We start from the raw sequence: 143,887 nt of genomic DNA, 5'->3' as shown, positions 1-143,887 counted from the left end.
AAATACTATAAAGAAATAATAATTCTTGACCATGTATGTGGTTCCTCATTAAAACTACCACAAAGCTGCCTTTGGGAGAGCATTGGCAGACACTTCTGAATCAATTCCAACTATTATGACCCTAGGAAAACTTTGGTCAAGCTCTAGGAAACCCGAGATGGGTGTGGCAGGTAAGGAGAGGTCACTCCGCCCCCCCCCCCCTTGAGACAAGGTTTCTCTGTGTAGCCCTGGCTGTCCTGGAACTCACTCTGGCTGGCCTCGAACTCAGAAATCCACCTGTCTCTGCCTCCCAAGTGCTGGGATTAAAGGCATGCACCACCACCGCCCGGCTAGGAGAGGTCACTTTTAATCATCCTTCATATTATTTGGAAGGTAAGAACTAGCCATGCTTGTGGAAACAGACCTGGTGTCTTGTAACATCCATAATATAATAAATATAATATAATATAATATAATATAATATAATAGTGTGATTCTCAACTGTTTTCCCCACTCCAGTCTCAAATTTTTAAATGGTGTTACTACAGTTGATAGCAGAGGCTCAGTAGCAGTAACTGACTGCCGGGAGGCAGCAGAAGGAAAGAATCAATCTGGTTGATGTATGAAAATTCTGCCTTGGATGCCCCTCCCTTTATTATCATAATATCTCCAGTTCTTTTGTTTTGTGCATTTGAACAAGGATCTTATTATGTAGACCTGGCTGGCATGGAACTCAAATGTAAGACCAGGGTGGCTTCAAATCTAATTGCCTCTGCCTCACCACACCCAAGAAGATCTCAAATCCTAATAAAAAATAGAAATTAACTACCTTTTGGCAACCTTTACATCATTATCCACCTGGAAATATTTATGTTGTCTCAGTGGAGTTTCTCCAACTTCCTTAATGTCAATTACTTGTTTTCAATATCATGAAACAACATTCTCAGATATGGTTATCATTTTTCATATTCTTTTTTTCTGTTCTGAAAGCCTTCAAGATTGCGTGGGAGTTCCGAGAGTCTGAATGGGACTTAGGAGGCAAAGAACGTAACATTAAGATGCCCACGCACAGACCTTGGTCGATTTTAAGGCAAATGGCAGGGGAGAGGCCCAGGGACAGCCGGAATTGAGCTTTAGAGTCCGGATTTGTGAGCTAGTGTTGCTTCAGCATCTCGCTGTGTGTTTGTGGGGAGGCTGCTCTTGGCTCCTCCCCTGTCCGGTCCACACCACCTTAAGCCTCCGCTTTTGCGTAACTGTATTAATAGAAGAGAACACTTCACGTCCTGGTGCTTAGACCCCAGAGAGAAGCCGGCTGGAGCTTGGCAGGTGGGCTTGTAGCAAGGAGATGGGTGGGGGAGTGGGCGGAGGGAGTCTGGAGTGACGTTTGAAGTAGCCAATGGTAGTACGCGTTGGGGGCGGGATGGTGGCACTGAGATCGTTTAGCCAATGGAGGACGAGCAACTACTGGAGCGACCTGGTGACGTGAGGAGCGTTCCATTCCGCCAGCGGTGGGCGGTTGCCACAGCTGGTTTAGGGCCCAGACCATTGGGGCCCCTTGTCAGGAGGAGGCACCCTCCCTGTCAGGGAGAAGTCGCTACCACCTTTGGCTGCTGACGAGATCCCCCGGGACAGTGCACTTTCTGCTCTCAGTTGCTGGCCGAGTTCAGTGTCCCTTATTCAGGTAACAAGGGGTGGGGGTGGGGGTCCCCGGGGCTCGGCTCTCTGGAGGGCTGCATCCCCCTTCAGCTGCGCCGAGACCCAGGGACGTTGGCACCGCCCTGCTCAGCTCTCCAGCTCCCGAGCCCCTGGCCCGGGGTGACTACACGTGGCGGGGCGTGTGTGAGTGTGTACGAGCGTGTGGACGCGTGTGCGTGTGGATGTGGCGCGCGTCCCAGCCAGCCTGGGGCGGTGGTCGGCTGCGTGGCGGAGGCAGGGCGGGCCTCCTGAGGACGAGCCCGCTGCACAGCCCTGGCTTCTGGCGCTAGGCTGCTGAACCCGGTCGCTGCTTTCCGACGGATTTTAATTTTTCTTCTCCCAGGTTGGGTCCCCCATCCTAGTCTGTGTTCTCCTGCTGGGTCAGTTTATGGAGGCGGGGGGATTGTTTTCCAGGTTAGTTTTACACAAAGGAAGTGATCTTTGCACCTCTGGGGCCCCCTCCCCTTTCCCAAGCCATTCACCTTTCCATCTTGTTGCTAGGCTCTCAGTCCCCTTTTGGACCTTTGCCCTCTCTAGCTCGGGAATGATCTCTGGCTGCTTGTTTCTTGCTCATCGGGCTGCAGGCTTCCGCCTCATTCTTGCCAGCATGGGGCATGTGGTGCCAGTAAATAGAGGACACAGCCCAGCACCTGAGAGGAAGAGAAGGATGACAGTGACTGGGAAAGGCGAGGCCTGGAAATCCAGGATGCTGAATGGAGCTGATACTGGTGAAATGTCCTAGAAAGCCCCCAAGGGACTTTTCTTAGCTCTTGCCACCGCCCTCAGCCACCCCCAACTCCATCATCAGTTGCCAGCTATCCCAGAATCTCTCCTGCTTAAGGAAGCCTTTATATCTACAATATGATGTGCTTTCATTAAGGGGCTCATAAATGTTAAACTAGATCAGCAAGAAGATTTCATTTCGGACTCCGGAAGTAACAGAAGGTTCGATTAGGAGAAATCTGTTTTGTGTGAATACAATGTATGCATGCTTACAGAATGCCAAGAACAGCCTACCCCAGACAGAGGTACTTGTTCCCTCCTGTAAGTAATATTTGAATATTGGAGAAAGACAGAGAAGAAGTAGAGGAGATATAGGAAGGGCTACTTAGGGACACACAACAACAACAACAACAACAAATCTGCTACTATTATTTTTATAGATCTCTTACTTTAGGAGACTAAAGAACATTGTGGTATAATCGAAAGTGCCTGGGCCTGGAAGTCGGTGGCATGCTACTCCTCTCAGTTTTATTGCTGTGTGACCCTGATTATGTCATTTCCTCTCACTGGTCTTATTTTACTTATTTGTAAAGTTTAGCCATTGGGATGGCTGCTAACAGAATTCCTACTTATTTCCAAGACTCATAAAATAGTTAGTCAAAATCATCAGCATGGGTTTAGAAACAGGATTGATTAAGAAATATCAGCCCCCTCCCCCTCTGGAGAACCGTTTTGTTGTTTGTTTTTCTCCTTAGAGAACAAACATAGATCAGAAATAAACTTTTCCAACTTTCCTTTCCCACTCCTTCAGGGGGTGTTCATCTTTCTGTCTCTGGGAAATGAGGGTTCAGTTGTGTTTTGTCACTCTTGTCTCAACACCTCTCCTCTCCTTTCTTTTTCTTAGGGCTCTTGATAATGTTTGACCCAGTGGCAACAGCAGTAGACGACTTGATTTTAAAGCTGGGCTCGGCCTCTGCGTCTTCTCTCGAGTAGTCACAAGGCCCATCTTGGACCAGGAGCTCCAATCATGTCTGTGATGGTGGTAAGAAAGAAGGTGACACGGAAATGGGAGAAACTCCCAGGCAGGAACACCTTCTGCTGTGATGGCCGCGTCATGATGGCCCGGCAGAAGGGCATCTTCTACTTGACCCTCTTCCTCATCCTGGGCACGTGTACACTCTTCTTTGCCTTCGAGTGAGTGTTCATTGAATACAGTTGTCTTTTTATGGTGAATTTGGGTTCAAGGGATGACACTGTACTTCCTGGGCGTTTGTGGTGGTCCTTGCATGATTTTACTCTTTTGTCGAACAATATCTGTAGTGCTTGCTGTGTTTATTGAATTCACTGCTTTGTGGTTAGAGTAGAATACATACTTCCTAAAAAGGCCAAGAATTTTAATATCAATTTCATAGCCATGATGTGGGGATATTCCTGACAGTTTGTCTTAATTATTCACCTCCTTTCACTGACAGTAACTTAGTGACAAATGACTCCTTTTCTACCCTTCCCAACTCTGGGAGTAACCCTTGTTGTTATAACACTCCCCCATCAACATACGCTTCATCTCCTATTCAGGGTCCTATTTCTCTAAGTCCTAGTTCTTACCTAGCTGTTCATTTGAAAACCAAACTGAATTGAGAACCTGAAGATTGGTCCCAGCATCAGCTGTACCACAAAGGAGCTTTGGGAACGCCGTATAGGTGCTTTTGAAATGTGAGTTGTTCTTGCTTTCAGCAATCACTCAGCATCCTAAGGCTACACAGAGAAACTCTGTCTCAAAAAGAAAAAAACCACACTGAGTATAAAAAAATATAAACTTTCTGTGTAAGCCTGATGCTGACTTTGGAGTTTTTTTTTTTTTTTTTTTTTTTTTTTTTTTTTTTTTTTTTTTTTTTTTTTTTTTTATGCACTGTGATACCTAGTACTAGAGATACTGTTTGAAGTCTGTGTAGGTCACTGCTCCAGGGAGGTGTCCACTTGGAGTCTAGTAGTCCTGATTACTGGGTATGCTGAGAATGAGTCTGTGCTCTAGGGATGGGAGCAGTGCTAATTGTTTTGGGATTACTGTATTAAGGAGGACCTTGAGGAAACAAGAGGTGTACGTGTGTCTGCTGAGGCCACACCTGATGTGAACCTGCCATGGCTTGTGCTCATGGGTGACCTGAAAATAGACTTCTCATTCTGGGGTGTGGTTGGCAGAGGCCAGGGGGGCTCCTCAACCCCATCGAATAGGTAATTAAAACGAGCTCCAGTCCGCTGGGACTCACTTTTGCCTTTCTCTAAGGGCTACAGGCTTTCGCTTGTGCGTCTCAGAGTGATTCTGGGGGCTACTTTGCCAGCCTTTTGATGGTTGCGGCGGGCTTGAGGAACAGCAGTGTTATGCTCTCTAACAGCGCTGGTAAAATAAGATCAAATGAACTCTTAGCTAAAGGTCCTTTTGTTGTTACTGCCTCTGACTTTGTGGAGTTTTTCTGTGAAGTCGGGCAGGTTGCTCAAGGCTTCTTACTTCTTACCTCTTTTCCATTCTGAGTTTTATGGCTCAGTGTGTGTGTGTGTATATGTGTGTGTGTGTGTGTGTGTGTATGTGTGTGTGTATACATGCACCATGTTCTTCTATGTGGTGCAGGTAAGCATGTGCAGCCAGCCTGGCAGGGTTATGCATGACACAAAATGGTTTGCTTTCCTTCAGTTCACCCTTTCCATGTTTTTCTTGCTTTTGCTTCTGCTTTTCTTCTTGATGGGCGCACACGTTGAATTCTGATGCCAGTCTCCGTCTTTTTTGTTCCTTTGCTTCCATCTATCTCTGCCATTAGATGCTTATGATTGGAATTCCTCATGACAGAGATGAGACTTGTTTCCAGGCTATGGCTGGGTCCAGAAAATCTCTGCTTTGGTCAGAGAAACATGGGGTTTAGAGCTGTGGCTTTTTGGCTTTTTTTTTTTTTTCCTGTACCTGGAAGGCTTAAAGAGACTGTGACTTGGATCTGTTCCACTTAGGCCCCTGAAGGCCTCTGAAGAAAACTGCCCATGGGATGAAGCTTCTAATTAGCTAAATTACTGTTCAACAGAGGCGTGATAAGTTTTCTTCTGAGATGATTCCCGTTTTGAAATTATTCCTTGGGTTGTTGGGTTGGTTGCCTTTTTTTTTTTTTTTTTGGAGATATGAAGAGTGGAGTTGTTTGTAAAACTGCCCCGAGTTCCAGATGTCTGTTTGAAAGAGTAAATATTTCAAAAGTAAAGGCTGGGGGAGGGGAGGGAGAAGGAAGTAAATGTGTTTGTTTAGGAGTGGAATGGGGAAGTGTAAATCCAACTGAAGGACTCCAGCCTCCAGTGACAAAGCTTTTAAGTGATGAATGCTTTTAGTAAGTAAGGCGGAGTCTCTCTCTCTCTCTCTCTTTCTCTCTCTCTCTGTGTGTGTGTGAACCTGGTCTGTCTGCGTTACATATGCAGCCGCATGGATAATCAAAGTGGTGGCTGTCTTGTGTCTAGGTTGGCTGTACAAGGCACAGCAACAGAACTACGAAGAATGGAGACTTTTTTGTTGTTGTTGACTAGTCAATAATTTATTCTGTCAAATTGTAGAGGGTAGGATTTGGAGGAAAGAGTTGGGACTCTATCTAATGTTAGTATTAAGATGCAATGAGACCTAAGGAAACCAGATGGATGATCTAGCCCCTATTTTCAAGCAGGTGATGATAGCATTTGACTCTCCATTTGATCTTAGCCAAATGACCAAGTAGTGATAGGTGAGCATATTTGGATACACAGATAGCTGTCTGTTTTTAGTCTCAAATTATTGGTAAGTCTAAGTTCCATATCATCTGGCTGTTACATTTTTGCCTCCCAGGAAGATATTTCAAATCTTGCTACGCATCTGGATGTGCTTTTGATCAACCTGGTCCCATTGGCAGCAGGTACTTAGGAAAAAGCGAGAGCAGATTTATGACTGTGTTTGGCATAACCGTGGGCCAGCCAGATGGCTTGTGCAGTCTGGTCAGTCATACGGGTGCCCCCTTCATGAAAATTGTGCAAGTGCAAGTGCCAGCCATGCATTTTGAGATTTTTTTTTTTTTTTGCCTTTCCAAATCTTGAGTCTTCAAAGTGATCTGCAATTTTCAGTGAACAGGTTGGATGCTGGATCCATAAAATGACCTAAAAGACCTTGCGCTTGGGAGCAGTTAGCACCAAATGGTGAGAAGTGTTTTTGAAAAAGTTAGGTGGTCATCCCTCAAGGTTGCTGTTGCAGAATGGACATTCAGTACGAAGTTGTTAAACCTCTGGTAGCTCTGTCTGAGATTCTGCCTACCTGTCTGTCTGAAAGCTACCTGAAAGCATGAAAGGGGAGTGCAGATAGGTACTTGTCTTTGTGGTAAATCTTTATAAAGTTAAAAGTGGAGTGGAAATTGTGAAATGCTTAAAGGCAAAGTATTTTCTGATTAATTCTAGGACTGGGGTTTTTAGGAAATGTGTGTGTGTGTGTGTGTGCCCGTTTCAGCTTTCAACACAACGAATGATATTTTTGCCTTTCTGCTCAAATCCTTATGTTGGAACATTATAGCAGAGTAACCATGACAATCTGTGAACTGTCCAGCTACTGAAAAGCTTTTGTGATATCTGATCTAACTTAACGTCCTGAGGTAGTGTAGACTTTGGGAAAGGATCAACCACATTGTTTTCTGGAATGAACTTGTTAGGTTTCCCTTTTAACTATGTGACCAGATTTCTAGTGGGATCAAAGTCCCCAAACATTTGATGTGGCAAGAAGGGCGGTTTGACCCTTGACCCTTGATTTACATAGAAGTGCATGCCTCTATGCTTGGTGCTTATGCTCTCAGCGTGCTGTATGTGGAGGAAATTGTATCAAGGCGCTGTCAGACCAATTTTTGTCAGATTGGTCCCCACGGGTGCTTTTTGATGTGCATATTAGAAGAGAAGTCACTGAATTGAATAAACTAGAAAAAGGATTTATAATATCGCATACTAATTATCTCAGTTCTAACGCACACAACATTTCCTCCTCTTTCAAAGTCCTTTAACTGTACATCCTCTCATTGTACCTAATAATCACGTAGCATGCCTTTCATTTCTGAATTCTTGTTTTGATTTTTTTTTTTTGAGATAGGGTCTCCCGTAGCTCAGGGTGGCTTTGAATTTTCTGTGTAGCTAAGAATAACCTGGAGCTCCTGAACCTTGCTTCCTTCCACCCGCTGGGTATTGGGATCACAGATCTATGTTGCCACACCCAGCTTGGTTATTCTCTGTTTCTGTTGGGTTTACACTCCTCTTTTGTTCCATAGAGCTTCAAGCTCTTTCAGGCTCAGGTGTTCTCTCCTGTGTCTGTAGCCCCCTGTGGTGATCTGCAGTGGAGTAGGTAGTCAATAAATGTTGCCAGGATGCATTTAAAATTCCAGTCTTGACTCACGGAATCATAGCATCTTAGAGCTATAAAGAAGGGCTCTGGAGACTATCTCCATCCTTTTGTGGTTTAGGAAATCAGGCCTACAGCAGTGAGCTAATTCAAGATCTGTTGAATGCTCATCTTTTAGCTATGGAATTATGAAGACATTCAAATTATTACATTAAAGTTGTGTGTAATGCCAAGCTCATGCTCCTAGGAAACCAAAGATTATTTTGTATAGAACTGACAGCATTCTGGCATGCTATTCTTGCAGGAGCACAGTGGCTTATCTCTAAGTGAGGATTTAAAATGTAAGATGCTTTATGAGTTATTGAAGCATCATTGCCTCTGTTGCCACTCCCGTGCCTGGAACCCAGGATGAGAAGTGCTGGAGAAAAATTGAGCAAGATATGCTCCTTGCCTAGACACTCTGGGTGTTCAGGACTCAATAGAAAGCTGATCTGGCAACAGTTAAATAGGCTTAAGGAAATACAGAACTACAGAGACCAAGCCACACTTTGACATGGTAGAATCTACTGTCTATCCTGAATAGCATTCTTCACTGAGTCTGAGAACAGGTAAAGGTGACTATCATGATCTCTGACCAAGAGAGTGTTCCTTTGGGAGCTGCTCTGGGAATATATGTGGACTAGAACTGTTTTGTATGTGGCCAACCCAATGGCTGTTTGTTCTAGAATGAATGCTATCAGAGCCTTTTGATTATCAGTCCACTACAGTTCTTCTTGAGACGAGGTCTTACACAGCCTTGCTTAGCCTCAAATGTACCATGTAGCAGAGAATGACTTGGAACTCTTGATCCTCTTTTCTCCGTTTCTTCAGTGCTGAGATTGCAGGCATGTGTTACCATGTCTGGTTTAATGTAGTGCTGAGGTTGGAACCTCAGACATCCTGAATGCTAGACAAGTAGTAACTGAGCCACATCCCTAGCTGTAAACTTAATTCTTGATAAAGTATGTTCTTGGAAGATGAGTCTCCCAAACACTTTTATTTCCTTTAATAATTCTCTATGGTTCTTTCATTCAGAATTCCTCTGTGTATTTTTAATCTGTCCCTCATTTTTTATAGTGATGGCTTACCTACTGTCAGTCTGCATTTAAAATGTTCGTTAAAGTTTCATCTAGATGAATATTGTCCTTTCTTTCCAACCCAAGGCCTCACCAATGTCCTCCTAATGAGCTGCACTCCCCCCCCCCCCCAACCAGAGGGTTATATTCTTTCTTTTCTTGAGATGGGGATTTCTTTATGTTGTTCAAGTGCCTTTGAACCCATGTGGGCCTCCTAATTCAGCTTCACAATTATATGGGACTATAGGCAAGAAGGAGAGTGAGTCATTTGTTTGTACGTCTGGTTGTTTTAGAAAGGGTCCACTTAGGCATGCCTGGCCTGCAACTTTCTAAGTAACTCACACTGGCCTTTAATCTGCGATCTTTCTTATCCCAGTCTCCCGAGTGCTACGATTATGGGCATGCGCCACCATGCCAGTTGAAAATGGAACTTAATAAGTATTCAGCTCTCTGTTTTGGAAAAGGTGAACGCAAAGAACAAAGCTGACATTCGTTGAGATACTTGCTTACTGAGGGAGAAAAGAGACTTCAGAAGTCTTGCTCCTCAGAGACGCCAGAGCTAGTATTGTTTAAGAATGAACAAAGGACGCACCTTGTGTCTCTTGCCAAATCAGGAAGCTAGGTAATTCAGTGTAATTAGTGGGATGTCTCTGAAATGGAGCAATGAGAAGACAGGCGCCTTGTGATGATGATTAGATAAGGCTAGTTAATGGAAGACCTTGGAATACTGGTCTGTGGACTTTGGGGCCACACACACACACACACACACACACACACACACACACACACACGGTTGGCAGCAGGGAATTGTTCCAAGTTCTTAAGCAAGGGTATACTATGATTGAGGTTTAAAAATTGTCATTACAGCTAACATTTGGCAATTACTGAGTAGACATGCCTGGGTACCGATTATGCATCTCCTCTGAAAAAGAATTTTTACCACCACAGAAGAGAAAATGCTTGTTTGGTTCATTTTTCTCCATTTCTGCTGAAGCACGAGAGTTGTGTATTTTACTTTGACCGTTATGTAGCAGAATGTCAGGGAGGTTAACTTTCAGTTAAGTTTTTAGAGTTAAAGGAGACGTCCTCCCTTTCAGCAGACTCCAAGTGTAGCTCTAATAACATTGAAACTGTATTCTGGGTGGTGGTTCTACATGATTATTTTGCTCTAGAGATAAAGTCCTGTTAGTCTGCTTGGATTGCCATCACAGACTACTATAGACTCTGCTTTCTCAACAGAATGATTTGTTTTCTAATTCTAGAGGCTAGAGAGCCTTAGGTCAAAGTACTGGCAGAGTCAGGGTCTGGTAAGGACCTGTGTCGTGGCTTAGAGGTATCTGTCTTCTTGCAACCTTCTCATATCATAGAAAGGCAAAGAGACTCTTGTTAGTATGAGTCATTAATCTTATTCATGAAGATGGAGACTTTGGTTGACATAATCATTTACCAGGGGCTCCATTGGAACTGCAGATACTATTGAATTGGGGTTGGGATTTCAGGATGAATTTGGTGGAAACAGAAGCGTTCAATGCATGCTGGGGAAATAGGGAATAAGAAGACAACTAACCACCCATATCTGGGAGGAATGAAAATGAAGGGTTATTTCTATCATGTTAGATCAAAGGGCATCATTAGGCTGGGATCCTTAGGCGCATCTTGCTGTTAAAAGCACAGTTCTTCCTTAAAGCCATCCTTAACAGCTGCTATTGGAACAGTTTCAACAGCCACCAGCTCCCCAAGAGAGCTTTTTCCTGACCACTTACAGTCCAGAGTCTGATTCACCGCTCTAACACTTGATTATTGCTCTCATCTTCTGCTTTTGCTGTTTCATATGTTAGTTATGCTTCCCCCAAGAAAATTAGCTCCTATTTTTCTTGTTCTTCAGTTGTTAGACCAATAAATACTTGTTGGCTTATTGATTGTGCTGATAAAAGAACAAACAACATTAAAAATGTAGGAAGAAAGCTATTAGGGACTTAGAAACAGAGTGTTATGTAGAACAACCCAGGCTTGCAATCTGTGAGGCAGAGCCCCAGCATGGAATCTGGTCTCTTACCAACTTCCCTCATGAATCTATTTTGAGATTTCTTTTTTCAAGTGAATTGAAGTCTGTGCCATTACTATCATTCCTCCAACAAACTAGCATGCTGGGGGCGGGGCATGGGACATGACGCATTACCCTAGCCTGGCACTGCTGGATACTGCCAGTCAGTACCAGCATGTGGCTCCTGGGAACATATGGGAAGCCAGTATTCTAGCCCAGCTATGGAAGTCTGGAGTATGGAAAGCTCAGTCAAGGAGTTGGGAAAGGATATTTTAAAATGATAATGCTCTTTCAAGTATCAGAAATGAGTGCTTAGTAGGCATATGGTTTATTTATAAAGCAAGAATGGGAGCGCCTAAGCCCTAGAAGGAGGAAAGCCTCCTGGCACTTGGAGGACAAAGGAGACTTCTGTTTCCAGTGTATGAAATCATTATTCTAAGAAATTATATAGATGGAAAGTAGAAGGGAGTTTCAAAAACAATTAGCTTACGCTTGTAGCTGACAGATCAAGTCTTCCTTGAAGACAAATTGGTGAAGTTTGACGTTACCTTGACTTTAGGTAATTACTACTAAATTTTTGAGAAGCTTATTCCTATCAAAGATAGACTTCCAACTTTCTGCAGTTATGAAACTATAAAAAAGTGGCAAATACAAACTATATTTATAGTGGACAACATATTTTGATGCATGCATATTTTGTACAATGGTTAAAATGTAGTTTCTTAACACACGAAGCAAGCATTTCATATACTTATATTTTTTCTGGAGAGAACATTTAAAATCTATTTTGAATCATCTTCAAGTATTGCTATGAACTACAGTCACTATTATTGGTGGTGGATCTATTGAATCTATTCTTCTTTATTGAAATTATGTGTCCTTTGACCAATTATATCCCCAACCTCCCCACACTGAGGAAGCCCTTTTTTTTGACACGTGCTTCTCTGCATTGCTTAGGATGGTCTTGAACTCATGAACACAAATAGTCCTCTTGACTCAGGCTCTTGAGTAGCTGGGGCTATAGACATACATCCCCATTCCTTGCTTACAAGGCTGTTTTTATTTAAAAGTGTTTATTTAGGAGAGAGACCATCATAGGCTGTAGTTCACAGTAGTCTTAGTTGCTAGCTTTGATGTTTCCTCTTATTTGGAGTAGAAAGGCCTGTTGGTCCCCCATCTGCCTTTGTAACCACGCCCACACACTAGGGACAACTGGCTGCCTGTAGCCTCTCTCTGGAGGAGAGTAGTACAATGAGCCTGTTGTGTGCTTGTTGACATACAGAGTGGATTGTTTTAGCAGGTGCAGAAGATAGTCTGTATGGAGATTACAGAGACCTTTATCCTTGATGGTGGAGTATAATTCAAATCGAAGTTGTCTTTTGTCTAGTCTACAGCAGGTGTTGGAATTCGATTTAGTCAAGCTTTGGTTCTTCTTTGCAGGGAGCAGCAGTGACTTGACTTTTTCCTTTCGTAGTGGTTTTACTAGCTCCTTAAATAAAGAGCAATGGGGTTGTTCAGTGATTAAAAGCTCCTGTTGCAGCCAGGCGGTGGTGGTGCACGCCTGTAATCCCAGCACTCTGGGAGGCAGAGGCAGGTGGATTTCTGAGTTCGAGGCCAGCCTGGTCTACAGAGTGAGTTCCAGGACAGCCAGGGCTATACAGAGAAACCCTGTCTCGAAGAAACCAAATCCAAAAAAAAACAAAAACCAAAAACCAAAAAAAACAAAAAAAAAAAGCTCCTGCTGTCCTTGAGGAGGAGCTGTCCTTGGTTCCCAGCACCATATGGTGGCTTACAACCAGCTATAACTCCAGTTCCAGGAGATCTAACACTCTCTGCTGACCTCCGGGGGTACCAAGCGCGCACACAGTCAACATACCTACATTCATACAAGACATTCATACAAATAAAATAAAAATAAATAATCTCAAAAAAAAGCAACAGCCTCCCTTTCGTGGATAATCAGATAGCTCTGTTGTTTTAAAGCTGTAAAAAATATAATTACATTATTTTCCCCTTCCCTCCTACCAATCCCTCCCATGAACCTCCCTCTCCCTCTACAAATATGGCCCCTTTTTCTTTAATTGCTGTTGTTAGACACACACCCACACAACTTGTTCAGTCCTTTTAGTGTTAAGATAACCAATTAGAGGGCTCTTCCTCGGGCCAGGACTATTTCTTCTGCTCTTAGCATTCCTTAGTTGCCTGTAGTTCTTTGTTTATGGGCGGGGCCCCATGAGATTTCCCTCTTTCCTGTAGATTGGAGACTATATTCAAGGCAGTCAGTTCTGGAGATATTACTTCTTTGTTTTGAAGATGCATCTTACAGATGATCAAGACTATGGACATAGCTGTTTTCTGTTAGTGTAATGATTACACTTGACTTGCTCATAAAGCATGACTTTATAATTCTCCTGTGTCCTTTGGATCTCTGGCAAGTGGTGGTGACTTTTGTTTCTGAATTTACTTTTTGATTATGTGTTCCTGTGACAGGAGGACTGGAAAGGAGTCTACAAACTAGTGATATGTACAACCCTTAGTTAACCCTGACTCCATTTGCCAGATTCTTTAGTTCTTGACATGCTCCCTCCATGTCCTTTTGACTTTTAAGAGAAGACAACACATTGTGAAAAAGAAAATGTTAAGACCATGAATTGTATTTTAAAACCAATAGGCCACTGAAATCATTTTGCAGGTTTAATACATATATATGGTCCCTTTCATTGTAAATACTGATTAGCCTAATAGAACAGTGAGTTCCCAACCCACACCTTGTGCAGTTATGTTGTGGAAGGGAGGCAGGGGAGTATCTCATGGGGGTTGTTCTACAACTGGAGCAAACATGCAGTCTGGGGTTAAACATTCGCCCTGAATAGACTGCTCCCTTGCCATGCTGAGGAAGAAAGCACTTTCCCTAGCTTCCTTTCTTGGCTCTCCCTCCACTCCCAGCTTATCCACTTAGAGTCTGCCTCCAGTGAGAATCTCTGTTTTCAAGGAGAAATGTGCCTCGGGAGGAGATGGCTAAAAATAGGTCAGTGATACTGCTCCTCACATACGCTCATTCATTTCGTTTGGTAGTTCAGATCAACAAGTATTTATTGGTAGCTTTGTTCCCTTACTTGAATGGAGAGCTAGCAAACCTTAAATCAGTTGCTAATGGTAATAAAGATCATTTATTTAGTGTCTATTATGCATCAAGTATCCTTTTAAGTACTTTTTATACTAGTGCATCTGGTCCACACAATTACCTCATGGAATACTATTATTATCCCCATTTTACAGATCAGCTATCACCCAACTGGGAGTTGGTAGAACCAGAATTTGAATCCAAGATTCCACGAGGAATCTTGTTTCTTGTTATTTTTTTTAAAAAGATTTATTTATTTATTATATGCGAGCACACTGTAGCTGTCTTCAGACACCCCAGAAGTGGACATCAGAGCTCATTACAGATGGTTGCAGGGATTTGTACTCAGGACCTTTGGAAGAGCAGTCAGTGCTCTTAACCACTGAGCCACCTCTCCAATCCAACCCCAGTTTCTTGTTTTTATGAAGTCAAGTGGAGAGAAGTGAAATCAACATACTGATAGAGAGCTAGGAAATGCTATAGGACCTTCATAGTGAAGCTATGGGCAGGAGGATGGGGAGAATGCCTTTTCCCATAAGCCTTTTTAGGACACAAGACTTCTTTAAGTCCCAAATTCTTGGATGAAATAAGGTGTTTAAAGTAGTTAACATGGTGCCTGGTAGATGGTAAATTGTAGTTGCCATGACGACAGTGATGCTTCTAGGACCTGAAAGATAAGTCCATTTGGGCTATGGAGAGGAAAAGATGCATCATGAGGAAAGACAGAAATAGACATGGTGTTGGGAAGTTGTGTTAAGGAGGTTTCTTATCCCATTGCTGATGGTCATTCATCACCCACTAGCTGAGCTATTTGGGGAGACAGAATGAATGGATGTTACAGACTCAATCAGCAGCCTGGAAGCTTTTCACTGGTCTTAAAGCATGCTGAGATACCCTCTGCGTGCCACTGTGAGCCTGCTTCCTGATTGTTCCTATTTTTTCTCCTCTTCCATCAAGCTCAGTCCTAATGCCAGATGAGTGGATGAACAGCTCTGTGTGGTCCCAGAGCAAAGGTACCCTATGGTGCTTACAAGTCCAGGATCTTTAACTTCTTTGTCTCCGGCCAGTGCCAACCTTTCCTGAGGCTGACACAATATTCTTAGGGGCCTGATAAGAGGCATGAGTTATAAGAGGTATGAGTTATCTTAGGTGTAAGGGAGTTAATTCCCTTGAGATTGTTTTTGTATGCCATAGGAGACCTCAATCAATTAAGAATGTACTGAGGATACAATATGTTCAGACTCACATTTTAAGTGTTTGAATATTTAGGCAAAGTAAATACTGTAGTATTTGCCCTGGAGATCTTCTGTTCTTGTTGTGGAGACCAGATCGATACTTGAAAAAATGTTGACTTGCTTCCTTTCTTCAGGTGTCGCTACCTGGCTGTTCAGCTGTCTCCTGCCATTCCTGTGTTTGCTGCTATGCTCTTCCTTTTCTCTATGGCCACACTGTTGAGGACCAGTTTCAGTGACCCTGGAGTGATTCCTCGAGCACTACCAGATGAAGCAGCTTTCATAGAAATGGAAATAGGTGAGTCTTGGAGCCTGTTGGCAAGTTGGAACATAGTGGGTGGTCATGTTGGGTAGGGGAGTAATCATAGCAGTTGTGGATTCAGTTGCAGTTTTTTTCTCTGAGATCCTAAGCGACTACCTGTGACTTCAGTAAGACAGGTACAACAAGCCTCTAAAGCCACAGGTGCTTTCTTATCCCGTGTGTTGGGTTGCATCAAAGAAAGAGTTTGTTACCAAGATATGGCTGAAGTGTTGCCAAGACAGTGTCTTTTCCATTTTTGGAGGAGGCCGTCACACATCAGTTTGCTGAGGGAAGCTGTAAACTAGCTCCTCCTAAAATGCTCTTTTTTTGCATATACCTACAACTTTGGATATAATGTCAAGCTCAGAACTATACAGTCCGCAACTCCGAGATTGGAATGTAGCACCACCAGGAGCCATATGGGCTTCATGAATTTAAACAGAACATCCAAGGCTAGAAAGGGAATATCCTGGGAGTTCCCACTGGGAAGAAGTCAGTGATGCGAGTACTAGAGGCAAGCGGGGAGTGGGGGAGGGGGAAGGCTACTAGCTCAGCAGCAGTGGCTACATTAAGGGTTTCACAATTTTGTTTTGACAGTAGCTTGAATCCACATTCAAACAAGATAAGAGTAGAAAAAAGTGACCCAGGACTTGGTCTGTCACCTCCTTGTCCCCCCAGTACTGAGGATTGAGGCCAGTCTCCAGAGCTTGCTAGGCATGTGCTCTACTACTGATTTGTATGACAAGCTCTGTGACCCCCGAACTTGTGATGCTAAGCATCCGCTTTAGTAGAGTGCCAGCCTGTGGCTGGCTGGCCGCTAGTTCTTTGATGTTGCCCTGGAGGCTACTACTCCTTTGTGTTTGTTTATTTGAACTGTTTCCCCTAACTCTCACGGTATATTTCTTTTTGGAAAAAAACTTAGTTTTAGTTGAGCTAAAGAGAAGTCGAGGCACATATATGTCTCGGCTCCAGCTGCATGGGATGAAGTTAGCTTAATGATTGTGGCATAATGTAGAGGCAAGGCACGGTGACATAAGCTGAGCCCACATACACATGAGAAAGTAGAGTATGAAACAGTAATACAGCTAGAGAAAAACAGAAAGAAAGAACAATTCTCTCTCTATCTATTTTAACTTTGTTCCTAAGTACCCCCCTGTTTTACCCCCGGGTCTCTCCTGGATTCTGCCGTGAACTCTGTGTTCTTTACAACCCCCCTGTACAGCACATGTAAGGAACTATTCAAGTGGCATGTTGGGACTTCCATCATCATCTGTGAACAGCTAGCCTCGTCTTTTCAGGCCTTGTTGAACACTGTGAATTTTTCTTTTCACAGCACCTACCCCACTCTGCACAAAAAGGAAAAATGTTCCATATGTCAGATATTTTTAAAATCAAAACGAATGTTTTTAGAATGGTACTTTGTGGTAAAGGTACAATGAGCCCCACACCTCTCATATGCTGTGGATGGAGAGGTGTGCAAATTCATGTAGTCTTTCTGGGAAGCAGTTTGGCAATAAGCAAAATGGCAATAAGAGTTTGTACCCTTTGTCTGACTAATTAAGGGCTCCTTAAGAGGGGATTATCCGATCTTTGAAACAACCTACCACAGAAATGTTTTAGTGTGTTTTTCTTTTTTCTCTTTGATACAGATACAGCTATTTTAATACATGCAAGTTACCCCCTTTAAAAAGAATTTATCATAAAATAATTTTATTCGATGTATGTCTGTATGCATTTATTTTGGAGTGGTAATTGCATGTACCACTGTGTGTTTGTGTGTTTGTGTGTCTGTGTGTCTGTGTAGGTCAGAAGACATCATTCAGGAGCCAGTTCTGCCCTTCCACTAGGGACCAAACTCGGGTCATTAAGCTTGGCAGCAAATGCCTTCCTTAGCCTGCTGAGTTGTCTCACTAGTCTTTACTCCTTTTTGGTTTTGAAACAATTTTTTAAAGATGCAATTCTTTTTTATTTTCTGTGTATGGGTGTTCTGCCTGGATGTATGTAAGCATACCGTGTGAATGGGGTACCCCTGGAGGCAGAAGAGGCCATTGGTTCCCTAGAACTGGAGTTTCAGACAATTGTGAACTGCCATGTCGGTGCTGGGGACTAAAACCCAAGCCCTCTGCAAGGGAAACAATTGTTCTTGACTGAGGAGCCGTCTGTCCAGGCCCTTGAAATATTTGTTTAATTGGTGTATATTGATTCTATATGAAACACTAGGTTTCACAAGGACACTTTCATATTAGTATATGATGTACTTTGAGCATGTCCTCTCCTCTAGACTTGTTTGTTTGAGGCAGAGCCTCATGTAGCCAAGGCTAGTCTCTAATGTGTATTGTACCTGCGTCTTTCCTCAAAAGCCTAATCCTACTGCTTAGAGCTCCCAAGAGCTTTGATAGCAGATGTATGCTGCTATTAAGAAGGACACTCTTAAAACATTCCTGCATAACCATTCTTTCGTAGTTCTCTTTTAATTTTGCTAGTAGAATTACTAGGTTATAGAGCATATACATTTAAAATTATTGTAGTTGCTAATGTGTTGTTCATTGGTTAGATAAGTTTGACCTTTCTGGGTATACTGTATTGATCTCCTTTTTGATATTTGTTATAGTAGGTAGAAATAGTGATTTTGTGTTAAAATATATATGTTTTTTGAGGTAGGGTCTTACCATGTAGCCCTAGCTGGCCTGGAACTTGTTATATAGACTGGCTTGGTCTGGGACTCACAGACATCTACTTGCTTCTGCCTCCTGAGTGCTGGGATTAAAGACACGTGACCAACATGCCAAACTATGTTTTAATTTTATTTATGTGATTATTAGTCAAATAGACGCTTTCATTTCAGATTCTTGCCATTTTTCTTTTTAAAGTTTCTTCTTTATAATCAATCCCCCAGCCCAACACCCTTGAAGACACATCTTTTCACATGTACATCACAGAGTCATATAGCATTCAGTAGATGTGTGGCAGATACAGTGTGGTGTGATGTTGAAATCCTAGTCTAGAAGTGTTTGCCTGGAAAAGAGGAGCCCTAACCTCTTCATGGCCTGCATAATGTTTGGAGACTTTGGACTCAAACAAAGAATGGCAGTGAATTAAAGCTGTTTTATTGATTACAGAAGCCACCAATGGTGCCGTGCCACAGGGTCAGCGACCACCTCCTCGTATTAAGAATTTCCAGATAAACAACCAGATTGTGAAACTGAAATACTGTTATACATGCAAGATCTTCCGGCCTCCCAGGGCTTCCCATTGTAGCATCTGTGACAACTGTGTGGGTGAGTAAAACCAAAGGGAAGTTGCCTCTGAGATAGGCCCAGCTGAATAGGGGGTCTCAGAGTGGCTAGTGGTTCTTGGGAAAATTCAATAGGAGTGAGAAGGTATATTCAGATGGGAAACAAGGTAGATTTAGATAGGAAAGAATCTCCTACACAACAGCAGATCAGCTGTACTCGTAGAAATCTGGTCTAAACCAAAAAAGTCTTTGATAAATGGGGAACAATACTGGGACATCTCAATTTGCCTCTACTGGATCCATGTCAGGTGTGGCCCACTTTGCAAGGGAGAATATCGTTGTCCACTAGAAGGCGCCTCTGAGGAGTGCCTATGGCCAAAGTGGCCCTCTTTGTGTTCCCACTATGTACTAGGCACTGTGCTGAGTACTTTTCCTTTCTCTCATTCAAGGCGCATAGCAACCCCCAGAAACCAGTATCATCCCCATTTTACAGATGATGTCACTGAAGTGCCTTTGTGTAAGTTTGTGGAATTGGCATGAGATGATGCTTGATCAGGTCTGATGTCCCAAGCCTTTATGTTTTTTTAATGTCTTTGTTCTTGCTACATGTGCGTAGTGTGCAGAATACAAGATCTGTGCTTCCATCTGCATATATGGGGCTTACTTATACATACTTCCTACTATGTGCTGAACTCTGGAGAAGATCATACACAGATAATAAAGCTGCTTATTGATAGGTATCTATGTGACACTGCTGTTATCACTGATGTGATTCCAACATTTTATATGCTGTGTATCATGTCTGAGAACCTTGCTTTCTTCCTACTACCAATTCTTCAGGCAGAGTCTGAGGAGATGCATATTTCTTTATGTGGTCCAACTTGATATGTGGATTGGATTTTATAAATCACAACTAATTTTAAATGGGAGTAGGCCATATTATTTAAATAATAACATCTGATGTGAAGGTTTCATGAAGAATTCCCTCTCCTTATTAACATTCTTAAATATGAAGAACTCACACAACAGAGAGCTCAGTGGTTAATAATCCTGGTTGCTCTTCCAGAAGACCTGAGTTTGATTCCCAGCACCCACATGATGGCATCTGTAACTTTAGCTCCAGGGCATCTGACGCCCTCTTCTGGCCTCTGTACGCACTAGGCATGCATGTGGTACAGCCATACATGCAGCCAAACCCATACACATAAGACAGATAATAGTTATACAAGTTGATTTTTTGTGATAGGATCTCTCTATGTATCTTTAGGTGCCCTGAAACTGTGTAGAACAGGCTGCCCTAGAACTCAGAAGGATCTGCATGTGTCTGCCTCCCAGGTGCTTGGATTAAAGGCATATGCCACCATACCCAGCTTACAAGTTGACTTTCTAAAAAGCACACATGCTCTATGAGAAACATAGTTCATAAAACAGGAAATTTACTTATCTAATGACATGAAAATATGTCCACACCTAATAATCAGTGATACATATTAAAACTGGATGTTTTTTCAAAAACATTTAATGTTTCTTGACAATTCCCATGATATATACAATGTGTCTTGGTAAAATCCTCCTTCAATCCCCCTCCCCATCCCCCAGAACCACCAACACATGCCTTTCCCACCTTCATGGCCTTTTTTGATTCATTATGACACACTCAGTCCAGTTAGTGCTGCCTGCGTGTGCATGGGTATGGGGGGGGGTCATTTGTCATTTGGCAATAACACTCCTAAAGAAAAATATAGCTCCCCATCCTTCAGCAGCCATCGATTGCCGATAACTCCTCAGCTACAGATGGAGCACCATTAGTCCCTTCTCCATCCATGCTGGAAGAATTATTATTGTTGTTGTTGTTAGTGGTGGTGGTGGTGGTGGTGGTGGTAGTAGTAGTAGTAGTGGTTGTTGTTGTTTTTGAGACAAGGTTTCTCTGTGTAGCCCTGACTGTCCTATAACTCACTCTATAGACCAGGCTGGCCTCGAATTCAGAGATCTGCCTGCCTCTGCCTTCTGCGTATTGGGATTAAAAGGTGTGCACCACCACTGCCTGACCATTCTGGAATTATTAACTGACTTGATCTTGCACAGGTAACCATAGAAGCTATGAGTTCAGGTGTATAATGGTCCTGTCATGCTCAGAAAGCAGCCTTCCAATCCTCTGGTTCTTCCACTCTCTTCTCCCTCTGCCATGATGTTCTCTGAGACTTAGTGGAGTCAAATCTATGTCCCACTTAGGCCTGAGCATTCAGAAGTCACCTGTTCCCAGTCCTTTGGTCAGTTATAGGGAAAAAACCTTCTCTAACAAAGTTGAGAGCAGGACTAAAAATACAGTAAAAACATAGATCTGTATAAATTTGCATTTTTCTCAAGGTTTTTATATGGCAAATTTGCTTAAAACTGAATCTAAGCATGATGCTAACCACTTGAGCATTTGACACTTTTCTTTACACACACACACACACACACACACACACACACACACACACTATGCAACCTTTTAACAAGGAGATATACTACGCTTTTTCTCCGCCACATAATATTTCTCTTAATTATTTGGGAATTTTATAGAGTGTACTCTGATCATGCTCCCACCCTCGCACACCCCTCCAAACAAAACAAAACAAGAACCACAAGTCCAATTTCTGTTGCCCATATCCTCACTGGAACATGGTCAAACTCTTAGTGGCCTGCCCCTTTAAGAAAATGGAATTTTGAGCTGGGTGGTGGTGGCACACGCCTGTAATCCCAGCACTCTGGGAGGCAGAGGCAGGCAGATTTCTGAGTTTGAGGCCAGCCTGGTCTACAGAGTGAGTTCCAGGACAGCCAGGGCTATACAGAGAAACCCTGTCTCGAAAAAACCAAATCCAAAAAACAAACAAAAAAAACTAACAACAACAACAACAAAAAAGAAAATGGAATCTTGCTGGGCAGTGGTGGCGCACACCTGTAATCCCAGCATTTGGTAGGCAGAGGCAGGCAGATTTCTGAGTTTGAGGTCAGCCTGGACTACTGAGTGAGTTCCAGGACAGCCAGGGCTACACAGAAAAACCCTGTCTCGAAAAACCAAAAACCAAACCAAAACAAAACAAAAACAAAAACCAAAACCAAAACAGAATCTTCTTCCCTCCCCCAAACACCCGGCTCCCACCAGAATCTATCTTCTGTGAAGAGTGTCTTTATTCTTAAAGTCTTGTTTTTGATAAGTATACAGCTCACTGTTCTTCAAAAAGTAACCCCTACCTTTGGAGATGTTTATGTGTGTGTATTCATGTGTATATGGTTGCTCATTCATGTATGTAAGCCAGAGGACAACTTTGGGTGTCAGTTTCCCTTGTTTTTAGAGACAGGGTGTCTCACTGAGATCTTTGACTTACCCAATTAGGCTATCTATCCTAGCTGGCCAGTGAGCCCCAGGGATACTGTTGCCTCTACCTCTCTACTGCTGGCGTTATAAACATAAGCCACCATGATTCATATTTTTTATGTCATTCTGATGTGTGAGTGTGTGTGTGTGTGTGTTCTCACGTGCGCACAGGTCTGTCTTTATGCTTGCATAGTAAACACTTTCATGAGTGAGCTATCCCTCCAACCCCCTTTAATTTATTTTTATCTTATCTTACTTGTATGGGTGTTTTGCCTGTATCTGTGCATCACTTGTGTGCCCAGTGCTTATAGGCTAGAAGAGGGTGTTGGATCCCCTAGAATTGGAGTTCCAGATAGTTGTGAGCTGTTATGGAGGTGCTGAGAATTGAACTCAGGTTCTCTGGCAAGAGCAGCAGGTGTTCTTAACCACCGAGTCATCTCTCCAGCCCTCAACCCCTCCTTTTAAAAAGCCAATTAAAATAATATATGTTTGTGCTAGAAAATATGGGTGGTATAAAATATAAATTAAACCTACTTTGTTTCTAAAAAGGGACATTACATAATCTAAGAGATTTTTAATTTCTGAATTAAATTTTTGTGGTGGTGGTGGTGAGGTTGAGCCAGGTCTGTATGCCACAGGTTCCATCTCCTGCTTTTAATCTTCTTTTTTAGTTATAGTACAAATCACTAGGTTTCATAATAGCATTGCCATCCATATATTTCATTCCATTCTGCTCAGATTTGCCCCCACAAGGCCTTCCTGTCCATCTCCTTTGTTTCCCCATCAGTCCCATTTGCTTTCATGTCTCTCTTCACCACACACACACACACACACACACACACACACACACACACACACACACAGAGCTTGTGTTTACCTGAGTCCAACTTATTTGATTTAGCATGATCATTTCGAGTTCTATCCATTTTCCTGAAAATGTCTTAATGGCATTCTACTTTACAGCTGAGTAAAATTCAATTGTTATATGAATAGCATATTGACTCATCTGTTGATGGGCTTCTAGACTGGTTCCATTATCTTGGCTATCACAAGTACTCCAGCAGTAAATACTCATGCACAAGTATCTCTATGGAGGATGTATTCATACATACCCAGTGATATAGCTGGTATAGTGGTAGTTTTATTTTTTGTTTTCTGAGCAATCTCTACACTGATTTCTGGGTGTTCCACATAGAAGAGGTGTATTTAATTTTTTGACTGTGTGTGTGTGTGTGTGTGTGTGTGTGTGTGTGTGTGATATGTGTAGTATGCTTATGTGCCACAGACTGTACATGGAATCAGAGGACAGTTTACATATGTGCTTCTCTCCTTCAACCTATAAGTTAGTTTCATGGATTCAGCTCCGGTTACGTGGTTTGTGTAGCAAATGCTTTTATCCTCTGAACCATCTTGATGATCCCTCTCCACCTTTTTATTTTATTTTATTTTATTTTATTGAGATAGGGTCTCTCATTAAACTTGGACCTCGTAGATTCTGCTAGACTCACTTGTCAAGGATTCTCCTGTCTCTGCTTCTAGGATTACAAGCATGTGCCACCATGCCTAATGTTTTGTTTTTGAGATTTGCTGATTGTATTTTACGTGTGTGAGATTTTTCCTGAATGTATGTGCATCACATGCATGGTTGGTGCTCACAGAAGTCAGGCGAAGGCATTGGGTCCACTTAGAACTGGAGTTAAAGGTGGTTGTGAGCCACTATATGGCATATAGGAACTGAACCAGGTCCTCTGTAAGAACACGTGCTACTAATCACTGAGCCTTCTCTCTGGAGTGTCTAGTGTGCCATGTGAGTGCCAGGGAACCAAGACCAGGTCCCCATTCTTAAATGGCAAGCACTTTACAGACTAAGCCTTCCTCCCAGGTTGATAAGAGGGTTTCTTTTGTAAGTTTTTTTTATTGTTTGTGTATTTGCCTACATACATGTGCACATGTTTGTATATACAACATGTGCATGCCTTGTGCCTACAGAGTTCAGATCTCCTAGAACTGAAGGGACTGATGGTTATGAGCCACCATGTGGGTGCTAGAAATTGAACCCCGGTCCTCTGTAAGAGCAAGTGCTCTTAATCACTGAGCTACAAAACTGTAGCTCCGCCTTAGAGTTTCTTATCTTATTTTGTCTGCTTCAGATAGATTGTGTTTTGTTTTGACAGTCTTGCTATAGGTCTCTGTCTGGCCTGGACCTCACTGTGTAGACCAGGCTGTCCTAAACTCGCAGAGTTCCAAGTGCTGGGATTAAAGGTGATGATGCCCTGCTTTGCTTTGGTTTCTTAAAATTATATCCTGAGCTCTGATTCTACATCTTTAAGATTACTTTAGTGGCTGCATAATCTATTAGAAAGCTATATTCTAGTTTATTTAGTCAGTCTCCTGTCTTTAGATGCTATTCTCTATTATTATTATAATACTGAAATAAAAATTATTGAGCTCAGTCAGATGTGGTAGTATATACTTGTAATACTAGCCCTTGAGAGGTTAAAGCAGGAACAGTGTGTGTCCAGGGGCAGCTTGGGCTACATTGTAAGATCCTCTTTTTTTTTAAATGGAGCTTAAGAATGTGGAGTAGGAATGTAAAATTGTGTATCCAGTGTGAAAACAGTCAGATAGCTCCTCAGAAAATTATCATGGTGATACCATATGAATTAGCATGTGAATTTCTGCTATATAACCAGGATTTTACTTGGGATCCAATAATAAGACACTGTAGACTGGATTGTTTAATCAACAGAGAATACATATTTCTCAGTTCTGGAGACTGGAAAATCCAAGATCTAGGTGACAAAGAGGATTCTGGGAAGGCCTCTTTCTCTGGCTTGCAGATGGCTTCTTCCTTGCTGGCCTCGCACTGTTTGGGGTTTTGTTTTAGAGTGCTCACATATTTATATGTCTCACCCCCTTCTTAAATCCTAGTGAATTAAGGCCCTACCCTATGACTAATTACTGAGACAGTCCTTTAAAAAAAAGGAAAGAAAACTTCCTTAATAAATTTCTGGTAGCCTTTCCTACCTTTCTTGAGGAAGTATTTTTTTTATTGATTTAGAAAGAGTTCTCATAAAACCATATGTGTATATATGGTTGTTTATTCTATTTTTTATTTTACCATCTAGAGAGTGAGAGAATGCATTGTGTGTATGTGTGTGTGTGTGGTGTGGGTGGGGCTTGTGTGCTGTGCTATGTGTGTATGTGTGTAGAGGTCAGAGGACAACTTTATGGATTGATCCACTGCTCCCTTTACGTGAGCTTTGGGGAGTCAACTCAGGCTGTCTGGCTTGCAAAATGAGTGCCTTTTGCCACTGAGCCATCGCACTGGCTCTCTAGTATATTTAATGTATAAAAAGTCATTTTGTTTGCTTTATGACACAGGGTTTCTCTATTTCGTTCTGCCTGTCCTGAATCTTGCTATGTAGACCAGACTGGCTTTAAACTTGCAGATCTGCTCTTGCCTCTGCCTCCTGAGTAAAACCTGTTTTTCTCTGTCCTGTCTTATTGCATTACTTATGTGCTTGGAAAGCCCTATATCTGTTCCTTGTCATTATTTTGTGATCTAAATTTGTTTTATGTACAACAATTAATTAATTCATCTGGAATTTATTTTGGCAAATAATGTGAAGAAAAAATGTAACCTTATTTTCTACCATTAGCCTATTGTGTCATCATTATTCATGAAACCATACTTCCATTTTATAATGGTATTTATTAAGATGGTTAAATTTTTGCATATTCATGTATATATTGCATATATACAGGTAAAAAACCTCACAGTACTTACTTTTGACATTTCTTTTCTGAATTTAGTAGGTCCATCTGCTAAGGTTTCTTCCTGGGAAAAACAGTGCCTCTACCCTTAAATGACAGAGTGACCCAGGTCACTGGATTCTTTAAAGCCTTTGTCTCTTGATCTGCCAAGGGAGAAAATATTTTTTAACTGGCATCCAATGTAGTTATGAAGATCTGATAGAATAAATATATATGTATCTCTATATTAGAATGGCTTACATGGCTGTCTCCTGATGAAAAGGCCAAGAATTCACTGAGTAGCAGTTCTGTCCATGAGACTGGATGTGTCAGCAGTCTCGGTTTGGTGCTAGAATCCTGGAGCATTCCTAGAGAACTTCTGGTCTTCAGTCTACATCCAGTCAGTCTGGCTTTTAGTTTATGTTCCTTCTTCTGTGTCCTTTTATGTGGGCTGCCATCAGAAAATGTGACTCAGATTTAGGGGGAGTCTTCCTGGCTCAAATAATCTGATTAAGAAAATCCCCCAGAGGCTTGAGTTTTAGTTGATTCCCGATATTTTCAAGTTGACAAGAAAGATTAGCCATCACAAGATTGAAGGAGCTAGTAGTGAAAACCTTTTGATAAAAAATGTTGCCGGAAGGTGGTGTCGCACGCCTGTAATCCCAGCACTTGGGAGGCAGAGGCAGGCGGATTTCTGAGTTTGAGGCCAGCCTGGTCTACAGAGTCAGTTCCAGGACAGCCAGAACTACACAGAGAAACCCTGTCTCGAAAAAAAAAAATCACATATTGTCTCTTTTATAAAAAGATTCTGAAGCCGGGTGGGGGTGGTAGTGGCGGCGGTGGCGGCGGCGGCGGCGGCGGCGCACGCCTGTAATCCCAGCACTTGAGAGGCAGAGGCAGGCAGATTTCTGAGTTCGAGGCCAGCCTGGTCTACAGAGTGAGTTCCAGGACAGCCAGAACTACACAGAGAAACCCTGTCTCAAAAAACCAAAAACAAAAAAACAAAAACAAAAACAAAAACAAAAAAACAACCCCCCCCAAAGAATGCCAACTGTTCTTCCCTCCCTCCCTCCCTCCTACTTTCCTTCTCCTCTTCTCTTTCTTCTCCTCTCTTCTCCTCCTCCTCCTTCTTTTCTACCTCTCCTCTCCTCTCCTCTCCTCTCCTCTCCTCTCCTCTCCTCTCCTCTCCTCTCTTCGCCTCTCTCTCTCTCTTTCTCTCTCTCTGTCTCTCTCTCACACCACACACAGTCTCTAGTAAGTCTCAATATGTAGCTCTGGTGGCCTAGAACACCCTATATAGACCATGCTAGCCTCAGCCTCAGAGACCTGCCTGCCTCTCTCTCCCAGGAGCTCCTTGCATCTTCTGGGTTAGTTGCTGTGCACACAGTAGGTAGACTTGCTCCTGTTCCTGTTCCGGGTTTGGCGTTCAGCTCTCTTTCTCCCACAGAGCGCTTCGACCATCACTGCCCCTGGGTGGGAAACTGTGTTGGAAAGAGGAACTACCGCTACTTCTACCTCTTCATCCTCTCTCTCTCCCTCCTCACAATTTATGTCTTCGCCTTTAACATCGTCTATGTGGCCCTCAGTGAGTATACACAGTGGTGACTCTGCTGACAGTGGGTGGGGAGAGGCTTGAGAGCAGCTTGGGGAAGTCGGATTTATGGGGGCGCACTTGCTCAGGAGCAGACAGAAGCAAGTACTATTGTCTGCTCTTGAGCTGGACTAGAAGTCTCAGCTCACATTGGTAGATATTTGCTGATTATTCTGGCCTTCTCTCTGGCCATCTGCTGCTGAGAATGGGCCCATAATCTCTGAGCCACATCCAGAGTACCAGGTAGGTTCTGAAGTGATCAAAAAGGTTGGGCATGTATTTGTCTCTCCACACCCTCTCATCCTGTCATGTAAGATAGTCCTTTGTGCTGGGTGGTAGTGGATTTGTGCTTCGTGCTTTGTGTTAGTGGATGGTGGTAGACTCAAGAGATGGAAACCACACACCCACATGCTTGCACGTGCACACGCACAAAGCAGCTAAGGACAGGTGGAGTGTGGAGCTAAGCAAGTGCTCTGGAAAAGGGAGGGGCTTTAAGCTGGATATCACCCGGGGGAGGGGCGTAGAATGAGAAGAAGGTCTTTCTAGGGTACTTCTGGTTTCTTTCATCTGTTACTGCTACATGTCTATATTTGGGGACTGGGAAGAGGAAAGGGAACCTAATGCTTGGTTTCTCCCAGCTCTGGTCCAGTGCCTAAGCATGTTGGGAATGTGAACTCAGTCACCAGCTTGCAGGTGAAGGGGAAACTCTTTACCCTTGCCCCAGTGGGACCTTCTCTCTTGCCAGAGTATATAACACAGGACAGGGAGATGAGGAAGTGGATGGTTAATAGGGACACACACACACACATTACTAAAGTCACTAATTTTTCTTTCTGCTCCTCTTCCCAATTTCACAGAATCCTTGAAAATTGGCTTCCTGGAGACACTGAAAGAAACTCCGGGAACATATCCTCCCCTGGCAGTCCGTCTGTGTGAAGCCGTCTGAAACTGCTTGCCAGCATGTTTTCTCCCTGCCGTTCTCTCCCACTACCTAGTTTTCCAGACATCAGTGAATGCCAAAGCCTAAAATTAACAAGTGTAGTCCTAGTGTTAGCAACTAGAATGGAAACTTGTGAGGACTGTAAGGGCGGCATACCCCTCACCTCTTTCTTGGCCCCTCCTGTCCTTCAAGGGTCCTTCCAGGCTCAGCCTTGACTCCTCTAGCTGGCTGCCCTCCATGCCAATACACTTTTGTGCCATGTGCAGGAAGCCCTGCCCTCCAGTTTTAGTGAAGGCTTATTTTGTGCAGTGGCTACATTTCTGAAAAGTGGATTTCGGAGAGATTTGGATAAACTACAGCTTGTTTCCATCCCACTGATTTTTTTCATTTATAACATTATTCTTGGTGGGATTTCCATGAACAGTGGTGGGCAACATTGTTTAGCTTTGGCATCTTCCTAAATGTCCTCTTCAAAGAGCCAATGATAAATAGGCAAATGGTGCACACTGCAGATGCTAGAAATTGATTCATACTGAATAAACAGAAATGCATTAACTTTCTTAAGGGATCTAGCCAGTGAAGTTTAGAATTCATCTATAGTTATATGCACATAATTTGGCTTTCTGTGGTGCTTGTTCCGAGAGGGAAAGACGGTATGACTGATCTCACAAATACGAACTGAACCATCAAGTCCCCTACCTAGCATAAGTTCTCCAACATTCCTTAACCTAACCTCACTGTTCTGGAAGTGCTCATTTGCTTCTTCACGCTCTGGTCTGTTGTGGGGCTGACTGGATTTCACACTTTCCTTGTGGCTCTCAACCAGACCACCAATGAAGATGTGAGTCAGCCTCCTCTTCCTGCTCTGTACCCTCCTGTCCACGCCCATTCCCTTGTTACCTACTAGGAAAGCGAATGTACGTCCAGGGCCTGGAAGGAGGAGACAAACAGTGGGGGGAGGGGGGAAACAAACCACTGGATTGGCAGATTGTTAAATAAAAGGCAGACAGCTTTGTTTGGAGCTGACTGCCTCTAGATTAGGAAGAGGTTGAAAAGTTGCCTAGACATGTCTTTTAACTAGTTACGGTTGCTTAAAGACTAATTGAAGTCCCAGTGTGATGGAACACTGCTATAATCGCAGTGCTTGCTAGAAAGACTGAGACAAGTTGAAGGCTATTCTGGGCTTCATGTTAAACTATTTCTTTTGCAAACAAAATTTATTCATCTGTGCACATGTGCATTCACTAGTGCACTGTGGGATATCAGAGGACAGTTTACTTCTCTTCCTTTTACCATGAGGTCTTGATGACTCAGACCCATCAGGCTTGGTGGCAGGTGCCCTTTTTTTTTTTTTAATCTGCTTAACTCTCTCCCTTGTCCCCGTTTTTTCATTATTTTGTTAAAAAATGTCTGCACCATGAGGCACCCATACCATCTTAACCATTTACAATTTTTTTCTTAATTTATTTTTGTGGGATTTTGAGACTACTCTGTGGACTAGGTTGGCCTAGCACCCAGAATCCCATCCCTGGCCTCCCAAGTTATAGGCTACCAGGGAGTGTGACATCTTTAACTGTTTTAAATGGACAGCTCAGAGGCATATCGTGCATTCAGTTTATTGTGTAGTTGTTGCTTTCTGCACTTCATCAGCCCACGTTGCTCATATTTCTTCAGCATACTTTTTCAATGCAAGCCCTGGCTTTTATCTTGCAGATCAAAGGATCATGGACAGGGAAGAACCGTGTGCAGAATCCATACAGCCACGGCAACATTGTGAAGAACTGCTGTGAAGTACTTTGTGGGCCCTTGCCCCCCAGGTACTCAAGCAACAAAACCACCCTGGACTCTTAAGCTGAACTATCCCCATGCCCGCTCTACTGCATTCTTCTGCGTGGAGCTTCTTGATATCAAGCAGGTCTTCCTGGGATTTCTCCCATGGCACCATATCTACATGGGCCATAAAATTATGGGCTGGCTGTTTCGGTTGTTTGTTCCCTAGTTAATGTGACATTCTCTAGCTTGTGGAAGAGTAATGGAAGACAGAGGTGTGCTTGGGGTCAGGACACATTGCTGAACATGTGTTTATGCTTTCTGATGTACAGACCAAGGTTCAGTGGGGACTGAGCTGATAGAAGAGTAAATGTCACGTCCTTGATTCATTCTTCTGTTTCTGTCAGTGTCCTGGATCGAAGGGGTATTTTGCCATTGGAGGAAAGTGGAAGTCGACCTCCAAGTACTCAAGAGACCAGCAGTAGCCTCTTGCCACAGAGCCCAGTAAGTGTTGCAGACTTATGCTGTGTAGGTGATAGGGACCTTGTAGCCTCACGTGACAGCTTCAAAACATAACTATGGTCTCTCCAGCTTCCCCGGCTCTGATTGTGCCCTGATACTGCCCTCAGATCAGTGTACCCTTGACACAGATTAAGATTTCCTTATTTCTTAGACATGTATTGATCAGTTATTTGGTCCCAACTACTTTCATAGGTGCAAGGGATACACCAGTGAGTGAGGCGAATGATGCCCTGCCTTGAGATCGTTGACTGTCTGCTGGAGATGAGAGATAATAAATCAGAACATTGCTGTGTGTGTGAAGAGGAGCCTGATTAGGGAAACAAAATGTTATAGAGGCCAGGCTGTGGACAGAGGATCATGTTACATCTAGTTAGTGATGTGCTTACATTAGTAGACTACACATGTGCTATAAGCATTCTCCCAGGCACCTTGGTCAAGATATAGTTCATAAAATATGTTCGTAAAATATGTTCCTTCTAAGATCTTTTATTGAAACACAATGCACATACCATATGATGTCTATTTAAAATACACAATTCCTTTATATATGCTTGTATGATTGTCACAATTAAATAAAAAATTCCTTATACTCTGCATTCTATAACCCCTCCAAGAAACCAGATATATGGATATATATATGTATGTACACACACACACACACACACACACACATCTCAGTATGGTCTGGGGATGGAACCCAGGGCCTCATACATGCTAGGCAAGCATACTACCAATGAGCTCCCCAGGCCCAGGTGTAATAACTTTTAATGCTGATCTGTGTTATATAGGGCAGTACTTTATTCCTTTATATGGCAAACTCATATCCTATCACACAAATAAACCATATTGTATCTATCCATTCACTGTTTCCACATTTTATGTTTTAGTATATGTGCTGCCGAAGCGATCACACAGTTTATGTTTTTATTTCGAAAAGTTTATTTATCATTACTACAGAGTGTGCTTATGTGGTATGTGTGTGAGCATAGGCATGTGTATGCCACAGCACACGCGTGGAGGTCAGGGGACAACTTCTCGAGGTGGGTTCCAGACATCAAACTTAAGTCATCAGATTTACTTGGCCAGTGACTTTTCCACCCTTTTGGATATTGTAAGCAATGCTACTGTGAGCATCTCTGTGCAAGTTTTTGCATGGACATAGGCTTTCATTTTTCTTGGCTGTATTCCTAGTTGTGAAATTACTGAGAGAGGTGGTAACTCTCTATTATAGAAATTAAACATTAACATCTTTTGGGATGCTGCTGAGATGCTTTTTAAAGTGGTTTCATTCCCACTAGCAGTCTCTGATAGATTATCAGATCATTTTTATTTTAGCTTCTGTAGATGTGAAGTGTTATCTCATTGTGGCTTTGATTTGCATTTCCCTGATGACTAATGATGCATACATCTTTCCATATGAGTATTGGTCATTTGTATATCTTCACAAGGGAAATATTTATTCAAATATTTTGTTTGCTCCCCCCTCTCTCTGTGTGTCTGTGTGTGTGTACATAGGTGGGGGGGGGGTCAGAGAATAACTTTTAGTGTACCTTAAGTGCTTTCCAGCTTGTTTTGTTGGTTTGTCCGTTTGTTTGACTGGTGTGTGTGTTTGTTTGTTTGTCTAGTGAGCCTCTCTGACTGGTCTGGTGCTCACCAAATAGAGTACGCTGGTTGTGTATCAAACCCCAGTGATCCTGCTGTGTCAGCCTCCCCAGTGCTGGGGTTAGAAAAGCACGCCACCACTCTTGGTTTGCCCCAACCTTGGGTTCTAAGGATTAAACTCAGGTCCTCGTGTTTACCCAGCAAGCACGTTACCCACTGAGTCATCTCTATAGCCCATATGTGCTGTCTTAATGTATATCACTTGCTTTCGTATTGCTTGTGTTTTGGTGCCATGTGTTACCTAATCCAAGGTTGTGAAAATGTATTCCTCTGTTTCTTCTGAGAGTTTTGTAGGTTCAGCTTTTACATTTATATTTTTGATCTGTTTTGGATTGATTTTTATACATGGTAAGAAGTAGAGAACATACATTTATTTAGTTATCTGGATATCTGGTTATTTTTCTATCATTTGTTGAAAAGTCTGTGCCATGATTTTGACATTCTTGTTGAAAGTCAATTGACTTATGTGTGTGTTTATTTCTAGACTTTCAGTTACAGTGTGTTGATCTGTATGTCTGTTCTTATGCCTGTAGTACACTGTGTCTGTTGCTTTAGCACTGAGCAATTTCAAAAACAGGAAGTACTATTTCTTCAGCTTAACTCGTCTTTTTCATGTTTGTTTTTGGCTATTCTTGTTTCCTTGAAATCCTGAATGGACATTAGGATTATCGCAATGCTTTTTAGATTCTGCGAAGAAGCCAGCTGGAATTTTGATGGAGATTGCATTGACTCTGTAGATTAATTTGAGTATTGCTGCCATGACATGCTTTCTGAGTCATTAACGTGGCAATCTTTTGCTAAAGATGGAGCTCAGCTCAGGTATAACTGCTATGGTACTTATAACACATCCACACCCACATGCACACCTCCACTCAGAGGAGACAGACAGACAGGCAGGCAGAGGGGGAGAGGGAGCACAGAAAGAACATATCTGTTCCCCCCCAGACTGTCCTTCCCGCTTCCATGTCATGATATAGTGGGGCAGTTGGACTCTTGCTCTCTGCCAGGTAGGAAAGGAACCCTGGCCAAAAAGCTTGAGCTGCCTTTTTTTTTTTTTTTTTTTTGCTTGTTTTATTTTTTATCGTTCCTTCCTTTGATGCTGTAGCTTTAAATGTATCTTTTGTTACATAACTCTTCTGTTCTCTTTGACATTAATATAAATGAAGTTGATTTCCTAATTTCATTTTTTGCATCACTCATTAGAGCGTAGAGAAACACAATTAATCTTTGTACAGCAGTCATATTCTGAAACCTAGCCAAACATGTTTTCATTCTAACAGATTGTTAGATTTGAACTTTATTTCAAAATAGAATCTTATTTTATGTGCATACTTTTTTGTAAGGTTATCATCCTCTTTCCCTCTAAGTGTTTCCTTTGCTTTTGAAGGGACAGCAAGTATGTTGACATGTTATTGTCATCATCTTCAGTATCATTTTTATGATGAGACTGGTCCCAAATAATAACAGTATAGGTTCTTGGTTGAATATTGGAGAAGATGTATGTTAGAATCACTTAGCAGGGCCCTGGAGAAATGACTCAGTGGTTAAGGACACTGGCTACTCTTCCAGAGGTCCTGGGTTCAATTCCCACCATATACATGACAGCTCACAGCTGTAACTCCACTTCCAGGGGACCCAACACCTTCACACAGACATACATACTGGCGGAATACCAATGCAAGAAAATGAAAGTAAACATTGAAAAAGTCACTTAGCCATTTTAAACTGTATGTATCATTTGAAACCACTTTCATTGGTTTGGACTAATAAATTCTCTGTTAGGACAGAAACAGGATTGAAAACCATTGGGTCAGACCTTGTTAAACAAGCACAGTATAAAATTCTGTTCTGGTGGGTGTGCTTGCATATAATTATTTATGGTTTATGTTATTATCATTATTTATAATAGTAGAAACATCTGTCCATAACAGTTAAGGATAGACCTCAAATAAGCTGCAGGTGCATTCTAGCTAAGATGATGAGAACCTGGTTGTGGGTCTGAGTTTGGTAACCTTGGCTGCATATCTTTAATGTCACTGTGGTCAAAGGTTTTCGAGGAAAAACTCAATGCCTTTGAGAAAGCTGTGTTGAATCTGTTATCTTTACTTCTCAGGCCTCAACAGAACATATGAACTCTAATGAGATGCCAGAGGACAGCAGCATTCCTGAAGAGATGCCACCTCCAGAACCCCCAGAGCCACCACAGGAGGCAACCGAAGCTGAGAAGTAGCCTCTCTACGGGAAGAGACTTTTGTTTGTGTTTCATTAGGGCTATGAGAGATTTCAGGGGAGACGATCAACCTGAGACAGAGAACAAATAAGCTGTCCCTTATTACTATTTTTCTTTGGTCTTTAGTCACCCAATTACTGGCATTTTCTTGCTGCAAACTTTTGTTTTTTTAATGTTTGGACTTAAGACAGTGGCAGAAGATGCTAGTCACATCTGGCAACTGGACAACTGGGTCTCTTGGGACATGGCACTGGTTTCCCATTGTCTCTGCCACAAGGTGTCCTTGGACTCCCCTTATCTTCCCTCCAGGTCCTAGCTCTCCTGCTGGGGGTCATTGGTCTCATTCTGGGACTAAAGAGTCTTAAGACTGACTTGAGTCTTTTCCAGTTGCTGCATGTCCCGAGTCCAGAGGTGGTCACAGAGACCTCTTGCCAGGGAATCCTAACTGGGCTCTTGACTCCTTCAGAATTAAGGATTGGAGAGGATGCTGGGGGATTCTCCTGGCTCCAAAGTGCCAGCATTGCCAGCCAATCCTTTTAGGAGTAGGGCAGGTACCTCCACTTGTATTTATTTCTGTAGCTTCTCTTTTCTTCCCGCCCTCCATCTACTCTCTAACATCCAAGTCCCACTCTTCCCCCCATTAGATGCTATATGTAAGTAGTCATGGTAGAGATAATACATTTCTCATAGGTTCTCCAGAAACTTCAATGCCTGTGCTATTCTCAATAAGCATTGATGAGATGCCAACACCACAGCCCTTCCCACTCTCTGTCTCATCTCCCCTTTTTGCTCATTAGTCCACTTTCATTTTCTCCTTTTGACTCCTGCTTCCACTGGGAGCAGGACTGGCAGTAATAAAAGTCTGCACTTTGCTGGTTCCTTTTCCTCAGGGGAAGCCTGAGTGCTCACTTCAACACTACCCCTCAGACTTCCTGTGTAAGGCCTCCGGAGGCCACGAATGCACAAATGGGGAAGCCGAGGCACAGAGAGGCTCTCCTCTCCTCTCCTCTCCTCTCCTGTCCTCTCTCTCCTCTCCTCTCCTTTTCCTCATCATCCCCTCAAAAAAAGAGAGAGAAAAAATAATACTAAACAGTACTTCCATAAGCCTTGGCTGAGTGGGGGAAAGCCCAGCACTGCTGCCCTCCCGGGTATCCCACTCTCCGGCCTCAGCCCACCTCTGGCAATGGTAACCACACCAGGGGCTTCATCCAAGCCCCTACTCTTCCAGCACTTCCACCGGCAGAGTCCTAGAGCCACTTCATCCTGGGGGTGGACTGCAGCCCCCCCAGGCAGCTCTGCTCAGGACCTGCGCTATTTCAGGGAAGAAGATCTATGTATTATATGTGGCTATATTTCCTAGAGCACCTGTGTTTTTCTCTTTCTAAGCCAGGGTCTTGTCTGGATGACTTACTGGGACAGGGAGGGGTGCGAACCACGACTTTTAATCTATTTGAAGGCGATTAAACTGTGTCTAATGCAAGATGCCTGTCTCCTCCTTCGTCTTCCATTTCAAGAACCACCATGGGGTTGTGAATGTGTTTGTGTGTTGGGTGGGGGGTGGGGTGGACGGGTGGGGTAGGAGGGGTTGCTTGTTACTTCCCATACTTCCATTTTCCAGGGTACCCTTGAGTTCAAGAGATTCACACCTCTCAAATTCAACCTTTCCATTGATCTATTAAAATCCGGGCCAAAGTTTATCTTATTCTGGACTATGAACACAGGACTTCCAAGCAATATACAGTGTGAAGAAGACTGAGAGAGTAGAGGGATTCCACTTACTTAAGAGAACATGTTCTTCAATAGGATATTGTTTTAAGTGGATGGACAGTGTTATCTGCAAGTGGGTCTTAGCTTTCGAAGCAGGCTCACCAGGGCCTCCCCTTGGAAATATTTCATTAGTGATCTTTTACAAGTGATAGCATGCGTTTCTTTTCAAATGGTCTATACTCAAGACTCCTAGCTCACTCTTTCCAGTTACTTGTAATTAGTGAAATTTGGCTGCTCCCAGGTTTCTCTGTCTTTTTGTTTGGGTTATTGCAGGATTTGAATTTAATATTCCTGGGGAAGAGAGTCATTGGGAGAGAGATTGATTCAGAGCGTCTCCTATCTGCTTCTCCTTTTCCTTTTTCCTCTCTCTCAGTTTGGTTCTTATAGTTCAATTTCAGCTAGTTCAAAATAGGGCAATCCTAGAGAGTGTGGAAGTTACTCATGTGCGTGTGCGTGCGTGCGTGCGTGTGTGTGTGTGTGTGTGTGTGTGTGTGTGTGTTTGCTTTTTTCCAATCAACCAGTTCCCCATGGGACTGACTCCCTTTCTAGTCAGTACTCAGCCCATGCCCAGCTGTGGCCCAGGATGGGTTTTTTTCCTTCCTTGACTTCCCTCAGCTGCCCTTCTGCTGCCCCTTAGGTTGGCCAGAAGAGCTTTCTCTTTCTGGTGGGAAGGATCAAAATGGAAATCTTTTATTTCTAGTGCAAAGTGTTTTTGGTTTTCTGTTTGTTTTTGTTTATATTGTTTTGTTTTTTAAATCTACCTCCCTCTCTCTCTGTCTCTGTCTCTGTCTCTCTCTCTCTCTTAATCTCTCTCTCTTTCTCTCTCTCTGTTTTCTTTTAAAGAAACCTAATGTATTTGAGACCTTGGCCTGAAGACCTGTCCCATTCATACCATATACCAGTTGGGACCGTCCCTTGGTGTGAACTCTGATCAGAGGAGAGATTGAAGAACTGATCTTTCTCTGGGGAAAGAGGCCTTATATTGTTTGATGTTTTCAATGGCTGACACTCTCTCCAGCTTGCCATTCCTCACACTTCCTATGTACTCACCCCACTTCCCCAGGCCAGGATGGTTGGCACCGATCCAAACCTTCAGAGGGAAAGGGAAATGTTTGCCCTTTTGGCTCTGGGGCCCTCCTGGCCCTAGCTGAGATCATTTATTGCTCCCTTTGCGTTTTTTTCCCAGGAGTGGGGTTAGAGTAGAGGTGGATTCTAATTCTATAGCAGCTAAATTCCATTCTTCCCGTCCTGACCATCCTGCCCTTATCCCTAAGGCCCCTTTTCCTACTGACCAAATCTCTTTACCTTGTTTGGGAGAAAAGTATTTTGTTTTTAAATCTATTTTCTAACTTAAAAGCAATTTAATATGTAAATCTCTGCACTTTTGTGTGAGCCTACAAATGTGTATGTGTTGGGGTTTTTCACTCTCTGGTATTTCTTAATAAAGAAATCTTTCTTTTGGGGGGAAGCCAATTAATGAAGGAGACTTGAATGGTTTTAGAAATACAGGGCTGTTTCTTTGTGCTTCTGTCTCATTTCTTGTGTCTAATATGAGTGATTGGGCCCCTCCCTCACCTTTGGAAAACACACCCCCTTCCTTTGAGATTTGAGAGGGCCTTCAACTTAGTGGGCCAGAGAGAAACCTATCCTGTTTCTGGTACCCCTCTGGGACCACTTAGATTGCTTCAAGTGGTAACCTAGCAACTTAACCCCTCCTTGCTCCCTGTAGCCTGGTCCTGTTAGTCCTTTCTTCCAACTCAATTCATTTTATACTCCTGAGGCTCGAGCCAGGCTAGAGAAAAACACAAAGAGATCACAGTTAATAGGGTTTTTTTCCCTAAAAATAATATTTTTTTCTTATGGTGCTACTAAAGAATCATGTTCCCAGTAATTCAAAAAGCATTTGTATTACTTTTGAGAATACATTGTAGGACTCTCTTGCTGTTCTCTAAGGCTCAGACTCTGAATATCATTAGTTTTAAAGGCTGCAGCCCAACACACAAGAAAGAGTATTGGTGAATTGTATGTTTTGGGTAAATATAAAAGCGGAATAAGTATGCACATGCATCTCAAGAATTTTCAGATACCCTGTTGAACATGAAAGCAGGTGGAAAAATGGTATAATCGCCATTCTTAATAATTTCATAAATGAATACAAAATGATTTTGTAATGTGAATATATACTACATTTCCAGGAATGCTGCCAGTATTCCTGAATGCTGTAGATTGTGGAAAGGTGGTGTTTTACTTTGTTTGGAAACTTGCTGGGAGTATTCTTGTCACTCACTGGAGTGCCATTCGGGTATTGAAGTTGCCAACACAGCCTACCTGTGTGAGTCTGTTTATATTGCATTCAGCAGTGATTCTACAGATAGTAAGATATACCTTGTACTTTATTGTGTGTCTTAGAATAATCATTCCCAAGTATTTATCTTAAAATTTATCTTATAAATTATTTTCTTTAAAATTTCCCCTTTATAGTATAGCTAGTACAGTGGGTTCTTCATTTCCTTGAGTTCCATATTCACAGATTCAAGAAACTTTATTTGTGCCTGGCAGTGGTGGTACACTCCTTTAATCTTAGCACTCAGGAGGCAGAGGCACGTAAATCCCTGTGAGTTTGAGGCCAGCCTAATCTACATAGCGAGTTCCAGGCCAACCAGGGCTATACCCACAGTGAAACCCTGTCTCAAAACAAAACAAAAACAACCTGCATCTGGGCTAAGCATGTATAGACTTTTGGGTGTCAGTATTCCACAATACAGTATAACAACAATTCACATGAGATTTATATCACATTAGTTATTATAAGTAATCTACAAATGACCTGAAGTACACAGGGCAGTGGTGCCTGGGATCCTATGTAAGTACTATAAAATTGTATGTGAGTTCCTATGAACTGTGGTATCCCTAACAGTTGAAGTGAAAGGGCCAATAGTACATGGATACAGAGGAATAACTATAGATAATATTGATGGTTTGGGAACTTTAGATAGATGATGTTAAACTTTGCAGTTCATTTCAGGGTGGGAAAGGGTGCCATGCAACCTATTGCACACAGCAGGAGAGCATTGGGGTTGGGAACCAGTGGTCCAGATTATCTTAGGTTCCTTTCTAACTCAAATATTTAGGAAGCTTAGAGAGAAAAAAAGGCTTTCCTCCTCTCCTACCCTTAATGTGCTTAAGAAAATTTCTAGTCACTGCTGAAGATAAGAGAACTTTCAAAAATCTCCCATAAACATCTCCAAGATACAATAATCACAGTTGATGCTTTGATATATTATTTTCTAGGCTCCCCACGACTGGAAATAATTCAACTAGAAATGCAGTTTTATTTATTATTATTATTATTATTAATTTTTTCAGAGCTTGGAATTAAACTTAGGGACTCTCATGCAAAGCAAACACTCTATCACTGAACTATATCTCAAGTCCTAAATAACATTTTAAAGTTGGATTGTTTTAACTTATCATTATCTATATCAGTAGGAATTACTAGAAAATACTTCTCTATGACTCCACAATATGCCTAAGACCCTCCCTCTAGAGTCACATGTCTTGTATTTCTAATTATTCATTATAAATAATGCTGCAATCAATTTCTTTATATGTGGGCATATCTGTAATTATACTTTTATGTATTTCTAGAAGCAGAACTATTACATCACAAGCTCTTGGCCAAATTGCACAGAAAGGCTGTCACAGTTTTTTCTGTCAGCAGTGTATCAAAAAGCTTGCTTTAACCCATGCCATTCAAACATTTCATGCAGTAATTTGATAGTCTAACTCTATCTTGCACTTTCTATTTGGTTGGTTACTAGTGAGAATAAGCCGTTTTTGCACTTTTCATCTCTCTATATTTATTGACATTTGTATTTTTTCTGTGAATTATCTGTCCAAGTCCTTGGTCCATTTTCTTTCGGTACCAAATCATTTTCTGATAAATCAACTAGTTAATAAAGCTTATGGCTTATATTCTCTCATGGGTCTGGAAATGAGAGAACCCTAAATTTAGAAGTGGCTTTGCAATTCCAGAAGATGAGATGGCATTACCTCTGTGGCATTCCATGTTTCTTTGCTTTCTTTTATAAATACTTATTTTTATTATTTTAATTATGTATATATGTGTATGTTTGCGTGGGAGATTGCACCATTTGTGTGCAATGCCTGCAGAAGCCAGAAGAGGGTGTCAGATCTGATGAACAACCTGAGTATGGGAACTGAACTCAGGTCCTTTATAAAGGCAGTATGTATTTTTAATTGTTGATCCATCTCCCCACTGTTTGCTTTTTTGAATCCCATCTTCCCACTGTCTTTTCTATGAGCCACTACCCATCTGTTTGTCTGTTGGTGATTATTTGTCTATTCCAGCATAGGGTTTTGTGTTCAAACAAGATGCTTGATGATTGTTTGTCATGAAATACAAACAACTCTGTTGACCAACAGAGCTGACGGGAGTGTATTGACAACGTGGCCATGCTGCTTACTTGTGCTCTCAGAAAAAAGGCTTTCCTCCTCCACGACCCGTAATGTGCTTCTTTCTCTCCAAATTAAGCACACAGACTTATGCAAAGTCACTCAAGGAGTTACCAGTAGAGCTAAGACTGAAAGGAAGATGTGCTAGATTCAACATCCAGAGGGTTTTCTAGTATAACTCACTCCCTTTGGGTATAAACAGAGAGAATTTGGATTACTACAAATGGCATTTGAATGAAATAAGTCTTTGATTTGTTTCACATTTAGTAAATAATTTCTGAGTATTGAACATATAGTAGAACAGTGGCTCTCAGCCTGTCAAGCTACTGAACTCATGAACAGGGAGTCACATATCAGATATCCTGACTAACAGGAATTTACATTATGATTCATAACAGTAGCAAAATTACAGTTATGAAGGAGCAATGATTTTATGGTTGCGAGATACCACAATGTTAAGAATTGTATTACAAAGTCACAGCATTGGGAAGGCTGAGAATCTCTGTGCTAGGGTTAACTTAGGAGACACTGCATTGTTAACCTCATTCTCTCTTATGCCTGTTGACACACGGCAATGGCTTTTAGGATTATTTGCCATTTGGAATTTACAGGATTGACCGCTTTCTCCATCTTAGGGGCCTGGTTATATATAGTCAGGTTGACAGGGGTTGGTTACTGCGTTTTTATTTCAAACAAATGGATCTTTCTCCAGACCCCTGCACTTAGGTTGAACTGATGGTGGGGTTTCTTTAGTATTGAAAGTCAGGAAGTTGCCTTGCCAGTTCCCACAATCAAATTGTCTGTGCCTTTGTGAGGGCCATTGCCTTCGGCTCATTCTGGCTTTCTGACGCTATGCCTAGCAGGTCCCAGAGGCAATGGTATACAAATACTATATTGGTCACTGTGAAGTTATAGGAAAAGGTGAAGCCTACATATCAAGTACTATAGAATTGCATGTATTTAAGTACTTCCTGGAGGAGGAGTCTTGGCTGAGCCCAGAGGGGAGGTAGTTCCTTCCCTGTTGATTGTGTTGTTGGCTGAATAATACTGTAATGAGGTTACTGTTGTGTGAGAAGCCAAGGTAGATTCTATTGTGAGAGAGGGAGCTGGGAGAACCACTTTTTTCCCAGCTTGGAAAGCTCATACCTCATCCTGAATTTCCTGAACTAGGAGGGGGGGTGGAAGGTGTTGGGCCCTGTTGGGACTATGGTGATCGGTGTGCTTTTTCTCTTCCCTTATCAAAAAACTGCTGTTGTCTTATATTTCAATGGCCTTGGGCCCTGTGGTCCAAATGCAGGCCCCACTCCTGTAGAAAGTGAGTGAGTGAGTGAGTGAGTGAGTGAGTGAGTGAGTGAGAAGCTCGAAGGTTACCAGCGGGGTTTGGAGCCTTTGCCATATGTTGACCCACACTGCCATAGGGCTTGGGGGCATGTTGGAGAGGGAATGGCGAGGGTATGTGGGGAGCTGGTCAGAACTTGCCTGGAGTAGCCCTAGGCAGTGTTCATAAGACATGGAGTTTGTGAGAAGCTAGGCAGTTTAGCTTATATGTGCCCATGCCAGGAGCTGCTCCCTCTGATGGGAGGAAGGAAAATGTGCCCATCACCTTGAATTGGACAACAGCTGATTTGAACCCTTCCATCTTTAATCAGGCGTCTGGCTTCTCTCTAGCTGCCTATGGGAGTCTGAAGCCTCTGAGTGATCATCTACAAATTGGCAAGAGCTCGGGGCTGCTCCAGACTCCTTACAGGGATCTTATCTCCATCACCAGCTTCCCTGGTAATCAGAGTTGGAACCCTCAATCAACCCTTGAAACCCAACATTTTTTAGGTACTGGAGGAGCAGCTTGATTCTGGGCTACGGCAGGGGAGGATGGCTGTCTACAGACGCACATATATTAACATGGCCTCTGGGCCTATGCTAGAGCTTAGGACTCTGGAAATTAAGAAAAGTCAAAGAACTGTAACTGTTTAGCACAGTATGCCAAAAATTTAGTATGTGTTAGCATGTTTAGTTCTCTAAATGTCCTATTAGACCACTTTTATTAATAGGCCCCACCTTCTCTAGAGGACATCCAGGGTTTCCTGTGGCTCTGGTTGGGCTCCTGGGCAAAGATCATCCCTCTTGGACTAGTCTGTCCCCATCCTTTAAAGGGAGACACTGGTTACAGTCTCTTAGGCTTCCAACATCCAGGCTGGAGTGAGAGGGGCCACCAAAAGATCCACATCAGCCTTTTGGACCCCAGACTTTAGTTTGCTGAGCTCAGAGTAAGGGCACTACTATACATTATCTCCCAACAGTTCAGGCAGTTGGACAAGAGGGTTTGGCAACCCTGCCTGGAGAAGGGTCTTTGGGTTGCCCTGTAGCCTTGCTGGACACACTTGCTTTTGTCAGTCATATTTTGGCCTATTGTCTATGTTCTCTTGATGCCCGTCTCCTGTTCTTCCAGCGATCACTGGGGCCGTCATATGCCTGCCTCCTTTCAGTCTGTAATTGACCTACTGACCAGAATGAGTGCAGTATATTTGAGCTCTCCTTCTCCTCAGGGCAAGAGAGGGTTTCAAAACATCATTTTCTCGTGAGTGTCTTTCCCAATATTTCCCTTTCTTAATCTCAGCACTAATATAATAACCATTACCCGGAGTGGTATTGTAAAATCACATGTTTTGATTTTATGGTGTTGGGATAGCACCCAAGTCCTTGTTCACACTAGGTGAGAGAAGCTCCAGTACTGAGCTACAGTCCAGCTAGCCTTAGGGATTTCCTTTGATTGGAGCCTCTGGGGCAAATGATATTTTTAATACCACTCTGGGCATTAATCACTCAAATCTTCATCTTTCCACAAACTTTATTCCTGTATTGGAAGCCAGAAGTTTAGGAACTATTAATTTGTCAATTTTGTTAAATCACACACACACACACACACACACACACACACACACACACACACATATATATATATATATATTTTTTTTTTTTTGAGATAGGTTCTTGTTCTATAGCACAGGCTGGCCTGGAATTTGCTATGTAGTCTAGAATGACCTCAAAACTCAAGATCCTCTTGCTTAGCCTTTAAAGTGTTGTGCATCACCATATCCAGAAATGCAACTCTTATTTTTTTCTATACATGACATACGATCCCTTTTTCATATACAGAAAGTTATTAAATACTTTCCCATTCAAAAAGAACACGTATATGGAACATGAAGCTTTCCCTGGCTCAGGCCAGACTCTATGCTCTTCACCTTTAGGCCTGATCTTTCCAGTTTTTAATCTGTATGTTTTCCTTTTTCTAGATAAGCATATAGTACTTGTCTTTCTTCCTCATATAGCCAACTTTCACAAGAAAGCTGAACATATATCATTTAAAATGCTAAGAGTATGGAAAAGTCATAAAGATTTCCTTGGGTCATTAGTTTGATATAACATGGTGCTACTAGAAGCTGCATAGTCTTGCATGAACACATGGTAGCGTAATTGGCCATTTGTGTTATTTCTGATTTCTTACAGACATAATTGTTGTTAATATCTTTATCAAGATATCTTTGTACACTTGTGTGGCTTCTTTTATATGATAAATCATGGGAGAGAAAAGGCTGTGTCAAAAGGTCAGGTTTCTTTTGAAGTGCTCACAGCTATTGCAAAGCTTGTTGGATAGGGAGAAATGTAAAACAGGACATGGGGTTGGTGACTGGAGAGATGGCTCAGCAGTTAAAAGTACTTGTTCATGCAGAGGACCTGGATTTAGTTCTCAGCATCAACATGATGGCTCCCAAACATGTAATTTCTGTTTCAGATGATCCAACACCCTCTTCTGACCTGTCTGGGGACCAGACACATATATGGTTCATATTTATATATTCACATATGAAGATAAAGCACTAATACATATAAAATAAGGGTAATTTTTTTTTCAGAGTTGAGGACCGAACCTAGGGCCTTGTACTTGCTAGGCAAGTGCTTTACCATTGAGCTAAATCCCCAACCCTGATAAGTGTAATTTTTGAGAGAACATGAGCTTGGATGTCATGTAGACATCTTGCTCTGTGGCTTTCTAGTGATCCTCTCTAACCTCTCAGCTTGTTTCTTCCTCTGTAAATTGGATGATGATGATGGCCATGATGATGTTTGCTATCTCAATATATAAGTGCTCGGTAAGGGTAGCAATGACTCCATAGTTCTCTGGGCACTTATTTCTTGGGTGAAGATAATGCTCATAGCTTTCTGATACCCAGAGTCACTAGGGGTAGTATGCTTGAACAGCCTAGAGTGGCCTCATATTTACTCTGGCAGCATATCTCACTCTAATTGGCCCTTCCTAGTTCAGGAAATGCATGAAGCCCAGGTCTCCATCACCATTCCACTTCCAAGGAAACTGTGACACTTCAGTGTGCTCAGGGTGAGGCTCAGGAGGAAGGCTTTAGAAGACAAGCTGTGCAAACCCTAGCTGTTCCACTTTCCTTCCCTGTAAGCCCCTCCCCAATGTAGATCCTTCTGCACAGCGATGGAGGATTTTAAAGGGCTCCTATTTAAGTGATTATGGGAAGAGGGAAGTAGCTCTTGCCCTGCCAGCTCTCAGACCCCAACTGGGCCTATGGCTATGGTCCTATGAGCCCTGTTCTCAGTAGGGATGTGTGGAAGGATGCATGGAGCCAGCTGTAGCTTTAGACGGAGAGTTAAGTTAGCAGAGTCAAGGATGCCTGCATACTCAGGGAGGCAGAGAGATGCCCTGAGATCAGCTTTAAATAGGGAGCTATCCCTGCCCCAACCCTCTCTCCATAGGAAAGAAAACAGGCGACAGTAACCACGTTCTGTTTATATTTATTGCTACCATTTTGCCTCTCTGCTACTCCTTATGTACATTCAACTCCTTTGCCCAAACCAGAAGTTATGAAAGTTCCTGCTAGTAGTATATCAGAAGCATGCCCACTTACTAAGCAGGTAACCCTCCCTGTGATGGGCACAGTTGACCCTGCTTCAGGAAGGACTGCTCTTGCTATTGGAGTCAAGGGTACCCCAGTAATAGTTGTGATAATCTCCTGATCCTTTGGAGTTAGCACACCAAAACCGTTAGCAGAGCAATGCTGGGTACCATGGAACCTCCAATGTCGAGCAAAGGGCTCCCTTTGTGTCAGGAGATCCACATAAACGACCAAGCCTGGCTCCACACCCGCATCTGGCTTGCAGGAGGCAGGTGTGTCACTGGAATCCAGGTGTCACCATCTTCAATCAGCCTGTAGGAAATCTCATCTGAAGGAGCCAAGAAACAGGTAGAGACACTTATCATATGAGCTATGGGCATTGTTTGAAGTTGGGAAAAGGTGGAGCTCAGTTTGGGCCACACAGGAAGGTAAGAGATGGTTGAGAAGGAGGAGCTATTTCTCTGGAAACCCTAGGCCCTTACAGCCTCTTCAAGAAGCCTATTCCATGGAGTCCTGGGTAGCAGGCAGCTGGAGAGCAAATATTTAAAGGTACACAGTGTCAACTGGTGGGACCCGCAATAACTTCCCATTCGAATCCTGACCAGGCTGAAGCCAAAAGAAGCACAGACATAGTTCAAGACTTAGTGGTCGGACCTCTAAAATGTTGAGAAGGATAGTGGAGACCGGGTGTGAAGCTTCTTTCAAATCTCATTTAAGGAATTCCAAACTCACTTACAATCCACCTGAGATCCTTTGAAAGAGCAAGCTTCCCTAGGGCTTAAGGAGTAGTCTTTGGCGTCCTTCTTAGAAGCAACGTGACAGTGGCGTGAGGGTAAGAAGTTTTTGGGGGCTGTGATCACATGGCATGGCTAGGTCCCTTGGTGCCCCACTTGTATGGCCAGAGTGGGAGAATGGGAGGTATCAGAAGGGGCCATATTGTCAGTCACTGGTGGAAGGAGAGGGTCCAAAAGGCAGTCTCACTCTATCTGAGCCTGTAGCATCCTGGCAGGGCCCTCAGCCGTAAGACTCCCTGGGAAAGTAGGACCAGATTCTGCACCGGTCCTCTGGTCCTAAGCCATTATGGGGGGCCACACCCATCCCTGCAGTCTCTGCAGCGAGGGCTCAGCCTCAGCCTCAAAAGGCCATCTTCACTTCAAGGTGCCCCGGCCAGGGAGAGACCCTGCAGCTGCTCCTCTGCGCCCGCCAGCTCGGCCTCATCACGCCCACTCTCTGAGCCCTCAAAGCAGCCAGAGTCACGTGGGATGTCCACCTTGGGTTCTGACACTGTGTGCGCCGCGGGCTCCTGGCTGCTCTCAGCACCCTCTTCGGCCTCTTCACTGCCAGCTGCCGGGAATGAAGAGAATATGAAGGGACTGGGTCTTAAATGGGATGGAGGTGAAGCTAGGGGTGGGATCGCCAGGTGTTTGTAGAAGCCCTTGAGCTCAAACAGCTCCAGCACAGAGCTGGTTACCAGGCAGCTGGACTTAGACTCTGGGCTATCAGCCAGCTTAAAGCAAATGTCTTACCTTCTCTGGTCTTAATTTCCCCTCTGATCCAAAAGGGAGTTGGACCTGATTACCCCCCATGACTTATCTCCCCACCTCCCCGACACCTCCCTCCCCCCTCCCCGCCCATATACAATTTCCTGGAAACATCAGTTCAAGTGGGGGGGGGGGAAGTGCCTTCCTACTGCAAAGGGGGCCCTGGGGCAGAGAGTGGTCAGAGTCCCAACCTACGCCCCGCCCCACACTAAAGCCGCTCACTGTCATAGTCCAGCAGCAGCTCTGCAGCCGTGAGCAGCTTGGCCCGGTGCTGTGGGTCCATGATGTTCAGCTCATTGAGGTGAGTCTCCCGCAGCTCTTTGAAGTCTTCCAGTGTCTGGTAGCCATTGAGCAGCAGGGTGGACGTGTGTTCCTGGGGGTAGAGACAGGCCATCAGCAATCTCCTTTATAAGCCACCCCTGCCTGGAAGCTGTCCTCTGCACATAGCAGTTGTCCCCTTGACCCCATCCCAGGAGCCAAGCCTGCCTCCTTTGCTCCCAGACATTGATGCGAGTCCAACACAAACCTCCAGGCCAATGCGCTCCAGAAGTTCATGCAGAGTCTTGGGCTTGGGTCTCTTGCATTTGCTCTGTCGGCGACTGGGGCGTACAGGCCCCACGGCCTCCTCAGGTAGCACATCCACGTAGATGAATTTGAAAGAACCCAGCTTGCCATTGAGCAGGCCCAGCCATGTGCCCACAGGTGGCTTTTCAATGATCTGGATCACATCTCCTTTCTGGGGGTGTGGGTAGGGGGGGTCGAGGAAAGAAGAAAGCAGGGAAGGAAGGGGTCACTAGGCTTCTGCTGATACTTTGAGATTTTGGCTTTGTTTTGCTTGTTTTCTTTATGGATGAAGCCTGCCAGGCTCTGGGGGGGGGGGGGGACTCAGATGCCAACTTTACCTGCAGTTTCAATGAGTCGTGGTCATATGGGCTGGGAGTGAAGTCAGTGTGGACTCGGGCACGCCCACAGAAAGGCCCTGAGTACTGGGGAGCTGGTGACTCCTCTGTGAAGCTTCCAGAGCTTGGGCCAGGGCTACAGAGTTCACTGCCTGCAGGAGATGGCCAGAGAGGAAACATGTCTTTGTCTCAAGGCAGCTGGGCCAGGCAGTGCCAAGCAGGGGCACTCCAGGGAGCTCCCAAGGAAACACACTGGGGACACAAGCTGTACTCTAGCAGGAAGTGAGGAAGTGGTTTAGAGCCATCTTCATAGCCATTCTGGGGAATCGGATGGAGCTTTTTACCTCTAGGGCTTTAGACAATGAAGCGCTGGAGAGTTGGATCACAGAGATTAAAGAATGGGCAAAACCAGGAAGCCTTTGGGGCCCAGCAAGGCCCAATGCCCTACTGAACAGGTAAGGAAAACAGAGGCCAGGCAGACAATGTGACTTCCTGAAGGCCTCTCACTTCGGGACTGGTGGGACTGGTTCTACTGCACTTCAGGGTTTCTTCTTCTCCCTATACTGCTCCGTCCACACAGAAAGACATACCTTGCAGGGTTCTTTTACTTTAGTTTATAAGACAACATTTACTAGCAAGGCCTTATAAAGATATAAGCATACTCGCTCTACCTGAGAAGGGCAGGATAGTGGGCATTGTAAGTGGATTTCAGTGGGAGGCAGAGAGATGTGTCTGTAGAACCAGGGAAAGAGTGACAAAAGTGGGGTGAGCTCAAGGGACTTCCTCAGCTAAGGCACCTCAGGCTAGCTCCTGAATTACTAGATGTTCAGTGGTGTACCATAAACTCAATACACAGAGCTCTTGGGGCCAAGAGAATGGTTCTTAAGAACTGCAGCTTCTCTCTGGACTTCAAGATGGGATGTTTCAGATACTCTGGAGGCTGTAGCATGTACGTCCCCTTGGACAGCTAAAGTTTAAGGGGACAATGAGGTTCTTCCTCAGCTCGTGGGCCTTTCCAGGCCTGAGATAGCGAGGCAGGCCAGAGTTCAATAGTGGGTCACTTGGCAAGTCACTTAACTTCTTTGAGCCTTAGTTGCCATATCAACAAAGTGGGGCTAACAGTACAAGTCCTACCAGGTTGTGATGAAGATTTAATGTAAAGTGGGTTGAGAAGTTTCCATTAAGTAGAAGACAAATACGCATTTCCCTTTCAACCCTTTCCCACAAAAGCCCCTGGCACTGCCCCAGCCTCATTCTTTCCTCCAGATTTGGCAGGTGTCCACTCGCTTCCCCTACTCACCTGTTGATGTCTGGCGGCTGAGAGAAGGCAGCTCACGCTCCTCCTGCTCAGAAAAGGCCAGGGCCATCTTCTCAGGACCGGGGCTGTCCAGGCTGTAGTCTGGAGATGTTGGGGAAGCTGAGCCCTCTTCCAGAGTGTCTCCCTGTAGAAAGAGTTTTGGAAGCTCTGAGAAGCCTTGTCGTGGTAACATAGGCCAAGGCCCCAGTGCAGTGGAACTGGGTATGCGCTTGGTTCAGATCAGTTTTGTGACAGGCTCAGTGACAGCATTCTGAACCTTAGTTTCTGCTTTTGTAAAAATGGGGTTGGCAGACCTGGTTTTCCGACATGACAGAAAGAGCACCCCCCCCCCCACACACACACCCAGGCACTTAGTGGACATACTTGGTCAGCTTCCAGTGCTGATGGACAAGAAGAAGAGGCCAAAGCAACTAATATTGGACTTGCTGCTGTTTTCATGACCCAATCAGGCAGACAGTTATGTCAGAGAGCAAATGTCCACATTCTTGCGTACCAGGCTGGCCTGCCGTTTCATTTAATCCTCGAGGTAATACCCGACCTGCCGCTAAGTGCTGTGAGTGGCCTGAGTTTTAAGATAGATAACTTTGCCAAGGCCTGTGGGAAACAACTAAGCTGCTTGACTCCAGAGTTCCTCACACCTCACTTCAGTGCACCTGAGTGGTGGTGTTTATCAGCTGCTTCTCTTAGAGTAAAACACTCCAGGACTTGCCACTTCCCATGTTGTGAATCTGCCCCATCAATGGTCAACACCCAGTACAATTGCATGTCCCTGGATGAGTTGTCAAAAGAGACATCTAGGTTATTTCTGTTATATAGATACTTAGACACACACATGTCTGGAGCATGTGTAAGAATAACAGCTTGTGGTACAATTAGGGGATGATGAATTTTGAAGATTTTTTTTAGCATCGCCTTTGTCCTAGCTACTTTCATGTTAACTTGACAGAAGCTAAAGTTATCAGAGAGGAAGGAGCCTCAGTTAAGAAAATGCCTTCATGAGATCCAGCTGTAAAGCATTTTGTCAATTAGGAATTGATGTGGGAGGGCCCAGCCCATTGTGGGTGGTGCCATCCCTTGGGCTGGTGGTCCTGGGTTCTGTAAGAAAGGAGACTGAGCAAGCCATGGGGAACAAGTCAATAAGTAGCACCCTCCATAGCTTTTGCATTCTCCTGTGTCCAGGTTCCTGCCCTGTCTGAGTTCCTGTCCTGACTCCTCCAATGATGGACTATGATGTGGAGGTGTAAGCCAAATCTCTTCCTCCTCAAGTTGCTTTGGTCGTAATGTTATATTACAGCAATGCTAACTCTAATTAGGACAACCTTTGTTTTTAATAACATGTAGATTTAAAGCTAGCTCTCTATGTCTCTGTGTCTCTGTGTCTCTGTTTCTGTTTCTCTCTATATGTCCGTCTCTCTCTCTCTCTCTCTCTCTCTGTGTGTGTGTGTGTGTGTGTGAGTATGTGTGTGCACGCATGCGCGCATGCGAGTGTTTGGTAGTGTTGGTGATTAAATCCAGGTCTTTGTACATGCTAGACATCTGATTTCTGTCAGTCTATAGAAGTTGCTTTCTAATAATAGTTGTATTTAAACAACTGCCTCCCAAAATTCTTGACAATTGACCAATTGCTCTCACTAGCCAGTTGAGCTGGCTCCAGTATTCAAGACTCCTATAAAAGTCACAAGCACAAGCAGTCCACTGTGTGCTCTAAGCTACTGGGGCTGTTCCTGCCCCATAGCTCTCTGCATCTATCACCTTCCTCCTTGGGCTGAAGTTAGCAACGTCCTTTTTTGTTAGCCTTTGAATTAATGATGGTTCAATTGATCTATTTCTCTTTCTTTTAAAGATTTGTTTTATTTTTAAAATTGTGTGTGTGTGTGTGTGTGTGTGTGTGTGTGGATGGGATGCTGTTGGTGGGTATATGCATATCAGGACAAGTGTCATTAGGAGTCCTGAAGAGGGCCTTGGGCACCTTGAGCTGGAATTACAGGTGGTTTTAAGTCACCTAACGTGATTGTTGGGAAGCAATCTTCCGTTCTCTGAAAGAGCAGTATACACTCTTAACTGCTGAGCCACCCCTTCAGCTCCCCAATCTGTTCGACTTTCTGATGGTTACGAAAGTGATACCATTCCGTGGGAACCGCACTTCAAATCAAATCTTGAATTTGAATCTTTGCCCAGGTTGGCACTGTGGAGTGTGAGCCTCTCTGGTGATGCTGGGTAGCAGCAGCAAGTCATCACTCGCCATCAGCCATCAAACCCTGAGGGGAAGCAAGTGATGCTCTGCGAGGTGCTATGGTGTTAAGCTTAGTAGTGCTTGGTAGGTTACGGGGTATGCATTCTTGACTCATGGCATTGTTAACTTACGGCTTATTGGGGATGCAACCTCATGGTAAACAGAAGAGCATGTGTATTTTTCTCTATATTTTCCTGGAATCAATCCTTGTTAATCAATCCTGGGGGCTTCTTCCGAGGTTTTAAGTTGGGTACATACAGCTCAGGAAAGTGCATCTTCCTTTCAGCTACTCATCTTTACAGGAAGTTTCTGTTGCCCAGACTTTCATCTTTCCTCAAACTCAATCCTTTCCTAGCCAGCCTCCTGCTTCCTGTGCTGGTAAGAAACCCCCTCCCTGCCCAAATCACCTTCATGTGAGCATCCTGTGTGCATGGAGCAGCGTCTCCACATTTTAGTAGTGACTGTTCAGGTGATCATGCTCACTTCCCAGACAGAATGGCCTCCCTAACCCTGCTTGGCCTCAGGCCACCCTTGGATTCCAGGCCTTACCATCTCCTCTGACAAGGCCTTCACCATCATCTTGCCCATCTTCCTGTTCATGGTTCGGGAAATGACTGCCCTCCACTTCTTACCCAACTTTTTGCCACTCTTCCCAGAATCCTCTGGGGTAAGCACACCTGAGTCATCCTCTGGAATCTGTGACAACAAAAGAAGAGGTACAGGGACCATGGTAACACTGACGTGGATCCGGGTTTTGATATACAAAGATGTGTTCAGGATCCTAAATTAGATGATTAGAGAGAGTCAACTCATCCCCGTTCTCACCAGGCCCAATCCTCACCTCAGCCTTATTAATTTGTGATTTAATTTGCTTTCTGCTATGTAATTAATACCTGTAGGATTTTGGGGCGCAGGAATTTAGTACCTAGAAGTGGCACTGTTGGGGTTTTGTGTAAGCTCCACCCCACACCTACCTGGCAATAGCCAGGTATGCCCCGCCCCAGAGATCTGGCCCACTATAAGAGGGGCTACTTGCCCCTCCTCTCTCTCTTTGCCCACCGCTCTCCCACATACTCTCACCTCTCTGCCCCTGGGGCTCTTCCCCCCTTCCACGTGGTCATGGCCGGCCTCCACTCTCTCTCTCTCCTCTCTCTCTCTCTCTCTCTCTCTCTCTCTCTCTCTCTCTCTCTCCCTCTCTCTCTACCACTAATTCCCATCCCCTATTCTGAATAAACTCTACTCTATACCATGTCTGTGTGTGTGTGGTCCCTCAGGGGCAGAGGTGCCCAGGCAAGGGCCCGCCTGGACACCTTCCCCCATGCCGCCTAACCACACTCACCTAACCCCTATATTACCCCCTTTAAGCCCCTTCATCATCCTGCTGAATCCTTCATCCAGAAGCTACCCTGAATCCTTCAGGCACTGTGTTAAGAAAGCTTTGTCCCAGTAATACTAATCCCTCCTATTTCCCCTTTACTCTGCCACCCCCTCTTCCCAGACTCAATACACTCCAAAGAATCTCTGAAACTCACATTATCATCCAGGTTAAATTCTTTCTCGCTCACCACAGGGGAGCTGGGCTTCGATTTGGCAAAATCCTTGAAGCTGCTGGAGCGCTGAAGCGAGAGCTGAAAGAAACAGATGCTTCCATCAGCAGTGCTAAAATGGCTGCCCCACTGGTAGATCGCTTCTCCCTCAGGGCACACACACCCACACCAGGGCTGGGCAGAGCAATAGAAACCCCTGAGGCAAAGGGACAAGATGTACCTTTCTTCACATTTCTACCACTAAAGTTTGATCAGAGAACCCTGGCATGAAAGATTTACTGGGTCAGAGTCAATGTATGCTTTAGCATATATGAAAATGCCAAAAGGGAACTGAGTTGTGATCCCTTTCAAAATCGTGCCTCTGGCTTCCACATTGCTTGTGCACGGAGCCAGGTTGCCAACACAGCGATGGGGTAAACACATCCAGTCCTATAGACTGATGAACTCATGTCTCAGGAAGAGTAAAACAATCCCATCAGATGCTTGCATGACACTTTCCAGAAAAACCACAGGCTTACTTATAGAAGGTGCCCATAGATTTGGTTCATAAACGATTGGAGCTAATTCAGTTTAAGAAAAGCACCATTTTTTTCTCTTGGTTAATCTGAGCTCTTAACCTCAGCCACAGATGTGAGAAGCTGGCCACTGCTGACTTCTGCCACTGTCTAGACTTTGAGGTAAGGCCTGTGTTTGTGTGGATGAGATTATCTACAGGAAGAGATCTTTAACTGTATATACGTGTACATGCTCAGATATCAGCCAGAAAACAGGACAGGACAGGTAACTGGGGTAGCTGCAGGCACAAAGAGCTGAGGCTAAGCCTGTGTCATGATAAACAGACAAGACCAGAAGACACACACACAGGAACCAGGGTTCACAGATGGCCAGACAGATAGAGTGGGGATAGCCTGCAGACACCCAAGATAAGGGCTTGAGGAACCAGAGCTCCAAACACTGACTAAAGCTGAAGGTTTCACATCCTTCTTCCTACTAAACGGGGGTGTGTCCAGTGACAACCCCCTGCCCCAGAGCAGAGGGCAATATCACCTGCCCCTCAACAAGTGCAATTTTTCCTAACTCCTAAGAGATGCAGTATGGCCCTCTGGTACTTTTTCTGGGTCTTGACCAAAGCTGAATCAGCAACTGGGTTTCAGGGTCATGTATTCCTAGAGGTAGTTGACCAGAAACTAGGTCAGCAGTCAGGCCAAGCAGAAACTAGCTTCATCCGGTCACGTACTTGCAGTGCCTGGAGTCTTGGTTGCTCTGTAAGCTCCCTTTGTGATTGAGACCTGGAAAGCAGGACCTTGAGTGTATACCCAGAGAGGGATGTCTGACCATGTGGTGATTCCCATGATTCCCATGTATCGCCTCCATCCTTAGCACCCGCCCACACTATTCTTTCCTCTTTTTCTTTCTTTCCCCTCTCCTCTACCTTGCATCGATTTCCTTTTCTTGTATGGTAGGATACAGCTGCCTGGATGACTTCCCTCTCTTATTGCATGGAAAAGAGGGAACAGAGAGAGGGTGGGCACCAGGCTGGCTTGGGCCCAAGGAGAGCAGGCTAGGTTGCTATTTATAGACTGGTGGGGCCTATTGTGACCTTCCCTCCACAAGAGCTTAGCCTAGTCTCCAGACCAGGAGGCTGAGAGTCGCCCCTGAAACCCCAGGGATTTGCGAGGCTGGAAAGCAAGCAGGAGGGTAGATGTGGGGTAGGAAGTAGGCTTTGTTGGGGAAGAGTAAACTCAGCGCTGGGCTGTTCTAATCACAGCTCTTTCCCCGGGGGCCTTTTCCTGTCATTAATCTGTAGTCTGGGAGGTTGGGAGGAAAGGCCTTTGACTCCCAGGCTCTTGTGACGGCTCCTCTCTCAGAGCTTAAGCCCAAAGCATGAGGAGACAACCCAAAGGGGCCACGAAGATAATCCTGGGGCTTGGACCCAGCCTGCCACTTCTTAGAACAAACAAACAAACAAACAAACAAAAAACAAACAAACAAATAAATATGTCAGGCACATATGATCTTTAGGCTATCAATGGCAAGAGTCAACCAAGGTGGCTTTTTAACCAGGCCTTCCACCATTTTCAAGGGCAGCCCCAAATATCCTGATTGACTTTTGCTCATCCTGGGATAACCCAGCCTAGAGATGAGTTGAAATCCACAAGCTCAACATCATCATCATCATCAACATCATCATCATCATCATCATCATCATCATCATCATCATCATCTGTATTCCCTTTGGAGTGAGGCCTGGCTAGGAGTTGTGCAGGCAAGTGAGACAGCATTGTGCTTAACGAGAGCATGTGGGCCTCTTGGAAACAGCTACACTTTGGGCATTGGGCCTTGCTAAATTCAACTGTGGTATGAGTGGTGTGTGTGGCCTCACATGACTTATTTAACCTTTCTAACCTCAGTTTCTTCTTTTTTCCCACTGACCAGCTGTGTAAGTAAGTTACTATTTTCTCTGTGCAGTTGTTTCCTCATTAGTAAAACAAAGACAAAAAACTTCAGCTGTGCTGAGCTGTTGTCAAGTTGAACCAAGTACGCTCCAGCGCTGGGAATGTCACCTGACACAGTGGTCCTTCCGGGAACACTGGTTTATGTTTAGCCTTTTGTACAACCCATTTACAAACTCTCAACCTGGACATTTCCCCACATAAGACACTATACTTCTAGCAATTGCCAGAGAAATCCCCTTTAGATTCAGTTTACCTGGAGATAACACAAGTGCCTATCAGCTGTAGATGAATTAATTCTATCAGAATTATACAGGACAGAAACCAGCAATGCAATGATCTCAACTATTTTCTTTAGTCCAAAAAATATGACTAAATCTCACCAACACACAGTTGATGAACGTGGCTCGGCCTCCCCCAAAAGTCTGACCCTTAATTCTCCCTACACAAAGTTCAAAGCACAGAGAGACTCATTTAAGCTGTTGGAAGTCAAGAAAGTACTTACTCTGCGGAGGAGGGTATGTGGTGACAGGTAGGGTTGTGAAGTTTCTGGAATTTCAGACTGAGTGCTGCCTACCTGGGGATATCTATTTTAATGGAAACTCACCATATGGATATCATACTCAGATTTTTTTTTAAAAAGGTTCCTCCTCCATTTTCAAAGGCAGCATCCCTACAGAGATCCTCTCATGACTTTTCCAGTGCTCCAGGTGGCACACCTTTCCTACATATCCCTTGAATTGCCCTCTAAGTTACTTTACTAGTCCATGCCCCAGCCTCTGTGTATATGTGAAACCATCATAGAAAGGTTAACTACCACCCGTATACCCAATAGCTTGCCAAGTTCTTCACATGTGATGACAGCCTATTCCAGCATCATCAACTCCGTATTATATCCCCAGCTCTCCATGGAGGAAATGGAGATGCAGAGAAATTAAATGTTCTAGGCAGAGTCACATGCCTGGTAGTGGAGACATGAGAGCAGGGCCCTCCTAAACCCAGGTCTGGGACCTGGAAGGCCGTGTGATTTAGCATGCTTGTGCCACCTCACAGCTAGTGCAGTGGCTCCCAAAGCAAGATAGAAAGGGACTGGGGATAGTGCTGACTACAGGGACTGTTTGCCTGGAGCCTCCAGGAGAACAAGCAGGGGCAGAAGAAGAACATTGGAATGGGCTTGGGCAGGACATGTGGTTTCCCTGTCACATGTTGAAGATACAATCTTCCTACAGACTTCCTGGTCCTCTGTCTCTTATAAGAAGTGGGGGGAGGTTGATTGGGGAATGGGCCGAGGGAAGAGGGCTTATGGGACATATGGGGAGGGGGCAACCGGGAAAGGGAAAATCATTTGGAATGTAAACAAAGAATATAGAAAATAAAAAAGTATTCTACATTTCAGATTTTGTTTTTTGAGACAGTGCCTCAAATAGCCCAGGTTGGCCTCTAATTTGTGATGTAGCAGAGGATGACTAATATTCATTACATGTTACAAGTCTGTGGCTGCTATATTGAACTGACAGCTCTATGAATACTAGATAGCATTCTACTCAGTGAGCTACATCGTTAGCCCTTCCAATTTAAACAAAATCAAATATTTGCATATATATAATGAGCTATTTTGGCAATGTGACATCTAAACATGAATTTTGTATATGTTTTATATAGTCCTTATACACATAGCTTGAGGGTAATTTTATAGAGGACTTATAGTGAGTGAGCCTGTGTTTTGACTGTGACCTTTCACATGAGGTCAGGTGAGAAATTTTCTACTTGTGGCATGATGTTGATTTTCAAGATCCTTCAGAGCTTGGAGCATTTCATATTTCTGTAACAAGGATGCTCAACCTGTAGTGCAACTGCTGAGCATGCCTCGTTGGGGTGACACTCTAGACCTGTGACATGAGGACCACCCCATGGGGAGTGCTGTGCTAGTATTGAGGAAGAGAGAAGAAAAAGACTGGAAGGAGGCAACAACCTAGCACTTGAGCACGAGCCTAGGTTCCTTTGTATTTGCCCTGGAGGGAGGCCAGAAAATAGGGATCCATTGGTGATGGGCTGTCTTTAGGGAAGACACGTCTAGAACAAATCCCTCTCCATTTCTTAGTCCTGGACAGGATGTTTGGTGGAAGTAAGAGCGAAAGGAAAGTAGTTCCAACCTGAAGATGATGCAAGTGTCCACAGAGCAGCTAAGGGAAGGCCCTCCCACTCTGGAGCATCCTGCATCCTTACGAACCACAGCAGGTACCATGTTCTGAACCTACTAGAGCTGAGGCCTGCCGCCTCCTCTGTTCTGTTGGCTCGTCTCATCTCTCAGTCCACAACTCTCTGGGTGTTCCTTGCAGAGTTCTATGGGAGGACTAAAGGCTTGTGTTTTTTTTTTTTTTAAACCATCTTGCTTTGACAGCATATTTATTTATTTATTTATATATTTATTTTAAAGATTTGTTTATTCATTATATGTAAGTACACTGTAGCTGTCTTCAGACACTCCAGAAGATAGTATCAGATCTTGTTACAGATGGTTGTGAGCCACCATGTGGTTGCTGGGATTTGAACTCAGGACTTTTGGAAGAGCAGTCAGTGCTCTTAACCGCTGAGCCATCTCTCCAGCCTCAAGGCTTGTGCTTGTTACTCTCTCCCAGTGCTTCTGAGATCACTTAGGGGACAAGGGGATGTAGAAAGGAGGAGCTAAGATTCTGAAATTAAGCACCCTGGCTTGGAATGCTGCAACACACGCTCTCTGACAGCTCCGGCCAAATGTCCACTGTGAAATCAGTATATACCTGTCTCTACTCTGAGGTTGCAGTGAAAGCAAGCTAAACCGTGACTAAAGTACAGAGTGTAGCATGCGGCCACTGACAAGCCTTCCCTCAGTGTGGCTCTTCATGCTGTTTGGTCTTTCTTCCTGTACTTCAAGACTGGGACACTGCTGGGTGGTGGTGACACACGCCTGTAATCCCAGCACTCTGGGAGGCAGAGGCAGGTGGATTTCTGAGTTTGAGGCCAGCCTGGTCTACAGAGTGAGTTCCAGGACAGCCAGGGCTACACAGAGAAACCCTGTCTCGGAAAAAACTAAATCCAAAAAAAAAAAAAAAAAAAAAAAAACCCAATCCCCCCCCCCCCAAAAAAAAAAGACAGGAACCTTGGTTTATTCTTTGCTGTGCCTTGTCCATCTGGGCTCATGCCCAAGCAAGAACCCCCTTGTAGGCAGAAGCACACACGTGAGAGAGTGCTCTCACAACTATTATTCCAGTGCGCCCTACCTTCAGAGATCACCTTTTCTTTCAGAGCTGAAGAACTGAGGCCCACCGGAAGTACTGTCCAGGGTCCTATGGCAGAATGGTGTCTCCCCAGTACATTTTCATTGGCTGAAGGAGCCAAGGCAGGGACAGAAGAAGGGAGGAGCTTCCTTTGTCCGCATGTATTCCCTTCTACCACATAACCTCCGTTTCCAAAGGGAAGGGACTTAACTTCAGTCATCTGGCAGTCAAAGATGAAGCTGGCTACTGTCTCTGGGCCTTGGGACAATGCCACATCTTCTGGAAATTTGGTTGTGCTACAGGCATTTTTATAGTATGGGGCTTGGGTATGGAAAGACAAGCTCATCTTGCGTCTTGGAGGTTGCCAAAGGCACTGGCAGGGGTGAGGTGCAGTTTGTGTGGACGATTCTTTTCTAAAGGATGTGGGCCACAGACTTTTCTAGAAGAAACCTGGAGGAATTCCCAGAGGCCCATCTGCCAAATGCAGAGTCTGGGTAACTAGAGCCAAGAAAGAGGAAAGGGATTTCTTGTTCTGTGTGCTGTGGGGCACCTCTGCCTGAGGTAGGACAGGGCCATAGTGTCAGCTCTTTCTCAGAGTTTTTCTTCCAGCCTGATTCTCCTGCGGTTTGGGGCCTACCAGGGTCGATATAGCAGTCTCTGTTTTTCTCATGAGCTTGAGAGCAAGGGGAAGTGGCTTTGCTCTTGAGGAGTGGCAGCCAATGACAAGCCTTTGGGGCCTAGTTTTGGCGGGGGTGGGGGGGTGGGGTGACAAGGCCCTGTGTGACTATTCACAAATCTCCCCCTCCTCCACCTACCACCACTGCAACCTCAGAGAAGCACCTGAAGTAGAGAGAGTGCAGACAAAAGAGGCAGCCACCCAGATCCTGAGAGATGGGACAGGATGCACACACCAGTGCTCGCGGCCTGTCTCTTAGTCGTCACCTACTGCCTGGGAACTGTTCTGATGAGGGGGCATTCCCCACAGTGTATCTGAGTTGAATTCCAACGGGAAATGGATAGGGCCCAGTGAAAGTCCTAGAGGCCCCAGATTAGTGCTTGGATCTAGTCAGGCCTGCTTTGGACCGTTCCTGTGGTCCACTTAGACATGCAGACTGAATGGGCCCATTGCCTGGGAGAGTCCTATCATAAAATAGAACTCTCCATATGCAGCCAGAGAAACCTGGATATAAGAGTCTTCAAGAATCATTCAGTCTACCTGCTGTCTCAGGAAGATGAACACTTCAGCCATTTTTGACAGCTCCCTTCCTTCCTGGACTTTGAAATCTTCCCTCCCTCCCCCAACGAACTTTTCCTCCTTAGCTCTCACACCTACTCACCATGTATGTCATCAGCTTCATTTCTCATTTTTCATAAGTTCGCCTACCCAGAAAGAACCTGTTCAATGCCCCTCTCCACGCCTTGAATTTCACCGCACTTTTGGTGGGCTCTTTTTCTGAGTGTAAAAATTATTGCTCCATCTCTAGTGGCCTGGGCAGATGTGGTAGATCTGAGCCTAGTGGGCAGTGGCTATGACTCCTGCCAAAGAGTAGGGAGTCTATGGCCACCTTGGGTGGATAAGCTAGTAGGGCCCCTTGAATGAGATAGTTCTCGGAAGACACACTTAAGTAGGAGAGACACAGAACCTGGGGGGGGGGGGGAGGACAACATTAATTATGCTCTTTGGATTCAACTTGAACCCTACAGTTTGATCCTCAAACTGAAGTCTGTGGATTTAACCCTTACGTTCTTCAGTGAATAACTCTGGACTTCCAAAGTCCCAACTTATAGCTCTATATTCCAGAATTTCGAAAGTATCTTCCCTACTTTTACTACTCTAGTAAGCAGTAAGCCCCATCTCCTTCCTTTCTGGAAGAACCCTCACCTACAAGCTCAACATATATAGCCTTGATTCAACTTCTAGCTTCTAAGAGTCCAGGAAGGCACCGATAGACAGTGTAGAGGAGAGAAGGAAGGAGTGAGTCGTCAAAGATGCTTCTTACCTTTTTCTTCTGACTCGGCTCCTTGTCACTGGCGTTGGAGGGTTTGCGCCGCAACATGGTCCTCTACAGAGATAGCACTCCTGCTCGGCTCTCCAAGGTGCTAAGATACAAACGTCTCTTGCTAAAGCCTCCCCAGCACCAGCCAGGTGGCACGGCATACACTGAGCCTCGGGCTGCTACTCTTACTGCCGCAGTGGCAGTTTGGGGTTGCGGGCCATGGACACCCAGCAGCAGCGGCCTACAGGAAACCTTGCCACGTGACCTGCTCTTACAGCAATCATGGCCCCTGCCGGCCTCTAGGGAGGAAGGAAGTCCCAGCTTCAGTCTCCAGAGATTCCGATGCAGACAGATCTTGAGTTGAACAGTCAGAGAAAAGTCCCAATCCTGTTGTCTCCGGTCATTCACTATAGTTCTTTTATGTTCTGGCTTATTCAGGCTCTACACTCACTGACTAAAGCTCCGAAATCAGAAGGCAAACAATCTACCTGCCTGTTGAGTAAATGCCCCCAGTCCATTTGCAACTTCCAAGTCATTACTAAGATCATGATTACCATTATTGTCACCCCTGTGACCATCATCTTTATCATCATCACTACTGCCACCATTACCAGATACCCATTACTCCTACAACTGTGACCCTCCCCTCCCCCACAGCCATCATCCCTCCTACCATCCCTACTGCCGTCAGCATGCCTTAGCTATTTCAAAAAAGTCTCCATAATTGGATTTCACACTGTTTAGATAAATATCCTTTACTGTTTTCATCATCTAGCACCTCTATCTAAACAGAAGTTTACGTCTTACCAAGAATCATACTGTACAGGAGGCAGAACATTGGTTTGGGGACATTTGGAAAGATTGGAGGGACAAATAACGAAGGAAATATTTAAAGCTCTCATCTCTTCAGAGATTTCTATTGCTTCATCATCCTTTTACCCATCACCTTTACAGATACTGCAGTCATCTCCATGATGCTCTCAGACCTACAACCTTCAACAGCCCTGTATCCAGCATTCCTAAAGCTATCGATCCAGCAACTATCCACATTTCTGTCCGCACACCTATGGTTTTCATTCTAGATGAGGTGTGCCTACACACACCAACTCCTCAACTCACACAAGAACAACTGAGAAACATTTGAAGGCAATGCCAAATCAACAGCAGGTGCCCCATTCAAAAGGCATTTATTAACTGTCTGAGCACTAAACCCATCTTGTGGGTTATGTTCAGCAGATGAGGATGGTGATAACGGTGACAACGACGATGATGACAAGGATTATGGCGACAATGGCAATGTTGATTTGCAGTGCTGATTTCTGTTTACTACAAAGCAACTGGTATGTATCATATACACCTTATCAAATACTGATGAACAATAAAATGGAATTTCAAAAAAAGTCTCCATAATTGGATTTCACACTGTTTAGATAAATATCCTTTACTGTTTTCATCATCTAGCACCTCTATCTAAACAGAAGTTTACGTCTTACCAAGAATCATACTGTACAGGAGGCAGAACATTGGTTTGGGGACATTTGGAAAGATTGGAGGGACAGATAACTAAGGACATAGAGAATTTTTTGGAGGTGATGAATATGTTTGTTTATTTTGATTGTGGTGATAATTTTAGGAATGTATACCTCAGAAAAACTATCTTTAATTTTTAATGAAAATAAAGCCCCCATTTCTCACTCTCAAGGCCTTACTGTGCCCAGGCTGTCTTGGAACTTGGGATGCTCATACCTCTGCTTCTTGAGTGCTGGGATTATAGATGTGTACCACCATGACTGGCTGAACTAGTCTGGAACTGTGTGATTTTATGTGTGCATGTACGTGCATGTGTGCATGCTCAGGCCGCGTGCTCAGCCGTGCATTCACATCTGGGGGTTAGTTGTCAATGCTGGATATAATCTATTACTCTCTACCCTAGTTTTTGAGAAAGGGTCTCTCATCACATCTAGAGCTCATGGTTTTAAGCTAGACTGGCTGGCTAGTGAACCTCTGGGGTCCACAGGCCTCTGCCTTCCACATCTAGTGCTGGAGTTATAGATGTCATCGCATCACCCAGCTTTTATATAGGTGCTAGGGATACGAACTCAAGTATTCATGCTTTTACAACAAGCACTTTCTTCAAAGAGCCATCTTCCTAGCCTGAAAGATACAATTTGATTTTTTTACATGGCTGATTAGCATTCAGTTGTCTGAACCCACAATAATTACCTTGCCTTGGTTGATTATTTTTTAATGCACAAGTACTTATTGAATGTCCTTAAGGTAAATGCTCAGTCATATCTATAAGTTCATGATTTAGGTTAAGTGTCTAGAAAGTTTGGAATTGCTGGGGTAAGGGATGTGCATGTTTTCCCCCTTAATTCAAAGATAGTTTTATTCTTAGAATAAAAGAATTCTTCAAAGAATATAGAAGAGAACAGTTAAGAAATAAACTCTCAGAGGGACATGAAACTGAATATTTATTTTCAGTGAGGAGTACATCTTACCTGGTCCATGCCCTGCCTACAACTTTCATTTCCTAACCTCAGACATCATTGTAAAGAAATAAAACGATTCACCTTTGCAAGGCTTTCGTTTCTTTGACACTTGTGAAATCTCGAGCAAGCCTGTCCCAGCACCCAAGATGTTCTGGTGACTTCCTCCCTGGACCCTAAGGCCTTCAATCATCTGCCTGTGAGCTAAGGAAAGGTCAAAGTCCATCTCTCTCAAGATTAAGCCATATCTCCTCAGGCTCTAGTTCAGCCAAACTACTAGGCTGACTCATGAAAAGATTCTGCATTCTACAGCTCTTCCTGACTGACTGGAGCTTTTCAGTTCAAAAGTCTTTCCTTGACTGCCGAGAGGTATGAACATGTCAACTAGCTAAGGCTTTGCAGGATGTTTAGAAGCCTGAAAGCTAGGAGGTAGATAAGGCATCAAGCCTGTGGGAATTCAAGAGTGATCCCAGGTCATCCTCTCCAGAGTCTGGGATAGCGTGTTGCTGGCCTTTGTGCAGGGATACCTGAGGCTTGCTAAGCCAGAGGGGATAGATACTTCAGGCTTAGGAGGCCAGGAGCCTCAGAAGGTGAGAGCGGCACACAGAACCTTCCGGGCCTGCTCAGAGTCCCTGGCCCCGGGCTCAGGATGTGCCCGCTTCCTGTTCGCCCAGCCCCCAGCAGCAAGCACAGCTCACACACTAACCGCAGAACCTTCAGAGGCTGCCAGCAAGTCAGGGTGGGCGTTGGGCTGCTGAGGCCTGGGAAAGGGGGAGGGGTAAAATGAGAGATGAGGGCATTCTGGACAGAATAGAGAGAGGTGGCCCACCCCACCAGACAGTATTCTCAGCCTCTCCCCTTCTTTTCTTTTAGATTTGCATGAGACCTGGTCCACAGCCTGTGTTCTGGGCATCCACGGTCTCTCTCTCCCTCAAACATACTTGCCTTCCTCCAGCCTTGCTTTCAATAGATGACCCTGGCAGGAGTCCCAGTGGGTCAAGCTCCAGAAAGCTAATGGGTTCTAAATACTTGTTTAATAGGCTTCTGCACCATATTTGCAGTTTATAGGTTCCATTCCAGGTACACAGAGAGCTCAGCTAAAGTAGTGACCCAGGGCAGAACAGTTCAATGAACAAGGGCCACCTTACCCTTGATAATGGGCAGGATAATGCAGGACTCAGGAACTTGCTGTGGCCACCGCCTTATGCTAGGCTGTCAAAGTCCCTTGTACCTGAGAGCTGCCATCCTAGGTGGAGTGGCAGGCTCTCATTTGCCCTGGGCTTGTTCCTTTGCCAAAAACTCTATTAGATACTTCACAAATCTTCAGTTCTACTGTAACACTCCAGAGAAGCAAGGGAGGTGGTTTAGGCTGGGATAAATTATTGCAAAGCTGCGGCCTAGAAGGAAGTATGAATATCAGGTAAAGGAACCCTGATTTTAGCATACAATTGTGTGTGTACGCGCGTGCGCATGTGTGTCCATGTATCTGTGTGTGGTGTTTAGGGTTATATTACAGATAGTGAGGTGAGTCAGAATTCTCAGGTGGTGGATGTGGCAGCGCTGTAGACACAGACACAGGGCCCTTGTAGACTGTAGTCACACATAGCAGGAAGGTAACCTGATGGCATTACAACAGCCTTCCAAGTCTCATTTTCCAGGAAGTCAAGGTACAGTGGTGTTAAGTGATGTACGACTGCACAGCTAATAATTGATGGGAGCTGAGTTCTAAGCTCCAGCAGGTCTTGGTCTGGGGTCACACTATTAAGCATTTTCGTTAAGGTGCTTCTCAGAGTTTTTTTTAAAGGGGAGATGAAAGCATTGTGGAACATTTTGCCATAGCCTTTTCTCTCTGCTGGGATTATGTTGGACTGGGTACAGGGCTAGATGCCACAGGGCCACCCCGAAGTAGGCCCAGAGAGGCGTGAACAGGATGTAGAAGGCATCTGAGGTCACATGATTTGCACTACAGCTGCAGTACGTGGGGCTGATTAAGTGGGAATGACACTTAGGGAGACCCTTGTCATGACGTCACGGAGTAAACAAACTTCGCCCAGAGAGTTGTGGGAGGAATTTGAGGCAAGTCAAGTTCTAACACCTGTCCTGTAGAGGAACACATGAACGAGGCCAGGAAGGATGAGGAATAGGAAAATAGATGACTTGGATTCATTTGAAGGAAGAAGTTTTGGATACTTAGCTGCTACTAATTCAGTCTTTGTTAAATAGTGGTCTTGTCTCTAGACATATCCAAGCGAGGATTATGTCGTCTCTTGAAATACATGGGGATTTCCAGGTGAAGCTTACCACCTTAGCCACCTGGCCTGTCATCTGTCTTTGGGTAACTGCAAGCAAGGGCAAAGGGGAGACAGAGGTAGGAACCTCTAGCATATGTGCCTAACATATAACATGTGCAAAATACACACTGGGCTTTCAGCTCAGGAACACTGGGGAGCTCCTGCCAGAGAGACAATCATATCTGGAGTTCTGAACTCGTGATAAGGTCTTGGTTCAAAAACAAAAACCACCTGCCAGCAGCTGTGGCAGTTACCCTCCGAAGAGGAGGCGGGGCTTTGGTGCTCAGAACAAAACATGCTATGACTCATTGGAGGGCCTTAGCATGGAGGACTAGGTGTGGCTGGGTTGCTGTGCCCAGAACTCAGTCCCAAGGTTACCAGGACAAAAGTCTATGATCAATGAACTTCAGAGGCCATGGGGACAATTTTCGGAGGCAGGTTGAACTGAATTCAAAATGTTCTTAAGGGATACAGAACCTGGGGCACGTGGCATCATATGTGATGAGGCTTCGTGAAGGCTGATGACGCGGGTCTCGTGTTTGAGTGTGTGTGTGTGTGTGTATATGAGAGACAGACAGACACAGAGACAGACAGACAGACAGACACAGAGAAGCAGAGACAGAGGCAGAGGGACCAGGCTTATTACAGATCACCTACACAGAGTACTCATGGGACGTACTTAATGACCCTGCATCAGTTCCCTCTGGGAGACATTTATTTTTTAAACCTTACCAAAGCCAAGACAAAGTTGGTGACAACTATTTTGGAGCCCCTGCCTCCTCCCCACATCCTGTTGGCACCTCCCACTTTCTTGTATCCCCTCTAAACCTCTGCCCCATGATTCCATGAGCCCAAATCTTGTGTGTCTTCATAGCTTCTGCATGTCTACCTTGTCAAGTCAAGGGCCCTCTGCCCAGACAAGAACACAGGTAACAAGGTAAGTAAAAAGGCCCGAAGCTGCTTGGGACCAGCTAGGAGGGAAACCAGTTTTTCAGCTTCAGGGCCTTGCCACAGCTCACTGGGGTTTTCTCAACCATCCATCCTACCCGACCTAAGCTGCTTGCTAAGTTCCTGTTTCATAGAGAAACACAGAAGTTAAGAGATGGGCCAGCCTCAGAGCAAGGGCTGGCTGGGTAGGGGGTTGGGAAGGGCCTCCCACTCCCAGCTGTGACGAGCCATAGGGGATGGACCGGGGATGGACAGAGAGGAAACAGTGCCTACTAAATCTCCACATTCCTATTTTTCTGAGGCCAAGGGTGCCCAACTGTCCATTTGAGGAAGTGCCCAGTGAGATGGTAAAATTCACTGCTGACGTGGGTTAAGTAGTAGGATAGCCCAGCCCCTTCTGAGGTCCCAGCCCATGACCAGCTACAGCCAGTTGACTTGCAAAGAGTGAGAGATGGCTTCGTTCTCACTTATAGATGAATATGTATACTCCCCACAAGTGTATTTGTGTATCGGCAAATTTTCACATATCCTTTTGAAGTCTAAGAATGATTTAAAGCACAAAGAATTTTATTATCAATATTTGAAGGCTGAGGCAGGAGGATTGCCATGAATTCAAGGTCAACCTGGAGAATTACAGGCCATCCAGCTCATATATAGTAAGACCCTGCCACAGCAACAACAAACAAACAAAAATGTGGTTGAAAGCAGAGCTTGGTGGTGTCTTCTCCCAGCACTTGGGAGACGAGGGCAGAAGGGTAGAGAGTCTGAGGCCAGCCTGGGGTAGATAGAGAACCTCGGTCTGAAAAATATATCTCAATAGCTTACCACTGTTATCAGAGTTACATGGCCTCAAACAGGTTTCAGTTTGTTCACTAGAGGCTATATCGGAAGGACAGAAGAGCACATTCCAAGTGGGAGAAGAGAGAGACCCATGTACCCATGTACCCATGCTAGGCCCAGTCTGTCTGTCTATCTACCTGTCAGTCTGTCTCTCTGTCGCTCTGTCCCCTCCCTCCTCTGCTTGTGGCCCAGGGTATAGCTCTCAGCTACTTCTCCAGCACCACCACATCTGCCTGCTGTCATGTTCCCTGTCATGACAATAATGGACTAAGCCTCTGGAACCATAAGCAAGCCCTCAATTAAATGCTTTCCTTTATACAAAGAAAAACAAAGGAAGCGGAGTGTCTGGGATTGGATCCTGGCTCTGGTCCTGGCTCGTTGTCTGACCTTGGGTGTGTCCCTTTTTTCTTTCTGGTTGCGATGCGCCTATTCAGGACTGAATATAGAACTTGCAGGGTTGGGTGCAGAATGGAAACGTGGGGCTCTTTTTCAAAAGCATTAAGAATTATGAAACGAGGCAGAGGATAGAAGCAAAGCCAGCTTCCACTACATAGTGACCTTGAGGCCACCCTGGATTACAAGAGGCTCTGTCTCAAAACACAAAAACCAATGAACAGATAAAAAAAAAAACAAAAAAGCAAGGAAGGAAGAAAAGAATTGTAAGACAGGCAGCTGGGAAGGGACCATAAAACCCAGCTTGAGGCCCCTCTGAGCACAAGTCCCTGAAAAAAAATGCCCAGGTTATCCCCACCCCACCCCCAAAGCTGACCCTTCAACTACTTGTATGGAAAGCCCAGGGGGCTGCTGGCTGCTAGAGCCCTGCTTTTTGTGACAGGCCCTGCAGCGTTTCTAAGGAAACTCGGGCTCTAGGGAGCATAGTTAGAAAAAGCCAAATTAGAAACTAGCCCCAACAGCCTTTTCAGAGGGAGAGGGGAGAGCAGGGGAGGGGAGGGAGAGGGAGGGGGGAAGGGCAGAGGGAGAGGAAGAGGGAGAGGGAGGGAGAAATGTAATTTGAGCCCCAAATAAATTGTTGTCCCATCTGCCTCTGAAGGGAGCTTGCGCTAGGTGAGAAACAGCATTATTATCTTTTGTCTGTGTAGCTTCCTGATTTACAGAGTAATGCCACATCCTGGTCTTACAGGCCAGTTCTCTACAACCTCATCAGGAAGTCTGCATGGGTAGTTTACAGAACTGATAACCAGAGACTAGAGAGGTGACTTGCCCAAGACCACACAGACTGCTACAACTGAGGCTAGAGGCCTTAGTTAGATACCTAACTCCTAGGAATGGGGAAGGACCTTTCTGTATGGCCTGCTGTACAGCACCTATAAGGTCAGGAGAAATAAGGTAAATTAGGATTGGAGCCCAAGAAGCTATCACTCTTCAATTCCTAGTGATGTCATAGGAGCTCCTTCAGGTGCCTGTCTTAACTGTATACACATCCACTGTCTCCCTGACCCTACAGTGAGGCACTTAAACAGGAACAGTTGGGGTCAGCCCTCCAGGTCCCAAGGTAGGAAGGATCTGGGCTGGTTGAAGGCCCTTTTACAGCTGTTCATCTGAGGCAGGGATTAATCTCAAGGCCTTATGGTGACACAGCGAAGCTAAATCACAAGGAGAAGATTGGGTGGGGTTTCTAGGTTTGGCTTCAATGAGCTGCAAATGGGGCTTGGTTAGTGCTAGTGACTGGGAGAATGTCGGGAGCAAGTGTCAGGACACACGGGACAGGCTTGGGCAGGCCGGCCCTGGGGAAGCAGGCAGTCCAGAATTTGCTTCTCCTCAGCTGTGTGAGCCCAGTGGAGCCTGCTTTCTCATTTGAAAAGTGGCAAGAGTCACGCTTCTCGTCTTCTTTTCAGAGAGCAGGTCCTTGAGCCTGTTTGTGTTGTTAAATTCTGTTTCATTTGGCAACTTGATATAAAAGCCACATTGAGCAAGTTGTTTGCCCTCCAGCCGCTTTGAAAAAATGAGAAGAACGCCAATGCCTTCTCATGGTTTGGAAGATCAAATGAGAAAGTGCATGAAAGCTCTCAGAACAAACGGTGGGACAGAACGCAGTAACGAGAGTGAGGCTGGTGAGATTTTTTAGGAGCAGTAGTAGCTCTCAGAGACCTAGTGACACCTCAAACAGGCTCACCCACCACAGGCTTCTCGGTAAGGGCAAGACAGCTCTGCAGGCCTTTGGAAGCAGATTTGGGTGGATATATATATATATTTCCGGAGTCTCCATACATCATTTTCACATTTGGAAAATTAGGCCTTGTTGTCTCAGCCCAGGCAAACTCAACCTTTGCCCAACACTGGGCCCCTAGAACCTTAGTTCTCACCTTCAATATATTCCCTCAAGACAAAAGACCTGGCTGCAACTTTTATGGAGCACACTAAACAAGTTTCCCCAGCCTCTCTGTCTCCTTCATTCTGTTGCAATGACCTTCATTCCGGCTAGGCATGGAATATATGCACATGAGCCCACTAACACGCATGCCCACGAGCACGTTCTCAAGCCCACGTGTTTCTCTACTGAGAATCTGGGAGCCTCGCATCCCTGCCCCCACCTCAGCCTCTTCTCTTCCTCCCCCCACCACAAAAGCCACAGGTACCTGCTAGCCTCCTCCAATACAGCAACAGCAGACACAATGCAAAACCAGAGGCAGGCATCTTTGCAAAGTTGTTTTAAGCATCTAGCAGGATGTGAGCCCAGGTGGCTAACGGCTAGTCGGGGCCAGACCAGAGAAACCACTGATGCCAATGGGTTCAATAAAGGAGGCGGGGGGGGGGGGGGCGAGATATAGGGTAAGAGGCTTGGTACAGTGGTGATGGGGAAAGGAACCACAGTACCAGCCCACCTGCCCCTGCCATTTCCCAACATTGTCCCCTAACCAAGTGCCAAGTCTCCTCAGACAGGCCACTACCTTCTGTCTGGAAGTCAGTTTTCCCGTCTATAAAATGGGGAAATCAGAGTCTGCTCACACAAGGTTAAGAGTTTTTCAAAGATATGAGAGGCTTTAATAGCACTGTCATGGTGGCTCCACTTTAGAAGATTAAAATGTTCTACACACCAGGGGAATCTGGGATAGCCCAGAGCACCTTGCCATCCTCTCTACTTCAGTCTGTCCTGTGCCTCAACTCCTTATGTGGTCACTGTTAAGGGGCACACTGGTAGTTTAGGAGTTGTGGGTTCACAGATGGGGAGAGGACTGGTACACATTATCGACTGATGTGTTCAGTTCCAGGCCACAGTTGACTTTAACTTATCTGTTCTCCCCAATAGTAGTTTGAGACCAGAATACCCAGTCACTTTCCTTCTCCAAATACAGCAGACAGGCTACAGGCCTGTGGGTAAGGGTGGCCAGAGGCAGCTTTAAAAAGTCTGGAGTCAGTATGAGTGGCAACAGCCCTGGCCTTCTCCAATAGATGGGGATAGGGTGGAGCCCTCTGGGTATTACCCTATAGGGTTCTTTCCTTCAGAAGAGAGGGACTCACTGTAGCAGGCTATATGGCTGTGCTATACCAGGACCCAGGGGTGGGAGTCCGTGATGAAGTACATCTGGGAGAAGGTAGAATATGCTGTCTGGGATGTGGCTCTGGAGGAAGCTAAGGACAGTGGCTTCAAGGTGGTAAGCCATCAGCAGCCCTGGGGACATGTATGCTATATAGGAAGGGGACAACTGAGCAGAAGCAAATGAATCCCAAAACCTAAGAATCGGGGGTGGGGGAGCGGGCCCCTATCTACTCCAGCTGAGGATGGCAAGGGCAGAGGCTATCCACAGAGAGGTCAAGGAGGTGATATGAGGGGCCCGGGCTGACAGGGGCTCCGTGTGCCGTTCCAGCCATGCAAACTCCTCCAGCAGCTGGCGACGCTGCAGTTCTGGGCCTATCTTCTCACGAATGGTCTGGTAGTAGCGGTTCAGGTACTGGAGCTGCAAAAGGAAGAGGGTTTGAGCTAAGCTGCCAAAAGAAGAGGCCTTAGCACCATCTAGTCTCCAGGATTTTAGCTGCACTGTGGACTAGGGACCCAGGTACTTTCAGACCTCTGCTACCTTCTGGGCCTTGCCAGAGACCCTTTCCTTGGTGGTTGTTTAATGATATACTGATATTCATGGAGAAGAGGTTGCTGTCTGGCACAGGAATAAAAAGGAAACAGAGTAATCATCTCCATTTTATAAAATAGGAGACTGGGGCCCCGACTGGGGAAGGAACTGCATCTTCCTATGCCTTTTGGTAGCAGAGCTCAGAAGCCCAGTCTCAGATTCTCTAGGGCTTTACTGAGTTGGGGCTTGCTGGTCTGACTAGATAGCTTTGGGATCTCTGACAAATTGGAAGGATATGCTCCCAAGGAGTAGAGTGCCACAATATGGATGTTTCTGGTGAAGGGCAGATGTCCTGAGAGTAGGGGGAGGAGAGGCAAGAAAGGCCTAGGGTGGTTGGAAGTCAACTCTTCCAGGCTTCTTCTAGGCTAAGGAGTAGGCAGTACTACGGACACTTACCTGCTCTGGGGACAGCAGCTTAACATCGATGAGGTTTCGGTCATAGGGCACAAAGGACACCAATTCAAAAGTCAGGTAGGTCCCTGGGTACTGAAATTCCATAGGAAAGGTAAGAAAGCAAGAAAAGTGAGGGAGGTTGAGACACTGGCTGGAAGGAGTCAGGAGCACAGGGAAGTGATCCTTGGTAGCTCTGGCTACTGCAGCCATACAGGAGCCTTCCAGAGTCCCTTCTCTTGGACAGTTCGCTTGTCTACTGCCCAGCATCCTACTTTCTGTTTCCTTCCTGCTTCCTGAAAGATTAGATTCATGTTTGAGTCTCAAAGTATGAGCATCAACAGTGTGTAGGGAGCACATTAAATATTTGGGTTGCAGGGAGTACTTCCAAGACGCACTGAAGGTAGAATGTCTAGGGCATGACCTTAGGACCTATGTTACTATGTTTAAATCTAGGAATGTTATTTAATCTCATTATCTATCTATCTATCCATCCATCTGTGTTCTATCTATCTGTCTGTCCATCCGTCCATCCATATATATATATATATGTCTTCTATCATAGATAAGGTCTCCTGTTGCCTAGGCTGCCTTCAAATTCACTGTGTATCAGAGCATGACCTTGAACTTTTGATCTTTTGCCACTTACTCCTGACTGGTAGGATGACAGGAATGTGCCCCCAGGTCTGAGAATGAACCCTAGGCTATAACCGAGCACATCCCAGTGCCCACAGGTACCAGAAGAGGATGTTAGATTCCCAGGAACGCAAATACCAGGTGGTTATAAGCTTCCATATGGCTGCTGGGAACTGATGCTGGGACCTAAGAGCAAATGCTCTTAACTGCTAAGCCATCTTCCCAGCTCCAGGATCATTTTTAAAGGGGATGTATAAGAGCTAAAGTATGGTGGATATATACTGATTTACTTAACCAGCCATGGGCTTGGGGGCTGTTTGTATTTATTTTTATTATTACTATTAGTACTACAAGTTGTTAACTATGTAAACATCTTGAACTTTAGGGACTATATCTGGATCTTACACATATGGTGGAGGGATAGATGAGGCAAAAGGCATAGACACTTTAATGGATATTTTCATAGATATTGTTAAACTGCCCTCCACGAAGTTTGCCCCAGTGTATACTTCTCTCAACAGTGAATGGGGATGCTCACCATACCACGTATTCACCAGCACTGGGCATTATCAAAGTCTCTAAGTTTTACTAATCTGGTAACTGTATATACACATACACATACGCATACATACACATACACATACATACACACATACACATATACATACACACATACACATACATACACACATACACATACATACACACATACACATACATATACACATACACACATACACATACACACATACACATACCCTTACACTTATACACACACACATACACACACACACACACACACACACATACATGTTTTAAAAAGTCATACAAAAGGTCTAGTAAGATAGCTCTGCGGTTAAGAGCACTGACTGCTCTTCCATAGGTCCTGAGTTCAATTCCCAGAAACCACATGGTGGCTCACAACCATCTGTAATGAGATCTGATGCCCTCTTCTGGGGTGTCTGAAGACCCTGAAGACAGCTACAGTATACTTACATTAAATAAATAAATACATACATAAATAGATAAATAAATCCTTAAAAAGTGGATCCTCCCATACACTTCTCTGTAACTTCCTCCACTTCTTTTACTTAGTGCTACACCCAGGAGAATGATATGCTAGGCTATTCATGTTTTGATTTATACTTGTTTACAAATGTTGTTGAGCAACTTTGCACATGTGTTGAGTTATTGTTAACTCTATATTATTGAACTGTCTCTTCATGTCCTTTGCTTATTTCTCCCAGTTTGGCTCTTACAGGAGTTCACAGTAAAATGAAGAATATTCATTCTTTCTTTGTTGCACTTAACTTGGAATAACCTTTTGTTTTGTCATTGTTTTGTTTTTAAAGATTTATTTATTTTATGTATATGAGCACACTGTATCTGTCCTCAGACACCCCAGAAGAGGGCATCGGATCCCATTCTAGATGGTTGTGAGCCACCATGTGGTTGCTGGGAATTGAACTCAGGACCTCTAGAAGAGCAGTCAGTGCTCTTAACCACTGAGCCATCCCTCCAGCCCTTGAAACATCTTTGAATTTTGGTTATGGTATGATTTTCATACAGACATTTTCTTTTCAATTTCATTTTGAACTCTTTCCCTTATCGCTTCTGGGTCTTTTCTTGGAAAGTCCTTCTCCACTTGGGATTGTAAATGAGTTTATATAGGTTTTCTTGTGGGCCTTAGTGTTCTATTGTTCACCATGAAATGTCAGTTCATCTGTCAGCAGGAGGAGGGAGCCAAGAGTGGGTAAGGGATATGTGAATATGATAAAGGTACATGGTACCCCCGATTTCATGCAATGACTCTGTGATAACAAACCCTCTTTGGTCTATCTCAGATTTTCTTTGCTAAAACAATGATGCTGTTTTGTTTACTCCCCACAATGATTAATCATTCATTGCCTTGCCTATTTGTGAAATGATTTCTCTCTTCTCTCCTGTGGTGAAGCACCAGTTAACTCCCCATGTTTATGTGAATTAGAAGTGTGTTTCTGGACTGGCTGTTCTGTTTCATTATTCCCACTGTCTATTTCCTCTCCAGTGCCATCTTGGTTTTGTTGGGGTAGTTTATGCTCGGCTTGGATAGGTCTAGTTTTCCCTATTGCTCCTCAAGCTTTCAATGTTTTTTTTTCCCCCTAGCTGCTTTGCATGTTTATTTTCACAAATAAACTTTACTATCATTGGTGAAGTCACAAAACTATCCACTTAACATTGAAATTGAGGTTGTCTTGAATTTATAGATCAATTTATGGAGAATGGCATGTTCATAATATCAGGGCTTCCTCCCAGAGAACACCATTTACTTAAATCTTTTTTATGTCCCTTAGCCGAGTTTCTCTGTGTAAGTCTTTTAAAGTTTATATCCAGGTATTTCATCTGGTTGCTTGCTATAATATCAAATCTTTATTTCTAACAAGCTCCCCTGGGGATTATTATGAGCACTAAGAACGAGTGATTTAGGGCAGGGATGCTGATTCACTTGGTCTGAAGTGGGGCCTGGCACTGATATTAAAAAACAAAACAAAACAAAAACCCCAGCTTCCCAAATCATCCCAGTGTGCAGCTTGAGAAATGGATTTATAGAATTCTTGAGGACCCGAGTAAGACTTCAGATAAATTCATACATGTATATCAAATGCCCCTCTCTTTTGGCCTTCCTTATTTCCATTCATTCCAAAGTTAGAGTCAAGTCATGCTATCCGCATGTGTCTAGGCCATGGTACATTACCTTGGTCTTTGCTTCTACCACAAGGGCGATATCTTCAAGACGGATTCCAAATTCCCCATCCTGGTAGTATCCAGGTTCTGAGAGATATGTGTAGAGATGCTACTGATATTAAGCCACAGGAAAGACAGACCCACTCCCAGGTTGCTTACACCTACCCACAAGTAACTGCAGGACCTGGCAGCCCTGCTGCATGTGGCTTTGGCTCTGTCAGTCCTACAACTTGTTAGACACCAGGCCTTAAGTTCTCTCCTTTGTAGTCTAGTAAGGAGGACTGGAGCCTACTTGGGGCTCTAATCTCCACGTGCCATTATCCTATTACCCCAACATTTGATAGATAACTCCATAGTCTGTATGTACACTTGGAAACCATTGCCCAAGGAAAAAGGGAGCGTTATGAAAATCCAGGAGTGTTGGCACCTGCTTGTAATCCCAGTACTGAACTGGTGCAAGTAGGAGACAGACTAGGAACTTAAGGCCAGCTTCAGCTATATAAGGAGTTCAAGGACAGGTTGTGCTACATAAGATGGTCTAAAACAAAACAGCAAAAAAGAGGGTATGGATAGAGGGACTTGGAGTAAGGGTGTGATAACCATTTGGGTCTAGATTTGGGCAAGAAAGCAGTGGTGGAGCCCAAGCTAGGTCACAGCTCAGCATGCTCCCTAAAGATGGGTGCATATGACTGCACGCCTCAGATAACTCTACTCTGGGAACTAGGTAGTGGGGTGGAGGAAGTCAAGAACCATACCAATGGAAGTGAACATGCCCTTGGCCATGACAATGTTGTTAAACTGGAATCCCACTGGCCCTGGGAAGGAAGATATAAGCATGGTTTTAGCTCTCTGTATCACCAGCTTGGAAGGGAGCAGATTCTGGCAAAGAAAGGTAGCTAGAGGGAGGGTCCCTAGGTTTCTCTAGAAGAACTTATATCTGGAACTGGCATACACCAGACAGGCTTTGCTTTTTCCTTCTCTGGCCTATATGCCATTTGATCAACAGGCCTTGGTTCTCTCTCTGGAATTCCCACTGACAGTATTCTTCATTTAGTGCTTGGAGCATCCTTCCTCATCTGGTGACCTTGGGTGGGTCATACATTTGGAGGGGGGCAGAGTTGGTAATTCCATGGCTGTGGAAGGCTCTATTTCATAGGAGAGGGTGGGTCAAACATAGATGGCTGAGAATATACTTACACTCATGCACACATAGGAAGTTGCCAATGCCATGGCCTGTCCCATGACCATAATTGAGCCCAACTTCCCATAAGGCTCTTCGGGCAAAGGCTTCCACCACTCTCCCTGAAAGGGAAAAGAGATTGTTTCTGATCCATTGGCTAGACCCTAGACTGTCTTACCTTGGCCTTTCCTACTCAACTTCTAGGGCGGTGCCTGAGGATAAGAGCTCTTAAGAGGACACTGGGGTGGGATGGAAAAAATCTGATGGATGAAAGTAGTAAGGGTCTCTCTGATAAACCCAGCCCAACCCCTCACTATCTAGGATACTTCATACATTAGACTCATTATCTGGACTGATGACTCTACTGAACTATTTCCTCACGACATAGGCCTTAGCACTTTGACAATGACTTCCTCCAAGAATTGACTTATGAAGCTCACACTGACCTTCCCTGCCTCTGAGCAACAGCACTGCATAAAGAGGCAGGGGACTTGGGTTCAAGGCCCGGTACCCTATGTATGACCTTGAGCAAGTCCTCTTTCTTGGCTAGACTTTCTTCTTTATGTGAGAGGAATGGACTATCCCACTAGCCTCTCAGGATAGCAATCCAAGTCCCATAAAATCAGAGCCTGGGGTGCCTGGATCCATTCTGGTTTCTGAAACCTACCTGATGTAGCGGCAGGAAAGACAAGTCTGGACAGATCAATGTTTCCCATTAGCACTCGAGTATAAGCCTCCTAGAAAGGAAAGGGAAGAAAGAGGTGATATGGAGCACGAGAAGAGGAGGAGTAGGAGAGTTTCCAGCTGCTTGGTCTTAGAGCAGATGGAAATGGAGGCCCAGGACAAGGGGTAGGAGACACATTCTCATGTGTGGTCACTCAGGTTTTGGAAGATGACCAAAGGAAGGTGGGGGGGAGGGTGTTCCCAGAGCTTGGGCCAGCTCCATATACAGGGGTCATTGTCATGTGAGGAGGAAATGTAGAGGGTAGTGACTGAGTATGGCAGGTTCACGTCTAGAATCCTGGCTTGGCCAAATCACAGACTCTCTCCTCTCTCTACCTTGGTGTCCTCATGTATAACAGGATGCTAATGGTACCTGGTCACTAAAGTCATAGGATAAAGTAGACTGACAACCAGCAGTGAGCAAATGCTCAAGCAAAGTTAGCCTGGTTACTCCTATATTCCTCACAGGTAGGCTTGCAATTTGTTATGTAGCCAAGGTTGGCTTCAAACAGCAAAGCTTCCCATCTTTACCTCCCCCAGTATGTGCTACCATGTCTTAGCAACTTCCCTTTAGTTTTTCTTAAGACCTGACGTGTGGGTTGGGCCTGATCCTGTGGCAGAGCAGGTTTCCTGTTGGGGGAGAGAGATGGGCAACAGTGACCTGTTCTGGTCACTGCTGGTGGCCATGTGGTCACTTCCTTTCCCCACACTCCTGGACTGGCTTGCCATTTGGGGCCCCGAGGAAACAGACTTCTCAACAGACTAATTAATCTATGAGTTCCTGGAGGCCCACACAACAGGGTTTCCACTTCTGGGTTCCCGGCCTGCTCACTACATCCAAGCAGTTCCTTGGTCCACTGACCCAAACCAGTGTCCTAGGTTCCACTCCGGCTGAACAGACCTCCCTGCTAGACAAGCTCTAGCTCCTTGAGATCTCTGAGATGCCACGTGCTATTTTTCTCCACTAGAGATAGCTTTCCCTCCCTTTGCAGAGCACAGGCTAAACATACAAATGGCCAATGTCTGTACATTCATAGACTGACATGACCAGAGGATACACATGGCATGAGGTCTTGGTGGTTCGACTTTGCATTGGCTTTCCTGGTACTTGTTGTGTGACTTTGGGCAAACTACATAACATCTCTGAGCCTCAGTTTTACTTATCAATTTGAAAGGGCTCTTGATGAGATGATCACTTGGAGTAAACTGAAGGGGAAAATTAGGGTCTAGTACTTACCTTTTGAAAGGCAGTAGGAGTGCCCCAATGTACTGTTCTGGTTATATCTGTGGTCCCATCCCTGCGGAGACAGAGAACTAATACATCTAATTCTGCTGAGTACTTGGGAGGAGGGTCCAGGGCCATGATGTGCTTCCGGTATATTTTCTATTGCTTGTTTCTACTGGGGTTTGAGTAACTGGGCTGGAATAGGACATGGGAAAGGGCAAAAGGAAGATAGAGAACCGGGAATGGTGGTACATGCCTGTAATCCTGGTATGCAGGAGGCTGAGTTAGGAAGATTGTAATGGCAATGCCAGTCTGGGTTACACAGTGAGATCACGTCAGAAATAAATAAAGATTGGTGGATGGGATGGGGAGGGAAGATAGGTACTTAAGATATTTAAGTTACTTAGTATCTTTGTTACTTAAGATACTTAAGATTATTAAGTTACTTAAGATACTTAAGGTAAAAGTCATTATGTTCAGGGCATTGCCTATGTATGTATGTATGTATGTATGTATGTATGTATGTATGTATGTATCGATCTATCTATCTATCTATCTATCTATCTATCTATCTATCTATCTCAATAAATTACATGTGGGAAAACTGAGGTTCAGAAAGGTGACACTATCCTAACATTCCCACAATCACAGCCATTTACCATTTATAGGACACTTCTGCATCTCCCCACAGAAGACAGCAGAGCACGCCTTCTTATGAAAGATGAGACCACTGAAGCCATTAGGCTGTGAGGTCATCTCCCTCCCAAAGATTTGGTTAAAGCCAGGCTGGAGAAAATGCTGACTCCTTCTAAGATGCTCTTTGTTATGAGCATGGCTTGGAATTCCATGAAAGTGAAGGCAGGGCCAGCAGGTCCGACTCACAATCATTAGCTGCAGTGGTTCCCCCAGACAGGCACTAAGCATACCTATCCCATGGGGGAAGCATGGAGAAAGGGTCCCAGGACTCTGGGACTTCTTGAGAGTAGGGCATGGGGCATGGGGAAGTTCTTCTTCGGGAGAGAAGAGGAAGTGAGGTGACTATTTCCTACCTCACCCTCTTGTAAGCATACCCCAATCCAACACGCCCCCACAAATTTACTTCCTCTTTGCAGCCATCTCAAGTTCACACAGCATCAAACTAGTGATCAGTACAGGCTGCCAAACCGAGCTCATGACAAGCTGGCTCCTAAGAGGTGTGCTATGAACAAGCGCCTCGGTCCTCAGTGCGTTCACCCTTTCCATAGGCTAGAAGTCGGGAAACCCAATAAAACGGTGACTGATTAGCCACACATTTCAAAGGAATATGGTTAGCTCATTAGGCATGACTGTCACAGTGGACTGTGTAGGTTGACACTGTACAGAAGAATCACATCTAAAGGGCTCCATCTTTTATCTGCCTCCATCTCCAACCTTATGTGGCCAGTCTTCTTGCCGCAGGGAAGGAGCTGGGTTTAACGACTCTGATGTGGGCTATGTCTAGGGCTTGCCTGAGTGGGTGAGAATATAGGTGTTCATGTTTGTGCAGCCAGGCAGATCTGTGTAAATAATTTGCAGACTTGAAAAAAAATTCCTTAAGCGAGTAGTCTTTTCCTAATTCTCACCCAGGTGCCGCATGAGTGCCCCCATTATTCTAATCTGTGTGTTTTCTACTGTGCAGATGCCCACAATGGGCACACGAGAAGGCTGCTCAAGGCTTCTTCAATGCAGTTCCCTGCTTTAATCAAATGAAGACCCATGACTCAGGAAAGCCAGCTTTAGCCAGCTTCAGCCAGCCTCAGGAAGCTCAGAATGTCTGAGCTGAGAGCTAGACCAAAGCACACTGGGGTGTACATACCAGTATTGCCCCCCAGAATCCACCAGGTACATCTCATCTGTGGACAGCTTACGGTGCAGCTCTTTTGTTGGGCTAGGAACGAAAAGGAACACTGAGAGGAGAGACTCTGAACCCTGCACTAGGCAAACAGGATGGGGCTGAGGACCGGGGCCGAGGAGAAACAGAAGAACGCCCTTTCCTTGGGGGCTAGCTTTACTTCCGGGCTCTCCGCTCTGGGAAAATAACTATCTCTACCCCCACGCCCAAATCCTGGGACACACTTGGCTCTGACAGCAGCTGCAGCTGCTGTCTTCAGCACACTTCTGTTTATCCTTCATATGACTAAGCAAGATCTTGGTCCTCGGGAAGAGTTTCAGAGCCTATTTGGTTTGGCCATCTCTCCTCGCATAAGGACAAGCCCACAGAGACAAGAGGCTTGTAAGAGGTCCACAGCAAAGCAAAGAGGTTCTAGGCCTGAACTCTCTTTCTCTGTAAGTTCTTGATACATCCAAGAAGGCCCCAAGGAGCTATGGCATAGGAGGAGAGGGGACTTTAAGAATAGGGCTGGACAACAATATTTTAGGGGACTGAGGGCACTGAGTGAGGGAGCATCAGCTCCACCACTCTCTAGCTTTCATGGGCAAGGGTTGAGGGGGGCATCAGAGAAGGGACCTCTTAGCCATGCCAGTTGTTTCTCTGGAGGGCCTCTGACTCCTCTTTTGTCAAGTCCAGGCCAACCTGATGCATCTGGTTAGTTTGGTCCTCCAAATTTTATCAGGCAGGCCTACCATGGTTTGTTTTCTGTGAGACCACATATCTGACTAGCTTATAGTTTGCACTCACTATGGTTGATGGGGGCTGAGTAGACAGGCCTTTTCTCTGTGGGGTTTTATATACTATTCATGCCTGAAATCACAAGTTGCTAGCCAGACTGAGTTATGAAGCAAACCCTGTCTCAAGCTAGCTGTGGTGGTGCACACTTTTAATCCCAGCACTTAAAAAACACAGCCAGGAAGACCAGGAAACCCAATCTTGACTACATAATGAGTTTGAGACTAGCCTGAGCTACATTGTCTCAAAACAAAACAAAACAAAACCCACTAACAACAACAACCCCCCCAAACCAACCCAAACCAACCCAAACCAACCCAAACCAACCAACCAAACAACAAAGTACCCCAAGCCAATAAAACTATTTCAGAAAAATAGATAACAAAAAATTCATAGAAAGAGCTTCTAACAGAATCTATGCTTTCCTTGACCCTGAAGACCCAAGAAGCACCCAAGCACTCCCCAAATTCCCGCTTTTTGGGAACAAAAGCCATACTCAGACCTTCTAATTTCAAGGAGGTTCGAAATGGCAAAGGAGTTTCTCCCTTGACCACCCACAGTCCAAAAGGCCCCAAACCTTAAATGTCGACTCAAAGCTCAGAACATTCCCTTCCCAACCCAGGTCCTCTATACTTACAACCATGGTCCCTGATCACAAGCACTGTAGAAAATTCTTTGTTCTGGAGTACCTGTAATGGGCCAGGGCAGCATTCATGCCGCTAGCAGAGATAGTTTCAAAACTGGGTCCAGAGGAGAAGTTTTCATTCCTAGGCAAGGCACCACAAGGCAAGGCAAGGGAAGGAATAGTCAGAGAACGGCATAGGGACTAAGCTGTGACTAGGATATGTCACACAGCAAATGTCCAGCTCCCTTCACCCCAACCTGACTCTGTTTGTCTCTCCCAGCCTCGCTTCTGCCAGCTTTGTCCTGTCATATAGAGAGAGAACACTCAAGCACAGAGAAAGATAATGGACACCAATGTGTCTTTACTTCTGGGAGAGAAGAAAGGTAGTTCCCTGTATCTGAGAAACATCCCACCTGTGTGCTATGTCTTGCACCTCAAACCTAGATGCTACCCAAGCTGCTTCAAGAAGCCTTCTCCTAAAAACTCCCAAGTGTCCCAGGGGCCCTCTGGCCTAAGCAGGCCTTTCCCAGGGAAAGCGAGCTGTTTCTGAGGCATTCGCTAGGGGGTGCTGGTGGGTTGTACCCCCGCTTTCAGCGGGGCTGGAGAATGTCTTCCAACACCCCAAGCACAGCTCCCAGACCACCCACGAACCTGTCAATCTCACTTCCAAATACAAGCAGGACCTTTCTTCTTCCTAAGGGGACTAATTACTCCTCACTTCCCCACCCCCACCCCCGCACGAAAAGATAATAAGTCCAGTACCGTCGCAACTCATCAATGTGTTCTGCCCCAGAAAACTCATCCACCGTGCCTTTGGGCACGTTCTTCTCCAACCAGACCAAGTACTGGATCACAGCCACAGCGTCCCGCACCTGAAGCCGAAATAGTGACTAAGGCGGGCCGGAATGGCAGACTCCTCACTTAGGGAAGACGATCAGATAGCTGCCCTGAGACTGAGTGCTTTAAAAACATGACAATTTTACTGGCTACTGGATAGCAAAAGGATTCTCGTTAATGTTTATATCTAATCAGAGTGTGCTCATGTTTTTGAAAGCCTTCTTATCTTTAGAAATACTCACTGAAGCAGTGACAGTTGAAATGATAGGATATGTGGGATTTGCTTTAAAATAATCCAGCAGCTAGGAGAGGAGGGTCATGCACGGGCGGGACAGAGGGGCTGGGAGTGGTGTGTTACAGATGAAACAGCTTCGGGCATGACTTGATTATTGACACTGGGAATGGGGACATAGGGAATCTTAGGCTATTTTATGTTCTGTAGTATATGTTAAAATTTTTTTCTTAAGGAAAAAAATGGAGAGATGGCTCAGTGGTTAAGAGCACCAACTGCTCTTCTGAAGGCCCTGAGTTCAAATCCCAGCAGATCTTACCTCTTCTGGTGTGTCTGAAGACACTGAAGACAGCTACAGTGTACTTATATATAATAAATAAATAAATCTCTAAAAAATTTTTTTCTTAAGAAAAAAAAACTTTATTGTTATGTTAAGAATATTCTAGAAAGTGAGTCATCCTCTTGCCAGGCAGGAAATCGTTACATCTAACACTTATTTAATATAGGCAGTGTTCAAAGCAATGCAATCACCACACATACTATCTACATATCTATATAGATATAAATAGAGATCTTTGTTGTTTCTTTTTTCTTTTAGAGCCTTCCTCAGGCTTCTGTGTGGAAAGCTAACCAATCAGACCTCCCAAAGGGCCATACCGACTTACGTGACTGGCCTTCAAGAGGGCCTGCTCCTTGCTGTTCTTCACAGCCTTGATTAACATCACTGGTGAGTAGATGTCTGTCTCGAGTTTCTCCTGTTGAGAACACGGACCAAAAGATGGACTAGATGCACTGTCCAAGATAAGCAGTGCTTACAAAGGACAGAGAGGAAGTCCCAGCTGGGGTGAGACTGTAAGACTCGCTCATCTCTTTCACGACCGGGCCCTATCCTTTGGCTACTTTCTGGATAGGCAGCTCTTTCCTAGTTTTCTGCATATAGGATTCCCTGATAAGCATTGCCCTGGTATCTGCAGTGGCCAGGCCTGGCATGCTAGAGTCCACAGGTTGTTCTAGCAGTGAAAATGTCTTATACATATTAGAGAGGTTACCAGCCCCCGAAGCATATACTATGTCAGCCAATGGACTCCACCTTTGAAGTCTACAGTGACTCCTGTAAGTGCTCAACTTCATTATCATTTTAAAGAAACAGAGATCTGGACCAACTGAGCTACTTGTCCAACGTCGTCACTGCATGACCATTTAGGAAAAGAGCTCAGATCAGAATCAGGTTCTAAAGCTGGCTCTAAAGCTTTTTCTAGACCAGGCTATATTTTGTCTAGTTTCCTTAAAAAAATTGTCCATGGGCTCTGTGGACAGACACCCCTACTGCCTCCTCTTCCTCCTCCTCTTCCTCCTCCTCTTCTTCCTCCCCCTCCTCTTCTTCCTCCTCTGTCTCCCATCAGTGAGGTCTACACAGGTACATAGTACACATTAGCTGACCAACAAGCTGCCCAATAGCAAAGGGGTCCCATTTTGACAGTTGTTATGCCTGGAGCAGAAGGAGGCCAGTGACTGGCAAACCTACCTTGGGTATCACTTCATAGACCCCATAGGTGGTATAGCTGACCCCAATCAAGATTTTCACATTGCCTGAGGCATAGGCCTTCACGCTGTCACGAATTTGAGTATAGTCCTCAAGTTGCACACACATGGGTGACGTGCAGTTTGTATTTAGGTACTGCAGGGTCTCGAGGCTAAAGCGACTCTTGTTGACAAACAACCTATGTGGAGAGGGAAGACAAGGAAGGTCCTGAGTGCCTGCCTATCAAGGAGAACACATGGAATTGGAGGCATATACCAATCTTTTGATTCCAAGGGGTCACAGGAAGCCAACATAGAGAACCAGGGAATTAGATTTGGGTTCACTGAGACGAGAAGTCGAGGGGTCAAGAACAGCTAGTGGGAGGTTTCCTAGAGAAGTATGCGATGGTAGGCATCCAGATTTATGAGTACCCTGAAGGCTGTGACATCAACGGTACAGGATAGGGTGCAAATTAGAGGAAACTCACAGTAAGCCAAGGAGCAGCTGTACCTGATGGAGGAGTTCGTGAGCAGTGTGTAGGAGTAGAAGAAGGGGTTATAAGGGATGTCGCTGCTACGAAGGTTGAAGAGCCCTGGAAAAGAATTGATGGGATTGTTTGAGGCCGTTCTGACTGGGGCCAGCATTTATGACACCGATGTTCCACTATTTAGCTTGGCTTCAAGATTACTACTGACAGTAGCTTGTAGCATCTGCCTCTGAATGCTTCTTAATCTTTGAGATCATCGAGATGCTGAAGAGAGCTATAGATGTCGCCCCCATAAAACAAAGATAGGTAATATCCAGCACTCAGTATTGGTACATCCTCCAGGGCTACTCTGGGTATCAAAGCTGGAACTTTGAGTGGCCTGGATGATAGCCAGGGTGGCTGGTGGCTTCGTGGGCCTTCTTCCTCCTAAGAAGACATAATTACCCTGTTGCTCTGACCAGTACATATCTCAGGTGGCCTGTGGGTTTAGCCACTTGCTCAGAGCTCCCTGGCTTCCTTGTTCCGTAGCCCCAAGCAGCTGCTTCCTTCCCCTCTGAGTTCCCACAGACCATGACCATGGAGCTCATAGGAGCTGGTGAATATGTTGTTGTTTTAGGAAAAGCTGTATGTTGCAAGGTCCAGGAAGCTTGGGACTAGCTTGGGACTACCAGACCCACTTGTTTTCACAAATCTCTACTCACATGCTGTCTCATCAAGTGCGGATAGAAGGACCGCAGTTGGAGCCTTGGTGTGGTTCTGCATAAAGCTTCGGATGGTGGATACTTTTTCCTGCCAAGTACTCCCTAGAAGAACAGGAATCCAAAGAAAGTATGAGTGACATACCTCGTCTTTGGCATAGGGATCCTGGGAAATTCCCCTAGAACAGTAGTTTTCCTTTGTTTCTGGTGAAAGATATGGAGTCAATGGCCTTGAACATTAGGCAAGTACTCTATGACTGAACTACTCCAGCCCTATATATTTCCAAAAGTGGTAAAATTCTATCCTCAAACAAGATCTGACTTGTATTATTAATGACTTGTCGTCTAACCCAGACGGGGCTTCAACCACAGTCCTGTTATTACTAATTGGATGTGGTGCTGAGCAAATTCCATGACACCTCCGTGTCTCATTTTGCACATCTGTTAGATAAGGGTAAGTTGGAACAGCAGTATCGAACTCAATAGGTTTGCATCAAATGGATCAATGTTTATAAAGCTGTAGAAAAGCAGTTGCTAAGTCTCATATTGCTTTTTTTTTAACCTGTCAATAAACAGATCGAAAGAACAGAAGAGCTACTCTAGAAGGATGAGGGAGAGGACCAGGATTGTGTTTAACTTTGCCCAGCAGTAACTCCAGCACTCAATAAGCCATAGATACTGGACTAAGCACTTGTGCATTGTTTTAATTCTTTCATGTGCCATTGTACAGATGGGGAAAGTGAGGCTTCAGACAGGTCAAGTGAGTTGCCTGGAGTTTCATAGCTCAAGAGGTACATCCGGGATTTGAACCCATATCTGTGTGATAGTAGTAGCCCACACTACTAATTGTACTAATACTGGGTTTTCTTATTAAAATTTTTCAGTCTTTTAAGTGGTCTTTAACTTTGTTCAGGCCAGGCAGTGGTGGTGCACGCCTGTAATCCCAGCACTCTGGGAGGCAGAGGCAGGCAGATTTCTGAGTTGGAGACCAGCCTGATCTACAGAGTGAGTTCCAGGATAGCCAGGGCTATACAGAGAAACCCTGTCTCGAAAAAACTAACTAACTAACTAACTAACTAACTAACTAACTAACTAACTAACTAACTAAATAAATAAATAAACAATAACTTTGTCCAGTACTTTCCTTTCTAGAGTGCATATATCTGGGTTCTGGGAGTTCAGTTTTATCTCCTTTTCTGCCTCCTGTGAGGCATTTAAAAGTCTTTCTCTGGATAGCGCTAGGGGAAAATAATTGGCAGAATGTCATAAGCATTAAGACTCCTACTTGGGCCCAGATACAGAAATGATAGCAATGCTATTAAAAAACTTTATGCAAATGGGTTAAACTATTCAACTGGAACCAAAAGCTCTGGGTATGATATACTTTTAGAGTTTATTTTATTCAGATAAAAGAAGACATTTTAGCCTTCATAAAGTACACAATTCAGCTGGTTTTCAGTATACTCACAGTATTGCACAAGCATTGCCAGTATCTAATTCTAAAACATTTTCAACATCCCCAAAGGAAACCTTGTACCCATTAAGGAGTCTCTCCTCATTTCCCCTCCCTTCCAGCCCCAGGAAATCACTAATCTACTTTCTGTCTCTGTGGATTTGCCAACACTTGGTGTTTCATATAAATGGAATCATACAAGTTGTGGCTTCTTACACTTGAAATTATGATAAAGATTCATAAGTATTACTTCGTATGTTGGCTCATGCCTCTATGGGAGGCTGAAACAGGCGGATCACCATGGGTTTGAGGCCAGTTGGGCAATATAGTAAGTATAACGTCAGCCTGGGCTACAGAGTAACAGCTTGCCCCAGAAACAAAACAAAACAAAACACTCAACAACTTAGAACTCACAGAAGAAAGATGTGCGACTGTGATCCTTTTTCGAGAAAACAAAAATTATACTCAAATGGTCTGACATGAGAGTGGCTAACTTTTCCTGTGCCAGCCACCCGCCCCCCTGCCTTTGTCTTGCCACACCACCTTTAACACCTAGACAAGGCTCGAGAGGGAAACCATTTTTGTCTAGGCATCTTGAAGTTGACTTCTGTTCTTTGGCATTTGGGCTGAGCTCTGACTCCAAATGGCTTCTCCTTGAAGACTAATGACTCCGTAGCACCTCCTAGCTTATGGGAAGTGACAAAATTCTGTCTCAGTCCTTGAGAGCCTTTACCCCCCATGTTATCCTCACCTTTTCCTGGCACAATGGAGGCCTTTATATCTGAGTAAGATGAGTGTCATTTATGATCACACACTCTTAGATAGCAAATCTCTTTAGAAACTAAGTCAAGGTGCACAAAGAACGATTCTGCAAGTTACATTGGAACAGATAAAAAATTGGACACTGTTTCTACTTGTTTCATCATAGCCACAGTTTTGAAATTTCCCTCTCACTTTCTCGACTCCTTTCTAAATCAGAAATAAAATGTGGATTTGTGTGTGGAAAGGGGGTTTTCAGATTGCTCAATGTGACAAGAAATTCAGCTCCATTGGCCCATTCAGAATTTTCAGGGAGGTTACTGACCAAAACCCTGATTCATAATAGGTCCTCTAACCCTGACCAGAATTCATTTATTGCTTACAAGAATCATAATGCAAACTGTACTTTTATATCAGACTAAGATAATGCCAGGGAGGTCTTGGTTACAGATGTTAGACTTTTCTGGGTCCCTTAACCTTCTTTTGTGGTCCAGCCAGATGCCTCTTCTGTGCCACAGACTGATACTGAATGTAGTCATCTACTTCTTCTGTCCAAGTCAGTTCTTTCCAAAATCTAAACCCCTCATTAGAGCAGAACCAGAAGTAAAGGGCTGAATGAATCAGTCAGTTTCCACTAACAGATAAACGACTGTGATCATGGGCCTTTTCCCTTAAGAAAGGTTTTTTTGAGGAGTGGGAGACAGAGCAGGATGATGGCTGAAGAGATAGCTCAACTGTTAACAGCACTGGTTGCTATTCCAAAGGATGTGCGTTCAAGTCCCAGCATCCACATGGCAAATCACACCCATCTGTAACTCCAGTCCCAGGGGAGTCTGAGGCCCTTCTCTAGCCTCCTTAAGCACTGTATGCACCTGATGGCACAGACACCATGCAGGCCAAACATCCAGACACAAAAAGTACAACGGAAAACATTTTTTTTAAAGAAAGGGGTTTTTGTTGTTCCAATTAATTTTTTTGACTCTCTTGTTCCCTCCTTTTCTGCTGTATTGTTTTCAAATTCTAATACTGCTTATTTCAGTATTTTCTAAATGTAATCTGAACACCTTTGGACTCTGTGAGGAGAAAGAGAGAGAGAAACAAAATAAAAAATCTACATTTTAACCAAGCCTCTCAGGTGCTTTGTAAAATATTACTTTGTTGCCTTGGTTAATGATATTTTCAGGGGGAAAAAAAACCATCAGCAGCACCGGGGATTATGCCGGTAGAGACCCTTGTTTGTACAAATTCAGAAGGAGAATAGGCCTATGGAATCACCTGTAAATTCTTTTGGCAGGGCATAAATGGGTTGGCTTGGCACTGGGGGCCTCTCTGACCCCCATGCCACATCAACGAGGTTGGTTGTCACGGATAACAGGTGTCTGCTGGAGCCTTGGAATTCCCCATCATAAGTTGTCCAGGAATCTGCAGAGATAGGAAGGAGTCACTTGCCCCCTTATCCATTTACAACTCAGGGAAATCTGCTTGAGGCCAAGTTAGTCCTGCAACCAGCCACGCCTTCACTTGGCTCTGGTGGCAGCAAAGGCCACAGGTCCCAGCCCTTTAAGATGCACGCCTCTCCTTCACAGTGTATCTTCCATCTGTCTTTTCCTGCTTTCCAAACCTAATTGTCCTACTCCTGCCTTGATGCTGTCCATTGTCAATTAGCTAATTTTGCATTTCTCTGCCCCATTCTCTAGCAAAGTACTAGGGATTGAACCCAGGGCCTTGTGGATGTAATGCAAGTTCTCTACCACCACACATTATACCCTTATCTGGTCTTTTTAAAGTGTCAAAGATTGGCGACTGTCCTTCTGAGGTACAAGTCATTTTTATTAGGGTATAATGTCACCCATTCAGAGCATTGGATAAGTCAACAAAGAGGTTAGTTTGGAAGTAAGAGCCTTTCAATGCATATTGAAGTCTTTGATGGTCCATCTATCTGGGGCCCCAGAACTTGGGGAACTTTATTCTCTGGAACCCTGATTTGCTCAAAGACCCTCTGTACCTTTTTCTCTCTTCTAAGATACCTTCCAGAAAATGTTTTCAAAGAGATCCCAAGTATCGTGATTGGTAGACTCCAGGACCCAGAGGATGGTTCTGGGGATCAAGGTCATCCCAGATCTATTTGTGCACTAGATCTTAATTATTCCAAGTCTTCTAGGTTGGCTTTCTGCATTCATGCTTTTTACAAAAAAATTGGATTCATTTTTTTAAACCTATTTTAATTACGCAATCCATGAATCTCTCTTTGTTACAAAATATTTCTACAGCCGAAACTTCAAGATTCCCCTCTCCCTAAGCAAATATGTGGGCCTCCCAGGAGACTGAGCACACAAATGCCTCCTAGGCAGCTCACACAAATCCAGGGACTAATCGAAGAACATACCAACAGAAAAGAGGAAGGGGTCGAAGCCCACGTTCTCTCCATCGGGGACTTCAGCCAAGATCCAGGCGACAATCGAAGAAATGCTAACTGAAAGATGGGAGGAGACACACAAATAACTTCCCAGAACAGTGAGCACCAGAGGCTGTAGGCAGACTTCTGTCTGCCACATGTGTCTGCCTCAAAGATCAGAGATGCCCTTGTATTTCCTGAACTTCCCATGGAGGCCGCACAGCACCGTACAGACATCCACTCACCTGTAGTTCCCCAAACCTAGTCTAGGGTCCAGGGCTAGGGGACCAAATCCCCATGAGCCTTCTACCTTCCCTGTGGAGCTCCCAGTTGCAGTCCATTTGCCTCTCAGCCTGAGTCCAGTAACGACTATCAGTCCAGACTGCTGCCTTCCTCATGGTCACTACAGCAGTACCTGCAGCAGAGTGGAGAAGTCTAGAGGTGAGGATAAAGATGAAAGTGAGGAATACAACTGTGTTGAATGTGCAGTGTAATGCTGGCTCTGTCACAGGACTCTCCAGAATGAGCTTCTCTCCTCCCATTGGCAGGAAGAGAGGTAGGAGATGTCAAAGGCATTCTTGACTACAAAGGGAGCTCATTAGGCAAACTGGCTCTGCTTTGTGCTGTTGGTCCTTACAGAGGTAGGAAAAGAATCCTGTCATTCAAAGGAACAAATACTGCACATGCATCTTCTCAGGAAAGATGAGGGCTGATAAAATGTCAAACTAGGTGCCTACCTGAGGACTGATGGGAAAAAACGAATGCAGCAGCTGTGGTAGTGAGTGTAAGGCCTCACAAGTGGGGAGGCAGAGTGCCTTGGGGCTCAGGAAGGAATGTGTGAGGGTCAGCAAAGGAAGCTGCCTTTCATTTAAGGGAACAGGATCAGGGTAAGTGGGCCCTTCAGAAACGGAAAGGAGACCTCATTAAGAGCATGTTTATGTCTCATTTTAGCCATGTACAATGATTTCTGTAAAAACATCTCAAAAGTAAAACTTTATCCCCAAATGAACTATTATGTAAAAGGAAGAGCAGGCTTTTTGTCAATAGATGTGGAAGTAGCAATTGCTTCAGAAATCAGCCCCAGGGAGTGCTGTGCTAGGCTGGCTGTGGCAGAGGCAGCAGAGCACGGGAAGGAAGGGTGGGAGAGGGAGGGGGTGGGGAGGGGGCGGGCTGTGCAGAAGTGTGTGGCCAGAGGGGTAGGAGATATTTAACCGAGGAGACATGCTAGGTTTGTGGGGGCTGGAAGAATGAGAGTGAATGCCAACCTGTGGTCTTGGATGCTGGGGAACTGGCCATCCTCTATAACCAGCTCAGGTCTACCTACAGTAGCATTGAGGGTGGAGAATGGCTCTTACCTGCAGACCCTGTGAAGCCTGAAACCCATGCTCGCCTCTCATCATGTTTGCCAATGTATTCGCTCTAGGAAATCAACAACACCATCATTAACTTTCTTCACAGACTCGGGTACCAAGTGGAAGGTGACAACTACGTCTTAGATTCTTCCTGTTTTGCCACACCAGGCATTTTTTCCAGGAAGCCTCCATAGCTCCTTCAGCATGCTGTCTTCTTTACCTTTCAGAAATGGTGTCTCTTGGGGTATAAAGCCCACAGTAGAGTACTGGACTTGATTGCACCAGAGTGTTCTGCAAAATTTGCCACCATCATCATAATGGAAATTCAGTATGGTCTTGGATCATGCCTTTTGGTATTCCTCTTAAAATATCACGTCTTTTTTCCCAGTCTATCATGCTATATTGGGTATTGCATAAATAACTTCTACACAGGGCTTTATACATTAGCCAGTTAGACACCCATATCCATGGATTCTATATTTGCAGCTCCTATCAGCATTGGTCTTCGTGAAAAAGGTTGGGGGAAAATGGCACTGTATTCAAGATATACCAATGTCTTATCATTATTCCCTAAGCAAAACAGTATAGTAGCATTTACATAGCATTTGTATTGTGTTAGGTATTATAAACCTTGTACAGATGATTTAAAGCATATAGAAAGGTCTGTATAATTATATGCAAACACTATGTCATTTTATATACGGGCATTGAAACATCCTTCTTTTGGACTGTCGATACAAGATGACTTTATGAAGACACATCATTGTTATTTTTGCTGAAAGAAGCTTGAATACTTAGTCAAATTCTTAAGCATCCCCAGCAGGTCAGAAATTAACTGAAGCAGCTTTGAAAATGCCTTTTGTTCTAGCTGGGTTGGTATGAGGAGCTGCATGAGGTAGAGGCAGAGCTACTGGTGGGAAAAGGTAGGCTGCATAGGCAGGGCTGCTATTCTGGGGAAATGGCTCATATAGAGACTATTACCTTGTTTTCTGTCTGCTTTCTCCCCTCAGTCTACTGCCCATGTCTATAAAGTCTAGTACCCTGGATCATTACACTGCTCCAACCAACAGAGCCTGAGACAAGCTGGACCAGGAAGGAGCTTAGAATTCTTTCAGGTCCATTTCCAGTGATAGCCTAAACATTCTTTCTGGAGTTGCTATCTGGGGATTGGTCAAAAATCATGCCCAGAGCTGTTTTAAGTTTTACATACTTTGTGTGTGTGTGTGTGTGTGTGTGTGTGTGTGTGTTTGTAGATATACACATGTGGAGGTTGGAGAAAACCTTGTGGGAGTTGGCTCTCTTATTCTACCTCATGGGTTCGAAGGATTGAACTCAGGTTATTGAGCGTGGGGGCAAATGCCATTACCTACAGAGCCATATCCCTAGCACCAAAGTTGTTTTTGTAATGTTTCTAGAGGTCAAGAACATTTGGCCTTGTTTTTCCTCCAGTGTAAAGAGGTATGTTCTTTCGGTTGACCTTAAACTAGTGTGTGGGAAGTTTTCCATTTTTATCCTCTTTGCTATGAAGTGCTGTCTCTGTCTTCAGCTTCTACATCTTACCAGGTTCTTATTTGTGGCTTGTGTTTAGAGGCCACGAAGCCCAAGTGAGTGAGAGGAAGGAGATGAGAGAGAGCTGAGCTGGTCCTTACCATGTGTGCATCTGTGTCTGGGATGATGTAGGCAGTGAGATTCCAGGTCTTCATCTGTTGGCGGAGGGCTGCAAGCCGCAGTGTTGTATTGACTGCAGTAACTGGCAGGTACTGACAAATAACAGATGCATTGCTCAAATGAGATGACATCTGGAACTTTGCCTCTAGAGAAGTGCCCAGCTTTTCCCAGGGGGAGTTTTGGGGTGTTTAGGCTATATTTAAGAGTGATGAGGTAGCTGCTGATAGCATTTGTTAGTCTAAACTAAGACACCTAAGCTAACTGCAGATGGAGGTATTTGTAGAGTGTGAAGACCCTTTGTAACAATTAACGGACCTAAATGTCTCTTATGCAGAAGAAAACCACAGTTTTATCCCTGGTCACAGACCAGGCTATGGGCAGACCCTCTGGGGATATCTTGAGAGTACAGTTGCTAGATTTAGTGAACAAAAGTACAGATCACCTATCTGGTTAGATTTGACTTTCTATTAAGCAAGGGATCCTATTTTAATGTACATATGTCCCGTGTGCTATCTGAAGCACACTTCAGTACCAAAATATTATTACCTGAAATTTAAGCATAATCAACTCTCCTGTTTCTCATCCAGCAACCCTACTCTCCCAGGAGTTACCCATTGGCCCCAAATAGTACTGGGGAGTAAATGTGTACCCTGGCATTTGAGGCATCTCCCAGAAAGATCCTCTTCAAGCCAAATGTTTCTTTAGAGGACCTTTTATCTTCCAAATGAAAACCATGTTTTTTTTTTTCTTGTTTGTTTGCTTGCTTTGCCTTCTCTTCAACAAGAAATCCAGATTTGTTCACATATGAAAACGCTGTGGCTTTCTTATCCATTTGCTGGCCCTAGTGGTCCTTCATATAAAGCTGCTGTATGCAGATGTTCTCTGCTTATCCTGAGGCTCCGCCTACTACTGGAGCTTGTCCCCACCCCCTTCACACTTTGGGGCCCACTCCTGCTCTGCGATCTTTACCCTCTGTAGCTGTGGAAATAATCATTTTAGAGTCTAGCTGTGAAGCTGGCCGCCAGTCTCCCATCTACCAAACTCAACCCTCCCCTTCCCATTCAGGTAGACTGGCTAGCTCTCTGGCTTTCTCCCCCTCCCCCTCCCCATCCTTTAGTATTTTTCTCTGCATGGGTTCCCTCTAAAACAGTGGTTCTCAACCTTTAGGTCATGACCATCAGAAAAAAACCTATTTCCAATGGTCTTAGGAACCCTCCAACCATAGATTTATTTTCATTGCTACTTAATAACTGTAATTTTACTGCTGAGTAGTATTCTCTTTTTTTTAAAAAAAAGATTTATTTATTTATTTTATTTATACAAGTACACTGTAGCTGTCTTCAGACATATCAGAAGAAGGCGTTAGATCCCATTACAGATGGTTGTGTCACCATGTGGTTGCTGGAAATTGAACTCAAGACCTCTGGAAGAGCAGCAGTCAGTGCTCTTAACTGCTGAGCTATCTCTCCAGTCACCCCACCCCCATGCTATTCTTAAGATCATCAGAAATAAGTGTCTTCCCATGTTTGCAACCAATGGCTTGAGAAGTGCTGCTCTAGAATTTCCATTTTCATTCCTTCCGTTTGCTTCCTTGCTGCTCTCTGCCTAGCCTCAGCCAAGAGCCAGCCAGCTAGTGGTCTCTCTCACCACTCAGCCTCTCTGTCCCTCTTCTGGTGGAAGCTTCTCAGCCCTAGGGCCAGGACAGAAGCCAAGAAGCTGTGGAAATGAGTGGGTATATTAGATACCCAAGCTGCCGCTGCTGGACTTTAGTAAGAAACAGGGGCCCCAGAGCGCAGAAATCCGAAGAAAGCCTGTAGGAAGAAAGGCTACCAGCTGGGCTAATAGGAACTGGAAAGAATGATTGGGTGAGACAGGCATGTGGGGTGTGGCCAAAGACTCACCGGAGGGTTGCTTGAACAGTTTCTCACATCTTCTCTCCCAAGGTACCCGGGCTCTGGGTAACTCCAGGCACATGCTAGGAAATGGGAGACAAATCTAGGGTTATTTGAAGGACCTGAGAGCCCTCACAGAATGATGGAACATCTTCCTTTGGCCTGCAGGACCTGTATCCTTTGAAACACACCACGCTGGCCAATTCTGTTTGAGACTAAAAATAATGACATTTCGTGGAAAATCAGGCTGACTTGGAACTGAATGGCACCCTGGGTCACACTCTCTGACAAGTGACTGCCACTTTTTATGAGTTTTAGTGTTCATCACATTATTTTTCCATTTCTAACCTAATTGTGTCTTTTTTAGGGTCTAGTAAAGTGAAAAATGGTATAAATTAAATTTTTAAATCAATTTTTTAAATGCCCTAGAGGGCTGTGTATGTGTGTGTATGTGTGTGATTTGTTTAAACCTAAGGCTCACGTGTACCCTTCCCAACAGTCAAAGTCTCTGCTTAGTATTCTAGGCTTCAGTTAACTATAAAACAGCAACTCTGCTTCAACACCATCACAGGGGTAGACAAAGGTGAATAAACCCCTCCTGTGTGCTCAGTGATTTACAGCCAAGCAAAGCACTGTATACCTGGATTAGCAATGCTGGGGAGGGAGAGGCAGAAATGCAAGGTTGACTTTGGCTGTGTTGCAAGTTTGGAGCCAGCCTGGTCTACTGAGAAAATTTAAAACAAAATACACATGAGCCCCATGATGTAACTGCTGCATAGTCGTGACACTATTGAGATCAAGTAAGGGTTACATATATAACAATGGCCCTATATAATTATATAATCTAACATTATAGTCACCCAAAGTTTTTATAAGCACATTCCATGTTATTGTACAACAAGGACAACAACAAAAATGCCTAATGGTATATTTCCCAGAATGCGTTCCCACTGTCGGTTGGTTACAATGGTTTTTCCTCTGATATTTGTGATGTCCCTGTAATAAATTTACTTTCTACAGTGGAAGAGGTCAAGATCCATGTAGTTTTAATAATTTGTGTAATGTTTTGTCACAGTGAACGAGTGATTAGATGGAGATTTGAACCTAGGCCATGTAGGGAGGCTGTGGAGGCTGTGTTGGCTGTATGGCCCAGTGGTAAAGTGTTTGCATACTTCAAAAAAAATTAAAAGTCCCCAGTTTTAATACTCAGAACCATGAAAGAAACAGGGGTTCCCTTTCCATCTTTTCACCAGGCCAAGCATAGGAAGTAGTCCTGGAAATGGAGAGATGCTACAAACGATACCCAGTGTACGGAGATCTATTTTCCAGTTTGGGCTCTGTACCAAATTTGGTATGAACCTAAGAAAGCAACCCAATATTCACGAAAAAATGTTATTTTAAGTGCCTACTGTGTGCCAGGCACTGGAGCTGTGTAAACGATCCTTTCTGACTTGAAAGCCCAGTGATCTCTTACAGTCCTTCTTCCCACCTCTTAGCACTTCGGGGCATATTTCCCTGGGGCCATGAAGGACTGAATTGCCATACTTCTACCTTATAAGTGGCTTGAGAAACAGACAGAAGGAAGGTAGCTGGGTTGTATGTAACATCATGAAAGCCCTGCTTGAATGACTTGGCCTCATAAATTCAAAGGAGAGATGATACCCATACTGTTAATCTAAGAAAATGAACCCCCAATTCTGTAGGAGCAGCTCTCTAGCAAAACGTTCCATGCCAACACAGGAAGTGGAACCTAGCCAATTCATGTTCATCTGAACACCAGGGTCTATCACTCTCTCTGTTTTCTTTGACACAGGGTGGTACCAAAGAGATAACCGGATACTGAATTAATCATCAGGTCCTTCGGTCAGAGAACAAAGAGATATTTTCCCTGGACCAGGGATAGTGGTGGGAAGCTGAACTGTGTTACCTAGTTGGAAACAACCAGGCCACCTGAAAGGTGTTGTCACATCTCCCCTTGATCTCTTTTCTTGACAAAACTTCAACATTGACCTTTTGTATGTACCAGCCCCAACCTGCCAGGTTCTTTATTGTCCTCGCAAGAATTCTGCTTAGTCAATTTAGAGAAAACTTCCACCCTTCAATATCAGATCACCTTCAAAATCAGATCAGATTCTTTACGCCCCTCCCCTTAATACCTCATCACCCTGGCCTGCCTTCAGTAAGAATCCTGTTAAGTCAGTTTCGCAAGAATTCTCCATCCTTGGACCTCAAGATTCCTCTTAGTAACTTTCTGGGCAGCAAGTCCTCCAGTACTCACTGGTTCTACGCCCCTAGCTGACTGCATTGTGTGTGCGCTCCACCTGGCCCTCTTTTGCGAGGCCTTTCCTGCAGTCATTTTTTAAAAAAGCCATCAATCTCACAAGACACGCAATCATTTTGTTTGCGGATGGAAAGGGGCCAAACTAGATTTGATCCAAGTCATGAAGGCCACACCAGCGGCTTTTTCTGCAAGATAAGGTGACAAAGAGGGAGGAAAAAAAAAAGATAACCTGGGTCCTAGCCCTTACTCCAAACTTTTCTGAGCCTGGAGAGATGGCTCAGAGCTGCCTGCCGGGAGTGGCTGGGGCACACATACCACACAGGAGAACAAGCCAGGGGCAGCACTGCCAGGAGGCTTGGGCCATTGGGTCTCCAGATGCTGGCGACGAGTAGATCAAGGGACTGGAGAGAGGGTTGGGTTGTTTGGTGTCCTCTTCTTCCAATCCTTTCCTGGGCAGAAGCAAACAAGGTTGATGGCTGTGTCTTGAAGTTAGAGGAGGATCCACTTCTAATCTTTTGTTTCAGGAGTCTGGACAGAAGTGCCTCGGGCTGCCCAAAGCAACCTGCACAGGTTTCTTGTGGCTTAGGGTAGGTAGGGTGTGAGCCTGCCCCAGGGCAGAGTCCAAAGATCTCTGAGATTGACAGCAACAGCTGGTCTCAATCAGCCAGCTTCTCCCAGCCCCCCTCTTCAGCAGCTCTACCCTAGCAGTTCCTGAATTCTGTCCCCCACCCTCCAGCAAGCTGTTTCCTATTAGCTCACTTCAGAGACTGGGTGCAGCCCTGCTTTTGCTTTGGGATAGATATTTGCTCCTACTTCTGTTCCTCCCCTAAGCCCTTCTGTGCTCCCCCTCCCGCCAAAAAAAACAAAAGCCAGTGAATGAGTGTTTGAGTGTTCTCAGACTCCTGCACCCAGATCAGGGAGGTTGGTTGCAAGTGGGGGAGGGAAGTGGGGGAGGGGTTACTGTCTTAGAACTGGTAACTGGCATGGGTTTCCCCACTAGTTCATCCTACAATATACCAGCAGACCTTCCCTCAGGATCCCCCAGTCCTGTTCAGCTGCATGTTCTGGGCTTTGCAAAACCTAAGCTGCTTAGGGACGTTGATATCTGGATCGCCTTTGAAGGCCCAAAGCTCTGAAGGGACCAGGGTCTGCCACTGAAGTGAGAAGACCCCCAAAGGAGGCGTCGGAAGGCTCCGAGAAGACAGTGAACTGGAAATACTCTTGCTACAGCTTCCTGAACAGAGTAGTGTGGCTTATTCCTAAACAGCAGAACTCACTGGGAGGGAAGCAGAAAGCTGCAAGCAGAGATCATGTGCGTGTGCGCTGGCAGGCACAGGCACAGGCACACTCCCTGTACTCTGTCCCATCAGGGAGTGTCACGCCACAGGGATTCTAAGACAGCTCCAAGGAAAGGCTCTCTAGAACCTTTGGGGTCCTGTGAGCCCAGAAAGAAATTCTTCCAAGTAACAATTATTAATTTCAATATGGGGTTTTGTATCAAAAGACCAGCCCAGTCTAGTCTTGAATTTACAATCCTCCTGCCTCAGCGTCCTGACTACTAGTCTTATAGGCATTGACCATCATGTCCAACTTTGACTTTATTTCTAATGTAACCGTAATTGATTACTGGTGGCTTTCAACCATCCATTTAAGAACGATGATACATTCCTAGCATAGATGTGGAAGGAATGTGAAGTCCCACTATTATCTGAGGAGTTATAGGTAACTGATTGCCCTTAAGGGAGGGAGAGTCTGTTTTCAGACATGTGCCCCCTAAGAGGCTCTGCATGCTCCAGTGGAGAGTCCCACACCCACTAACTGGACTCAGGGTATTAAAAAAAAGTGCAGCAAGTTGGCAGGGCAAAGGTGGGGTGGGATAGTAGAGGAGTTAGGGGGGAGATAACGGGGGTGTTTTGATCAAAACACATTATATATATGTATATGAAATTATCAAACAGCGGAAAAGAACATTGAAGTAGGGCCTTTGGTAGAGGGAAGGGGGTCTTTCTGGGACCTCCTGACAAGGCAGAGTCAAGCTAAGCGATGATACTATGTGATCTCTGTCTTCAGGGGGTGGGGGTGGGAAAGCAAGTGGCGGAAGTCCCCAGCCTCGGGGCCAAGAACTGGGAGAACTCTGTGTCATTCCATGACTGAAAAAGCTCTTGTCTCCCCCTCCATCCTGCTACTCTTTCCCACTGTTTCCACGACTGGTGAAGAAGTAATTCCCAGAAACCAGAGGTTAGAGGAAATGTCCACTCAAAGGCACTCACCTCCTGTTTGGGCTGTAGCACACGCCTCATAGGACAAGCACGGGCTCAAGCAGAGATAGCCTTAGGGGACAGTTGCTGTCAACAGTCATCTGTGTGGCCTCGGGCACTGACTTCACCTCTCTGAGCCCTCCGTTTCTTTACCTGTAACAAGCTGCTACTGGAAACTGTACAGTCTTCTAGCGCAACGAGGAGCAGAGCCCGTCAGCAATCAGTCCTTATGAAGCTGCTGCCTGGCAGTGCCAAGCCCAAATGCTCTGCGCTTGTGCGCGGACATGCTTGACCAGCAGCAAAACAAGTTTCAACTCTACTTTGTCCTTTCTGTCCTTGGCACTGACATTGCTGAAATGGCACTTATTGCTACAACAGTAAAGCTCAGTGAAACCTAGGTTTCAAAAGCAATCCAACGACCCAGGCAGCCTGCCTTCGCCTTCTGAACTCTGTCCTGGGATGTCTCCGCTTAGCCTTCCGCGTCCATCTCCTGGGACCTTGACTTGGCCTTGGTGGTGACAATGACCTCACAAGCCTGTTCCTTCCTTATCTCCTTATCAAGAAACTACTGTCTTTGCTCTCATCCTTTTGGGGACTTGACCTCAAACCTTGGCAACAGTCCTGAAGTGGAAAGCACTGATTGAGGAGAGGCAGGGTGACTGACTGGCCAAGGGTCCTTTGTATCAACGTTGTTTGGAAACCTTTGAGTCATACTCTACAGTTCCCCTGTGGCCTGCGTAGACAGTTTACTTCTGCTTTTGCATCTTTGGACTTAAGGCCTCAACACTAAAGGCCAAGTCCTGAAATTGGAGAAGTTGCTTTGTAGTCTCTCTCCTTTGCTTTCTTCCTTACCATCCTGACCTGATCTGGATCTGTCCTTTCTGTTTCAGAACAAACAAACAAACAAACAAACAACAAACAACAAACAAACAAACAAATAACATTTTATTTGGGCATTACAAGAAAACACAACTTTGCCTTCCTACCCTTACTTTATTCCTCTTTCCTTTCTGTGTCACCTATCCCTGAGGACGGGAGTTGGCTGTTACAGAATTTTGGCTTCATCAATGCATTTAGGACAGAGACTAGCTGAACAGGATTGACATGAGTTTGTTGACACTAAACTCCAGCAGTGCATAGACCAGCCTCTAAAGAATGTGACCTTCAGATCATTTGTTCAGATCAGTGTCAAAATGGTAAACAAAAAGTGTGTGTGTGTGTGTGTGTGTGTGTGTGTTTAATACAGTTCAGTGATAGGATACCTGCCTAGCATGTGAAACCTCACTTTCATCTTCTATAATAGATGGGGAAAAGCAAGCCCGGAAAATGCTGCTTTGTACATAAGTGTGTATGTCGATGCTGGTGAGCATGTGTAGGGTGTGGTCAATGGGGAAGGTTTGTTTTATGGAACTTGATCTTTAGAGTTATGTAGCCCTGGTTCTCCTCATCTGCTCACAGTAGGGCAGCAGATGGTCTTTTATCCTTTCCAGGCAGCGTGCTGGTTGGCCCTTTGCTGTGGCTGGTAGATTTGCTGAGCAACTCTTCTCTAGCGGCTCCTAACTGCTTGTGGCTCTTCCAAACTGCCTGCCAAAGCTCTTGCCTCTTCCTCCTCTTCCTCCTCCACCTCCACCTCTCCTGCTTGTTCTCTTTCCCACATCCTACTCCTCCACCTCTCCTCTTTCTCGCCTTCTCCTCCTCTATCCCCTGCACTAAATGAGTGGTTAGAGGCTAGGAACTCATGCTCTGTCCACCAGTGAGTTTCCTTGCATTCTGTACACACAGACAGACACAGATCTGGATGCCCAGCTGAGTTCTGTGCTTAGCCAGGCTTCTCACAAACCTGTGCTGCCATTTCAAAGACCTTGCATTGCATAAGGATCCTCGGCCGCAGCGCTGGTACTTGGCAAGACTCTTTTGTAACTTTCCTCACCATCTGTCATCTTTGGTAGCCAGATCTTTTGACTTCTCAACCATCTTGTGCCACCTTTCCCCCATCTCCACTCTCGCCACACCACCGTCGTCCTTCTCTCAGGTTTCTCTCTTCCTGACTTGGCCTTGCCATGTCCTCCTAATCTTTCCTCAGCCCTACCTGCTGCGCCTCTTCGGCACGTTCTTCCAGGCCACAGTCCCTCTGTTCTCAGCCCGTTCTTTCTTTGCCACACATCCTTAACCTTTCACCCATAGCAGCACTTGGGGCCTTGGTATTTCCTAGAATTTTTATTCCGTGACTCTCTGGACTCCAATCTCTTATTCCCCGAATATGTCTTCCCATCCATAATAGACTTTTATCCTTTATTCTACCCACATCTGACTTTCCACCATGTCGAATCTTCCTGTTTTTCTTGTCCACTTATCAGCAACCCCTAGTCCCAAGTTCCTTCTTATTTGATCCAAACTACATTTTCCTACTACATACCACTACAAACCACTCTTCTGCTCCTTTCCATTTGTCTTCTCAGTGCTCCTGCCCCCAGGACCTTTGTATATACCATCCCTACAAATAAGATACTCCTGTGTGTATGTGTGTTTGTGTGTGTGTGTGTGTGTGTACATGAGTATAGAGGATACAGGTAGACATCAGATGTCCTCCTTGATCATTTCCACTTCATCATCATCATCATCATCATCATCATCATCATCATTATTATTATATTGTGTAGTGTGTATAAGAGAGCATAGTCATCTGTATTCCATGGTTGACATGTAGAGACCAGAAGACAACTTTCCAGAATTGGTTCTATCCTTCCATCGTGTGAGTTCCAGGGTTCAAACTCAAGCTGCCAGGCTTGTGCCCCAAGTGCTTCAGTCCTCTGAGTCATTTTGTTGATCCCCAGTTTAATTTTTAAGATAGGCTCTCACTGACTCTTCGGCTCATCTATTTGGCTGGAGCAGCTAGCGAGTGAGTTTCGGGGCTCTGTCTGTCTCTACTGCCTCTCTGTGCTGAGGTTATAGAGGTATGCTGCTATACCTGACCTTTACACAGATGCTGGCCATCTGAATGCAGATCTTCATGTTTGTATGTCCAGCACTTCATTAAATGAGCCATCTCCTGTTGAGGAATATGCCTTTCCCAGACATTTCTCTTTGATTTTATATGGACTTCTGTTTGCATGTCACCTCTAAAGAGAAGTCTTCCCTGGTCTCCGTGCTTCGACAATACTTGTCATCATTCATCCTGTTTTAATTACTCTTCAGAGCATTTCCTTGGCATTATGTTCTGTATGTTATGTTTGCTTTTGTTCAGTACTATATCCCAAGGCCTAGACTACTGTTGTCATTTAATAGGCATCAAAATAATAAATATGAACTGAATGACTGTGTGAATCCCAAGGCATTTGAGCCATCTGTCTTCTCCATGGGAGAAGACATTTTAGCTCTGGGATTGAGGTCACTTCAGACTCACAGTGGCCAACCTTGGCAGGCCTCTTGATCTGCTTGTTTTTTTTTGTTTGTTTGTTTTTTTGTTTTTTGTTTTTTAACTTAATCCCGGGCCAGCTCCATTTCCCGTGGCCTTCCTTAGCAATTCCTGACACTTACCCCCATCCTCGAATCTTGAGTCTGCTTGCTTTCCTGGACTAATGGTCATTTGTACTGCCTGCGACTTGGAATTGTTAGAAACAGGTACAGTGAAAATCTGTGGACATGGAGAAGGATTTATCTAGGATCTATATCCAGAAATAGAAAAACTACATTTTCACTTGAATGGATTCTGTTAAATCGTCTGGGCTGGTTTACATCTGACCAACAGAGTATGAAAATAACTCTCCACAAAGTCATCAATGCTGGATCTTATCAATGTTTAAATTTATATCAATTTTCTGTGTTCATGTACATACACATAGTCATCTAAAAATATTTATAATTTCTATTGTTTGTGACTGACTTCCAAGTGAAATGGTATACTAAATTTTCTTACAGAATTGTAGGTGTATCTGTGTATGCGCGCACGTGTGCGCGCGCGCGCGCGCGCGCGCGTGTGTGTGTGTGTGTGTGTGTGTGTATGTGTGTATGTGTGTGTGTATGTGTGTGTGTATGTGTGTGTATGTGTGTGTGTATGTGTGTGTGTGTGTATGTGTGTGTGTGTATGTGTGTATGTGTGTGTATGTGTGTATGTATGTGTGTGTGTGTATGTGTGTGTGTATGTGTGTGTATGTGTGTGTGTATATGTGTGTATGTGTGTGTGTGTGTGTGCTTAGATCATTAATCCAAGTGGAGTTTAGATTTGATAAGAATTACAGATCCAACAGTGTTTTAGGCTTTTCCTCAATTTTGACAACTGTTCCCAAACCATTTATTGACTGGTACATCTTTCGCTCTGTGATTTGCAATGCCTTACTCAGCATGCATTACAATTTAGTATACTCACAAGACTGCACTAAGCTCTGGCTTCTTCCAGTGATCTGTGTCTGTGCCAGGATCCCACAGGTTTGTTGACTGCAGCCTGCGTTGTGTTTTGATAGTTGGTACTACAAGCTTTACTCTATGTTTTTCAAATACTTTTTGTCGTGCTACATATTTTGTTGTTTACATAATCAGCTCATCAAGTCCTATAAAAACCCCTATTATTGTTGGAGTCAAGATGGCTTTAGATGTTTGGATTAATCTCAGAGACAAAAAGAGCCTCATTGGAACATGTCTAGGTTTTTTTTTTTTTTTTCTATTTTATGACTTTCTGTGTGAAGTTTCCCATCCCTACCCTCTGTTCTTTGGTTTTAGTCCTAGCCTCTCTACTAAAGGTCCTCGTGCAGAGGTACCAATGGCTTTAATGATGCTCTCTAATCGATAGTGGGGCTCACCTTGAAATGAGGCAGGATTTTGTGACTACTTTAAAAATGAGCAGATGGTGAAGCAATTTTCCACCTTCCTCACCCCTGTGAGGGACTTTTAGACTGGGTTAACTGATGTGGGAAAACATGCTCTAAATGTCAACAGCGTCATTCCATTGAGTCCTGGGCTGAAGACAGAGGAGGAGGCAAGCAGAGGAGGCCAGAGCGCATCTCTCGGCTTCCCAGCTGCAGATGCAGTGTGGGCAGCTGCCTCCCGTTCCCGCCACCAGGCCTTCCGCGCTATCATGGTCTGTACCTTCAAAATCGAGGGCCCAAACACACTTTTCCTTCCTTAAGGTCCTTTTGTTAGATATTCTGTCACAGCACTGTGGAGAGTAACTAATACGAGCACGACTCCCCTGAGGGGTAGCTTCAGTATCTTCGGAACTTCTTCATCTGACTACTTCTTTCCTAAAGATTCCTTCTCTAAATCGCACCCCACTGGACAATAGAAGCTCTACATGAGTTTTAAGGGACACAGCACTGAGTGCTTAGCACACGGAATCAATCTTCAAGAGGCTATGCAAGTGTTCCAACTATCCCGGGAACTTCTAAGCGGCCAGGGAGCTCAAAGCAGCTTATGAGAAAAGCGCCTTGGAGAGAGGGTGAGACCACCACAGGAGAGGCATAGATGCTGGACCAGCTGCATTAGCTCTCCTCCACCCGGACCCCTCCACCCCCCCCAGTGCCCTGGTTCTGCCCACTTTCTGGACCACATGAGAAACCCCAAGCTAGATGACTCCCAAGCCACAGACATCTTGAGAGATACCACGGTAATGCCATGGTGTTTGCTGCTTAAAGTCAGTAGGTTTTCCTTACTTAGCAACAGCCTTCTTAAATAAAGGACCACTTTGAGAGTATTGATTTCGCTGTGGCAGTTCACCTGAGAGAACTCTTCCCTCCTTTCGAATCCTTGAGAGTTATTCTTAGGTTTTTCCTTGTGGCCATGGCTGATTCTGGCCAGGCATGTTGACCAAAGCCCATAGTGGGCTCCACTCTGGAGGTGGTGGGAGGAATGGGAGCTCGAGGCCTTCTTGGGCTGCATTGCAACACCCTGTCTCAAAACAGAACAAAACAAAACAAAACAGACTCCATTCACGGTTGCTTCTTCTCTGTCCTCTTTCTACATTGTTTACTCCTTTAGTCATCGTGTCTGAGCCTCAGTGTTCTTCTCTCCTGATGACTCACACTTGATGCAAGATAACCTCACTCATCTATAAGCCAACACCAACTCAGATGGCTTTCATGAGCTCTGAACTCGGGGAACAAATTGCCTACAGAAGTCATAATCAGCATAGCCGAAATGCATTCCTTCATTGCCCTCACACTACCAACATGTTCCTCTGGACCTAGATGCCTAAGCCATAATCCCGAGGGCTATTTCAGATCCCCTCTTCTCCTCCATCTCCTAAACGCATCTGAGGGTCGTCACATTCCCTGTGTTCTCATTAACTGCTGCCACAGACCCTGACAGGCAAGAATGTCTTTGTCTCTTCCCCTCCAAGCTACCCTCCACGACACAGTCAATGGTTAATAATCTAGAGCTTTGGAACTAAATAAATCTGCAACTATGCCTCATCTTTGCCCTTCACTGAGATTTTAAGCATGCCATTTAATTGTCTAAGTCTTAGTTTCTTCAGTGGTAAAATGGGAACAATGATCTTACCTATTTGCAAAATTGGTGCCAGCATTCATTAAGATAATGTGTGTGTGTGTGTGTGTGTGTGTATGTGTGTGTGTATGTGTGTGTGTGTGTGTGTGTGTGTGTGTTACAGCACTAGGCACACAGCAAGTGCTCAATAAATGATAAAGGAATGTTTTAAAATGGGATTTAGATGAGAATCTGTATGTCCATGGGAACTCACCTTTTCTGAAGACACCTTTTCTGGTCTCACAGACTCTATCAGCTGTGGCAGGGCTATGCTTGGTCTAAATAGGAAAGGTTTCATGTGTGTAGGTCAGGGGCAGGCGTGCATATTGCAGATGACATGCACATTGTTGAGGAGGTCTGAGTGCACCAAGGGCTGGAAGGAACTGACAGCCCTTCTCCAGAAGCTGGGGCCAGCACATCAGGAGCCACACAGCAGAGGGCAGCAGAGTTTGGTGCGATTGCAGCTCTCTCTCTCTGGCTTGGAGTAGAACATGGGATGAGAAACCTAAAGGAAGAATTTGGGGAGTCTTAATTCCAAATTGGAGTTTGGTTAGAGCTGTCCAGGGATAGTAATGTGTTTGGCTTCAGATCACAGGACAAGAAACTGACGTATATTTACATATCAAAGCAGACCTGGCCACCAGGGCCTCTCAGCATCCCTCAGTTCCTACCCAGCATGCCCTGCCCTCAACCCTGAATTTTCCAGGCCAAGGGCTGGGCTGCCCTTCCCCCAGAGGCTCTTCCCTATATAATCCAGACATTTTGGTTTCCACAATCAACTCTCTTTCCTCTCTCTCCTTTTTCTCCTCTCTCTCTCTCTCTTTCTCTCTCTGTCTTCTTTCTTGCCCTCTCTCCCCCTATGTCGACTCCCCTGTCTTTGGTCTTTGGGGCCAGTGAACTCACCCAAGAGCAGCTTCCTAGTAACCCTGCCTTTAACATAATCTAATCTGTCTTGAATTGCCTCAGTTCACCACCCGGACCATAACTTATCCCAGTTATGGACACACATTCCTTTTAGGGCCTGCGATGATGATGAATAAATAAGCAGGATAGCTTAAGAATAGAGGGGACTGGAATTTTCCAGTGGAAGCTGGGTGAATTGGGATGTTTATAAACTATGGTCGTGGCTCTCACTCCCCGTGTCTATTTGTGTTTTCATTTTCTAGAAGTCTGAGTGGGCCTTCTAAGGATAGAGCTACCAAAGGGGAGCCTCAGACTGCTGACACACTTTTTTGAGAGGGAGATGATGAGCATATGGCAGAGGTGAGAACTATATAAGGTGTGGGTTACCGAAGACTCCGAAGAAAACCTGAGCTGAAAGAGTGGGTGTGGCTCGCCTTAGGGCATATTTTTAGGAGTAAGCGTAAACACTAACTGAGAAACAGATATCACTAAAGACACGCCCTCACAGTAACCAAGTGAGCCTTAATCAGATACTATACTATCACACTGTACAGATAAAGAAATGAAAGCCCCAAAGCTAAGTAAGACTTTTGCCCAGGCCGCACAGTTAGCTGGTGTTGTATCTAGGATATCAACACCCTGCCTCTGGGGCTTAAACTCTTAACCACTCCATTCTGCTTCTTGTCTAGAGCAGGTTTTCTGGGCATGGTTCTTTTCCACCAGAGAAAATTGTATTCTATACTCTGGCTGGGTACATAGGTTTGAGAAAGAAGCTTGGGTGTGGTGACCACACCTTTAGTCCCAGGTAAATTCTGTGAGGTCTAGGCCAACTTGATCTACATAGAGTTTTCAACATAGTGAGACCCTGTCTAAAAAATGATTTTATAAATCAAGTATTTACTGATAATAAGTCAGTAAAGAGATATAGTTTTTTGTTGTTGTTGTTGTTGTTTTTCTAGACAGGGTTTCTCTGTGTACCCCTGGCTGTCCTGGAACTCACTTTGTAGACGAGGCTGGCCTCGAACTCAGAAATCTGCCTGCCTCTGACTCCCAAGTGCTGGGATTACAGGTGTGCACCACCACCACCGCCCAGCTATGAAGTGGCTTTTCAGTTAGTCCTTGTGTGAGGTAAATGCTGTAATTTTTCTTCTCCCCTCTATAACTTCCCTGCTGTATGATATTCCTCCATGTGTGAACTATGCAGTGGATGTAGGCTTGGTGTGCTTCCTACAGAGAATTCCTGCTGACCTGTGTTTTGTTTTAGGGGACTTCTTTCCCAGCCAGCGCAGCCTCTTCTGGGATGCCTTCCTATACCACGTTGTCAGTGTATGTCCAAGGACAGTGAGAGAAAGTGAATGTAATCTCAGTCATTGAATAATCCTCTACCCAATTGTTTTGTACTATACTGTTGCCTTTTGTTGATTAAACAGTTGTTCTGATTCAGCGTCAGTGGAGCCATTCGCCCACTCATTCATCAGTCAGTCATTACTGAGTGCCTGCTGTGTGCCAAGCAGGATGCTACATTGTAGGGATACAGAAATAAGCCAGGCATGAATGGTCGATGCCCTGAGGAAACTGCCACTTAAATTACTACCCTTAAGGTAGAACTTGGCATCTCCCATCTGCTCCTTCCCCACTGCCTTAGCTTTCGGTCTCATCACTGGATAACTGCAGCTGGTCTGCCAGCTTCCTCCTCCCCTCCCCCGCCCACATGCATGCAGCACGCCAGCACGCACTTCGATGACAGCAGACAGACTCTGCCTTTGAAAACATCCCTTTCAGCATGTCACATCCTTCCCCTGCTCAACCTGCTCAGAATCCTTCAGTGACTCCCCACTTCCTGTCAAATGGCTTCCACATGCCTTCACCACCTGGCCAAATTCAAGCAGCTGGGTGAGCTGATTCTGCCCTCCCTGCTGGGCATCTATCTCCTATGCCTCCCTCTGCTCCAGTAGAGGAGGTCTACTCACTGTCCCCAGAGGCTGCCAGAACATTCCTCTTATCTCTTTATTTCTGTCTGTCTGTATTCCCAACTGTCTATATCTACATATGTATGTATGTATGTATGTATGTATGTATGTATCTGTCTGTCTGTCTGTCTGTCTATCTTCTATCTGTATGTCTTCTATCTAACAGGGTTTTGCTATATAGCTTGGGGTGGCCTCACGCTTGCGTTCCGGCATTCTAGGATGACAGCTTCTTCTTACCTTTCGCTCCATCCCCTCAAATCTTTCCTGGCCATGAGAAGCTCCAGATCGGGCGCTGCGTCTTATAGGACTTTCCTCTTTTGCTCTCCCTTCTTGGTGACCTTTGGTCCAAACTCTAGCTGATGCCAGGGTCAGATGAGATGCTTTCCAGGGCAAATGCTTTCTATCACTCATCCATCCTCACAGATGCCATTTTCAGAGACATGTATTCTCTACCAGAGAGTGTGGTTCAGTGTGTTCCAAGACACCGTGACACCAAATCACCATAACACTCTCTGAAGTGTGTCTGTCTATCTTTCTAATGAGACAGGCTTGAAAAAATTGGATATTTAGAGTGAGGTTGTATTTTCAGAGAGGCCTGCCTAGGAAACAAGTGTTGTCTTGAGAGAAAGGTCATTACCCCAGAAGTCAGCCATGACACCAGCTTTACCTCTTTCTGGTAACCTAAGCTCAACACTACATGCTTGTTAAGCTCTTTAACAGCTGTTTTTTTTTTTAATGCATTGTTATTTACACTAGTTCTGAATCTCTGTTTCTACTTTGTCATTGTTATAAGCAACCTCAAAAATTTTAGGGAGACAGGATAAGGGCTATTAAACCTAAGCAAATAACATCTACTTCTCCTGTCTCCATTCCCACAGGGAGGTGGATACCGACGCTGGGTGAGCCTTCTCATCCTAATGCTGCATAAGGCTTTGAAGGAAAGGCGATACAAACCAGAAGCCAAAGGTCAGTTCCTTCTGTTAAATAAAAGGGCGCAGAGTCTATGTCAGGTCCTCTATCAAAATGCCAAAGCATTGGCGTGGACTCTGTTTCCTTCCACGGCTTTAATTTGTATTTTGGGGGAGCCATCAGGTGGCAAGGGGTGATTCATGCTTTACTTATGTCTCTTGTTTATTTCCTTTCCTCGACCTTCAGAATTTTTTTCAGCTTACTGTTTGTTCCGGGTTTTGACAAAGCACCAAGGTACATGACTTGTGTTAGTAGCTTTTTTCCTCCCAAATCTCCTCAGGAAAAAAAAAATGGAAAGGAAGTGACAGTATTCTCAAACCATCTTTTATTCCATTACTGCCTGGATTGCACCTGTTGCTTCTAAGACCACCTCCCAATCATTTCCTTTTACAGTAAAACCTCATTAAAAGAAACTCCCTGAGTACCACCTGCGTATGGCCTGGGCTCTACCTGGCCTTACTTTGACTACTATCAGTGAAGAAATGGATTGCATAAGTAAGCTGGGAGCCTCAGGCCTCCAAACTTCTAGGAAACAAAGGTCATTGCTTGGGCAGGACCGCTTTTGTTCAAGTGATTGATGCTGGGCAGTCTTCTCATTTCATTACCGCAATCTCTTAAGACTTCGAATAGGCACAATTTGTCAGCCTTCTTCCCGTTACTGTGCATTATTTGAAGCAGTAAAGCTTCATTTCCTTTTTATTACACTCATTTATTTATGGGGAATGATAGGCATGTGCCACTGCCCACATATTGAGCTCAGGGGTCAATTTACAGAAGTCAGTTCTGTTTTTTTCTGTCTCGTGAGTCCTGGGTATTAAACTTGGGTCATCAGGTTTTGCAACAAGCACCTTTAGCTGTTGAGACATCTTGCTGGCCCCTAGCTTCCTTCATTTCTTTATAACCTATGGTACAGATGGTTCACTAATTTGAAAGGCTACCTCCAATTAGTTTCAGTAAATGAGGTTGGACTGCATTCAATAGCAATTTATTGATTTCTTTCATCAGACAAATGACTCTTTGTAGGTAAAAATTCCAGAAAGACCAGATTAGGGGGCTGTCCTTAAAGACACAGATAAAGGATGTACCTGCCTGTCTGAGTTGGAACTTTAGCAGTAGGCATCCCCACTCACTGATACAGACACATTTTTGTGGCTTTGCCTTTTGTGGTTAAAACTGTGGGCTAAGCTGGGCGGTGATGGCACATGCCTTTAATCCCAGCACTTGGGAAGCAGAGGTAGGCAGATTTCTGAGTTCGAGACCAGCCTGGTCTACAGAGTGAGTTCCAGGATAGCCAGGGCTATACAGAGAAACCCTGTCTTGGAAAAACCCAAATAAACAAACAATTAAACAAACAAACAAATAAACAAACAAACAAAACTGTGGGCTAAAGTTCAGATGTAATATATGGCTAGGATTGGGGATTAGTTGTGTATGATGCCTACTAAATTGCTTTGCCTTTTGGCTTGAAGACTCTTATTTGGTGATTAAGTGCTGAGCCTTTGGATGAAAAGATGGGCAGCCAGTTACCAGGGTCCACTCTGTGAACAAGGTTAGGGAGCATTCTGGGATAATGCTGCTACACTATTGACAATAGCCAAGATATGGACCAATCTCATCAACTGATGAATGGGAAAAGGCAATGCTATATCAAAATTTTTTTTATTCAGCCATAAGGGGCAAATAAATCATGTCATTTATAGACAAAAAGAATGGAACTGGAGATCATTGTGCTAAGTGAAATAGCCTAGAATGTAAAAGACAAATATCACATGTTCTCTCTCATATGTGAAAAGAGGTAGAGGACCAGTATAAGGGGTGTAAGAGAGGGTGAATGGGAGGCAGTAGGATGGAGAGATGGCTTAGTGGTTAAGAGCATTTGCTGCACAATCCTAAGAACCTGAGTTTGGATCCTGGTACTTATGCAACAAGCCACGTATCTTGCAAACTCCTATAGTTACAGCTTAGAGTGATTCAACTTCTCGTGTCCATGCACACATAGGGAACATGTATTAGAACATCCATGTGTACACACACACACACACACACACACACACATACACACACATACACACACACAGAGAGAGAGAGAGAGAGAGAGAGAGAGAGAGAGATACCTAAAATAAATATTTTTATTTGATTTTTTCAGAAATTCTCTTTTTAAAATTTTAATTTTAATTTATTTCTTATTTACTTATTTTATGTGTATGGGTATTTCACTTTCATGTATGTCTATACACCATATGTGTGGTTGAGGTCTGGATGGGTCAGAAGAGGCTGTTAGGTCCCCTGAAACCAAAGTTTCAGATGGTTGTGAGCCACCATATGGATTCCTCATGCTGAACCTGGGTCCTCTGGGAGAGCAGCAAGTTCTTTTACCTGCTGAACCATCTCTCTAGTAGTTCAAGGTCTCTTTTAATAGAGTTTACTAAGGGCCCTGGCTCAGTGGTTAAGACTCCATATTGCTTTTGGCAGAAGACCGGACCTGGGGTCTCAGTAACCATGTTGAGCAGCTCACACCTGCCTGTAACTTCAGTTTCAGGGGAATCCAACCCTTTTAGACTCCAAAGGCAATTCTGCTCATATGTGAGTACTCACACATGTAGAATCACATACATATATGAAAATTAAATAAATAAAAAACTAAGAAGGTCTATTAGGATTGGAAAAAATGGCTCAGAGGTTAAGAATACCGAGTGCTCTTCCAGAGGACCCAGATTCAATCCCCAGCACTGATGTGGTGGTTTACAACCAGCTATATAACTCCAGTCCCAGGGATCTGCTGCCCTCTTCTGGCCTCTAGAGGTACTGCATACACAGACATGCAGGTGAAATACTTCCATACACACAACATTAAAACAAACAAACAAACAAACAAACAAATGAAGAGAATCTACTATTATCATCCTCACTGTGCAAGCCACTTATAAAAGCCACTTTTAAAAGAGTTTGGTGGTAGTGGTATATACCTTTAATTCCAGCACTCAGGAGGCAGAAGTAGGACTTTATGAGTTCAAGGCCAGCTCTGTCTACAGAGCTAGTTTCAGGACAGCTAGGATTACACAGAGATACCCCCCTTCAAAGAAACAAAAAAGAATTTAAAGACAGAGTAACAAGGGTGTATATAGCATCAAATTACAGAATATACCTGTATGAAAGTGTCATGAGGGAACCCATTGTTTTATACAACGAAATTATGGCAATAACATGAAATCTTTTTCAATAAGAAAAAGGAGGAGAATATAGACCAAAACCATGCTGGGTTAATGGTAGGACTCAGCTAGAAGCTAGGGTGAGATCCTGCAGCTAAAGAGCTGAGCAAGGGGGCCTTCCTTTTTCTAATCTTGACTGCTGGCTTACAGGTAGCTCTATAGTTTACCTGAATTTAAAGCCCAAGATATCTACAGCAAGGGGAGACTAGAAGAGGAAAAGGCTCATTTTTTAGTAGCTGGTAAAGCAAAAAAAAAAAAAAAATGGTCAGACTCCAAATAACCCTTTGAAATATGAGGCTTTCTTTGCTATGAATTTTGATCTCAGGGACTCTAGCCATAGGGTGCTCCTGGGGTTTGTTCAAGACAAGTTGTCTATTTTCTATCTTCTACCTCCGCTGAGGGCAGAGAAGAAAGGTGGTGGGCTGGGCCCCCTCGGACCATGCATGAAATATGAAATGACAATAGAATTGCTGCTCCAAATGCTGGGGAAATGGATTTCTCTGATCTCTTGGGAGGAATTGCAATTACCAAGTTTTGAAAAGCCCAGGGAGCATGTGGCCGAGGGCTGCTTTTCATTTGGGACAGGAAGGGACAGCCACGAAGGGTGAGACTGATAAGAGAGAGGGCGTGAAGCCCCACTTCCCCCTGCAGGATGCTGGGGCTGGGCTGGGTTGGAGAAGATGCAGCAGGAGGTGTTGCTGACGATGGGGAAATCCACCCTACTTGACCTAAATACTCCCAAGCACTCTATTAGTTCATTATTATTATCATCTTTGTTTCAAAAATCAGGACCGTGAGTAGTGAGAAATGCAGAGCCCGCACCCTGCCAGTGGTGCTGAGCTGGGCTTCCATTTCATTGCCTTTATGACTTATTGTTACTGTGAAGACCAAGTTTGTCTGGAGCAGTAGAAAGTCAAGGAGAAGAGGCTGGGGGAGTTGTGGTAGCAGGATCCATTAAGTCTCCGCAAGTGGTCTCAATGTCAACAGCTTGTATAGTGTAATGGTTAAAAGTATATGCTGGGACTTCCACAGTCTAAGCCAGGGACCTAGATCCTAATCCCAGGACTGCTACTTCCTGGCTGTGTTATTTTAGGTAAGTTACTTATCTCATAACACCCCAGCTCTTTTATCTGTGAAATGGGATGCAGGGGTAATAGTCATACCTATTTCAGGAGTTACTGTAGGATTAAGTCAATGCAAGACTGGATTTAGGCAATGTCTAACACCTAGGGAAGGCTCCCCACAGTCTCCCATCAAAAGCAGAGCACAACAGCTGGGCCCATTCTCCCCTACTACCTACTTTAGCATAAATGTACCACTACACTTACTTTCCGTAGTACTGAGGATCAAATCCTGGACTTCATGCCCACTAAGTAAGCATTCTACCAATGAGCTACAGCCCCTGCACTCGGAGAACCCTTTTTGTTCTGCAAAGAATTACGCTTTTGGTGTAAGTGAACTTTGGTTCAGTGGATAAAAGGCAACAAGAGAAAGGGCTACGGCCTCAGATACCACTCAGTGGGCCTAGTTCTAGGGTCTCAGTCCAAGGCCTTCAAGATGGCATAGCCTGTCGGTAAGAACAGCCAGACATACCTGGGTATAACTCTCAGCTGTGTCACATTGTGTTACTTCGGGTACTTTCATCTCTCTCTCTGTCTCTCTGTCTCTGTCTCTCTGTCTCTGTCTCTGTCTGTCTCTCTCAGTTTTCCCATTGGAAATGGGAATTGCATTTATACCTTCCTTACAGGGGTTTTATAAGCATGGACATGTATAGAAAGCAAAAAAGTAGTACGTGCCTGGCGGGTAGTGTTGTGTTTGTTGATCTTCCCCCACCCCAAGAAACCAAGGAGACGAATGAGCAATGAAGGAAGGCCGTGGCAATCCTCCCCACCCTCCCCATCCTCCCCACCCTCTCCCCTCCCCGACTGACCGACCGACCGGCTGGAAGATGCTCCTGTCCAAATGGGAAATAGAAGCCAAAATAGCACAATAAAGGAAAGGAAGTGCTTGGGGGAGCAGATGGGCTCCCACTTGCAGCCCTGAGGAATGTGCTGACTGTTCAGGAACAGGACTTTGGCAGTCACTTAACACAATCACGAAGCAAGGGGAAATGATCGCGTCTGTCACCAAGGTCAGTGCCAATTTGTTTAAGAAAGTGGTGAGGCTGAAAAGGAGGATATGGAGAATGAGAGGCTCTGAACATCCCCAAGCCAGCTTGCAAGGTCTCCTGGGCAGCAGTCCCAGGTGAAAGTGGCCCTGCTCCCCCCACGTGCCCTTCCAAACTTCCCAAGTAAGCAGCCTTTACCCATGACTAGTAACCTACCTGGGCTTGGTCAGTTCACGCACATGTATTTCTTTTATTCTATAATGGCTACTATGCCAGGTACTGTGCTAGGAACCATGGGAGCTCTTGGGCCAAATGATACAGGTAAGGTGCTTTTCAAGAACGCACAGAAGATCGAGGTCATGTTCCATAAAAATTGGGAAACCATCTGAGAAAAACTGCAGGGGTCAGGGACCGAACAACTGCCCTCTTCCCAAGGGGGTAATCTGGCGGAAAGAGAATGTCTGGAAAAGATAATGCTTAACGTGAAATAACTTCTAATGGTAGAATTAGCAGGGATGTTATTTCCTGAGGGTGGCGGGGCTGGGGCAGACTGTAAAGTCATTATAGGGAACTTTCAGCCTCTACCAATCCCTTGACCAGTAGTAGCTTTACACATTAAAAGAGACTTATATGTAGAGCATTTACAGTTACATCCTACCAACTTTGAGTGCCTACTGTGTGCTGTGTATGATGCTAGGGACTCTTCCATGCTTTCAATATATGAAATCTATATATATTTCAGCATAATTTGGCATGAATATAAAAAGGGCTATAGTTACAGTACAACCCAGTGGCTCTCAAGGTATGGATCAGTAACATCAACTCCACCTGAGAACTTGTGAAAATTGTCCATTCTTATGCCCATTTTTTGTACACTGTTAGAAACTCAGAGGAATAGGCACAATTGTTTGGCCCTCTAGATGATGTTGATGCATGATTGAATTTGAGAACTACTGATATACACAGCCAAGGCTAGCCTATAAGTCTTTATATAGACTTAACAGTCTCAAACTTGCAGTAATCCTCCTGCCTCTGCTTCTGAGCCTTGGGATTATAGATAGGTATGCACCACCATGCCTGGCTTCCACGGTGATCTTTAAAATGGGCTCTGATTTGTTGGGCTGGGGACCTTTTGAAAAGGGAAAAGGGACAGCAACAATTTCGTGATGGCTTTCCAGTTCTGTGACCAAATACCTGAGGAAACAACTTGAGAAAAAGTTTGCCTTCGCTTACAGTTTCACGGGTTGCAGTTCATGGTGGCTGACTCTGTGGCTTTGGGTCTGGGGTAAGATGGAGTGTTGTGGCAGTGGAAACCTGTGGTGAAGGAGGCTGAGCACGTCATGGCAACTAGGAGGTAGAGAGTCCGAGAAGAACCCAGGGACTTGAGCCAGCCTCCTAGGCACACCCCTAGTGACTTCCTTCTCCCAACTAGCCCCACCCCCTAATAATTCATTCAGTTTTGAATTTATCCATATATTGATCCACTGATGAAGATAGAGTATCCATGACCAATCACCCCTCAAGGCTCCCTTCTGAACACTGATCCACTGAGGACAACACCTTCAATATATGAATAAGGAGAACATTTTCTATACAAACTCTTTAGTTTTATTTTCATTTACTTTACATATTGAGCTGTCATGTCTCACACACACACACACACACACACACATACACACACTAAAGAGATGGCTTAGCAGCTTAGAGTGCATACCACTCTCCCAGAAGATCTGAGTTCATTTCCCAGTGCCCATTTCAGGTTGCTCACAACCACCTGTAACTCCAGCACTAGAGGATCCACCAACTTCGTCTAGCCTGTGCTGGCACCCAAACACACTTGGCATATATACATGCATACATGTAAATTAAAATAAAGCCACATATTTACAAAATAAGCAAATATATATATATACACACACATATACTTGGGATGCAAAGGCGGTGGATCTCTATTAATTCAAGGCCACATTGGTCTATATCGAGTTCCAGGCCAGCCTGTCCCTCCACCAGCAATATGTTCTCCAAACAGAAAAGTTTAAAAACCCTGAATAATGGATTCCCTTCTGCACTATACCTTTATTTGTACAGATGGGGAACATTGGGACCTCAGAGGGCAGAGCTGTAAGAGGCAGGGATGGGATTGTCACCCAACCTCTTAACGACCAGCTCAGTGTCTTATGAACAGAAACAGGAAGGCAAGCCTTGAGCCTTCCTTTATTAGGATCCTGGGGCTGTCAGCGGCTCTTTCTTGTTATGCCAGGAAAGGCCAGAGACTTCCTGGGTTCTTGTAGGAAGCCCTTCCGGTTCCTTTTCCTGTTCGCATCTGTGTCCCAGGGCTTTGTTGCCATAGACTAACAGCCCAACCATCCCGACCCTTCCACCGGAACCCACCTTAAGGTAAAAACTCATGGGGCCTCTCTCTGGACTTTAACCTTCCTCAGGCCAATCAGGTTTTCCCACCTTCTACAGCACACATCCTCATCCCGGCAATCCTCTCATTGCCTTTACACCCTGATTTAGCATCACAGTGGGTGTCTTTTGAGGGCCACTATACCATGAGCTGTGTCTTTCTTCCCAGCCTCTAACATTGCCAGGTCTATTTGCCTCCAGCAGGCAGTTCATGGGACCTCGTAAGCAGGGTAGAGATTATAGGATTGGGATTTGCCCCAGTAGCTGCTGGTTCTCTTAAGGATCCAGCATCCTGATGGCCAGACTTCCTTGCTGCTGTTTCTGCCCTTTCCGATGTCAGAAACCCTCACTGACTTTACATGTGGGCATCTGCCAGCTAGGTCAAAAGAAGGTGACCTAGCCATGTCCACCATGAGGGCAGAGTACGGTGCGTCTTGTGGATGGCAGCTGTGCACACCACCAAGGCTAGGGGAGGAGCGTCCAGCAGCCGCTCAGCCGCTGAGCCTACATGAACAAAATCAAAGCAATTGCGCTGTAGTGTAGTGTGTGAGCCTGCCCCTCCCCCTGCATCGCTCACTTTCTCTGCCCCCACCCCATGTGTGTGTGTGTGTGTGTGTGTGTGTGTGTGTGTGTGTGTGTGTGAGGAGAGTGGATCCTGGAGAAATAAGAGACTGAAAAGAATTAGAAATATGACCACGAAATGACTAACAATACTTGCAGGCCATGCCAGATCCATGAGCAAAAGAGCATTTGAAACCCTAGTGAGGTCCAACTGGCCCACCTCTTAGCTTCTGTGGACTGGCTTTTAGCAGGGATGTCTCAGCTAATGGGAGCCTTATGTGGAAGAAATAACAAAAGAGTTCTGGGATCAGATGTGTAAGCATTCAAACGTGGGCAATGGACTCATCTCAAACTTCAATCTCCCCGGCCCTAAAAGGAGGTACTACTAGGCTGAACCTTAGGAGAATGATGCTTTGTAGGTCAAAACAGATCGAGTCTAGTATGGTAGCAGATGCCTCTTATTCAGTAGCTGAGAGGCCGAGGGTAGACAATTGCTGCAAGTTTAAGGCCAGCCTGACATATATCATGATGAGTTCCAGGCCAGCTCAGGCAAAGTGCTAGACCCCATCTCAGGAAAATAAAACGAGACAGACTGAATATTGCGAGTTTCCTATGATTCAGTCCCAAAGCACTTTCTTCCCAGGGTTATTGTGAAGAGTAAATGAGATGACATACTGTTTCCTCCAGCCACCAACTGTCCAGTAAAGGATAGTGATGGTGATAGTGCTGGTAGTGTGCATGACACCTAATGCCAGTAACAAACTGACTTCCAGCTCTGGCCATGTAACAAAGGCTAAAATATATCAGCAGCCTAATCTATGGAGTTAAAATGGACCAAGAACTCTTCCTCTGTGAGATGGCTCACTCTTCAGATGTTTTCTTATGGGTTACTATTTGTGGTAAAAACCATGCTGAACCAAGGGCTCCCATTAAAATGTCTCAGAGGGAGAATAGTTTCACTTACTGATTCATTATGCACCATTTAGCAGTTTGTATTAAGAGCCTAAGATCTGCCCTAGAGGACTCTATAATTTGAAGCCAGCCTGGTCTACAGAGGAAGTTTCAGGACAGCGAGGGAACAAGACAGAGAAACCTTGTCTTGGAAAACCAAAACAACTAAACAAGCAAACAAACATATAAACAAACCCCAAACCAGCAAATTATAATATTTTAGAATGTCAGACAAAAGACAACATGACTTTTTTTGAAGTGGGTTCTAGAAATCTGAGATAGAGGTTTTTATTGATAGCAATTGTTTGCTGCCTTATTGAGGTATAATTATTCAATAAAATATAACCATTTGAAATAGGAAATGTAAAGGACACTGATGTTTTATTTTATTTATTTATTTTATTTTTAGAAATGAACTCGCCCAGGTAGAACCCAGGTTGGCTTGGAGCTCACAATAAGGCTCAGGTTAGCCTCAAATTTGCAGCAATCCTCCTGCCTCAGCCTTAGTGCTGGAATTACAAGTGTGAGCTGCCATATATCCAGCTTACTTGTGTAGAGTTCTTTATCATTCTTTTTTTTTAATGCTGAGTATTAAACTGAGGCCTCCAAGGCCTCTTACATGCTAGGCAAGTGTGCTCCCCTGAGCTATCATCTCAACCCTCAATAAACTATGGTAAATGTGTGCATCCATGTGCTATGGTTTGAATATGACTTAAGCATGTACCCCTAAATGTTCATGAGTTGGGAGCTGGGTTCCCAGTGTGGCTACAGTAGTGCAGAATAGGAGATGCTTATACCAGTTGGAAACATGGCCTCCAAAGGAATTAATGTAGGTGTTACTGGAACTCATTTTTGTTTGTTTTTTGTTTTTGTTTGTTTGTTTTTGAGACGGGGTTTCTCTGTGTATCCTTGGATGTCCCATGACTTTCTCTATAGACCAGGCTGGTCTCAGATCCACCTGCCTCTGCCTCCCAAGTGCTGGAATTATTAAAGTCATGCACCGCCACTGCCTAGAATTCCTGGAACTCTTGATGGTTCTTTTGAGAAGGTTTGGCTAAAGCTTGACCTTTGCACATCCACATCTCCTTGACATTGTGTTTGGGAGTACAGCCACTTGCCCCCATTGGTGCTCTTGCTGCTACCATTCACCAAGATTTGTATTTTAGTTAGTGTTTTTATAACTGTGATGAAACACCACAACCAAAAGCAACTCGGGGAGGAAAGGCTTTATTTGGCTTATAATTCCACATTGTAGTCCATTATCAAAGGAAGTAAGGACAGCGCTCAAACAGAGCAGGAACATGGAGGCAGGAGCTGATGCAGAGGCCATGGAGGGATGCTGCTTACTGGCTTGCTTCCCCTGGCTTGCTCAGTCTGCACTCATATAGAACCCAGGACCGCCATTCCAAGGATGATATCACCTACAGTTCGCTGGGTCCTCCTCCATCAATCACTAATTAAGAAAATGTCCTACAATTGGATATTATAGAGGCATTTTCTCCATTGAGGTTGCTTCCTTTCAGATGTCTGTAACCTGTGTATGCTTTTCTTTCTCTCAGTCAATATACCAAGGAACATAAGGATTCTTGCCCATGAAATCATTTATGGAACTTTTGGTTAGATATTTGATTTCAGGATGTTGATGTAGCAACAGGTTGCTTCTCCAGCTAAAACAATATGTCTTTGACAGAATTACACAAAATTGGGTGACTAACCAGAATGGTACTGACACACTTGGGTGCTATAAACTGTGTGTTTAGACAGAGCACTACACAAATGCATTTCCTATGGCCCTGGGTACTGTAGAACTGCCCTAGTGTGGAAAACCACAACAGTCATACTGTTATCATCATAGCAAAGAGTTTGCACGAAGAGCTTTGCGGTTAATCTTATCTCTGGTTCCCATTCCTGACCACCACCATTCTGCTTTCTTTCTCTATAGGTTAGTGCTACCTACTCTAGTTTCTTGAATAAATGGGACAAATACCACATATAACTTTTGTATTTGGTTCCTTTCAGTTAGTGTAATATTTTTTGAGATTTTCTATGTAACTTGTTTCTTGTGATGGCTTATTATGTTTTATATGTATAAGCCATAATGTATGCTGCATCTTGATCTAAATCATAATGCATGCTGATATAGCATTGTATTGGCATACCACTGAACCATTATACCACACTTTGTTTATATAATCATCTAGACATATAAACACTTGCTGAACACCCGGGCTGTTACCAGGTTGGGTCCTTTGTGAAGTTACTATTGGTATTTTCATAGAAGGCTGCTTGTGGACATGTGTTTTCATTTTTCTTGGATAATTAATTCCGTTAAAGTCAGAGGGCATACCACGCACGATTTCAGTCCTATTAGAGTTACTAAGATTTGTTTCTTGACCCAGCATATGGTCTATCTTAGAGAAAGTTCCATGTGTGCTTGGGAAGAATGTGTATTTTGCAGATGTCGGCTGTAGTGTTGTAGGTCACACTGATTGATGATACTCAGCTCTTCTACATTCTTACCAATTCTCTGTTCGCTTGCTTTAGCAGTTATTGCGAGACGAATGTCAGACTTTCCAACTCTAATTGCAACTTTGTCATTGCTTGTTTCTCCTCTGTCAGAGCTGGCTTCATGTCTTTTGAAGCTTGTCATTCGGTCCATACACATCCAAGTCATCAGGTTTCTGTAGCAAGCACCTTTATCTGAGGAGCTACCTATCTTACCAGCCTTATATAGGGGATTAATAGGGAGCGGCTATTTTTTTAATAATTTATTTTTATTTTATGTTCATTCATGTTTTGCCTGCATATAGGTCTGTGTGAGGGGGTCAGATCCCCTGGGACTGGAGTTACATATAGCTGTGAGTTCCCATGTGGGTACTGGGAATTGAACATGGGACCTCTGAAAGCACAGCCAATGCTCTTAACCACTGAGCCATCTCTCCAGCCCCATTCCCCCTATTTTTTTTTTCAGACAGGGTTTCTCTGTGTAGCCCTAGCTTTTCTGGAACTCACTTTACAGACCAGAGTGGCCTCGAACTTAGAAATCTGCTAGTTTCTGCTCCTTGAGTGCTGGGAATGAAGGTGTGTACAACATCTGGTTTATACTTTGATTTTTTTTCTTTTTTTGAAACAGGCTCCCATGTAACCCAGGCTAGCCTTGAACTTTTAATATAATCAAGAATGGCCTTGAACTCTTTGATCACCTTTCTCTTGACTTTCAAGTGCTGTGACTGCAGATGTGTGTGACCATATCTGGCTAACAAAAATAATTTTTTGCTTTACACATTGTAGCTGTGCATATTTATGGAATAAGGTGTGAAATTTCAGTAAATCAAATATTTCATAGAAAATATATTTGCCCATGTATTTATCATTTCTAACACTTACTGCTTATTGTAAACCTATATGTCTCTGACATCATTATTCTTCAGCCTGAAGAATTTCCATTTGGTATCTCCAGTAGCATAGATATTTCAGTACTTTAAAAATGCTGGCTCATTTTTTTTTATTCGATATAATTTATTTACATTTCAAATGATTTCCCCTTTTCTAGCCCGCCCCCCACTCCCCGAAAGTCCCGTAAGCCCCCTTCTCTTCCCCTGTCCTCCCTCCCACCCCTTCCCAGTTCCCCGTTCTGGTTTTGCCAAATACTGTTTCACTGAGTCTTTCCAGAACCAGGGACCACTCCTGCTTTCTTCTTGTATCTCATTTGATGTGTGGATTATGTTTTGGGTATTCCAGTTTTCTAGGTTAATATCCACTTATTAGTGAGTGCATACCATGATTCACCTTTTGAGTCTGGGTTACCTCACTTAGTATGATTGCCTTCTGGCTTGCTACATATTGCTTGAGAAGATTTTGGGGATCCTGAGCTTGGTTGTCCTATATATAATGTCTTCTTTTCTAGGGCCATTTTGGTCATATTTTATCCATAGGTGATCTTGTCGAATTTGCATATGTGATGCCTTAGTTTTAGTTTCTTTACTTGTATCCTTCTTGAGATTTTCTGAGCCTCTTAGATCATAGTTCATAGTGTTCAACTTTTCTGGAATGTCAGTGACACTGGGCGGTGGTGGCGCACACCTGTAATCCCAGCAGTTGGGAGGCAGAGGCAGACAGATTTCTGAGTTCGAGGCCAGCCTGGTCTACAGAGTGAGTTCCAGGACAACCAGGGCTACACAGAGAAACCCTGTCTCAAAAAACCAAAAAAAAACTAAACAAATGAAACGTCAGTGACTACATATTGGAATTTTTGACTATGGCTCCTACAGCTCTAGTTACACAGCTGTAAGGCTATGGCATGGATATACAGGGCACCGATCTCTGCTAACATTTTCAGAACAATATAATTTTTTGAGATATAATTCACATGCCACCAGTTCACCCATTGAAAGGGTAGAATTCACAAATTCCTTTCTAAGCCTGTAGAATGCTAACTGTTTGCAAAGGAATAACCAGAGATATATATCAAGAGATCCACAAAGATTTTTTTTATTGAAAATAGATTTTCATTCAATATAAAAAAAGAAAGTGTATAATTTTCTTTCTTTATTTATTTTAATTTATTTACATTTCAAGTGTTATCCCCTTACCCAGTTTCTCCATCTCCAGGAATCCCCCTATCCCATCCTCCCTCCCCCTGTTTCTATGAGGGTGTTCCTCCACCCACCCAACCACTCCAGCCTCCCCACCCTTGATTCCCCTACACTGGGGCATCTATTGAGCCTTCATAGGACTAAGGACCTCTCCTCCCATTGATGCCTGACAAGGCCATCCTCTGCTACAAGTGCACTTGGAGCCATGTGTACCTCTTGGTTGGTGGCTTAGTCCCTGGGAGCTCTGGGGAGTTTGGATGGTTGATATTGTTGTTCTTCTTATAAGGTTGCAAACCCCTTCAGCTCCTTCAGTCCTTTCTCTAACTCCTCATTGGGGACCCATGCTCAGGTGCAATGGTTGGCTGCAAGCATCCAACTCTGTATTTGTAAGGCTCTGGCAGGGCCTCTCAGGAGAGACCTATATCAGGCTCCTTTCAGCAAGCCTTCCTTAGCATCCACAATAGAGTCAGAGTTTGCTGACTGTATGTGGGATGAATCCCCAGGTGGGACAGTCTCTGGTTGGCCTTTTCTTCAGTCTCTGCTCTTCATTTTGTTTCCATATTTGCTCCCGTGAGTATTTTGTTCTCCCTTCTAAGAAGGACCGAAGCACCCCCACTTTGGTCTTCCTTCTCCTTGAGCTTCATGTGGTCTATAAATTATATTTTGGGTACTTGGAGCTTTGGGGCTAATATCCACTTATCACTGAGTGCATACCTTGTGTGTCCTTTTGTGATTGGATTACCTCACTCAGGATGATATTTTTCTAGGTTGATCCATTTGCCAAAAAGTTTCATGAATTCATCATTTTTTAATAGCCAAGTAGTACTCCATTGTGTAAATATACCACATTTTCTGTATCCATTCCTCCATCGAGGGACATCTGGGTTCTTTCCAGCTTCTGGCTATTATAAATATGGCTGCTATGAACATAGTGGAGCATGTGTCCTTATTGCATGCTGGGGCATCTTCTGGGTACATGCTCAGGAGTGGTATAGCTGGGTTGCCCAGTAGTACTATGTCCAATTTTCTGAGGAACTGTCAAACTGATTTCCAGAGTGGTTGTAGCAGCTTGCAATCCCACCAACAATGGAGGAGTGTTCCTCTTTCTTCACATCCTTGTCAGCATCTGCTGGAAAATGTATAATTTAATGAGTCTCAGCATATTCATAAGAATGTGCAATCCTTGCTACAGTCTATTTCAGGGCATTTTTACCAGCCTCTCAGATCCCTTGATCTCTATAATTCATTATCTGTTTAATGACTTATTTTTATCTATATATGTGTACATAGCTCTCTGTGTGTAAGCTGTGTGTATGTGTGTGTGCGTAAGAGAGAGAGAGAGAGAGAGAGAGAGAGAGAGAGAGAGAGAGAGAGAGAGAGAGAGAGAGAGCCCACAGAGGCAGAAAAGGTATCTTCTTGAGTTACAGGTGGTTATGAGCCACCTGAACTACGTGCTAGGAACAGAGCTGGGAGAGGAATTCGTGCTTTTAATTGTTGACCATCTCTCCAGTCTTTGAGCTTCAATTTCTAGTCTTTTTTCTCTAGTCACTGATTTTTTTTCCTTCTGTGGGATCTAATCCATGGTTATGCCTTTCTAGTGGAGTTTTGCTTCAAATCATATATTTCATCTTTAAAATTTCCATTTTGAATAGGAGTTGGTGGCACATAGCTATAAATAATCCCAGCACTCAGGAAGATTGGGTAGAAAAAAATTATGAGTTTGAGGCTAGGCTGGGCTGCATAGTAAGATCTTGATACATTATTTTATTTGGCTATTTTCATATTTCAAAAGATTTTCTTCACTGTAGCATGTTGTCCTTTAAATTTTTGAGCATACTTACAAAAATCTTCACTTGTTTGTTCTTTCCTCTTGACCATTCTGGTTCTCTCTCTATTGACTGATATTTTTACCTGGCTATACTTAGGAATCGTTGGATACTGGAGAGTACAAATGATTCATTGTTGAGTCTTTGCGTGTTGCTCTTTCTTTAAGGAGTTTAACCTTGCTTCCAGAAGGCAATGATAATAACCATACATCACCCTGAGCCTCTCACAGTGGTGAAGTACGTTTTTTTTGATGGCTAGGAGTGTTCTTGGAATTTGGGCTTGAAGCTTCTTGGTCATGCTTCTTCCTCCTAGTCTCATGGGGTTACGTGTGTAGTTCAGCTGCATTTATCAAAAAAGGACCCCTGTGCACATAGCTAGAACTCCTTTTCTGTATTTCTCTTTCCTTTCCAGAACACTACCTTACAAATTCTGGCTACCTCGCTCTCTCATATTTCTGATTAACTCCAGAAGACTGCATGCTGTTCTTGAGTGGCCCCTTCCCAGACAGAAACCAAAGGCCACAATACCTCAGCCATCCCCCTCCTCTCACTGGATCACAATCCTCTTCTATCTGTTGTATAACATCTGAAAGCAGTTGTTTCCTCTGTGTGTGTGTGTGTGTGTGTGTCAGCTTGCACATGCACACACATGCATTTGTGTTTCTAAAATTTTCTAATGACAGGAGGAAGTCCTAACATAATTTCCTCCAGGGTGCTTGTATGAAGTCACAGTAGAGGGCCAAAGACACAATGACATTTGGTTTTAAGAAGAAACTGGTACTTCCTAGAGGGACAAGAGAGAGTAAAAGAAGTAGAAAAACAAATTCAGTGGTTATTTAAATGTCTATGTGTGAGCTGATGCTAATTTTAATTAAAGTTGTAGTGTGGGACTGGAGAGATATGGAAACATTTGGGGTCTACCTAGGAGATGAGAGTGGTAAGACTTGTTGACATTGAATGTGTGTGTAGTGTGTGAAATACAGGGGAGAGTTCATGATGGCCCTCATCTTTCTAGCTTAAACAGCTAAGAGTGGTGGGGCCATTCACTAAGATAGGGACGAATGGAGTAGAGGATGTTGGCCGTTTCTTGGAGAGGTATGTTATTTGGTACTCAGGTAGACTGAAAATTGTGAGGTCCCTTGTGGACATGTAGCATTTGATGTACCCATGAGCCAGCCAGCTGAATAAAGCTCTTGGGTATGTAGGTCTGGGGCTCAGAGGAGAGCTGAGAGCTGATGAAACTAATGTGGGATTTGTGCTCTATAAATAGGTTCTGAGGTTTGATGGCTAGAGAAAGACTGCAGAGACAGAATGTAGTCCAGGAGGAGTGGATGTCCCCGAGAAGATGGGCCACAGTACAGTCATTTTGTGATGAGGGAGAAAATGGGGTAGCGCAGGATCCTTGCTGATCCTTGTCTTTGGAGAACAAGTCACATGAGGCATAGTGCCCAGGACTGGGAGAAGGTGGGCAAGGCTAGCGGAGAAGCTGGCAGGCAAAACCAGGGCATGCTCTACTGACTTTCCTTTTCCCCTGGTCTTGTCTCATCTACAGGCATAACCACAGCCATTATTAAAAAGAAAAGGGAAAACAGGACCAAACAGAAGCACAATAGGAATAGACAGAGTTTCCAAATACCGAGGTAGAAGAAAACCTCCACTGGTATTTTGGAAACTAGAGAAGAAGCTGCCACTCTGTCTCCAGTGGTTGGCATTGTCAACTTGGCCTTGTGCCCTGCAGCTGGCCCTGAGGGCTGGCCACACTCCAACCAGCCCACGAAATTGTATACCACCTCTGGCTTTGGGAACCATGCCAGGTCTTCCTCAGAAAGCCAAGCATGTGGCCAGGCCTAAGGAACAGAGTGGGAGGCCCCTAGAGCAACTAAGACAGTCAGGGAAAGACAGAAAAAGGACAATACCATGTAACAGGGATAGGGCAACCTAGAGCCCAGGCCTATGTATTTATTCTTTCTTCTCCCTGATAATTCTTTAAACTCTCTCCTGCTTCTCAATGAATTACTCATGTGATTATTGCACACATCCCTGTATCTTACCATTCTCCAATTTTGGTACCTCTCATTGGTTGAGCAAGCAGCAGAGGTCCAAGACTAAAGGAGGACTAAAGCCTCGCCCACATGAGGTTTTAGGGGATGCTTGCAATTCAAATCCTAAGAGAGAGCCTTTTTCAGGTTATGGCACAGAACTCGAGAAAAGAAACGGTCAAAGGAGAAGAGACTCTGGTGGGAAATGTTCAAAAACCCAGTGATATTCTGAGAAACCCTTGGTGAGATTAATGGGAGATTCCAGAACAAAGTCCGTCTGTTGGAGGAGTCCTATGGTGAACAGGAACGGGCTAGATCTAGTGTCCCTGCCAGACTTCTGAGTATGCCAGGAACAGCCTAAAGGAAGCACAGCCTCATGTGAACACCACCATAGATTAAAAGAGGAGCCGCTGCAGCTGTCAGTTAACTCTGCTGCCAGCAGAAAGGTCTCTTGAAGTGAGAGTCAAGCACTGCATCTCCATGTTCTTCCCACCATAACTACATCCTTACCATTCCCTGAGAGACTGACCTTGCTACCTTGGTCTTTTGACTTTTCTTCAAGTCAGACATTTCTCCCAGGCTTGACAAAGCCAGTGTAGACAATGTTTCCAGCTGTGCCTCTTAAGGCTCCATAGCCTGACCCTAGCTCCTAGAGACAGACCTTCCTTGTTGGAATCTCCCCCTTGGAGGAGGTAGAGTATGCAGGCAGCAAGGGAGGTGATGGGGCTTGGATTCTAACACTTGTCAGTTGATTAGTACAGGTGACAGACATGGTAACAACAGCCTCCTAAGGAAGGGCGCTGCAGTTTCTCTTCCTAGTTGACCCCTTCTACTCTGAGACTGACCTGGAAACTCCCTCCTTTCTCTTCAAGGAAACTTGGTATGTTTCCCTGTAACTGTGTGGATGATGAATGACTCTCTGTGAGGGCTCAGCCAGCCTGTTGGACCTGGGGTAGGAAGGCAGTTGGTAGGTGACTAGGCACAATGGAATTACCTCCAGGCAAGATCCTTAGATGAAATATTTTCCTCTGGAAAGATGGTCACAACACAATTCAGGGCCCCGTCCAAATACAGATCCTAGTCTAAGATGTGGAAGGCAGTGGGTGCCTGATTCTTGATGGTTGAAGCTCCTAGAGCTTCCCTTGGACCTCCACTAAAATGACAGAATCATGGTGTATAGAGCCAGCTTGCCTTCCTTCCTTCCTTCCTTCCTTCCTCCCTCCCTTCCTTCCTTCCTTCCTTCCTTCCTTCCTTCCTTCCTTCCTTCCTTCCTTCTTTCCTTCCTTCCTTCCTTCCCTCCTTCCTTCCTTTTTTAAAGCACATTCTTTCTATGTAACTCCATCTGGTCTTGACTCACTACATAATTCAGGCTTGCCTTGAACTTGCACCAATCCTCCTGGCTCAGTACCAGGATTATGGGTGTGCATAGCCACATCCCTTGTCACTTAGTTCTTTTCATTGCAATGTCCTAGTTCAGAGTCTAGCAGATACTCTGTACTCAATAAATATTTGTTGGATCTATGAGCAAATAAGTGTCCATTTGATGCAAAAGCTCTGTTCACACACAAGCAGGCTCTGCTGATGAGAGCTTCTAGCTTGATGGAGAAACATGGCTCCTTGGGCAACAAATATAGAGCTAGACTGACTCTGCAAAGAAGATAGACACATAAGGACCCACTTAAAGAAAGCTGCGAACAAGAACATACCTGGTCTGCAGCTGGTTGGAAAAGGCTTTGGCGTCGTGGAGGACATAAGAATGATGGAGGTGACAAGAGCTGCCTGAATGTTTCCTTTCTACGTTCTCTGTTTATAGGGAACACATGTTCTGAACCAACATTCTGGACACAAGGGACTAAATGTGAGAAAGTGGGGCTGGCCCGAGAAAGCTGACAGGATACTTCCTGGTTTGGGGCTGGAACTGCTCACCACAAGGGACTTCCAGATGGAGGCCAGTCTTTCTTCTGCTATTGGAGCCAAGTTCTGAGGCAGCGGTTCTTACCAGTAGACCAACCTCTTGCTGGGTGGAGGTTGGCACAACCCATGTATTCAAAGGAAGAAGAAGATTTACTGCTCTCTGACTTGTTGGACCTAAGAGATAAAACACCTGATTGCAGCCTGGCCACCACCATAGGCACATGCATACCTTGACATCTGCCCCTTGCAATGAAACAGTCTCTTCTCTGCCTTTGGGCTGAGATCAAGTATAACCAGAGGGAACATATTATAGTTACATGAATTGCCTTTGGATCCTAGCTGCTTACCCCTGGATAGAGATAACAAGTGTCCAGAGGACAAACTCTGAGGGCTTGCCTTCCCTGGAGGTAGTGATTCTATGTAACATCAAATTCAGTGAGGGCTCAAAACAGAAAGGATAGGAACCAATGAATCAGCCAGGCTTCCATGAGATGTCTTGAAGCTATAAAGGGAAATTTGGCCAGTACCCTTAATATCTCATCTAAGCAAACAGATTAGGTTGAAGGCTCTGGCTACAGGTTAGGGTTCAGACTCACCAGGGTTCAGACGATAGCCAGAGCAAGACTGAAAGACAGTAGTTCACAGCTCGATGGAATTCATAGTATTGGTCCTCACCTGACTGTAACCACCTAACTTAACCGGAGTAGAGATTTAGCTAGGGCATTCAAATTGATCCAAAAGGACTTGTTTTACATGATGCTGAGGAAAACCTCAGAATTAAGAACTTTCATTCTAGCTAAAGGTCCTCATTCATGTAGGCACGGTGGATGCAGCAACAAACTTATCTTGAGCCACCCATAATGTGGCAGGTTTCTTTCTTTCTTTCTTTTTTTTTTTTTTAGAAATTGAGATTTGGCTAAGAACAGAATTTGGTGGGTCATGTCTTTTCTAGTGGAAGAGAAAACATGCTGTCTCGGTGGAAGGTGGGCTTTGAGGGAATGGGAAAAGCTAGATATAGGATGAGGGCTCCAACAGTGGACTCCCTAACTGCCCCCTCAAATAATTTAGTTGCTATTACTATGTAAGAACTATGCCTTTTGTTGCATATCTTCAGGATATACTCTAAGATCTAACATACCACCTTCAGATGAGGAAACAGGAGCTGAACTGCTTGAAAGACTTTGAACAGGATAGGATTCTGGAGATTTTTGATAACTATTATTGTTTTTAATTATTTTTTTTATTATTTTTAGTGTTGTGTGTGATCATGGATGTGAGTGTAGGTATCCAGATTGGTTAGAAGCATTGACGCCCCTTGGAGCTAGAGTTGTAAAAGTTTCTGGGCTGTCCACTTTTGGTGCTGGGAACTAAACTCAGGTCCTCTGCGGAAGCAGTAAACTCTCTTCATCTATCAGCCATGTCTTCACTCCCCATAGCCAGTTTTATTGACTAATATTATTTCTGGGGTTGGGGCCTCTTATGGAAGTCCCCAGGGGACAAATGGGCACTATAGATTTCCTATATCCCTGCATGTCAAACTGTCAAGCATGACTCATCCTGAATACCCTTTCTCTACAGAATATTTGATAGTTCGCTTCCCTTTACACGTCTTGGTTCTTGCTGGACACCCCCTGGAATTTCTCTGGGTCCATTTAGGCAAGAGCCAGTTCCCCAGTCTATGCGCCATCTCTACAGTCTCAGCCTCAAATGACCGGGTTGGTCATTTACACTCAAACCCTTACCACATCCCGCCCTACTGTCTCCCTAAGTCCTGCTGCTGTCCATGGCCTTCCCGCCTCCTGTTAACTGTGGGAAGGATTTGGCAGCACACACATGAGGTTTGCTGGCCTTCATCCAGGCTGAATTTCACATGGTTATTTTTTTTTTTAACCATACTTCTAGCCTCCTGGGCCCCCTAGAGACTCTGTCTCAGCCTTAGGTGATTGTGAATAGTTCAGCTTTAGCTCATCTGTGGATTTCATCAGCTTGCTATTTACTGGCATCTTAAATAGTTTTAAATGAAGCTGTTCCTGGAGCCGAAGTCTGCACTTTGTTACTTGGACTGGACAGAAAGTGGTGTTAAGGAAGCTGAGCCCACGGGCCTGGGGTTGCTTTGCGTCCAGTGACTTGGGCTAGAGCAGCTACAGACAGAAACTGAGGTCAACCCCAGTGTTATGATTAGACTGACTCTGCTGCCTTAACTCTGGGACAGCAATGAACATGAAATATACTTTTTTAAAAAAGGCAAGACGTTTGCCAAGATGCTCTCATAGAAATTTGTCCTAGACATCCATCCATCCATCCATCCCTCACTTAAGTGTATTGATGTCATCATAGGCAGTGATTTGGACAGTGGCTTCCTTTCCTTCTAAAGATAGTTCTGTTGCTTGAATGTGTCCCTCAGAAGTATGTATCTTTTTTTTTTTAGTATGTATCTTAGAAGAGTCACAATTCAACTTTGAAGAAGGGCATTTGGGGATCTAATTAGGATTAGATAATACCATGAAGGCAAGGCGCCATGACTGCAGTCCCAACCTCATGAGAGAGACCCTAGCTAGAACCCTTGCTCTAGCTTGCCATGTAAGACCTACTCTGTTATGACGTAGGATGAGGGGTTAGAGAGATGGCTCAGCGGTTAAGAGCACTGACTGCTCTTTCAGAGGTTCTGAGTTCAATTCCCAGCAACCACATGGTGGCTCACAACCATCTGTAATGAGATCTGATGCCCTCTTCTGGTGTGTCTGAAGACAGCTACAGTGTACTCATATAAAATAAAGTCTTTAAAAATAAATAAATAAAAATATGATGCAGGACAAAGCCCTTGCCAGATGCTGTTGCCAGATGCTGAGCAGCTACTGTGACAGGGCAAAACAATGCAAATGTTCCTCCATCTTGTATTCTTGCAAAATCCATTTCAGGTTTAACTAGAACTTGATCTCCTTGATGCAGAACACCATGGAAAATTACCTAACTCTATTCTAGGAACCTGAGGTCAAGATGTTCTAGTTAACTTAGCCTCTGTTAGAATGTTTGCTCCTGTACAACCCACTTCAGCTCACTGCTTGCCATCTAGGTCCCCCAAATACCTGGGTATGGTCCCAGTCAGCTAGAATAAAGACTTTCATTTGCCTATAGACCTTGTATGAGGGATCTTCTCTGGTGGGCTACCTGTACCAATGTAAGCCCAGTATTCTGCAACTTTCCAATTGTAGAACAATGAATTAAATAAACCTCTATGCTTTATAAGTTACCCAGGTTGTAGCAATCAGTTGTAACAGCGGAAACTAGACAGAGACAGATGAAGAAATAATGGTGTACAGAAGGAAACTGTCCTGGCCCCCTCTCTACCCTTGCATCATACTCTGGCTCAGGCCTTAGTGTTACAATATTTTCCAGGAGGGAGGTTTCTATATAATTTATTGGCTTACTTTGTCATATATAATGATAGATTTCATAGAGTCACTTTCAGACAAGTGTATCATGTGCTTTGACCATATTCCTCCCCCTCCCACTATTCTCCTTCATTCCTAGAGACAATAAGAAGTGATTTCTAGGGCTGGAGAGATGGCTCAGCAGATAAGAGCAATGACTGCTCTCCTGAAGGTCCTGAGTTCAAATCCCAGCAACCACATGGTGGCTCACAACCATCCGTAAAGAGACCTGACTCCCTCCTCTGGTGTGTCCGAAGACAGCTACAGTGTACTTAGATATAATAAATAATTTTTAAAAAAGAAGTGATTTCTACTTTCATATATATGTGAATATACACTTTCATATATGAAATATATATTTCATATATATGTATATGTATGTATATAATGTTCACACTCTTCCAAGATTCATAGGTTCAAATCATAGTACAGGATTATGGGAGGTTGAACCTCTGGGATAATAGAGTTATCAGGGTAGGGCCCTCATTATAGCAAGTAGTGGCCCTATGATCAGGGTTTTCTCTCTCTCTTTCTCTCTCCTTCCCGTCTTTCCCCCTCCTTCTCCCTCTTTGCCCTGGGAAAATACAAGATGGCCATAGGCAAACCACAGAAAAGACTGTTACCAAGAACTATAGCATAAACAGTGCCCAGGTTACAGACAGACTTCTAGCCTCTGGAACTTTGAACTGTATGATGAAGCTTCCCAGTCTGTGCTGGTCTGTTGTAGAAGCTGGAGCAGACAAGGTCTCAAATCTTCCTAAAAGAGATGATTCCTTTGCAGGAGTTTGAAGAGTCTGTAGTTTCCATATGGCCAAGAGAATGGGTGTGTGTGTGTATGTGTGTGTGTGTGTGTGTGTGTGTGTGTGTGTGTGACACAGTGAGCTAAGTGTCACACTACAAGCAAAGATGGAGAAGCCAGAAGAGTCAGGTGGGTTGGGGAATGGCAGCGACTTCAGCGTTGATGTTGGACTTCTGCCTCCCAGTGCCTGGCATGGTGCCCAGTAAGTAGCTGGTGCCCAGGAGAAGCTGGGTGGACAAACTCCTTAGACTCTAGGTATCACGTGCATCTATAAAGTGCAGGTCCCCTGTGCACCCTGATCAGCTGCCAACTAGTTGAGTCTAAGGTCTGAGAGAGAGAGACAGAACTGAACCCCTAAGGTGCCACAGAGGGTGGGAAAGAGACTCATCTAGAAGCCACTTCTCTTGGTTCCCAGCCCAGTGCTCTTTCCACCACGGTACCTACTTTCCTATTTGTCATCCCTCCCTTCTTTCTCTCCCTAAAGCGACTTCAATACACAGGGTTTGGAGATGGACACAAGCATTCAAGCTTGTTCTCCAGGTCACAGGTTGTTTTACTGAGCTCTGCCAGTCTCAGTGTACTGTCAGCTTCTTTGAGGCAGCCATTTGGAATTCTGCATTCTCTACAGCAAACAATCAACGTAAAAGAAAAGCAGAGCCAAGAATCAAAAATCCTCACCTAGCTGCTCTATGGATTAATTATTAAGGGCTAGCTAGCTGCCTTGAACTCGGAAGGGCCAGCCCTCTGTGTGCACTAACACCAAATGTGGCAAAGAATGGACACCACCCCTTCTCCCAGGGAGCTTTCTGATTGGGAAAGGAGCAGGAACACCGCTCTACTACAGCACAAGAGTTGCTCTCTCTTATTTTCAGAATAACTTGTTTTTCCCAAAATGTGTATAAGAATCTTATATTTGATGAGCTTGGGAAAAATCACTCCTTGAAGAAATCTCATGTATGGTGACATTTTTAAACTAATGATATCAAATCACTTAATTACTCAATTTTATTTGTCAGTACATCTCTTGCTTTATAGAGCTGATATTTATTCACAAACCAATTATCCAATAAAAAAAAATCCATTCATGTCAATGTACCTGTCCAGCCTAGCAAATACCAACAATGAGTAAAATCCATACTAACTTGGGGGAAATACCTGGTTCCTACTCGCAGCAAATTGTTTTGTAAAGGGAAGAAACAGTGACCGATGGCCCTACTGTGTTTTTTTTTCTTGTTTGTTTGTTTGTTTGTTTGTTTTTGAGACAGGGTTTCTCTGTGTAGCCTTGCTGTACTGGAACTCACTCTGTAGACCAGGCTGGCCTTGAACTCAGAAATCCACCTGCCTCTGCCTCTGCCTCCCAAGTGCTGGGATTACTGGCGTGTGCCATCACCACCCGGCCGGCCCTACTGCCTTTTAATGGGATAAGAATGTGAACAAGATTGATTTTTTCATTGCTCTCATCTATCAGAGGTGTAATATAGAGTTATATTTATATCTCATTGGAACATACACCGATGCTTCTTCCATGAAAGCTGCCAAGTCACTTACCGAATTACCGGGCTAGAGGGCCTTGTTCCAGCAGTCCCAACAGTCTGGGCAGAACTATAACCTCCACAGCAATCCAACAAGCAATGACACAAGTAGTGGTAAAACAGAAAAGGGAATGATGGAAGTGTGGCCATAGGAAGAAACAAGGGGACTGCCAGTCTTTCTCTGGAGTTCTGGCCAGAGGTCCAGGTCTGTAGAGGGGTAAGAATTGGGTCAAGGGGCCAGAAGTATGGGTGGTAAAACAGTCTTGGACAAACTGTCTCCCTTCATCCTTATCTCAGATAGGGTTCTGGGGCATACGATTAAGGGGGAGTTCCAGGAGGTCATCACCTGGGGTGGGGGGCAATTCAAGATGATTACCCTTAGGGCTAAGCTTTCCTGGAGTTTGAGAGAAGCTGGGGAGGAGAAGTAACTCAAGGAATGCACAAGGTTGAGGAGTGAAAGAAAACCAGTCGTGACAATTACAGCGACATCAGGGTCCCTTTGATTTGCCAACTGTAAAGGGTCCTCTATTGCAGTTCTTGAGAATTGTGTTATCTCTTCTGACACTTCCTGTATGACCTTGGATAAGTGAGCTGGCATTTCTGGCCCACCGGTTCCCCGGCTATAAAATGGAAAGAGTCTTCAAACCCTTATCTTAAAGGATTGTTATATCAATAAAAAGCCACTCTCCATGTCAAAGAGTGAAGATAGATTGAGGTAGATGTAGGTAGGCGCTGTGAGGCACTGAAGTAGCTGCTTCCTACAGTGATCTAGAAGCACAAATTACATTACCCTACAAGTGATTCTCCTTACAATGAGACACTCAGTGTTACCTATTTTTTCCAGATGGGAAAGGCCAGGCCCAAGACTTGAATGGCAAGGAAGGCAATGGACAGATGTCTCCATGACATCAATATGTGCTGGATGATGATGGTCACGAGGGAGAACTACAAGCATGAACTTTTTTTTGGATAGCCTTTGCACTCAGAAGACACAAGACACCGCAATTCTCCAGTCCTGGAAGCCTTCTGCCGTAGATGCTGCTGCTCTTCCTCCTTCCTGTCCTCATCCTAGTCTAGCTCAGGGTGCCTGTCACTGCAGAAGGCCACTTCCAGCTCGTGACTACGTTCCTCTGCCTTCCCACCTCTAGTACCTGCAGCTTCTCTGCGGTGAGGTGGACACAAGAGCCCCTGAGGGTAACCTTTAATTGATCCAGGATAGGAACCAGTGAACAAATAAATAGTCTTCTAGCAGGATGAGTCTTAGGAGTGTGCTCAGTTTCTTGGTGGGCTCCCAGGCAGGATCCTGCATGCCCGTGCAGCAACCTGAGCATTTACACACTTTTTTTTTAAAAGATAGGTTTACATGTTGTTCAGGCAGGCTTGAACTTGCTATATAGCCCAGGATGACCTCGGATTTCTGATCCTCCTGCCTCCACTTTCAGGGGCTGCTAGGATTATATGCTTGTACCACCACCACATGCGATTGGTCATACTGTGCAGGAGATTAAATCCAGCACCATCCTACATCCATTAGATCCAGGGTAAGCAACCCAGCAACTGAGCTACATCCCCAGTCCTGCCCAAACAATCTCTTCACTGATTTTTCTCCTTCTTCACATTCATTCATTCCTCATGCTTTTATATGTGTGCTTCACATGATACACCAGCCAGGAAACGACTTGAACTCGAGTGTCTGTGCGCAAGTCTGCTTTTTTTTTTTTTTTTTTTTTTTTTTTTTTTTGAGGGGAAAGGGGAAGGGGAAAGGGAAAGGAAGGAACCCCCAAACAAAAACACTTTATTTCTTCTACTGTTCACATAAGATCCAGGTGTGGGAAACAAGAGCCTGAGAAAAACTTGTTACAAAAGAAATGTAATAACCCTGTTGGACATCTGCTTTCAAAGCTCTTTTCTCGCCGAACCTCCTTGTTATTCAAAGCAGGAGGAGCAGCAGGGCCATCACCTGGGAGCTGGTGAGAAATGCAGAGCCACCCCAGCTGGCTGGATCCGAATCTGCATTTGTAGGAGCTCGGCAGGTGCTCTGTGTTGGAGCTCTGCGGGGGCTCTGTGTGCGCACCGCACTGCAGTTGGGCTGCTCTGCCTCACCTTGCCATCTTCCTGGCCCCCCACAGGATCCCAGGAGACCGTAGCACTGTTTGTAGTGTGCTGAATAGGGTTCCTTTGAATTCATGCCACCCAGAATCTAGGATGTGGCCTTTTGGCTGATGTCACATTAAGAATGGGCCCTCATCCAATGACCACCATTCTCTTAAGAGGGGCTTGTGCGTTGGGGGTGGGGAGGTGAGGGTGTGGGCCAGTAGTAGAGTGCTTACTTAGCATGTGTCCAAGGTCAGAGAGAGAGAGAGAGAGACAGAGAGAGAGAGAGAGAGAGAGAGACAGAGACAGAGACAGAGACAGAGACAGAGAGACAGAGACAGTCACAGAGAGAGCACTGTAACCAAGGTTAGAGGTTTGCTATCTGGAAGGGGTAAGAAAAGATACCCACTTTAGTTTTTTCAGGGAACATGGTCTTACTGATACCTTGATTTTAGCCTTTTAGCCTCCAGAACTGAGAGAATTTCTATTTTCTCCTCTTCCCTTCTGCTCTGACTTCATCCTTCTCTTTTTCCTGGATTCAAACCCAGGGCCTTTTACGGCCCTGCCGTGTCACTGAGCTGTATTTTCTCTCCTTAGGGTTTAAATATATGTATTATTTATTTGTTTGTTGGTTGGTCTATTTAGTTATTTATAATCTTGTTCTGAAGCCTGCCAGGGTGGCCTTAAACTCTCCATCCTTCTGTTTCCAACCTCCCAATGGTGGGATTGCAGGCGTGCGTCGCCATGCCTGACTTATTTGTATGTTTGAAGCCACTTAAACAGTGGTGCTTTGTTGTGGCAGCCCTAGGAAACTAGTAGATGATTATTCCCAATTTCACACTCAAGTATGTGGCATCCAGGATTTAGCATAGGCACAATTAGGATTGGTTCATCACCCCACAAAGGACGCCGAGCCTCAGGGGGTCTTCAGCAGCATTTTCTCAGTTCTAACCTGGTCCATATTGTTATCGAGGATTTGGAGGCAGGTGTCTGGGCATATAGCTCTAACATGTAGATGACATGGGGTTGGAGGGAGATGCTGTTTAACCTTCTGGGTGCCTGAATAGGGACTCTGGAAGATTTGGGCAGGCTAAAACAATGGCCTAACACAATGACGGAACCCCACAGGGATGAGATTAAAGACCCACAAGCATTGCAGAAAGCCAACATACAGAAATGTGATGACAGAATCCTTGATGGATGTTTGGTGGAAAGACAGTGCAGCGAATGAGTGCGTAGGTTTTCATAACCTCCAGCTTTGCTGGAGTTGAGGGCATGATACAGCTGATGCTAAAGGCATAGGTCTCAATCAGTCGGAACCCCACTGTCAGCTTCTACATTGTGCCTCTTTTTTTTTTTCACCCTTAGAAGAGTAAACCAATGTGAGGGCATCACTTTCCAAAGAGGATGCTGCAACTACGGGCTGTGAAGAGGGTATGTGAAGAGGGACCAGAATGAAAACTCAGAGATAAAACGATGACCATAACTCCCATGTCTTGAGTGTTTCCTGTGTGCTAGTTACTAGCCTAAAGGAGGTAAGCAAGATATTGTTCCTGCCCTTCTGGAAGCTCCTAGGAATGATATATTTTAAAGAAGATACATGCTAGTCCTGGTTCTTTGAGTTATTAGTCATGTCCTGAGCTCCCTACAGCTCCCATTTCTTTTTTTTAAATTTTGATTGGTTCTTTTATTTATTTACATTTCAAACGTTATTCTCCTTCCAGGTTTCCCCTCCAAAAATCCCCTCTCCCCCCTTCCCCCCTACCCCCCAGCTTCCATGAAGGTGCTCCACCCACCCACCCTGAAATGTTTCTTGTGTGCTAAGCCCTGGAGTGAGGGAGGTAAGCAAGGAAACCAGTCAGGAAGGGCTTGCTTTGTCCTGGGTTAGTTTTTCATTGTTGCTATAACAAATCACCACGTTCTGGGTTTAAAATAACACAAATAGTTAATTCTATCAGTTTATAATCAATGTATAGTTATAGTTTACATTCTTGTATGCATCTTCTTTGACTGTACATTTTGATGAGTTTGACAATATACATGCCCAAGTAGCCTCCACCATCATCAAGATGTAGAACATTTCCATTGCCCCCAAATTCCCCATGCTCTATACCAATCTTCCATATCTGACCGCAGACAAGTATTTACTTTGAGTTACTATATAGGTTGAACTTTTTTTTTAACTATAGAATTGCATGAATGGGATAGTCCAGTATTTACACATCTGAAAGTTGCATTTCTGTATTTTCCTTTTTTGCAGGGCTGGGACTTTAACCTGTGGCTTTAGACTTATCAGGTAAGCAATCTGTTAGTGAGGAGCTACAGCTCCAGTCCCAGATAGCACGGATGTGTTTTCTTACAGGCCTTTTTTTTTCTTTCTTGGATTTGTTTTTTTCGAGACAGGGTTTCTCTGTTGTAGCCCTGGCTGTCCTGGAACTCACTCTGTACACCAGGCCGGCCTCAAACTCAGAAATCCGCCTGCCTTTGCCTCCCAAGTGCTAGGATTAAAGGCGTGCACCACCACTGCCCAGCCTTTCTTACTGTTCTAAAGGACAGGATTCAAAATGGATCTCACTCACTAAACTAAACCCAGGGTTCCAATGTCGCAGGGCTGCATCCTATCTGAAGGCTCCAGGGGAGGACCTGGCTCCTTTTCCTTTCCTGTTTCTGGATGCTAGGGCGTGCTTTGGCTCTCGGTGCCTTTCCATGGTTAGAGCTGGCAATGGCCAACACAGTTTTTCACCTATGATGTCATTTTGAATCTTATTCTCTTGCCTCCTACTTCATTTATAAAGACCCCTGAGATTATGTTGAGCCCATATGGCCAATTCAGGCTCCCAAATCTCTGTGTTCTAAAGACAGCCAGAATGCCACCTCATTACAAGCATCATTTTCACAGGTTCTGAGGATTAGGATGTGTGCATCTTCAGAGAAGCATTATTCCGCCTACCCTCCCTCCTAATTTGCATATATACTTCATGCAATCCTCAGATCCTCTTTCAGAGAGGTTGATTATAGTCCATTTTTCTAGATAAGCCCCTGAGGCACACAGAGGTAGCGTGCTTAAGGTCACACACAACTAGAGAACAATAGATCCAAAAGTCAGTCTTTAGGCTGCCTGACTCTGATTCCAGATCAGTAGAGTTTATTAAGGCATAACTTATAGATTTTAAAATTCACAGTTCTAGATGTACAAGTTCAATGAGGTTGAACAAAAGTATGCACTTATGTGGCACCACCTTACATTTGGAAACGTCTGATCACTTTCAAAATTTCAAAAAAAGATCCATTTGCTCTCCTTTTACAAACTGTATATGATCAAATAGCTATAGACATGGAAGAAGTTGCAAATTACAATGCAGAGAGGTTCTATGGGTTCTATGTCCTTTACATGAAGCCATGTCTACAGGTTATAACTTACAGAGCTATAGTGGATCAAACCCAGGGAAGCTACATTGGCACAATGTGGTTAAGTGGATTACAGACCTTATTTGGGATTTGTGGATTTTCCATATACTTGTTTGCGGATGAGTATTTGTGTGTATGGTTCTTTGCAACTTTATTACATGTATAGTATTGTGTAACCAACACAGGAAACAATCTTTCACACACCATCCCTTAACAACCAACCACACCACCTACTCATTCTAGCCATGCTTAATCCTTGGCAACCACCAAATTTTTTGTGCCCCATTATTGTTAAAGTACATTTTTAATTATAAAATACATAAAAGGATACTTTCACATTGGAAAACAAACAAACAAAACAAAATACCAAACTATTTAGGTCTTTTGGAAAAGGAAAAAATCCCACCCAAAACCTTCTTCTCACTTCAGGCCTTTTACTGGAGTTAGTGTTGGCTTACAGACAATTCCGCTAGGCTCCGCCCAACAACGACCTAGCAACAGCTTACATCATCATCTACCACCCCTGCCTGCCAGGTACAGCAGCTTATAAAGACTACTCACTACCCCAGCCCTCTCTCTTCTCTTTTTCTCTCTACCCTTGTCTTTTCTTTTCTCTCTCTTCCTCTCTCCCTCCCTTTCTTTCTCTCTCCTTCCACACGTTCCTGGCTGGCTTCTCTTTCTTTCTATCCTCCATTGCTGCTTTCTCTGCCGGTGTAGGTGTAGGTGTCTGCCTCTACCTCTTCTTTGGCTCTCTGCTCCCTTTCCTTCCCCACAATAAAAGTCTCTAAAATCAGGTCTGTCTCGTGGCGTGATTATTTCAGGGGGACACCTTGGCATGGCCCCACCAGGTACCTCTTTACTCCTGCTACCACTGCATTATATTTCAAACAGTTCTAGCTAGAGTTTTAGGGGTATTCTAGACATTGGTTCACACCATTATATATGGACATTTATTATATGCCTGTCAAGGGAGGGTGACTAGAGAAATATATAGTTGTGTGGTTTTTTGACATATACTGTGAGCACTCTCCTATGTTGTGTTGCTTTTTTTACATAACCTGAATTACTACAAAAAATTAATAAAGTGAACTTAGTGGTATAGGCCTTTTATCCTAGCACTCAGGGAGCTGGAGAGAATACTGAATGGTTACAAAAACTTGCTGCTCTTGCCCTGGACCTAGGTTCAGTTTCTAGTATTCACAGTGGCCTACAACTATAACTTCAGTTCTTGAGGATTGAGCACTCTCCTCTGACTTCTACAGACACCAGACATGCATGTGATGCACAGACAAATTATGCAGGCAAATGACTAGTCAGACATATTTTTAAAAATCCAAAAAACAAAACTTCTAACATTTGAGAGGCAGAGGCAAGCAGATCTCTGTGAGTTTGAAGCTGGACTGGTCTAAATAGAGAGTTCCAGGCCAGTGAGGAACATATAGTAAGGTCCTGTCTAAAAAACAAATAGATAAGTTGCTAGATATATGTACTAGCCTGACTTAGTCATTGATATATATGTATGTGCATGTATGTGTATGTATGTGTATATATATATATGTATGTGTATATGTATATGTATGTGTGTATGTATATGTGTATTTGCATGCATATATACATATATTTCAAACCATATACATTGTGTTCCATAAATATATATAGTAAGTACATGTCAATTAAACATAAATCAAGAATTGGGATTGTGTCTCAGTAGTAGAACATGAAGCTCTGAATTAGATCTCTAGTACCACATCAAGAAAAATATCTTGGATAGCTTTCTATAGCCATGCCTTGACTCATAATGCATTAAAAATGTCCATAGCATATTATAATTTGTCAGTCCCATAATTTATTTAACTAGACCAAACCAATGCTGGCTTATCCAGGTTTTCTCTCTTTGTCCTTATCTTACACTTGTGGAGAACTCTGTGCACGTGTACACAGGCTTCTCTAAGGTAAATCCAAACTGTGCTTCCCACAGCATGACAAAGAGATGTGAAGCTTCGGTGACCTGACAGCCAAGTGGCACCAACCATGGATGAGGCCCCTACGTGAACATCGGGGACACATTCCTGATGGAGTCTGACATCAATAGACTTGTAGGCTTTGCCACTTTGGAACTGGGGATTGCCAGGTTCAGTTCATAGGACAGCACACACCCAGACTAGTCTGTTCAATTCCCCGACTCTGCCTCAGTCCACTCTAAAGGTAAAGAGGCCTAAGGGAGCTCCTTATATTTTGGGGAAATCATGCATTGTTTGCATGATGTCTATTCTGACTTAACACTTCCTAGCCTTGGAAAAAGTACATCTTATCCCTGGCACAACAATGCAATGAGGCCAAGAAATAATGAGGCTTCTTACATTTTGTTCAAAGAAAACCAAGGTCAGAGATGGGAAGTAATTTACCCAAGGCCACACAGCTAACAGCTGCCTCATAAAAAGCGTTCAAACTGGAGGCGGAGGGGTCTTGAAGCAGGGTGGTGAGGAATTATCAGCTGAGTGTCTTATCCCTTGCTGAGCTTTAGCTCCTGCTTGGGATAAGGTCCTTATCAACTAGGAAATGCTCATACGGTCAAACCCTGTTTACTTGAATCCTACTACATATGTAAGGGAAAGGCCATGGGTCAATCCCAGTCCCATAACCATTTACCCTGCTGGCCCCTACTAGGTATGGAACAGTTCTTGGAACGGTGAGGCTAGTGCCTGGCTTTTTAATCTGTCTGCTAGGGATGTGAATTGTAGGCAGCACTTTACCCAGTGAGCCCACTCCCCAGTCCTTACTACTGAGATCTGAAGCCACTGAGGTTTGCTATGAGAGACAGGTGTGCAGAGGAGTAATGTGGAAAGAGCGCGGCCTCGGCCCAGTTACATCAACTTAGTGGATAATTTATCAGGAGTTCTTAATATGTTACCGACCCCGGAGTCTTCCAAACTCATTTCCTAACTAACCTGGAAGGAATGGAGCCGTTCTAGGGAGACACTTGTCGCTCTCCCATTAACTA

At 44.4% G+C, this 143,887-nt stretch overlaps 3 protein-coding genes across 3 annotated transcripts; 1 reads left to right on the top strand and 2 right to left on the bottom strand.

Moving 5' to 3' along the window:
- Positions 1-3,355: 3,355 nt before the first annotated feature.
- Positions 3,356-36,128, top strand: Zdhhc9 (zinc finger DHHC-type palmitoyltransferase 9). Its single transcript, XM_052171193.1, has 9 exons — positions 3,356-3,591; positions 15,418-15,578; positions 18,701-18,859; positions 27,381-27,518; positions 28,382-28,430; positions 29,203-29,305; positions 30,178-30,281; positions 30,642-30,738; positions 34,532-36,128. The coding sequence occupies exons 1-9, from the start codon at positions 3,425-3,427 to the stop codon at positions 34,646-34,648; spliced, it is 1,095 nt and encodes a 364-aa protein (XP_052027153.1). The 5' UTR covers positions 3,356-3,424; the 3' UTR covers positions 34,649-36,128.
- A 9,561-nt stretch (positions 36,129-45,689) lies between these two features.
- On the bottom strand, positions 45,690-61,321 carry Sash3 (SAM and SH3 domain containing 3). Its single transcript, XM_052170851.1, has 8 exons — positions 61,059-61,321; positions 53,334-53,429; positions 52,351-52,497; positions 49,551-49,692; positions 48,254-48,402; positions 47,878-48,087; positions 47,574-47,724; positions 45,690-47,154 (listed from the first exon to the last, which is right to left on the bottom strand). Exons 1-8 carry the CDS (start codon positions 61,113-61,115, stop codon positions 46,964-46,966), a joined length of 1,143 nt encoding a protein of 380 aa, XP_052026811.1. The 5' UTR covers positions 61,116-61,321; the 3' UTR covers positions 45,690-46,963.
- Positions 61,322-70,596: 9,275 nt separating this feature from the next.
- Xpnpep2 (X-prolyl aminopeptidase 2) lies at positions 70,597-100,121 on the bottom strand. Its single transcript, XM_052171496.1, has 22 exons — positions 99,705-100,121; positions 97,750-97,883; positions 95,163-95,236; positions 93,243-93,353; positions 91,597-91,660; positions 90,552-90,656; positions 90,233-90,319; positions 89,122-89,268; positions 85,638-85,739; positions 84,960-85,041; positions 84,453-84,648; positions 83,593-83,682; positions 82,621-82,730; positions 81,923-82,000; positions 80,424-80,495; positions 78,602-78,662; positions 77,309-77,378; positions 76,659-76,763; positions 76,217-76,276; positions 75,472-75,548; positions 72,108-72,197; positions 70,597-71,540 (listed from the first exon to the last, which is right to left on the bottom strand). Exons 2-22 carry the CDS (start codon positions 97,796-97,798, stop codon positions 71,346-71,348), a joined length of 2,025 nt encoding a protein of 674 aa, XP_052027456.1. The 5' UTR covers positions 97,799-97,883; positions 99,705-100,121; the 3' UTR covers positions 70,597-71,345.
- Between the last annotated feature and the right edge of the window lie 43,766 nt (positions 100,122-143,887).

The sequence above is a fragment of the Apodemus sylvaticus genome, chromosome X, assembly GCF_947179515.1.
Source record: "Apodemus sylvaticus chromosome X, mApoSyl1.1, whole genome shotgun sequence".
NCBI lineage: Eukaryota > Metazoa > Chordata > Mammalia > Rodentia > Muridae > Apodemus > Apodemus sylvaticus.
Note: the sequence above shows the minus strand (reverse complement) of the source record. Positions and strands in the feature narration are given on the sequence as shown.

Bases quoted from the DNA above. Each gene is read 5' to 3' on its own strand.
- Zdhhc9 (XM_052171193.1), top strand. From the start codon at position 3,425: ATGTCTGTGATGGTGGTAAGAAAGAAGGTGACACGGAAATGGGAGAAA. The intron at 3,592-15,417 runs GTGAGTGTTCAT...TCCTTTCTTCAG, and splicing joins ACACTCTTCTTTGCCTTCGA to GTGTCGCTACCTGGCTGTTC. The intron at 27,519-28,381 runs GTGAGTATACAC...CCAATTTCACAG, and splicing joins CATCGTCTATGTGGCCCTCA to AATCCTTGAAAATTGGCTTC.
- Sash3 (XM_052170851.1), bottom strand. From the start codon at position 61,115: ATGTTGCGGCGCAAACCCTCCAACGCCAGTGACAAGGAGCCGAGTCAG. The intron at 49,693-52,350 runs GTAAGGCCTGGA...CTCTTTCTACAG, and splicing joins AGGCCTTGTCAGAGGAGATG to GGAGACACTCTGGAAGAGGG. The intron at 48,403-49,550 runs GTGAGTAGGGGA...CATCTCCTGCAG, and splicing joins CAGCCGCCAGACATCAACAG to GCAGTGAACTCTGTAGCCCT.
- Xpnpep2 (XM_052171496.1), bottom strand. From the start codon at position 97,798: ATGGCCCAAGCCTCCTGGCAGTGCTGCCCCTGGCTTGTTCTCCTGTGT. The intron at 91,661-93,242 runs GTAAGGACCAGC...TTGATTTCCTAG, and splicing joins CAGACACAGATGCACACATG to AGCGAATACATTGGCAAACA. The intron at 84,649-84,959 runs GTACAGCTGCTC...CTCTCCACATAG, and splicing joins CTCACGAACTCCTCCATCAG to GTTGTTTGTCAACAAGAGTC.